The sequence below is a fragment of the Rattus norvegicus genome, chromosome 8 (genome assembly GCF_021556685.1).
Source record: "Rattus norvegicus strain SHRSP/BbbUtx chromosome 8, alternate assembly SHRSP_T2T, whole genome shotgun sequence".
Taxonomy (NCBI): domain Eukaryota; kingdom Metazoa; phylum Chordata; class Mammalia; order Rodentia; family Muridae; genus Rattus; species Rattus norvegicus.
Genome location: NC_141541.1, coordinates 111,197,501 through 111,326,833, shown reverse-complemented (window position 1 = coordinate 111,326,833; position 129,333 = coordinate 111,197,501). Strand labels below are relative to the sequence as shown.

General features: G+C 44.7%; 1 protein-coding gene and 1 long non-coding RNA gene across 4 annotated transcripts in view; one reads left to right on the top strand and one right to left on the bottom strand.

The window, feature by feature from the left end:
• LOC148004324 (uncharacterized) overlaps nucleotides 1-9,904 on the top strand; it is a 14,954-nt gene extending 5,050 nt beyond the window's left edge. The window contains exons 2-3 of one of the 2 annotated variants that reach the window (XR_015628010.1): nucleotides 7,286-7,551; nucleotides 9,516-9,904. This is a non-coding gene — a long non-coding RNA (uncharacterized LOC148004324). The remainder of the gene's footprint in view (nucleotides 1-7,285; nucleotides 7,552-9,515) is intronic. The other variant, XR_015628011.1, reaches the window with a different exon arrangement.
• A 35,004-nt stretch (nucleotides 9,905-44,908) lies between these two features.
• On the bottom strand, nucleotides 44,909-117,835 carry Ryk (receptor-like tyrosine kinase). 2 transcript variants are annotated; one of them, XM_087560234.1, is made up of 15 exons: nucleotides 117,493-117,816; nucleotides 90,438-90,559; nucleotides 84,613-84,712; nucleotides 83,483-83,617; nucleotides 80,622-80,675; nucleotides 77,227-77,371; nucleotides 71,240-71,340; nucleotides 66,309-66,434; nucleotides 63,984-64,070; nucleotides 61,259-61,328; nucleotides 56,172-56,304; nucleotides 54,956-55,065; nucleotides 54,692-54,851; nucleotides 47,007-47,143; nucleotides 44,909-45,988 (listed from the first exon to the last, which is right to left on the bottom strand). In XM_087560234.1, the coding sequence occupies exons 1-15, from the start codon at nucleotides 117,674-117,676 to the stop codon at nucleotides 45,877-45,879; spliced, it is 1,776 nt and encodes a 591-aa protein (XP_087416360.1). In that variant the 5' UTR covers nucleotides 117,677-117,816; the 3' UTR covers nucleotides 44,909-45,876.
• Between the last annotated feature and the right edge of the window lie 11,498 nt (nucleotides 117,836-129,333).

The following is a 129,333-nucleotide window of genomic DNA, read 5'->3' as shown; positions in this document are numbered from 1 at the left end:
CTGTTTCTCTCTGCAAGACGGGATAATTGCAGGCAGAAGCTTTTACCAGATTAACTGCCAGGTACCATTTCTTGAGAGAGATTTTATGGTTTAGAAAAAAAATTCCTTTTTACTCTTAATTTCCCCTTTTACAGGAGCTCACCGAGGTCAGAGCGGTGCTTGCTGGTCTTGGTATGAACATGTGTGTGCCCTGTAGCATGCACTGTAGCATGCACAGGGAGGTCAGAGGACAACTTGCAGGAGCCAGTTCTCTCCTTCCAGCATGTGGCTCCCAGGAGTTGAGTTCAGGTCATTGGTGGCAAGCACCTTACCCTCTGGGCCACCTCTCAGGCCTGTGAGTGCCCTCTTTTTATGGGCATGGCCTATTGACGTCAGGCTTTCCATCCACCACACACACATGCAGTTTTCCTCTGACCGCCACATGCCCACTGTGTCATACATATGCTCACAAAAAATAAACAAATGTAAATAAAATTTTAATCAGAAGTTTAAAAAAAGACAAATCCCTCTCAAAGAAACAAACAGCTTTATCTTAAGAACTGCTGACAGCTCACCCGACTTTTCTTTCCTTTTCTTCTTTCTCTTCCTTTTCCTCCCCTTCTTCCCTTCTTTGGCAACAGTGAAGTGTGTCCTATTTTCTCTGTTGTCAATGTGTGAGTAACAAGTTGCAGGTGACAGCATGCAGGCGAGATTTGCCAAGACTACTTTAAAATGACTTTGCACCACTTCACGTGAAAAGAGGGACTTACAGCCATTTTCCATGTTAACACACACAATTCTCTTCTAGCAGGAAAGGAGAAGGGAGATTTTAAATCATCAGACAAAGTAATGGGTTCCCTTATTGTCGTTTTCACACACTCTTAGTGTTGGCTGACCCTCCTTCCCCACTCCCCTCCCCCATCTCATGGCCCACCATGCTACCCTTCCATTCCCAATAGTTTCCTTCCATGCCCATGTCGCAGATACTCCCTGCCTGTCTCCCTCCAACTCTCCTTGTCTCTCTCATGGTCCCTTTTCATTTCGTGCCTATAACTACCCTCACTCCACACAAATACACAGCCTAACAATTAGAAGCTGGGATCTGCATCCAAGGGAGAACATGTGGCATTTGTCTTTCTGTCTTCACCTCAGCTAATATAATAACTTCCAGATCCTCCCATTTTCCATGAAATTTTCATCATTTCATTTTTCTTTATGACTTAATAAAATTCCATGCATATATACATACGCACACACATATATATGTATATATATATATATATTACACATGTTCGTTATCCCCTCATCTGTTGATGGACATCTAAGCTACTCCTATCCCCTTGCCATTGTGAATAGAGTAATGAACATCTCTATGGTAGAATGTGAAGTCCTTTGGATATGTACTTAGAAATGTTACAATATTCTACAAAGGATCTGACTATCTATGTATGTATCTATGTATGTACTATGTATGTATCTATGTATCTATCAATTTCTGTATCTATCTATGTATCTATCTATCTATGTATGTATCTATGTATGTATCTATGTATCTATCTATGTATCTATGTACTATCGATGTATCTATCTATGTATGTATCTATGTATGTATTATCTATCGATGTACCTATCTATGTATCTATCTATTTAGTATCTATGTATGTATCTATCGATGTATTTATTTATGTATCTTTGTATCTATGCATCTATCAATGTATCTGACGATGTATCTATCTATGTATCTATGTATCTATCTATCTATGTATCTATGTATCTATCTATGTATCTATTGTTTGCTTATTTATATAAATCTATACACACTGTTTTCCATGATGGCTTCACAAGCTTACACTCCCACCAGCGGTGAGAGGTCTCTCTTTCCACATATCCTCATCTGCGAGTATTGTTGTCTTCTTGATGGTAGCTGCTCTTATTGGGATGGCATAGAATCCTAAAATCATTTAAATTTGCATTGAAATGATGACTATGAGGAAAGATGTGCCCACTGCTACAATAGTGGCCTGATGGTTATTGTAACCAGCCAACCCTTTTCTGACTGGATTTGAGACTTTCTCCTCAGATGTGAGTTTGTGTGTGGTACTATAAACCTGCTCAAAAGCCTTTGAGTGTGGAGATCATGGGCCCCAGGGAGGGAATCCACTGGTGGTGTTTTGGAAAGTGACCATATTGTCAAACTATTTTCTTTTTTTCTTTTTTTTTCTTTTTTTCCAGAGCTGGGGACCGAATCCAGGGTCTTGCGCTTGCTAGGCAAGCGCTCTACCACTGAGCTAAATCCCCAACCTCATCAAACTATTTTCTTAATATTTACGTTTATGCCCATAAATTTGTGATGTGTTCAGCCCTGGTCAGAGAAGCTTCTGTAGAGGATGGCGGTTAACGCAGAAATTCCTAACTGGTTAAAGTGCTCAGAGTTAGTGATTGTGGAGTATTTGGTTATAAACAGATCATTCATATCAACCCCCTGACCAATCCAAGTCCCAGGAAATATCAAAGAACGATGAGAAAAATGTAAAAGCCAGAGGATAGGAAGAAAAGCTAGGAAAGGCTGATATGGACGGTTGCCTGTCCTGCACAAGGTCAGACCACTGAAAATTCCATCATAGGTGAGGGAGGGCCCCTGAGGCCACACCCACAGCTGAGCCACTATTAGTGTTTTATGGCTGCTTGGGGAGGGAGAGTTACTTTGCTTTGAGAATGTAGTCACTGGAGGGCTGGCCATGTCCCAGTGAATGACGGCCCAGCATTTGTGTGTACATGGTCAGCACTAACTCAATTCAAAGGGCTATTCATAAAAAAAAAAAAACAATTTTTTTAAAAAGACATGGAATTTGAAGGCAGGCAAGTTGGTGGGTCCTTGGGAAAGCGGGAAGGAGGAAGTGGGGGTGAATAGGATCCAAGTATACATGTATATACATGTATAAAAACTTCAAAAAGTAAATTTAAAATGGTATTCTAAAGAGAAAAGGAAACATTGCTAATGATATTGGTGTCCATAGGCTATGTGCATTCCTGGGAGGTGAGCTGCTACGGAGGAGGAAGGAGGAGGAGGGAAAGGAGAGGAGGGAATGGACCTCCTCAAAGTAACCATATACGGGTCTAAAAAGGAAGCCCACAGTTTTTCACAATTAAAAATGCTAATACTTTTTCCTTTTAATGAAACAAGTTCCTCTTAAAGGGTGAATGAGCCCAAGAGCTCCCTTTGATGTGCAGGACATGGAGCTCTTTGCTCCCTTGTGCAAATGCACACAACTACCTGTCCCGAGGAGGATTTCTTTGATCTTTCTTGCCCTGCAAGTCTGCACTCGGCAATGATTTCTTTGAGGATTTTTATACCTGAGAAGCTTATTTTTACCATTACTGAAAGACATTGTAAATAGGTAAGAAACACTCTTATCTCTGTGTAAAAGAATGTTGTTCTGGCTCCAGATGATTCCAACAAGAAAGCCATCTGCTATCTTTCTTCCCTTGGGCTACGGTTCAGACTTCTTATGTCATTTTTGGAGCATCAAGAAGTACTCAGTACTCTACAGTCAGTAGTTTACAGAAACACTTTTGTCCCATCTCACCTCTCTGGGGACTCCAGTGACGTGTGCACTGGGGTGCTCATTGTTACCCCAGTTCTCACTGTGGGTTTGGGGGGGTTTGTTGTTTTGGGGTGTGTGTGTGTGTGTGTGTGTGTGTGTGTGTGTGTGTGTGTATAGTATTTTTCCTTTGTGTTTCCAGGTGTCTTCGGTTTCCTTATCTCCTCCCTCTCAATCCAATCCACCATTTCCAGTCCAAATCAGCCTCAGCTGTGGGCATTCGCACGTCCGTCCATTCAGCCTGGATCTTAGACTTCCGTAGTATGGATACTCAGTTGTTCCTCCATGTGTCTTCTCCAAGATGTAGTGAAGTAATGTGTGAGACTCCCGGCCCAGCGATTCTTTCATCTATGTAAGCTCTGGCTTAGTTCTTACTGGTAACAGTTTCTCTGCGTGGAATATCTTATCTCGCTACATCCCTTCCTATCTGATCATCTTTGAGTGTATGCCTGCATGGAAATGTCACCTTGCCAGGGATTGCATGTTTTGATCTTTCTATAAACATGTTTGAACTTCGTTATGGAACGAGATTAAGTCACTTAAAGACTGGTTTTTTTTTTAAAAAAAATAATTTTAATGATGTATATATTTCCGTGCTTCTGTGTGGGTTTGTGAACAGCAGTACAGGTGCCCAAAGAGGCCAGAAAATGGCACTGGATCCTCTGGAGCCAGAATTATGGGGTGGGAGGACCAAAGTCCCTGATACAAGTGTTGAAAGTAAACTTGGGTCCTCTGCGAGAGTAGTACGTGTCATAAACTTCTGAGCACCTGTCCAACTCTGAGATTAATTCTTCTAAGGCTTACCTTTAAGTGTGATTATATTAGATCAGAGGAGCATTTAGGCCAGGGCTAATGTTTTTCTGGTCACTGAAGCAGACACTGTGCAATCTGCCTGACTCTTAGAGTTTCCATTCTGGATGGCACAGCCAGAAAGTTTTCTTTCTTGGGCTACAAAGATTTTCCCACTTTGGCTTTTATTTTATTTATTTATTTATTTATTTATTTATTTATTTATTTATTCATTCATTCATTCATTCATTCATTCATTTTGGGGGGGTCATATCTCCACCTCCCCTGTGTGGCTCAACAAATGGACCCTCTGTGTATCCCTAGCGTTTTCTTCCTACAGCTTCTCTTTGCTAACAATTTCCTCTGCAAAGTCAAGCCTTCTTAGGCTCCAGTCCTGTCTTCTCAGATGAAGGATACTCTCTCAGTCCTCCCTAGCTTGTCCTTCTGGAACGAGCTTGGCATGGTGGGATGCACCTCCGTTGTTTCTCTTGCGTTAGAGATTACAGTTCCTAACTGCTCAATGTCTAATGCTTTAAGAGAGATTGTGTTACCTGTTTGCCAAGAAGTTTTGACTGTTTCGAGTGGAAGTAAGCCTGGTTCGTTAATCCATCCCATTCGGCACTGGGAGTCTCGGATATCCATCTTTTGAGGGGATAAGCCTGAAGTCTCTGTTAGTCATCCATGTGGTGATGTATATCCTGAGACCTTATGAGTCAGAAGCTGTGGGGAAGCAACTCGTTCAGTCCCCTGGGAATGGCCTGTTTTCTTGGAACTTGCTGCGAACACCTTGGCAGCTGGGAGATAAGAGAGGATCCCAAAACGTTCTGTGCTCGGAGAAATGAGTGGCCCAGGCTCGCTTCCTGTTCTAGCTCCACCATCCCTCTGTTTTGTCTTGAACTGACAGAGCCATTTCTGTTACACTGTGGTCGAGGTCTGTGTTGATTACAAACTGTAATTCCTTCAGGCACTTACTCAGTTGCTAATTTCTCTGAGTTGGTTCCTGGTATTAATCACAACACATTCTTTCTCCCCATGTTCTCACGCCCACCCCTTGTTGTCTCTCAGAGGAACAGCAGCTACTCAGAGCCCATCTTGACCAAAAAAAAAGCCAAATTAAAATGCTTGCCATGAGCTTATATTTAAGTAATAAGTGTTATTGAGTCATTGTTACTCAGAGTTCAGTTTATATCTTCTTTTTAAAATTCTTTATTAGATATATTTCTTTACTTACATTTCAAATGTTATTCCCTTTCCCAGTTTCCTGTCCGTAAGCCCCCATCCCATCCCATCCCCCTCCCCCATATGGGTATTCCCCCCATACATCCCCTTTACTGCCCCCCATACTCCCTCCAACCTTGGCAGGACCAAGGGCTTCCCCTTCCACTGGTGACCCAACAAGGCTATTCTCTGCTACACATGCAGTTGGAGCCCTGGGTCAGTCCATGTATAGATTTTCAGTAGTGGTTTAGTCCCCGGAAGCTCTGGTTGGTTGGCATTGTTGTTCTTATGGGGTTGCAAGCTCTTTCAACTCTTTCAATCCTTCCTCTAATTCCTCCCAAGGGGGTCCTGTTCTCAGTTCAGTGGTTTGCTGCTAGCATTGACCTCTGTATTGGACATGCTCTGGATGTGTCTCTCAGGAGAGATCTACATCCGGTCCCTTTCAGCATGCATTTTTTAGTTTCATCAAACTTATCTAGTTTCCTTCTTACAGCTTCAAAATACTCTTCTCATTTCTCCACCACCCTCTTATTTTAGAGTGTCTCAATTTTATTGTATTTCTATTTTGATAATGGCTGCTCTTCTCCTTAGCATAAAATATTCTTACCATGCCTTGCCAACCCACCCAATAACATCTGTGCCCACATCGGCATGCTGTTCACCTTACTCCTTCCTGTTCCTGAGGGTCTAGTAGTGTGTGCCCTTCCTTTCTCTCTTGACAAAGCAACAATTCTACCAAACAGTTGCCTCGGACAATATGGGTCCCTCCTCCAGACTCCAGTACCAGCTTTTTCACTGTTACAACCCACTACTAAGTCAGTAGCTTACATGTTGGGATTTTGTCTCAAAAGTCTCTCACTGCCTTTAATCATCTTTTTACAAGTCAAGGAGCTATGTTGTTTTGTGGGTTTGTTTTTTCTACTCTAACACAGTGGGTGTTCCTGGTTGAACGGTCACTCCTAGCTTGTGACTTCTTGGTCACCTCAGCTAGGTCGTTGGTTGGTATTCAGGGAGCTAAAAGGCCAAAAGCTGAAGAGTTCATGAGACAGTCAGGCATGGTGACGCATACCCTTAGTCACAGCAGAGGCAGGCAGAGCTCTGGGAGTTAGAGGTTAGTCTTGTTTACATACTGAGTTCCTGGACAGCCAGAGCTACACACTAGAATGATCCTGTCTCAAACAACAACAAAAGAGTTCATGGGGTAGCCTAGGCACTGGGCCATCCATTAGCGAGAACTAGTCACAAGGTCCCACTCCAGAGGTAGGGAACGCTGGGAAATGCTGGTGATGATCTTACAGCACCGTCCCTGTGCCTTTCTTCTGTTCACTTGCCTACCTATCCCCACCACACTTCAGATTCCTGAGAAAGGCAGAAGCAACAGGCTAAACATAGACACGAGGAAAGAGACATTATGAAAGATTGGCCCATGCAGTCACAGAAGCCGAGGTGCCCCATGGTCTTTGACCTATAACCCGAAGAGCAAGGAATGCTGATATACCTTTGAGTTTTAAAACCTGAGAACCTATAGTATTTCTGAGTCTAAATCCAAAGACTCGAGAACCAAGGGTACAGGCGTCTGAAGACGAAAGAGGACAGCTGCCTAGGCCTTCTGTCCTATTCTGGTTCTCAGTATGTTGGAGAATCCCCACTCATATTGGCCGGGTGAATATTGTCTCTGATGCAAATGTTTCTTCTAGAAACATCCTCACAGACTCATCTAGGAATAATGTGTAACAAGCTCTTTGGACATCCCTTAGCCTAGTCAAGCTGAAACAGAAAATTAACCAACGTATCCTCTTCCTTGTGACGAGTCAATACTCCTGAGCACCAACCACTTCAGAGGCTGGGGAAAGAACTGACTACTGCACCACCCAGAGCCCGTTCTGGGTCCATCTGCTGCCCAGACCTTGAGGCTCTTGCAGACAGAGACAGACCCTGTCTGTCTCTCCACCTGTGACACCAGGTGATGCTGAGTAAATGAATATAGAATGGGGGAGGGGATGGGTAAACTAATGAGCAAGACACCCTCGGGGCTCCTAGCCTAGGATGATGGATCAGAACACCAGTGTCTATCTCAAGAAAGCAGGTAGAACATGGTTTATGGAAGGAAGCAACCTCCTGAGGCCAGGTGATGTGAGGTTCCTGCTAAAATCCCTCCCTAGGGGAAAAAGAAAGCAATGTCTACCTTTCCTCCCAAGGCCTCAATGACAACCAGGCGGGTTCCACCAGACGTCTCTCTGAAGAACTTTACTGGGCTTTACTATTAAGCCCAGGTGAGGGGTTGCTTTCAGGGGTGCAGTGTTCCTCCCACAACTGTCCACATCTGGAAAGCCTCATCCAACAAGGATAAGGACGTCTTAGCCTTCCCCAGCCTATCTGCTCTAGCTACTCCCCCAGGCCACACGCAGAGATGCTGGAAGGTAGGGAGCAGATGAACACTCACGAGAGACTCTCTGTCTTCTATCGTGTAAGCTGTCAATTGTCCTAACTGGGGTGATCTTTTGGGGTGGGGGGTGGGGGCCCAACTGAACTCCCCAAGATGGTAGTTGTTTGACTCAGAGGACAGTCACTCGTGACAGAGGTCCTAGAGCAGGGCCTTTGGTTTCAATTAAGAGAAGGTTCAGGGCCCCCCTGCCCTCTCGGGTGGGCTGGGAGGCAGAGGTACTCGCATGAGTGCCTGTGCTGTGGCATAAAGTCTTTAGTTCTGAAGTCACTGTAAAGCTGGCTGAATACGTCATGGGTTGGGTACCGTGTTGGGTCCAGAGGACCTCATATAACCAACACAGGCTCTAATCTAATGGACCTTGCAGCTAACTAGCCAACGATCATCTGTACAGCATGGGAACATCACAGTCCCCTGTCCAAGAGTGCTTCTCCTCCTCCTCCTCCTCCTCCTCCTCCTCCTCCTCCTCCTCTTCCTCCTCTTTCTCCTCCTCTTCCTCCTCTTCTTCCTCCTCCTCTTCTTCCTCCTCCTCCTCTTCCTCCTCCTCCTCTTCTTCCTCCTCCTCCTCTTCCTCCTCCTCCTTTTCCTCCTCCTCCTCCTCTTCCTCCTCCTCCTCTTCCTCCTCCTCCTCTTCTTCCTCCTCCTCCTCCTCTTCCTCCTCCTCCTCCTCTTCCTCCTCTTCCTCCTCCTCCTCCTCCTCCTCCTCCTCCTCCTGTATATTTTCCCTGGGGGGGACAAGAAAGCTTTCTGTAAATGAGCAGGGTCTTCTTATTCACTTCCCTTCCTGGGACAAGATACAAACCTATTTCATTTCTCTCCAAGTCAACCTCCGTTGTCAATGTGCCAGGATTTGGGGTCACCTAGGAGACACACTTCTGAGGGTATCTGTGAGGATGTTTCCAGGGAGGCTTAACTGAGGAGGGAAGTCCCCTTATAAATGTGAGTGGCACCCTTATGGGCTAAGATGCCAGGCTTAATGAAAGGGGCAGGTGAGGAAGGCAGCTGGGTACCGGGTATTCTTTTCTCTGCTTCCTGGCTCTAGCCACAATGTGATCACCCAGCCACTTTACTCCCCCGCCACACACAGCTGTGTTTGCTAGGGCCACCATACCTTCCCTACGATGAGGGACTGTACCTCTAAACTGAACCCAAATCGACCTTCTGTGACATTGATTTGGTAAAGCATTTTGTCCCGGCGTTCAAAGCAATATCCCGAGCTTGCTGAAAGGATAAAGAGGAGGTCGTCCTGAGGGAAGTAGAGGGAAGAAAAGAAACAGAAACAAGAATAAAGGGACAATAAAAGGCACCTGGGACACATCAGGCCGGTTCTCTCTCCAGCTCTGTGTCACGCCATGTCCTGGCGGAGCTGAGTGGCATCCATCTCTGTACAGAACTGGCTGGGGACTCAGCTGGCCTAACAAATGCACCCGGGTGGTCCTGACGGGCGAGCGGAGTTCTAAAGAGACCATCTCTGCCTTCTCCAGACTACCCAGATAGTGGATCCCAGGAAATTGGGATTTCTCCAGGCGTCTCATCTGGAAGAAGGGAAAGACAGCACACGGGTACCGGCCAGCCAGGGAAGAGATGTCACATAGTCTTGGCAAACTTGCCAGACCACCTTGTACAAGAGATGGAGCAATGGCCGCCCTCCAGCGATGGGACAGACCACACCCTTGATGGTACTGTTTAGGGCTGGAGGGATGGCTCAGTGGTTAGGAGCACTGACTGCTCTTCCAGAGGTCCTGAGTTCAAATCCCAGCAGACACATGGTGGCTCACAACCATCTGTAATGAGAGCTGATGACCTCTTCTGCTGAGTCTGAAGACAGCTACAGTGTACTCATATATAATAAATGAATCTTTAAAAAATAAATGGTACTGTTTAGTTATATACACCTCTTGCCCTCTATTTAAACCTCAGCCTCATGTGGGGACCCCAAAGATGGACTGGGGAGGGGGAGTCATCTTGGCCTTTTTCTCTTCCCAGTGTGGCCACATGAAATCAATCACCTTTCTCTACTTGTCCTTAGTTATTCGTCTGTTTAATTGGCTGATTGAGGACAGGTGCCCTGCCCACTTTATTAGGGCTGTCAGTCAGACTCTCACCCTATCAACTCCCGACACAAGAACAGGAGGCTGCTGAGTCCCCGAGTGGGAATGTGTTGCCCTGGAGGTAAATTTCCCAAGCCTTTCTGCCCCCTCATCCCCTCATCTACGCTTCCACACAGGAGATGATATAACCCTGTACCCCAAGGGTGTGCCTGCCAGTTCCAAAGGAAACCCCTTCAGAGATGAATTCTTCTCTGTGGTTTTCTATAACAGGCTCAGTGGTTAGGAGCACTGACTGCTCTCCCAAAGGTCCTGAGTTCAAATCCCAGCAACCACATGGTGGCTCACAACCATCTGTATGGGATCCAATTCCCTCTTCTGGTGTGTCTGAAGACAGCGACAGTGTACTTATAAATGAATAAAGAAGAAGACAAGATCCTGTGTGGAGGGGGTGTCTCTGAAGGATCCCCACTGGGGAATATTGACTGGTGCGGGTGACGCCCCACCTTGGGAATAGGTAAGCACTGTGTAGGCTTCATGCTGAGACCATGATCCTTTTTTTCTAGGTATTGCCTTCCTGTTCCCCCTTTCTCAGTCACAGCTTCATTCTGGTAATAGGATTAGTGAGTGTTTTCTCTCTCTCTCTCTCTCTCTCTCTCTCTCTCTCTCTCTCTCTCTCTCTCTCTCTCTCCCCACCCCCACCCCCACCCCACCCACGCAGTTTTTCTGAGCCTTTTATTTTAAATGTAATCCTGGCTGTCCTAGAATTTACTCTGTAGACCAGGTTGGCCTCAAACTCAGAGATCAGCCTGACTCTGCCTCTTGAGTGCTGGAATTAAAGGTGCCGGCCAGTGGCTCCCCTTTCTAAAGGGACCCCCTCAGCCCTCTGCACACACAGGGAAGACTGCCTAGCTCTATCTTAGCACGGTGAGGAAAATCCCTACGAAGATGGCATGAACTTAAAAAGAAACAAACAAACAGAACCTACCCACTATGTAGCAACTCCCCCCAGTTCTCCCAAGCCACACCTCTGAATTTTAATGAGCAGACTCATGGGCTGAGGATCTAAAGTTCAGATTTAAAAGGCCAACGCCCAGATGCCCCTGATGCACCAGGCTACAGAGCACACTCTGAGGAACAAACCAAAGGGACACAGAAGCAGGCAGCTGGGAGCCCTCTAGGGTAGTGGTTCTCAACCTTCCATGAGGCAGCTCTTTAAAGCACTTCCTCATGTTCCACACGTTATGGTGTCCCCCGCAACCATAGAATTATTTTCGTTGCCACTTCGTGACTGTAATTTTGCTACTGTTATGAATCTTAATGTAAATCTCTGATATTCAACCCCTGTGAAAGGGTCATTCTACCCCCGAAGGGATCTCAGCCCAAGTTGAGGACCACTGCTATAGGGCTTCCCTCCAAAGACATGGATGTACGGAGCCCTTCCTCGAGCTGAGCCAGATCAGCCAAAGGGACCACAGGTCTCATGTTTCTACTCTCTGCCTTCCCTACATAACAATGGAGTCATGGGGAAGGGAGACTTACCAATGTGATGGTAAGAATATAGACTATTCATTAGCCTTCCAAATTGATTAAGTGTCACTGTTTCCTACGTATCCTCCTGGGTGTTTCTCTCCTGCTTACAGAAGACTTGCGATGCTTCTCCATGCCCAGGTGGTAGATTGACATGGACTGAGGGCAAGCCGTCTCTAGCCTCCTCTCAATGCCTACCATCAGTGTTTTAGCCAGGGTTACTCTTGCAATGTTAAAATGCCATGACCAGAAGCGACTTGGAAGAAAAAGGTTCATTTCACCTTATCACTTATCCATCATCCAGAACAGTCAGGCAGGAACCTGGAGGCAGGAACTGAAGCAGAGACCTTGGAGGAGCCCCATTGCTGCCTTGCTCCCCCATGGCTTGCTCAGCCTGCAGTTTTATAAATTCAGAGCCACCGACCCAAGGGTGGGACTCCATAATGGGCCGGGCCCTTCTAACATCAACCCCAAGGAAATTATCCACAGGCCAATCTTTTGAAAGCATTTTCTCAGTTAAGATCCCTTCTTCCCAAGTGATCGTAGCCTGTGTCGAGGTCACATAAGGACTGGTCGGCACAGGCAGGTGCTTGTCTAGTAATTAAGACTTTAAGTTGTAAGTGACAAAAACGAGTAAGCAAACTAGGTTCTGTGATAAAGTGCCTGCCTGACATTGATGTGGCTCTGGATTATATCCCCAGCACAAGACAGACAGACAGGCAGGCAGACAGACAGACCAACATGGTTTAAATACCTACCTCCCTCCCTCTTTTAAAAGATCACTTTTTAATTTTTAGTTTGGCTGTCTTTTGTTTTTCCAATGCTGGGAACCGAACCCAGGGTCCTCGAGGTCCTAGGTAAGAGCTCTACCACTGAGCTGCATTCCACCCCTGGCTTCTGTGTTCCAAGGGAACACCTTTATTAACAATTAGAATGTCTAGAGAGGTGGCTGGGCTGATAACTAGGTCAGAGGACCGGGACCTGGAGAAGGAGCACAGGAGTGACGGCTGCTGATGTAGCCAAAGTCACAATGAGTCTGCTCAGCTGTTGATGACAGAGACCTCTAGACGTCATAAACAGGGAAAGCACCATGGCCAGGGGCACGAAGCCAGACAGCAACTCTAGATGATGCACACCAACTCCCAGCCTCAGTCCCTCTTGCTTGCCTCTCAGCATGGCTCAACATTGCCCCAATCCAGCCCTCCTCCATTCTGTGTGGTCTGTATCATCTGCCTAGAATACCTTCTTTCTCTCCCTCCTTCCTCCTGCAACATTCCCTCACCTTTTACAGCTTTGCCAATATCTTCCCTGATCCTCCAGGGAGTATCAGAGCCTGGGTGGGCTGCTGCCAATCCTCCTGACCCAGTGGTCCACAACTTCTAGCCTCTTAGGCTGAACCTGTATCGTCCTGTAGGCTATCAATTATCACCACAATAATAAAAAGTAATCAAGAATATATCTACACACACACACACACACACACACACACACACACACACACACGACTGTGTGGTGGAGACAGAAGGCATTTCATAGCAATGGGAACATGCATAGAAGAGTTTAACAGTCTCTCCACATCCACATTACTCTCTGGTCCAAGGCCTCAATATCATCTCTCCCTCACCTCCATAAGGCACTAGGTCTGCAGCTCAAAAGGCAACAGGCTACAAAAGGAAGTGAAATAGAACAGAAAGTAAGAACTGTAGTGCCTTGGTCCTAATTAGACACACAAATCAAATCCCCACAGTGAGAGTCTGACTAGGCTCTGGTTGCCGCAGGAATACGAGGAACAGTCGAGGTGGGAGGCAGTGGTTGTTGTAATTCTTCCTCAAGGCCATGTTAGGAAAATCTCTGAGAGTTTTGCTCAGTCCAGCTTCTAGCTACTGTTCTTGGTCGCCGCCCCCCGTTTCCAGGCTCACTGTGTGGTAGTCATTGTTCTGACCTGTATATCTGGCTTGACTAAATGTGAAGGAGTTAGGGAGACAGGGAGACTGAGAGGTGAGGAAGCAAGAGACAAAGAAATCAAAGTTGAGATGCAAGCTGGCACACAGTGGGCCATCACAAGCTGGCACACAGTGGGCCATCACAAGCTGGCACACAGTGTGACACTGTAAGCTAGCACTTGGTGAGACATCACAAGTTAGTATGCAGTAAGCCATTACAAGCTCGCACACAGTGAGCCATCTTAAGCTTGTACACAAGGAGGAGTCATTATTGAGACAGAGCAGCTTGAGAGGGAAGCAAGGAGCCAGTGTACCAGGGACACAGCCCTAGCTGACCAGGTCTTTGTTCCAACAACTGCACCCCATGGAGAACTTAAGAGTGCTCCCCCTGCCCTCATTACAGTAACTATAAACCAAATTTCCCCTAAGTGTGTTTCTAGTTGTCTCTAGCTTGTGTAATTATCAATAACTGAGATGCCATTGATTATGACCTGGGGTGATTTGGCTATTTTAAAAAGGCTATCAGATTGATTGTATTTGAAAAGGTGAAAATTATGCTGGCTTTTTTTTTCAAGAATATACTATATTAAAGTAGGAGAAGTTTTAAGTTCAAAGGCTAGATAAAGATTCGGCACGCAATGCTAGCAAGAACAAAACCAGGAAATAAGATCAAAGTATGTTATATCTCTGTGTGTGTGTATGTATGTGTATATATGTATGTGTATGTGTATGTGTGGGTATGTGTGTATGTGTATGTGTGTGTATATGTGTATGTGTATGTGTGGGTATGTGTGTATGTGTATGTGTGTGTATATGTGTATGTGTGTGTATGAGTGTGTATGTGTGTGTATGTGTGTGTGTATATATGTATGTGTATGTGTATGTGTGGGTATGTGTGTATGTGTATGTGTGTGTATATGTGTTTGTGTGTGTATGTGTGTGTGTATGTGTGTGTATGTGTGTGTGTGTGTGTGTGTGTGTGTGTACACATTACTCTAGAGGTGGTAGGACCTGGGAGAGTGGAACCATTAAATCAGGCAGATTAAGTCTCATGCGATAACCAATTTTTTTCAGACTCCCAGACAGTTTATACTCTGAGGGTTAAGAAAGATCATGTGAGTAAAGTTCTCATGAGCTCACGCTGTATACAATCACAAGGAAAAGCCACATGTGGCGAAAACATGTTTTTCCACAGAAGGACAGAAAGGCTAGTTCAGACATTTAGTTGACTATCAGCGGCAAGCAGTAATGAGTAATCTGAATAAACTCACGCCTATCCGCTACACCTGGGAGGAGCACGAAAACACATTCCAGGGACAGTTCTGTGTTTTGAAGAAACTGGGCTCACAAGACTTGTTTTCTTGGAGTTTTCTCACAGGCACTCAGAATTCTCACGTGACTCCATTCTCGGACTGTGTTCCGACATGTCCGTGTGTGCATAAGTGTGTACGTGTGTGTGTGTGTGTGTGTGTGTGTGTGTGAGAGAGAGAGAGGGGGGGGGGGGGGAGAGAGAGAGAGAGAGAGAGAGAGAGAGAGAGAGAGAGAGAGAGAGACTCTCCCTGCTTTGGCAAGCACCTGCATTCACATGCACACACCCGAACACTGGCATACATGCATACGCATAATTAAAGATAACGAACATTTTTTAAATGTATGTGAGTTGGTGAAACACTGGATGGAAAACTAGGAATAAATAGAAAAGCAGGTCCATGAACTAAAGAAAGAGTTAAAATAGAAAGTTACAGGCCACTGGGTGGGACACAGAGGGGGTCTAATAACGAACCTAATGTGGTGTTAAGGAAGGTAGGTAATGAAGACTAAACTCACCAACAAGAACACGTGGCGAGTATAAGCCTTGACATCTGCACGCTTCCTACTCTGTGAGAGGAAGATTGCCGGTGTACATCGCAACTGCATGCCTGTCCGTACAGACACGGGACTTCAAGGGCCACTCGTCAGCTTCCCTCAAAGGTCTCCAAGGAACTCGGAGGTCAGGCAGCTTCTCATAAGGGGTAATGGTTCGGAAAATTAAAAGGCCAAGTTAAGGAAGGGAATCAAGATAGAGTTGGACATTTTACTCAAAAGTAAACGACCAACCAACCAGCAACGAGCCGCTGGAGTAACCACGTGACTTAGCGCTCTAGCGAAGCTTCTAAAATAAGTCACGACCCCACCTGAGGTCACACAATCCAAGCTGGGGGTTGTGAAAATCTGGCAGAGGTTAAAGGTTTCTAAACACAAAAGGGCTAAAAGCGAACCCCAAGGCAAACACGTGAAATTCAGGCTGCTTCTGATCATGCTCGCCGGACTGCTCGGGGCAACCTCCAACCTCCCTGAAACTTTGCACCTTGCACTGCGCACCACACACGATGCCAGGGTCTCACTGAGATGCCTTGGCTCAAGTCTGACGCTTCTGTGCTTTTCTGCTCGTTTAGGAACACATCGGTTTAATTATGTAAAATAAAAAAGACTAAGTTTCCCACTCACAGTCTTGAGTGTGTATCTAACTAGTTTATTCTACCTTCAAACTGGAACGTCTTAGACAAGTAAACACAATCGTCCATCCCATTAGTATAATTTTGTCTTTAATAAGTGTAAAATTATATGTATGCCAAGGAATTGTTTTAAAACGATCTTCCTTATGATTTACTATCGGTACATGTTAGTTTGGACATTTATACCTATACGCCCTGGGTGATCTAAAATGAAATGAGAGGCGTGAATAGCAGAAGTTTAAGAAATCCTATAATAGAATACAAATTTAATCTCCTAAGCCCCACCCATATTCATGAACAGTAGTTAGACATAATTACAAAATAGTAATAAAATTATAGCAAGGAACAAACACATGGAAAAAAATAATCTTCTGTTTCTTGTTATTTTTAGATTAAAAAAGAGAGAGAGAGAGAACTCCACCAAAATCATGTTTAAAATTATTTTGAAACTATTGGAACACTCTTTGAGGGAAGCGATTCTAACAAGATGTCGCACTAGGAGGCCTCAGCCACAGCCACAGTTATTAAGAAGACACGGACGGAATGCCTCTGGGAGACCGCCAGTGAACAAGGAGAGGCTTCCGCGCACTGGCTGTCAGAAAACCAAAACCACATTCCAGTGAAAACGGGAGGGACATTTTCAGAGATGGATGGATCTGTTCACGCCCCTCCCTCTACACTGCACAGCACGGGTTATCCAGGTGGACGCCCCACCAAGGTGCGGCTCCTCCCTGAGAAGGAAAACAAAGAGACGGACCTTACACCCGACGTCGGATTATCTGAGCTTGCTTCTGAAGGCCTGGTTAAAAGGACCGCTGAGCAAAAGCCAGAGTCTGAAAGGAGAGTCACGTGGCCACTCCAGCTCTTCAAACAGAGCGCAGAGAAGGAGAGATACGAAAGATCTCTGAGGGGTTGGGGATTTAGCTCAGTGGTAGAGCGCTTGCCTAGGAAGCGCAAGGCCCTGGGTTCGGTCCCCAGCTCCGAAAAAAAGAACCAAAAAGAAAAAAAAGAAAAAAAAAAAGAAAGATCTCTGATCTCTGAGGCCCGAAAACCGCTAAGTTGGGCCAATCGACTCAAGATTAGTACTGGAAGGCTGGCTTCTATATATATATATATGAATAAATAGCACAAAGCATACAGAGACACAGAGATGAGGTCCAATGAAGCTCTGTGATGGGAGGAGGAGGGAGGGTGGAGGGAAGCTGTCTCTGGGGATGTTTGAGGACTGTCCTAGACAGTCTTCAAACAGGAATGAAGAAGCAGAGTGTCCGTCTAGACTATATAAACAAAGTTATCTGTTATTGTTGGCAATAAAATCACATACATTGGAAAGCCCCATAAAAATCAATTAAGTTCTCAGAACAAGAGGTAGGGCAGCCTGACGCAGATAATGACTTTGGAAATACAATGGGAAAAATTACCATCCCATTCTCCAAAAACCTGGAAGACTTCTAATTCCAGGCTTTTAAGAGTATCGTTATGAAGTGCTATTTGGAATTGCTGGTGTTCCTTTACATATGAACTAGACTGCATTTTGGAGGCCATGGACCGGCAAGATGGCTTGGTAAGTTAAGGCCCTTGCTGTGTAAGCCTGGGGATCCGAGTTTGACCTTCAGAACCCGCAGTGGGAAGAGGGAGACGACTCCTGCAAGCCGTCCTCTGACTATACACATGAGAACACTGCGTGTGTGGGAGACACACACACAGTGATAAATATAACAATGATAACAGTAGTTTGTATATAAAAACTAATGGGTTGTGATGGACAGTCACCGAGGCACTGAATAGCATGGCCCTATACATCACCATGTTAATTCTCTAAAACGTCCTTGCAATGTTGCTCCAGTGTCCACTGAGGCTTGGCTCCAGAATTCTCTCCTATGCCTTGGAAGCTCAACGTCCTTTCTGTAGAATGCATAAGAGTTTGTATACAATTCTTACAAGTCCTCTCGTGTTATTTAAGCCACCTCTAGATTACTTATTATGTCTAATACAAATTAAATGCTATAAGTAGTTGCTATACTGTCTAATGGATACTGGCTGTCCATGCGTTTTTTCCCAATATATATATTGGAAATATATATATATTAGACTGACATAAGATCCTGGGCTCATCAAGTAAAAATTTAAAAGTCCATAGGAACAGAATGAATCTTATAAGAAAGCATATTAATCAAGCTATAAATATGTGTGTAATGTTGGTTTCGGTATAAATAAGTTCCTAGTTAAAGTGAACATAAAACACAGAATTAAATTGACACATGAAAGAGAAGTGAATTTACTAAAAGTGGCAAGGCAGATGAGTTTTCCATTTTGCTTTGTGAGGTAGGGTGCTGCTGTGGAGTCCAGGTTAGCCCAGAACTCACTATGTAGCCCAGGCTAACCTCAAATTCAACATCCTTCTGCCCCAGTCTCCCAAGTGCTGGTATTATAGGTATCTGTCATCATGGCTGATGCAAATACACTTTATGAAGGCTATGAAATATTTGATGAGTGATTTGGGAGCAATTGGATGTAGAAGAAAGGATAGGATAAATTCACCACCAAACTATGCAATTATTCCTCCATCAATCAGAACTCTGGGAGAAGCTGAGAACTAAATATAAAACAAAACCAGGGAAAAAAATAAAGGCACCCAGAGAAAATTTAGATTAATTATAGTTAGAAGATTTAAAAAAAAATAGTTCTGGGTGGCTGGAAATGTAGTTCTATTGAGAGAGGCTTGCCTAGCATTCACAAAGCCCTGGGTAATCCATGGTACTGTGTCAGCCATCTGATCTGTAAAGAAAGAAGAAAAGGAAGGAAGAAAAGGAGAGAGGGAGGGAGGGAGGGAGGGGGAGGGAGGAAGGGATGGAGGGAGAGAGGGAGGGAGAGAGGGAAGGAGGGAGAGGGGTGCTGGAGAGATAGCTCAGCGGGTAAGAGCACTGCTTGGTGTTCCAGAGGACTCAGGCTCAATTCCCATCACTCACATGGTGCCTCACAACCATCTGTATCTCCAGATGCATTGATCCTAAATCTTCTTCTGTCTTCCATGGGTACCAGGCACTCGAAGGGTGCTCAGACACATGCAGATAAAACACCCACAAACATAAAGTCCTTTTTAAAAATAAGAAAGAATGAAGAATTAATTAATCCCCAGTGCAAAAGTCGTGAGAGGAAAACCAGATAAATGTGATCATATCAAAATGCGACTTTTAGCCTGCTGTGGTGGCACAGGCCTTTAGTCCTTGAACTTTGGAGGCAGGGGCAGGCAGATCTCTGTGAGTTTGAAGCTAGCCTGGTCTAGCTAGTTCCAGGACAGCCAGGGCCCTTCCCATAGATAGACTGTGCCTCAAACAAGAAAAAACATTTACTAACAAATGTAATTTTAAAAACTGACAGACTAGGAGAAAAATATTTTCATCATACAGATCAGATAACAAGCAACAGCCATAAGGTATATCAGAAATTTCAGTGAAAAGAAGAAACAAAAGATACCAACTCAAAAGGAAGCAAGTGTCACCACCAGGCGATCCTCAGGAAGATACTGAAGAGGAGCGTCCCACTTTTTTTTTTAATTAGGCATATTTTACTTTTTGTTTATGACTGTTTTGCCTGCACATACGTGTGTTCACCGTGTGCTTGCGTGGTACTTGAGGTGGTCGGAGGGAGTCGGATCCCCTGGAAATGGAGCTACAGACAGTTGTGAGCTGCCATGTAGATGCCGGGAGTGAAATCCCAGGTCCTCTGCAGGAGCCCTCTCTGCAGCTCCAGGAATAGTCTCCTTCACTCGTGTGCTCAAACTGTCCCCAGAGGACGAGAAACCCCCGATCGTTTTTTGTCCTTCTGAGTTGTGGCCTAAACCAGGAGTACAATTGTGGGAAGTAGGAAATTAAAAGTGGGGCTTTAGTCACAGCCAGAAAACCAAGAGGAGGGGCTCTGGGGGAAACAGGATGTCAGAGGAAGGGTGCAAAGAATAAGGGCCTGGGTGCAGAAACCCACAACACTTATGTATTATAGTATATAATAGTATAATATATAGTAATAGAATATAACAATAATATGTAATAATGTATAATAGTATGCATCTTATATATTATACATGTATTATATAATATACACTATATAATTGTATCACTAATTACATAATATATTTAATACAATAGTAAATAATACTGCTTATGGAATCCCAGGCTTACATCTAACTGTGAGTGAATGGATATGACCCTAAAATACACCAAAATATCTGAGCATCACGGGAAGAGTGAAGCTGGTTACAGCAGGGTAGGGGCACCTCACTCTCAATGCAAAAAATTTGAAAATGGAGTTCATTTCAAAACACAAATGCCAGAAGCTGGGTCAGAACTTGCTGGCAGGCAAAACGCAATTGAGTTGATGGATTCTAAAAGCCAAGAGCAATGTTCTCCAGAGAACTTAAACCAGACTTGGAGTCTGATCTATTAGATTCAAAACGACCAGAACATATAACCTGTGCATGTGCACGCGCACGGGCATGCCCTCTCGTGCGCACGCGCGCACACACACACACACACACACACACACACACACACACACACACACACAGGAGAAGTTGAACTCCTTCCAGACGGTATAAAATTTTAACTGTACAGGTTGAAGCTCAGTGAGTTGAGAAAGGAAGCAGCAGGAAATCATTTTGCACAATTGCCCCAAGCTGATGACAAGGGGAGGGGGAGGGGGAATTTGGAAATCAGCAAGTGAAAAAAAAATTTTTTTTTTTAAAAACCGAAGATCAAAACGAATGGTTTCTTATCAAAAATCAAAGCAACATGGAGATATGGGATGACACTTTGAACATTATGTGTCCTGACGGCACGGATGTTTCTGAACCTCTGGCTGTGTGGAAAATCATAGGATGACACACAGAAAAAAACGTAGAATTTTCTCGCATTAAAAAAGGTAAATAAATAGTAAAAGTACATTCGAGTAGCCTTCCCCAGCGGGCAAACATTATTATATTGCATAAAGAAGTATCTTTGCAGTTTCTGTATTTACACTGTGATCTTCCCAGGTAGATTACCAAACCTTCTGGAGGCACCGGAAGCCACCAGTGTACCCTTCTCGCATTGACTTTGGACACGTACACAGGGTGTTCTGCTCTCCAAAGGCCTTCACATAGCTTGGCTCTTACCGCTTCATACCACCAGTGCTGGGGGAAATCATACCCAGACTAATAGACTTTATGAATTATTCTGACGTCATCACTTATCAATCACGTATGCACTAACTGCTAGGAAGGAAATGTATCACAACGGAACAGCCTGTACCCGACAACCACGGGGAAGGAATAAACGGGTCAGAAGAGCTGCAGTTCCGCTGCCCAGGGAGTGGGTGAAGATGCCGGTTAACATTCATTTTCAGAACAACGAAGGTGGTTATGACTGCCTAACAACGCAAATGTGTGTGATTGAAACACTGCTTATTAAAACGTGCCCGGTCAAAAGCGAGGAAATAGATATGAGGCGCTGGGCATGGAATGAGTGCTCAGATGTGAGCCAAGTAGAAACAGGTTAACAAGTAACTGTCAGACTGTGGCAAACGAGACACCTCTTAAACGTAACAGAGGCAGGAGCACAGAAAGTGACTAAATCGGGAAAGTGTCAATGACACGAAGGATGGCTGGGACTGGAGAGATGGCTCAGTGATTAAGAGCACTTGAAGCTTTTCCAGAGGACCTGGGTTTGATTCCTGGCACCCATAAAAGATAGCTCATCATTACCTCTAATTCCAGCTCTAGGGAAATCTGACATCCTGCTCTGGCTGACACACACACACACACACACACACACACACACACACACACACACAGAGAGAGAGAGAGAGAGAGACAGAGAGACAGAGAGATAGAGAGACAGAGAGAGACAGAGAGACAGGGAGACAGGGAGACAGGGAGACAGAGAGACAGATAGTGAGAGTGAACAATAAGTAAATCGTAAAAAAGAAAGAAAGAGAGAAGCTGGCTTAGACTATTTTTAACTCATCTACCTCTAACAGCACCAGTACACCATCATCAACAATATTCTGAGCTGATTTGAACAACGCAATTAGAAAGTGTGTAGCAACGGGCACATTTTCTTTCACCTAACAACCATAGATGCACATTCTTTTTAAGTGCACTTAGAATATTTGCCAAAATTTACCATAAAACATAAAAAAGAATAAATTTTATGTGATTAGAAATAGAGAGGGAAAAAAGCATTCTGTAGCCATTATGTAATTATTCTGGAAATTGACAAACTATAGCTGGAATTATTTGTTTATTTGGTTATTAATTAATTCACTTATAAATAATCGATGGGTTAAATAATCATATTAGAAATGAACAGCCAAGTCTTGGGATTCAACCAAAGCAACAGGTGAAAGAAAAACAATGACTGCAATAAATATATTAAAAAAAACATTTAAGATAAATATTTTGGATGAGGAGAATGTATAAAATTAACACAAAAAAACAAATAGAAAAGAAGATGCACTATGGAGGACCAAAAAACTATTATTTGATAGAATTTTTAAAACTGACCAACTTATTAAAACCCATTGTTAAAGAATAAAAGATAAAAACACAATAAAATAATGAAAAAGGATGAAATAATATAGACATTAAAACAGAATAAATGTTAAAACTATATGACTTTGACTTTCTTAGAGGAAAAACATCTAGCAGGAAGAAATAGAATGCTAGTGTAGTCCTACATCCTCTAAGAAATTAATCAGTAGTCATGTGGCTTGCCACGAAGAAAACTCTAGATCTAAGTTACTAATTAACCTAGAAATAAACAATCCCAGTACTATTAGCCTTCTTCTAGAGAAAGAAAAACAAAGAATATTTCCAATATCTAAAAGAAGAAACACTTTTCCTTTCAGAAGTGACACCATAACCCTGACACCATAAACTGACAAAGAAAAGTATAAGAGCAGAAAGCTAGGGGCCACTACCACACAAACATAATTCCCCCCCCCAAGACCTCTCAAAAATGCTACTCTATCAGAGTCAGCAATGCATAAAAATAATGTATCTTGACAAAGTTGCATTTACTCACAGATTACTTACTTACTATAAGATTGGGATGTTACTGCCTTACCAAGAAACTAGTCGGTAAATTGTTTCTCCATCTAAAAAGCTAAAACAAAACAAAACAAACAAAGAGAACCAACATGACACTATTAACAGGTGTGCATGGAGAATAGTTCAAGATATATTCCTTCTGTTAGTTTTTTCCACCACTGCCACACTAAATACCTGAGCAAACCAACCTAGGAAGAGTAAAGGTTTATTTGGACTCATGATTGTTTGGTGCCATTGTCACTGTGGGCCTGTGGGGAATACAACATGGCAGAAAGGGCATCATAGAGGCAGAGCTGCTCACCTCCTGTCAGAGAACACGAGATGAGAAGAGGCTAGGGAGAGTTACTATAAATTGAATTGCTTCATGTTCGTTTTGAGATTGTTTAGCTGGGCGATGGTGGTACATGCCTTTAATCCCAGCATTCGGGAAGCAGAGGCTAGCCTGGTCTACAGAATGAGTTCCAGGTTAGCTGGGGCTACACAGAGAAACCCCTGTCTTGAAAAACAAAACAAAACAAAACAAATTGTTTACTGCTAGTTGTACTGGTTGACTTTGTGTGAGAACTTGACACAAGCTAGAGTCATCAAAGAGAAAGAGTTGAGGACTTGAGATCCAGCTGTAAGGCGTTTTATCAATTAATGATCAGTAGGGGAGGACCCAGCCCATTGTGGGTGGTGCCCTCCCTGGGTTGGTGGTCCTGGGTTTTTATAAGAAAGCAGGCTGAGCAAACCAGAGAAGCAAGCCAGAAAATAGCACCCCTCCATGTCCTCTGCATCAGCTCCTGCCTCCAAGTTCCTGCCCCGTTTGAGTTCCTGTCCTTACTTCCTCTAGTGATGGACTACACGATCTAGAAATTTAAGCCAAATAAACCCTTTCCTCTCCAATTTGCTTTTTGGTCATAGCGTTTTCATCACAGCAATAAAAACCCTAATTAAAACACTAGTATATAAGATATAATTGATTTTTGTAGGTTGACCTGGTATACAGCCCTCCCGATATAAATGGTATTGCTTTCTTTTATACAAACAGTTTCTTACAAACTTATAGCCAGCAAATTTGGTAAACTCTTAATAATTCTACTTTTTCTTTGTATTGTTTGAATTTTTCTATGTAAATGATATGTACAAATACTGAATTTTGTTTGACCTAGTAATTATTACATACATAAATTAAATATACTATATTCAGTTGCTCCCACAGTGAATAAAGTTGTACAAATATCTCATCTAGACCAACAGATTTGGTGTGATCACAGGCAAAATCCTAGTGGGGTCCCCCCCCACCAATAATTGGCAAATTGATTCTAAAATTCATATAGAAATGCAAGGGGGCCAGAATATCTCAAACCATCTTGGAAAAGACTTAAGAGGCTCATACTTTCTGATTTTTTTTTTTCGGAGCTGGGAACCGAACCCAGGGCCTTGCGCTCGCTAGGCAAGCGCTCTACCGCTGAGCTAAACCCCCAACCCCATACTTTCTGATTTTAAAAGTTACTATATGGGTTAAGGAGATGGCTCAGCTTCACCTAGCACTCATGAAGAAGTGAGTTCAATCCCCAGGACCCAAGTAACGATCTGAGCATTATGGCACATCCCAGCACTAGGAGGGGCAGATTAGATTCTAGATTCTGTAAGGTTGATACTTAACACTAGCCATCCCAAGAGTTTCTAGCTTAGCCTAATTGTAGAGGCCAAGATCCCAAAACCCAAGATGGATGCCCCTGAACAATGCCATAGAGGTTGAGCTCAGCCCCTTCCTTGGCTGGTAGTTGGTGTGCCACGAGTTGTTAAGGAAATCCACCCTTTCACCTGCTTTCTCTTTCCCCTCCTTCTCCCTTTCTATGTTGTTAAAAAGCTCCCACTTTTGAAAGAGTAAAACAACCTTTCGTTGTTTACTTGGAAATTTTAACCTGGCATGGGCACTTTTCTTTTTCTGAGACAAAGAGTGTCTTCTGAAATTAGACTACAGTAATGGCTGCGAAAGTATTCAAATCATTTAAATGGTCCGAAGAAAATGACAATGCTATGTTTAGAGAATTTCAAAAGGCCTTTAAAAAAAGCCATCTATATTTTTGTTATATAGAGGGGCTGTTTTAAAAAGACTTGTTTACTTTTATTTATGTGTATGAATGTTTTGCGTACATGTATGTATGTATGTGAACCATGTGTGTGCCTGGTGTCACGGGGGCCAGAAGAGGGCATTTATTCCCTGCAGTTACAGACGGTGTGAATCACCATCCGGGTACATGGAGTCAAACCCAGGTCCTATGCAAGAGCTGTAAGGGCTCCTATCCTCTGAACCATCTCTTCTGGTCTCACATAAAGATCATGAAAAGTTTGTTTCTCTCATCCTCACACAAAAGGAAGAGGCCGGATGTCAGCCACTCTTCTTAGAAATGAAGTCATAGCGCAAACTGTACTGAAAATCAGGGAAACAGACAAGCTCGCTATCTTTGGAGGACCACAGCTCTCTAGGAGAAGTCCGGAAGTAGAAGCCACAGCTGGAGTCAGCAGGGGAAGGAATATTTAAATAGATGAGTTGGTGGACACCAGCGCTGGTAAATTACAGTAGGGAGTCTGAAGGGAGAAGAGAGCTGATAAAGTGACCCAGATACAGCACAGAACACACCTGGACACCAGATTCTCACCATAGAGACTTTATTACTTGGAGGGGCGGGGGTGGGCGGGGGGGGGTAGGTTGCCTCTGGATTGGACAGAGACAGGGGTGGGTGACTGGCACTTGGCCCGTAGCCAGTTTTAAGTTCTCACTAGGAAAGGAGAAAGGGGCTGTGCTCTATGCCCCGCCCACAGAGGGTTGGGCCTCTTGGATTGGCTAGGAGGAGAATGAAGGAGAAGAGATAGCGACAGCTTTCTGTCCTGTAGCCTGGAAAGCTTGAGAGGACCAACAGTTGGTAGAAATGACAGTGGTAGGGGGCTGATGGTGATAGTATATCATTATCTCATTAGAGATAACCGATATGACCGCTGGAAGATCACAAGGTTGATGACGTCAATACTAGGAGACAATGAAGCAAATGGCCTTAGGAAATAGTCTGGCTCTCTGGGGCCCAGGAACGTTGATTGGGTTTTTCAGGAGTCTCCAGACTCAACATGAAGTTGCCTGGAGGAATACCGGCCTGCGGGGAAGCCCCTGTCTGTTCTGTAATCTCCAACTGGCTTCCTGTCAGGCCCTGTGGTAGTTTGGTTGGTGATGATAGTGATCGTCATGGCGGTGAGGAGGGAAAGAGTGTGGCTGGGGCCATGGAAGCAACCAAGGCTCGGCCAAAGAAATTCAGAGAGTCTTACACCACTTTGCTAGAGCCAGAGAACTAAGCCCAGGATTCTAAACAGGTAAGCAAGGCATGCACGGCAAAGTTAGCCATGCTGCCGAGGCCTCGGAAGAGCACAAGAGTGGGATTTCAGGCCCAAAACATCTAGGGTCGCTGTGAAAATGCACCAGGAACAGTGGATGTGTGAAGAGGGTCCCAGAACTCACCCTCCCTCCTTCTGTGAATGTCCCCAACTCATGCTCCTTCTGGCTTTGTTGATTTGCTCTAGTCATTGGTGATATCAACATGTTTCCTTAAGGCGCCTCTCTTCTTATTGTCCATAGCGCTCCAATCTGTAGTTCCCCACAGCCAAGAAACCAACTATCTCAGCCAACAGGGTTATAGGAAAATCTGGGGAGGTCAGAAGACACTTTACACTGGGGTCCTGAGGCACTTGTCACAGGAAGAAATCAGCACATCGGGCTGTTGTCCCAACCATATCCCGGTCACAGACTTCATAGCCCACAGGGCCTTAGAGAAAGACAGTCTGAGATAGAGGCCTGTGGGAAGTGTTCACAGAAGAAGAGAAGGTGTGTGCGGGAAACCCTCTCTTAAGGCCAGTGTCCTTCTGGGCAGTCTTCCCATTGGCGCTAGGGTTCCTATGAACTAAGCTCAGTCCTCCTGGGCCACGCAGAGTCAGGCTATCTTAACCCCAGGTTGCAGCTGAAAGAAACAACATGGTTTTCGTTCCAGGGGCAGATGGGGCAACTTTCTCCTGCTGTCCTCGAAGAGAGTCTTGTCTGCTCTACGAAGGGCTGGGGTTCCTGATAGGAATGCTCCCACATCCTTCAAGGTCCAGCCACACTGTCTTAAGAAGCCCCATTAGCCTGCCCAACTGAGTACCTGTTCTATCTCTCAGGCTAAGACATAGCCAGTTCTGTCTTCTGGATTGTAACAGTAAGCCAGCCATCATGTATGCACGATGCTCCCTTCCATGTCCTCCGTTCTGTCAGCTTCCTGGACTGGGCTGCTTGTATACCAGGGGTCTGCCCAGCTATGCCTAGCAGACTTTTTATTTTGGTTTTAGCCTTTGTCTAAAGATTTGGGGTGGAGTCTACACTGATAAATCTAATATTTTGTATGCTCGGCACAGATTTAATCCACAGTACAAACAGGTGAAGTCTACCTCCATGTCCTCAAAGTCCGTCCCACTAGGTTCTCCAGCTATAGTTGGAGAGTACTGTCTGTTATACCATCACACTGGACTCAACAAATAACCCAGATCATTAGTGCAGCCATTCTTTCAATAAGGACACTTGGTGTGGTCATGGGATTTGACTAAGACCCTAGAGACCTCGGAAGAGGAAGAGAAGTCTTGATCCCATGGCCTCTCCTCTCAGGCTGGCCCCCAGCAAAGCAGGCTCTCGTGACTGCCACTGCCAGCCCTCGAAAGCCTAGACATCGGCTATTCCGAGGCTCTGGTTGGACCGTCACTAGGAGTCATTGAGCCCTCCACTTCCATAAACTGTCCCGAACTATCTCAAATAAAACGCCACGGCTCTGAAGGATCTTCTCACAGTTATGTAAAGGGGGAATTGAGCACATTTAGAACACTTGGCTATTTTTGTAGCCCTGTGAACTCAAAAGAACAGAGCGCTCTCTGCAAACCAGCACTATCTATCTTAGGGTCCCCTCCACCCTCAATGCTGCCCAGACATTGTGACGCTGACATGGGTCAGCTAATCCATTTTTCAACCACAGAGCGCCGTGTACTTTGTAGGGAGGGATCTTTATTGCCTGTTACCAATTTACCATGAACAAGCAGCGGGCAGTGCAGAATGTAAGCAGCAAATACCCTTATTCAGGTTCCCAGATGCAAATCTCCAGCAGGCTCCCTGGCCTTTAGAAAAGCAATCACTATTCACTGCTCTGGTCAGTTCTAGTTTTAAGGATCTTGTAACAGTGTCTACCAACCCAGTGCTATCATAGAACTCTGAACTCTGTGAACTGGAGATCTCCTCTCTCTGTGCCCCACCTCAACCCCCTATAGGCTCCTCCCTCCTGGGTTGTAATGTCCTGGAAGTGTTTGGGAAATGGGTCCTCTGCGCCTGTTTCCTAATCTGCAAAACAGTAGTGTTAGGGATTGGCTCTAATGCTGTCTCAGTTCAATTCAGCTCCCAAAGGCCTTGTTCCCAGACGCTGAGGGTCTCCGTCCCCAGCTGGATTTGATTGGCAATAAGAAAAATTGCCGTACAGCCAATGGGTGTGCTGGTAGACTGAGGTAGGACTTGGGGATTTGCAAGGGCTAGGAAAGGGGGAGAGGAAAGAAGGACAAAGGGCCACTTCCCCAATTGCGTTTGGGGTAGCAGAGATGAAATATAGATTTTAAAAGATGTTAACTCAGAAGTACCAGAGGGGAATGTTTGCTAGCAGCAAGAAGGATTAGAACTTCCCAGCCTTTGAGCTAGTCAAGGCATTTTAAAATTAACCAGGGTGTGTGTGTGTGTGTGTGTGTGTGTGTGTGTGTGTGTGTGTGTGTGTGTTTCATTCGAGAATCCAGTTAGCTCCTGGGTGGGTGCACGCACGTGTAACCCTCCGGGAGCCAGAGCAGCGAGCCAAAATTACCACTCCACAGAAGAACTGCCATGTGCACTGATTAACTGACCAATTCTCTTCCAGATGAATGTGAGACGGCGCTTGCCAAGTCCGTATTGTAACTACATTAGCAAACTTGGGAAGGGGTGACGTGTTTATGATCTTGGATCTCCTCATCTTCCACAGAGAGCATCACCACGTAATCAGAGCAGGCTTTGGTTTGCTAAGCCATGCACGTTCGTTGACTTGTTTATTCCTTGTTTCTATTTCTTGTTTTTATTCTGTTTCAAAAGCAATCTTTGCCCAGTCCTTTAAAAAAAACTACTCTTTAAAAAAATTATTATTATCTATTGGAAAGTAAGACACAGATAAATTATCTTTGCCAGGTCTCTTAGTTATGAGTAAATGTCCTCTAATAGATGATTGGGTTTTTTTTTTCTACTTTCTGGGTTCATTACAAAATCATCTGCAAATCATCCCCTTCCTCCATCACTTCTTGATCATGTCTCATCAGGATGACTGTGCTGGCTAGTTTCATGTCACCTTGACACAAGCTAGAGCCATCTGGGAAGAGGAAATTGAGAAAACACTCCCACCACCTTGGCTTGTGGACAAGCCTGTGGGGCATTTTCTTGATTGATGAGGGAGGGACCAGCCTGTCACAGGTGGTGTCACTCCTGGGCAGGTGGTCCTGAGTTCTATAATAAACCAGGCTGAGCAAGCCTTAGGGAGCAAGCCAGTGAGCAGCACTCCTCCATGGCCTCTGCTTCAGTTCCTGCCTCCAGGTTCCTGCTTGATTTCTTGCTCTGACTTCCCCCAGTGACAGAGTGTGATCAGAGAGTTTTAAGAAGAAATAAACCTTTTCTAGAACCGGTTTCTTTTAGTCATGTTTTATGAGGGCAACAAAAACCAGAAGACAGTGGGGAGCAATGGAACAGGAGCAGCAGAAGTGAAGCCTACCTTAGCAATACTGCATATGGAAGGATGGATGTGCTAAACTTCCCAGCTCATCAAATCCTGAACTAAGAACTTGATTAGAATTGTTCCACTGGTGGGCTAGAAGGATGGCTCGTTGGTTAGAAGTGTTTGCCTCTTAATCCTAATGGCCTGAGTTTGATCCCTGACACCCCAATGGAAGAAGAGAACCAAGTACTAAAAATTGTCCTCTGACTTCCACACATGCACCATGGAACACATGTGCCTGCATACGCTGTGCTCACTTAAGTCTGTCTCTGTTTCTGTGTGTGTGTGTGTGTGTGTGTGTGTGTGTGTGTCTGTCTGTCTGTCTGTCTGTCTGTCTGTCTCTCATAAACAAAAGTTGAAGAATAAAGACTTATCAAGTTTGGCTACACAGTGGAATTAAGTAGGAAATATAAAAAAAAAAAATACTGGGCTGGAGAGATGGCTCAGTGGTTAAGAGCACCAACTGCTCTTCCAGAGGTCCTGAGTTCAAATCCAGCAACCACATGGTGGCTCACAACCATCTGTAATGGGATCCGATGCCCTCTTCTGGTGTGTCTGAAGATAGCTACAGTAGTGTACTCATATACTAAATAAATAAATAAATCTTTAAAAAAAATACTGATGCCTAAAATTCTGATATAAGTGTTCTAGGTGGTGGCCAATGTATTTATAAAAAATTCTCTCCAGATCAATCTAAGATGGTGACTGTGGAACCAGAAACCACTCCTACCACTAATTCCCCACCTGTGGAAGAGATAAAAACAGAGTCTAATCAGGAGGTTGCTAACCCAGAGCACTATATTAAACACCCCCTACAGAACAGGTGGGCACTCTGGCTTTTTAAAAATGATAAAAGCAAAACTTAGCAAGCAAACCTTTGATTGATCTCTAAGTTTGATACTGTTGAGGACTTTTGGGCTCTATACACCCATATCCAGTCGTCTAGTAACTTAATGCCTGGCCGTGGCTACTCACTTTTTAAGGACAGCATTGAGCCTATTTTTAGTGGTGGAGCCACTCTTTGTAGCTGTGTCTTCGTGGGACAGATAACCAATCACTATCTTCAGAGGAAGTCCTAACCTGTCCTTGTAGACCCTCCCTATGTGTGTGACTTAGCTTTGCTAAGATATGAGAGAAGTCTCATTCGCCTTTGTCTTTTACTTCTGTGTTCATTCTCCTCCCCCACCCCCAATTTTTGCTAGTGTGTCCACTATCCCAAACAAAGAATTACAGTATGCGTCACCCAGAACCCACAGATAGATGTGTTCCTGGCCCGCTCTGTAACAGCCAGGTAGAATTACCACGACACACACACTTATCTTTCCACGGTATTTGAAAAAGAGCATGCACTTCTATTACCTTAGCAGAAAGAGATCTGGTTTGTTCCACTCCACGCAGGAGCAGTTTTTCCTGGTGTGAGAGTCTGAGTACGGCTTTCTAGCAGCCTCTGTTTCCTGTCACAGCATTGTCCTTGCTGTTCTCTTGCTGATGGCTGCTAGATGTTAATCGAGCAGCTTCCCTCCTTGATTAACATTAGTGATTCTGATTTCAGTTTTTCATTTGTTTTGCTTTTGTTTTTGTTTTTTTTTTCCTCACGTGTTACTGATGAAGGACCCAGGAATGTAACAGAACGGTAGAATAAGCATTAGATTTGTACGTTCTTTGGTAATTTTTTTTGTAACTACAAAGCTTTGCTACAAATTTATGCATTTCATTCATATCAGTGATCTATGTCTGTGTGATCCCTAGACATAATTGTGGACTATAAAAATGTAGCACCATGGGGCTGGGGAGATGGTTCAGTGCTTAAGAACAGACTCCTCTTCCAGAGGTCCTGAGTTCAATTCCCAGCAACCACATGGTGGCTCACAACCATCTGTAATGGGGTCTGATGCCCTTTTCCGGTGTATCTGAAGTGTACTCACATACATAAAATAAAAAATTCTTTAAAAACAAATGTAACACCGTAACCACATTCCTAACTAGAATTAGTTGTCTGCTTTTGTATCTTTATGCTGTACTTTAATACTTAGTATTTCTTAGATTATTTTGCTTTGGTTACAATGGCTCAAGTAGAAAAGCAGTCCTACCCATATTTAGACAGTGTATAAAACTGTAAATAAAATGTGTACAGTGGAAAAAATTCTCTCAAGACTTTATGTAGTAAAAACTGCCAACTGTTGCACTGCGGCCATTGTGGTCTTCCGACTAACAGCAGCAGCAGCCTGACACAGTGGACAAGCTAGCTGGCAGGCTCCAGCGTCGAAGGTGAGGCTCAGGACTCTAAACAGACTCTCAGGTGTCTATGATGTTTGCTCCAGTTTGAGGCCACAGATCTAATAGAGAAAATAGTCCTTGAGAAAGCAAGAGGGAGTATGGATCAGACTGCAGACTGGCCTTTCTCAGGCTGGGATGCTTTCCCAAACCTAGGATAGGGAGATGTGAACACATATGGGTATTAGCATTTCATCTAGGCTCTGCCTAGCAGTTACCTAGCAACAGCCAGGTAGGAGCCTAGTTTGCTATAAAAGGACTGCTTGGCCTCTTTTTCTTTCTCTCTCTGGCCTCTTTCTTTCTCTTCCTCCCCCTCTGTCTCTCCATGTGTTCCTGGTCAGCCTCTTCCCTTCTCCTGTTCTGTCCCTCTCTGTCCCCTTTCTTTCCCACACTCCCTTCTCCCCTTCTCATACCCCAAATAAACTTCATTTCATACTAAACCCGTCGTATGGCTGGTACCTAGGGGGAGGGGGATGCTAAGGCACCCCCTCCCACTGCATCATGCTACAGCATCACAAAACACACCAATAGACCCATACATCTGGTAGCACAGAAAGCAAAGATATGTTTTCTGGTGTCTCCTATGGTCTCCAGAATGAGGGGAAGCTGAAAGGGATAAAGGGAGCCAGGCATGGCTCTCTTGGAAGGTTTTGAGGTCAGCCTGGATAATAGAGAAAACTGCGGGACAGCTTAAAGTACAGAATAAAACCTTGTCTCAGAGAAAGAGGGAGAGAGGGAGGGAGAAAGGGAGACAGGGAGGGAGACAGGGAAGGAGGGAGGGAGGGAGGGAGAGAGAGAGAAGGAAGGAGGAGGAGGAGGAGAGGGAGGGGTAGAGGAGAAAGGGAAGGAGTTGTAAGTTTATGAAAAGACAAAGTATAACTGACTTTTCACCACTCCAACAAAATGAATGATGGAATAGTGTAGAAGGAAGAATGGATGACTTTAGCTCACAGGTTCTGAAATTTCAGTTCCTACTGGGTTAGCTCCCTTGCCTGAGGCACAGCTGAACATTCTGGCAGAGAGCATCCTGTAGAGAGCAGCAGTTCACACAGATGGGAGTCGGAGAGGTGGGGGGAGGGGTGGAAAGGAGAGGCACTGGGCACTAGGGAGAAGTTACAGTCCCCACGAACATGCCCAGCGATCTGTCTCCTCCACCTCCCAAAGTTCCTGAACCTTCCCAAGCAGCATCACAACCTTAGACACATGAGCCTTTTTGTGGCAATATTCCAGATCCTAACCATAGCAGTAGGAAACTTGCAAGGATGATGAAGGCCTTGTGAAGTTTGAGGTCTTCATCTGAAAGGGAAACTCATAACCCAGGCCTGAAACTCCCAGAAATGTTTGGGTTGGGCCACCCTCTTCCCTCGGACTGCCATTTCCCCCTTTTGTGTTTTCTATTTGTTTTGGTGAGACAAGACGTTTCCATGTAGCTCAGTCTGGCCCACCTCAGATCCTCTCCCTCAGCCTCTAGAGTTCTGGAGTTACAGAAATGTGTTGTAACTATGTCTGGGTTTCAAGATGGTTTTCAAGGCAAGGTACAGATTCCAAGCTCCTGACTGAATGTGACCCAAGGAACCTGACCTAGGAAGACCAGGAAGGAGTCTGACCAAGGATTGAACAAACACAGGAAAAACAACCTTCATGGGCCTAAGTTACTGCTAGGGACACAATGAGGGAGCTGGTCAGTGTCTGAGTTCCTTTTTCTGCTGTCATAAAATACTCTTGACAAAAGCAGTTCTTATGGGGCTGGGCAGTGGTGGCACACACTTTTAATCCCTGCTCAAGGGAGGCAGAGGCAGGAGGATCTCAGTGAGTTCAAAGCCAGCCTGATCAACCCAGGGAGTGCAGGACAGCCAGGGCTACTTAATGAGATTCTGCCTCAAAATAAGTAAGTACCACCTTTATTAAAGAAAATACAACTACTGAATTTTAAGACCTAAGCCCATTCTCCATTGGTGGGTAAGGTCAGAGCTGAGGAACACAGCAGATTATTGTCCCTCTGAGGGCAGTTAACAAGAGGAATAGTATTTTAAAATATCCCTGAAAGATAGGGTTGCTGTAATAGGAAAAGGCCTTCAAAACTAGTTTTATTCTTCTTACTGTTAAGACTTTATAGACCCAGCCATAAATCCTGAGCCTATATTCAGAGTTTGACATTTTCTTTCAAACAGGAAAGAAATCAAATGCTTACTGTAGCAAGTACACCAGTAAACAATTTCAAAGCAACTTTTTAGTAGCCTGTGCCTGGTAAGAAAGTGTATTTGCTAACTATGTAACAAGGTACCCTGCATTCATTTTACTCCAAAAAAAGAAAAGTTACAAGGAACCCGATTTCTGAGGTAGTGTGGAGATAGGCCATTGTTGGAAACTCACATTGTAGGCCTAGCACCACCCCCAGGGAAGGTCAGCCAGCAGTGTCAACTCTTTAGAACAGCATTCTAGGTGATGTTTTGTGAGAGAGCTGATGAAGCAGTACATGACTGATGTCAGGTCACAGGCCATTTCCTCAGTGGCTCCCAGCCACAGGTTGCAGCCCAACCCCAGGAGGTGCCCTGTGGTTTCAGGCCTGGATGCAGAGATCAGGGTCATGTGCGGAAGTTTCTACTCCTACTACGAAAGCAACTCTTGGGACTAGCTGTACAGTGTCAGCTGAGTAATTACGGGCCAGAGTGGGAGTGGTGCCATAAAGACAAGCTGTGGGAAAGGCCCCCACCAGCAGGGTTTTCATAAAACAAATAAGGACAAACCTCTATACATGGCTCCCTCTGCAGGTCAACATTGAGGATAAAAGTTCATCTCCATTTGGGGGTTTGCTAGCCCTGTCTCTAAGCCTTTGGAATATATTTAGGTTTTTTGGTTTGGTTTTGTTTTTTGCCAATACAAACTTTTAGAATATTGAATTCCATAAGTGTATTTTCTCAGCGAGAAGTAATGTTTAATAAATTCTAGGCTACAGGAAATTGCAGAGCGGTGGAGTGGTCCTTTGTTTCAGGAAAGACAACAATAGACAGTACATACATATATTCTCTAAACACACGCGCATACACACACACACACACACACACGCCTTAGTTCACATGATCCTTTGTATCACTGGTTGAACAAAACCAGCTCCCATAACAATTTAGAGCCTGAGTGATTATCTAAACAGATAATAAAAAAACATGTATAACTAATGGTGGGGGTAGGAAAAATGGGGTGGGGCTGTGGGAAAGCAGGCTGGGGCAATGGAGTCTGGTGAGAACTGTCAAGAGAACACAAGTTCTGCCCACAGATGGCTCAGGAAGCACTATGAAGTGGTAAGGGTGGCGTCCTGGTGGCCCTGTGGAGGGTATAGTGTTGGGGAAGAGGGGTGCCGGATGGTCCTGCAGAGCTGTTGAGCACAGAAAAGACCACTGATGGGCAGGTGCTCAAGACTGACATAGGAACCATAGGAATCTAAAATTTGGGGGAAGGGAAGGTGGACACTTGAGCAGCAGAAGAGCTAAGTGTGGAAGGAAGGCTGCAGTGGAAACCTGTGGTTTCTTTGGACAGTCAGGTACATCAAAGAACGTTTTGCTCAAGCAGACACATGAAGGAATGTTTCATGGAAGCAGACACAGGTGAAAGGATGTTTTGCTAAAGCAAGCACGTGAAAGGGTGTGTGAATTCTTCACTAACGACACACATGTATTGGTTTGCTTTACATGCATCGTTGAGCTCCATTTCTTGTGACTCCATAGAGGCTCCTGCAGCTTCTTGCCGCTAACGAGGATTCAGGCAGGCCAATTGGCAGAGTGATACGGGCTGACATTGACTTGTGGAGTTTTGCTAAGGCAGACTCACATGCTGAGGTAAGACCTGTGGTGCAGCAAGCCCTGTGGAGGACACATGATGTTTGGGGGGAATATAACTAGGACTCAATGGACGGTGACAAAGGCTTGGTTTGGCTTGCTTGCACAACTGTGCAACGCTTCTTGGTCTTGAAGCTTCGCTGATCTTGGCTTCACTCATGGCAAAAAACTTCTGGCGTTCCTGGTGGTCCTGCTCTCTTCTGCTGATTTGTGAAGATTTGCTTGAGGCCTGGATGTCTCTGCTAGGTCGTGCCACCACTGATGACTCACGTTTGCTATCCCAACTCTACTGAACTGGACTGCTGGTGTACCCGTAGAGTGTTTTCAAGTGGACCGAGCTGCAGCTGCTGATTCCTATAACCTGAACTGCTGGTTTTCTGACAACACAGTTGGGATTTGCTTCATAAAACAATTTCTATACCGGCCCACTGCCCCCATATGCTAATAACCTTTCTTTTTCACTACCTCTGGTGGGTGGTGGGCTACCAGGGAGGTTCAAGCATTTAAGAACAACTATTAAAAATAGAATTTGAAAAGTCAAAGTTGGGCTGTATATAATAAATACTGTATATAATAAATCTTTTGTAAAAAGATTTTATTTATTGTAATGTATATAAGCACACTGTCACTGTCTTCAGACACACCAGAAGAGGGCATCAAATCCCATTACAGATGGTTGTGAGCCACCATGTGGTTAATGGGAATTGAAGTCAGGACCTTGGCAAGAGGAGTCAGTCAGCTCTTAACTACTGAGCCATCTCTCCAGCACCCCACCCCCTTTTTTAAGGATTTTTTATTTATTACATATAAGTACACTCTAGCTGTCTACAGACACACCAGAAGAGGGCATCGGATCCCATTACAGATGGTTGTGAGCCAACATGTGGTTGCTGGGATTTGAACTCAGAACCTCTGGTTAACCACTGAGCCATCTCTCCAGCCCTAAATAAATCTTTTAAGAAAAGAAAAAAGAAAAGTCAAAGTTACAGAAGGCAGTTTAAGAGAATGTCCCTGAATTTGGCACCTATGGTGTCTGGGGCCTGCAAAGGGAGCCATTACCGTAGGGAGTAAAGACCCTGATCCCACATCAGGGCAGACACTGAATGGAGTGAAGAGGTGGCAACTCACTCTAACAGGAAGGCAGGGAGAGGTGCTGGGAGTTGGGAAAGTCGTTGGCAGAACAAACCATGCATAGAACAAGTCTGAGGAGTCCAGGAGGCAAAGTTGAAGTTCTTCTGATAAAGAAGATATCACAGAACACTCTGCCCGGCAAGGAGGAGGAACTGTTGACTAGAACTGAGTTCAAGGGAAGCTGGGGAGAGGGTAGAGTGGAGGATGAGGGCAGGGCAAGCAGGGTCAGAGTGCAAGAGAGCTGGGGAAGATGATGACAGAGTTGGGGTGCCAACTGGATAGTCCTGGTGTCAAGAAGTTCAAGGGCCAAGCATGGCCAGCTGCTTAGAAAACACACCCAAGCTCACAGCAGGCTCTGTCCCTTATGTGGTCAAATGTGAAATCCGCCCCCCCCCCATCTGCTCATCTGACACTCATGTTATATGGTATAAATGACCTGGGGGTGGGGGAGTGCAGCCTTGATGGGGGCAGACTGAAAGCGGAGACTAAGGATCCTGAAGAACCTCTTTAAGAGCTTCGTCTAGACTGCAGGAGGCATGGAACGTTACACAGACAAGATTATCCGTGAAGGCACAAGGCAGGTGTGTGTATGTGTGCTAAGTAGAAAAGAAACCATTTGTGAAGTAGAAGGTCAAGGACCAGATGATGCTACAGTTTGAGCTAATGTCCCCAACAAAGGTCCTGGGTAAAGCCTGGTCGCTAGTTCAGGGTATTACTGTAGGGTGGCAGAGTCTTTCAGAGGTGGGGACTACTCAGAGGCCTTGCAGCCAAGAGGGGTCACACCTTTCAAATCAGTATTGGCCATCTCCTATCTCTCTGGTTTCTGCCTTCCGTACAAGAATTAGTTAGTCCACCACATATGCCCTCACTTGCCACAAGCTCAAAGGACGGTTGGTCCTATACAAACAGAAACCTCCACAAACTATAAACAAATATAAGCTCTTCTTTCCTTCGGTCGTCTCAGGTACTGTGTTAGAGCAAGCCAACCGAGAGTAGAGGGTGCTGTGTGCTAGGATGGCACTCCTGACCACACCATGCTGTGACTGTTCCATCCCAAACCCTTCACCTCCCGAGCCATGGCTGCAGAGGGTTTATCTTCCAGAATTAAGGCACTCTGGGCTCAAAACCATTTTCTCCTCTAGCCACGAAACACCAGCTCTCACTCATCTACTGTCGGCCTTAGTCCCATATTTACTCTGGAGACGCTTAGGCCCACGGTATTCAGATCGTCAATGTCTTGGTGGAACTGGAACACATAGCCAGGTAGCTCCTTTCCCCTATTAGCCTAAGCTCTGGAGTGCTGCTAGCCTCACGCCTGTCCGGAAAAAAACAACTGCTGTGTGCAAACTATTTTCTCCCAGGCAGCTGCCGAGTAAGATTCCTTCCTACATGATATCCTTAGGCTGGTTCCCAAGTCTTACCTGATGGATGTCAGCAGAAGTGACCTAGTGGCTTTTCTATCACTTACTGATAAGGAAAGGGCCTTTCCTGCTCATAGCCTCCTCTGGGAGCTGCACTGGTGTGCTTGCAACCCAGCACCCACCATGAAGCCACAAGGCATCTGATAGGAAGGGCAGGATGAAAGGATGATGGGTCCTTAGTTGCCCTGCTCCCTTTGGACTATAATGTAAGAAGAAAACAATTACCTAATCTACTATTTTTTTTATAGCAGACTCCACTGTAACCAAATTTCTGAAGAAAACGTGCTGACCAACCAGGGCAGTACCAATGATTTACCTTAGTTGTATCCCATTCCTATTTGCTTCCAGCTAGCTCCATTTTTAATTTCCCTCCATAATACTTCAAGCTCCTACAAGGCTTACAAGCCCCTCCCCAACCTGGTACTACAAACATTAACATTACCTTTTAGATCACCAGAAATACTGGAACCAACAAGCGGGGTTCCCCAAGATGTCCTGCCTCCCTTGCAAACCCCTTTCCCTCATGTCAATGGCAGTGTTTGGGCCAGACTCCCTGGATTAAGATGCAGCCTTATCTATGCAACTGAGCTGTTTTCATTTCCACTTGTGAAATGGAAATGAGGCTAGCCAGTGCTTCGGTGTGCTGGAGGTTAGAACCGTGCCCGATGTAGTGGCCACAGCTGCCTGCCACAAACACCGCTAAAACGCACGTGGCTGCATCTCTCCAACGTGAGCCTTTTATTGAGTTTCTATTACCTCCAGACCAAAGTCTGAACTTCTTGATGTTAGACCCTCATGGCACATCTGCCCATTTACCTCAGAACCTTCCTTTCCGGCAACTTTGTTTTTGAAGGGTTTTGGCCAATAATAGCACTCTGTTCATGGGTTCAGAAAACCAAATACATGAATCTGACCTCATTTGACAGGCGTTTATCAAAATGCCTACTAACAGTGTTGGTCAGGGTCCTACCAAATTAATTCCCCTTCGTGAAAAAGCACATCCACCTCCTATAATACACCAACACAAGAAACAGCCTGTTATACATCTTATGTCTGTAAGTAAAAGCCACTTTCATTTCCTTTATTTGTAAAATAAGGGTTACATTGTATCAGCTTCCCATCTCTAAAAACACAACACTACACTGAGGCAGTGATGGGAAAATCCAGTATTTATATCTGCTTCCCGGTCTTATGTTGTTTTAATGCACCTAAGGGCCACATCCTGTGGAAAAAGAACATCGTTCCTTCAATGGGGACAGACAAAGCACGAGCCAGAGGGTGAGTCCAGCAATGGGAGCCTAGAGCGTGCGGAGACCTGAGTGGCCAGGGGAGGTGGAGTGGGGAGCTTCCCACCATGCCCAGCAGGCCAGATTCCTGTCTCTTCCTTTTCCTGCCTTCCCAGAAGAGGCGAGGAGAATCCTGAGGAAGCACTTACCACAGAACAAGAGTCTGTTTAGGTGACCAAAATTGCTGTCAGGTCAAATGCACAACCCTCTCCTTCAGCGAAGGCATCTGTGGGTCTTGAGGGGATAGGGGGAGCCAAGGCCAGCAGGACACTACCTAGAGATTCCAACACAGAACTTAAAATACTCATACTATACACTCCACTTCCTGACCTGCTGAGGCCAAGGCCATTCTGGCTCCAGACAAGTTGGGGCCAAAGAATCTTTCCTCATAATAGTAACTCTGATGTTTCTATGAAGCCAGAAACACTGACCAGTGGCCTTCAGAGAAAGACAAATCCTAAAGCACTCTTTAGATAAACTTACTTCTGTGACTGAGTAAAGCTAGTTTAAGGTGGCAAACCTCTAGGGGCTGAGATGGCTGTGTCAGCCTGTCACAGAAGCACAGGGATCTGAGCTCAATTCCCAGCACATACACAAAAGTCAAGTTTGGCTGGGGAGGAAGAGAGGAGAACCCATGGAGCTCGCTAGCTAGCTAGTCTAGGTGATCGGTGAATCACCTAGAGAATGAGAATCTGCCTCAGCAAGAGAATCTGCCTCAAAACACAACGTAATGGGAAAACACCTGATGCTGATGGCTGGCATGAACTCACGTGGCACACAAAATTAAATTAAAATTAAGTATCAAGCTGGGCACTGTGCTGCACATCTGTAATCCAATCCCACTGCCCAGGAGACTGAAACGCACTGGTGCACGTGTGCGTGTCAAGAGTTTATGCTACACAGTGAGATTTGGTCTCCAAAAGGAAATGTTAACAAACCTCTTATACATGCAGATAAAGACTTAAGACCTAGTCCAAGACTTGTGTCATTAGGCGAGGGCTTAAGCTCATTTACCTTTTGCATGGGCACATGGCCGATTTCTTCATGATTACCAGAGGCCAAAGTCCTAGGTAGTTAGATCATACAGTCAAAGCAAAGGCTCCCCGAGGTAGATGTTACAGTGCCAGGTACAGAGACATACTTAACTTTGCAAGCCCAAATACAGGTTGGCACAAACAGAGGAAGGCAGGCCAGAGGTCAAAGTGGCAGCAGCCATGATGTACTGGTAGGGCTTTCAGGACCAGGAGCCAGAAGTTTAGATGGTGGCGCTTACCAGGCTTTCTCCTCAGTGGTGGCTTTGCTAACTTGAACCTTCGTAGAATCGTGTTGCTTCCCTTCACATTTGACAACTTCTGAACACATTGGCGAAGGAAGCCAGGTCAAGAGTCCATCTCTAGACTGTGGCTGACCTGCTAGGAGATACCTACAGCCATTCCTCATCCTTACCCACAGAAAGCCTCTTCCCCCCCCCCCCCAGGTGAGGATCTGATTAAACAAAAACTCAGTTTCCTCAAGCATGTGTCAACTGACAATGTTGCATACCCTTACAAGGGAATATTTTTTTCAGCAGAACAAAGTATTTGCTGGCCACACCACAACACGGAAACCCTGAAGACCACGTGCAAATAAAAGACGTCAGACAGACACGAAAGACTACATCACGACTCCACATACCGCAAAAGCTCCAAGTAGAGACAAGGAGATTGGTGATCACCTAGAGCCAAAGGCGAAAAGGGAAGGGGATGACTGTGAACGGGCAGTGGGTTTTCCTAGGGGCTATATGTCTGAACAGGGGGGCTAGCATAGTACTGTTCCCCCTTTCTCCTGGCATTTGCAGGCTAAAGCAGGAGGGCTGCAAGGCAAGGCCAGCCTGGGCCACTTCCTATGCTACACAGTGAGGTCCTGTCTCAAAAATAAACCCGTACGACCAAAACTGAAATGAAACAAATTGAATCCGACTGTGGTTATGACCATTCGACAATGAGTATGCCGGAACTCATCTACTGAATGGTGCAATATCAATTATATCTCAATAAAGCCACCTTTTAAAAAACCTAACAAAATACAACTTCTGGGCTGGAGAGATGGCCCAACGACTAAGAGCCCTTAATGCTCTGGCAGAGAAGCCAGGTTTGATTCCAGCCAGCACCCACAAGGTGGCTTACAACCAACTGGGACTCATTTCAGGGATCTGACACCCTCCTTCTGGCTTCCACAGGCACTGGGCACACAAACCATGCACATACATACATACATGCAAACACTCATGCACATAAAATAAAAATGACTCTTAAAGTGTTTTCCCTAGAATGCTTATTAGCCAGGTTCCAGTGAGATGTCGGCAGAATCATCCTACGAGAATGTTAGGAGCTCCCTCACACAAGGACTCAGCTAATCGGTATTCCCGTTTTCCTATCACAGCACAGGGCTGGAAAGATGGCTCCACTGGTGAAGTGCTTGTCATGCAAGTGCCCAGAACAGTTATTGTCACAGTCTTCTTCTCTATGACACTGATCCGCTTGTGTTCACACGAATGCATGCGGTAACACACGGCGGAGGTCAGGGGACAGCTTGCAAGAGGCAGTTTTCTCTTTTCTAGGGACTGCACTCCAGCCATCATGCTTAGTGGGAAGCATGTTCAGAAGCTGAGCCACCTCAACAAGCAGGGCTCTAAATCCCATCCCCAGCGCCCACCACGGCAGAAAAGCAGTGCACTGCGTCCAGTACTGGAGAAGCACAGACAGCTGGATCCCTGGGGCCTGTCTGGCAAACAGGTGAGTTCCGGGTTCAGTAAGACACTTTGTCTTGGGAAAACTAAGGCACACATCTTTAATCCCAGCACTCTCTACAAAGGCAGGCAGATTTCTGAGTTCGAGGCCAAACTGGTCTACAAAGTGAGTTCCAGGATAGCCAGTGCTACACAGAGAATCTTTACCTTGAAAAACTAAAAGGAAGGGAGGAAGGAAGGGAGGGAGGGAGGCAGGCAGGCAAAGAATTAAGATAGAAAAACTATGGAAGACATTTAACATCCATCTCATGCTTGCACACAGAGACAGAGACAGAGACAGAGACAGAGAAAGACACCGAGACCTAGAGAGGAGCCATTTTCAGGGCCATCAGCATGTGTGGAGTGAATAGCTTCTGGTCACCGTTACTATGATATAAGCCTCTATGTAGTATTAGCCTGTGCTAATTCTTGGTGGCCAGAAGGCAAAAATATAAAATAACTAGGAACACTGATTCCAAATGTAACTTTTAGGCAACATGGTGTTAATTTTAGGTTTTTGTTTAAAGATGATGACTTTCAAACTGTGCTCATTTCCTGTTTTGGGTTGTTTTTTGTGTTTTTGGGTGTTTTGTTTTAATCCTGGAGAGGTCCTTACTACTTTAGAAACCAATCACTAAAAGGGTCTTACTTTAGCCAGACCTGGTGGTGTCTACTTTGTAATCCAAGCACTTGGAAAGCAGGAGCGGGTTTGAGCTTAGCCTGGGCTACCCAGCAAGATACTATATCAAAAATCTTTTTAGGGGCTGGAGGGATGGCTCAGCGGTTAGAGCACTGGCTGTTCTTCCAGAGGTCCTGAGTTCAAGTCCCAGCAACCACATGGTGGCTCACACCATCTGTGATGAGATCTGCTGCCCTCTTCTGGTGTGTCTGAGGACAGCTACAGTGTACTCATATACATTAAATAAATAAATAAATAAATCTTTAAAAAAAATCTTTTTAAAGTGTTGTCAGAAGAGACAACCTATGGTCAATCTCTGTTCCATCAGTCTGCTTCTTTCTTGAAAACCTACATTGTTGGTGGTGTTCAGCAGTATTCAGAAGCTACACAAATCACTGGAGGAGGGCATTTCGGCCATGGAAAACAGAGCGCTTCCTTTTTTCCCTTGTCACTGTCTCCGTAGTTCAGTAGAAAAAACAAGAGAGCACACACATGTGCATAGGTAACAAATCCTCAAAGGAAACAGAAGTACAACTTAACTGGGATGCAAGTTAGACAGCAACACTTTACCTTAAAACAGTTCTAGCTAAATCTATGAATATACACACATACCTGTATACCGTGTGCATGCCTGGTGCCTGTGGAGGCCAGAGGGATCCCTGGCGTTACAGGTGGCTGTGAGCTGCCCACCGTGGGTGCTGGGATCCAAACTTAGGTGCTCTTAGGTGCTTGTGTGTAAGCAGTCTCAGCCATGGAGCCATGTCTCCAGCCCCAGCACCTGACTTTTAAAACCACGTGTATTCAGAGAACTGTGATCAGAGAGCTACGATTTCTACACACTGCTTTCATCTGAAAACAACAACAAGAGTGCACTGGACGTTGGAAGCCGGAGCTGAATTGCTCTAGCGTACACACTCGTTGACTGGATGCTGGATTACTCTGTAACATTCACACCAGGACTTGTTGACTGAATCCCTTCTAAGATGCAGGCTATTAACAATTTGTCTTAAGTTACAAAAGAGAAAGAAACATTTTCAAACTCAGACACTTGAGGACAAAGCACATCATAAACAAAACACCAGCAAGTTAGGCTCTATGCCGGGACACCCGATGCAGGATGCTGAGCTCCTTCCTGGCTTGCTTGTGGGAGCCTTGTCCTGTTGGAGCTGTCTTTTCAGATACTCTCTTTATTGATAAGACTTATTTTAATAAAACAGACCCATGTTCTCCCTTGCATCCCTGAGAAGATGGACACAGAGGCAGCGGCTGCAGGCCCAGTCACTTCACAGGCCCAGGTGACTGACTCTCCCTTGGGAAGACTGAACCTGTGTGTAAATACATACAACATGCCACTTACAGGCGCCCTCTGTGATACTTCCTGTAGGAGTAATTCCAACTCCTTAACAGGCCATGGCGGTTGAGCAGAGTCAGCTGTTCTTCTGTTAGGGTTTTGGAACCTGAGTCAAACACTTAGGGAATAAAAGTGTGACCAACCAACCAGCTGCTGCATACTCCAAGACTTTCAAGACACGACCGACAGTCACACACTGTGAGCAGTATTTTGAATACCAGCATATAAAACGAGTCCTTTAATTTTTCAAGTGTTTTAAAAAACAAATTTATACTTAAGCCAGCCTTGAAGATAAGCATAAAAATTACCAATTTAAACCAAAAACCAAACCAAAAGACCCCAAACCCACAACATCGGAAGCACTGGCTCTGTGCACAGCTCCACCCAGGCGTGCATGGGGGAACACAGCAGTAGAGAGGGGTCACTGTCTGGAACTGCGTCATCTCCTTACCGGGAGAGCGAAAAATAAATAGGATCACCACTGCCTTCTACGCATCTGCCCAGCCTTCTTCCAGCTCACAGGAAAGCTGAGAGGCGATGAGCTGGGAGCTGCTTCCCTCAAACACGAGCAAGGCCACAGTCACTCAACGAGCATTCCCATGCAGGGTGTATGCTTTTTCACTTTTACCTTTTAATTTCTTTTACCTTTTCGTCAATTTTCCTTTTGCTAATATACCATTTTTCCTTGTATAAGGCAAATCAGACACTTTTGTAATGTTGATTTTCCTAAGAAATGTACCGCATTTTGAAGATACACCATTCCCAAAAGTAGTGACCAAAATATTAAAAAGCTTTAAAGGTGAGTCACCTACATTACCTCAATGAAGTAAAACATTAAAAATAAAAGCAGTTGGCACTATGACAGCTATTCCAAATGTCTGTCTAAATAATCTTTAAAACTGTTTATTTTTAAAGAATGCAACCCCTAGTCCAAAGTAACTATATTTTAAAAAATTTTTGGCCAAAAAATTTACAAAACCCCTTTTGGTTCAACCTAGTAAAAGTGGTATCTAGAAAATACTCTGCATTATTAAGTTGTCTTTAAAGGTTCGGTCTGAAAGCATTCCTAAGGCTGTGTGTTCTAGGAGACAGAGGGCCCCTACAGGCACTGCGCTGCACACGAAGCAACTGCGACAGACAGGCACTTTCTTCTGAGTGGTAGAGCTGGGAGAGAAGTCAGACGTAGGCGCCCAGGGCAGCATGGAACTCTGTGAGGCACTGGACCAGCTGCTGAAACTTAGGCCGCTCCTCTGGGTCCAAGGCCCAGCAACAGGCCATCACAGCAAACCTGCAGAGTGACATGGAAACATGGCAAGCCTCAGTCAGCTGCCTGCCAGTCATGTGTGCTGTTCAGGTGTGCTGTGGGAAAACAGCCACAAGCAATTACTTTCAGAATTAAAAGAAGCTAAGCTATTTGGATTACACACAGTGATCTCTGTTCTTCATGAGAATACAATACTGAGAAAATTCAGAGCTTCTCATAAATATGCAGAAGCCAGAATAACAGCCTACGTTGTCCTGGCCACTGTTGAGGAACAACAGAAGGAAGTGTTACCTGAAATTAAGATTCCTGGACCCACCAGTCACTGTGCACCCCTCTGCCATGGTGACAGAGACAGGAGGCACATGCTACTCACTAGCCCTTAGCATCTTCCTTAAGAAAGGCAAGACCAGGACAAGAAAGGTGTCTGTCTGTCTGCCTGGGTTTACCGTCACGTGGTGTATGTACATACATGTCTCTGTGGTTGTGTGCGTGTGTGTGTGTGTGTGTGTGTGTGTGTGTGTGTGTGTGTGTGTCTGTGTAGAGCAGAGGTCAGCATTGAGCGTGTCCTCTATTGTTTTCTTTCTTCAGACAGAATACCTTACTGAACCTGGAGCTCAGAGACGCAGCTATACTGGCTAGCCAATGAGCTTCAAGGCATCTGCCTGTCCGCCTGCCCTGTGGAAGGGTCCCAGATGCATGCTACCATGCCTGTCTTCTTGGTGGGTGCTGGTGATCTGCACTTGGACCCCAAGTTTTGCTTGTACTGTACATTTCCGTCTGTTTAACTGATGCAGCATCCCATCAACTTCCTCACTAGATGGTAGATTCTCAGGTCCAGTTTTAGTAATTAGGATGATACACCACTGATATAAGATGCCAAGTGCGTTAAAAAGAGACTGCTGTCTTCTACAAGATCTAAGTCATGTCTGAAGATTTGTCGTTCTCAAAGGGGGGTGGGGGGCTGAACCAGGAACTTGCTTTCCTATTTTTATATTAACATAGTAATTCACCAAAGCTTATGTCTAAGATCCAAAAGACTCACAGTTCGTCAGGGCAGTTGATTGGCTGGGCTATTCGGTAACCATCTTTCAGGTAAGCGGCCATCTCAAAGGGGTCGATGTCCACGTAGGGCGTCTGGCCCAGAGTCATGAGCTCCCACAGTGTCACTCCAAAGGCCCACTAGGAGAGAACAGCAGCAGAATGAGGGGACATTTTAAAACTGGGTGCTGGTGACTACACACAGGTCAAAAATAGCAGCTGAACAAACTCAAATAAAGTGAGTATTGTTCATAAAATAAAATCTACCATATTGGTTAGTTTCTCTAGCTGGGATAGGAAAGAAAGCATTTTAACGAGTTAACTCTTTAATGTGAACATTGGTATCATTTGTTCTAAGTAATTAGGTCTGTTCAAAGAAACCATTTTTATCGCTGGCTACCCCCAAATTAAGTAATTATGGTGGGAAATGAAGAACAACCTAAATGGACAGAACATCCACTCAGTAGATGAAAGATGCAAATTATATAAAATATAAGTCACGGGTTTCTATTTTGCGGGCTAGGGATGGAACCCTATCATGTACAGAGGTGCATCATTCACACTTTTAGGAACGCCCTGAAAAAAGAAACAGCAAGTGGAAACCAGTAAGAACAGAGCCTACACAGAGGCAGCACAAGTCCTGGCGGGCTGACTGGGCCTCCCCTTCATGAGAAGGATGAGCATGTAGAAGACAGGCTCCACCACCACCCAGAGCTGCCGCTATGCTGCTGCCAAGGGCATGATGGGGACAACCTCTGTGTGTGAGCCCTGAGTTCACGACTATGCTGGGGAGAGGGAACAACGCCTGTGCAGGAGCTAAAGGGTTCTCAGCAGTATTTTGCACTGAGCCTCCAATCACGTTCAGTTTTCACGACTAACCCTGGGAAACTCACAGCTCAGGTTATAGGGAGAGGAAGCAGGTGAAAGCACACAGCTCAGTGAGTGAAAGAGCAGAGCTGGGGGGAGAGGGGCACAGAGCACATCTGACCCAGAACGTGAAGCTGGATTGTTTTCAGTATGAACAAAACCTGGAAGCACTGTGTAAAATACATGGATTTTTTTTAAAAAAGCCATTCACAGGCTGAATATCTCTAATGCAAAACGTGCCAAAATCTAAGTTATAGAGCTGACATGACAATAAAGAAATTCCCATACATGGAGCTGTTTCATGACGAAAATCATTACAAATATTACATAAAACAGAACTGTGTTTAGACTTGAGTTCCATTTGTACAGCGTATGTATGTATATATGTAAGTATGTATGTATGTATGTATATATGTATGTAATCTAGAAAAATATCCAAGTATTTTGGATGAAGCTATTCAACCTAAGCTAGTGAACAATTGCCACGTTTTAACAGAATGTATAAAACAGAACAAAACAAAAAAATCCACAATGGAATGACATTAAAAATTACTCTAAAAGGTGGTCCATTCCTTCCTAATTCCAGCTTCTACTGGTCACTGGAAGTCCTAGGTGTTCTTAAAGTTACAGTCTTAGTTTCAGGGAGTAAAATTCCCCATCTATCATCTGGAGAACAGGGGTGCGGAGGTGATGCAGTTCAACCCACTACCCGATGCCGCATGAACTCTCGAGGGGCAGCGCGCGCTGCCAGAACGCTGCCTGAGACAGATGCAACAACTTAAACCCGCCCCACTGCTCTTTTGGAGGTTGGGAACTCGCTTCCTTTCCTAAACTTAGAGCTGAAGACAAATTTGCCAGAGCAGAAATCATACCCGGAGGCTGACTTTAGGCAAACGAGATTCAGGAAGGAATGAGAGCGATCTACTATGTGAGGGACGTGAGTTAGGAGGCCCGGCAGCAGAGCATGAGAGATGCACTTTCTGTATGCTGCTCCAGTACATTTTGAACTCTTGACCCCCAGTGTGAGGGAGCTAGCAGGTGGGCTTGTGGGAGGAGTTAACAGCGTAAGGGTGGAGCTCCCAGGAAAGGGATTAGTGCCTTATAAGGACCTCAGCAAACCCCACTCTTCCTTCTGCCAGTGAAGAACCAGCAGAAAGCAGGACACTTCCGATCAGCACCCTCAGGCTGGACTTCCCAGGCTTCAGAGCTGGAGGAATGAATGCAGCCTGTGTTCTGAGCTACTGAGTCTATCCTTAATCCAAGACACTGCTTAACCTCAGAATTAGCATCTGTAGCGGCTGGCATGACTAATCCTCAGACACCTACACACAACCAAAGACTGTCACAGAACTGGTTGTTCATGCCACTTTCTCCGCGAACAGACACTTGCACACGGTGTCGACAGAATGCTGAGGTCTTCTCAGGGAAAGGAAGCAGGAGGAGGAGTAATTCCCCAAAGCACCCAGGAAGAGAGATGCCGAGATTCTTGAGATCCTCAGAGAGCAGCACTACAGACAACGCTGCCAGGGGAAACACAGGAACTGTTCTTAAAGTAATTCCTATATTCTTCATTCTTAGAAAATATCAGGACAACTAATGTTAGAGTAACACAACTAAGCAGTATCTTAGCATTAAGAATATTAAATCTTAAATCTCTATTTCCTAAACTGAGGTTTCAGCTGATCCTTTTATTTCTACATTGGTCTTTTGTCCTTACATTAACTGTCCTAATGTGCATTTGATACTAAAATGATAGGCCTAAGATTGTTAGCGTGTACAATGTGCAACCATGAAGGAAGCGTGTGACTACTGTGCATCTTCTAAGCACTGCTCTAAAATTAGTAATGGAAAATACAGAACACAAAGAGTTCTCTGCTTTTAAGAATAGGAAGCACCTTCCAGTTCCTCCAGCTTCCCTCAGACCCCGCCGCAGCTCCAAAGACTGCTCTTGGTGGGGACATTGTAAACATCTCCTGAGAGCGTCTACTGCGGATTGGCGATGGCCGCTAGAGCACTCGGCAAACTGGAGCAGATGAAACACGCTGCAGATGCATGCTCTGACCGACTGCAGCCTCCGCTCCCAGGACAATGTCCACTCATGTCTAGAAAGAAACAGGAGGCACACGGGGCACATTTTACTTGCCCTATGGCCTCATAACTAGTCACATGCCTTAAAAAGGGTCCTCGGAGTGCCATAAGCCATGCTGGTAAGATTAGCATGGAAGTCATTTCCTTGATTTGTTTTTCCCAAGAAAATGCTTTTAAACACAATGTAGCACCATAAAGACAAGAAAACCAACATGAAACTCTCAACCACGCTTTCCTGATTGCATTCACCACTCAATCGGTGGCAGAACCTTAACAGCTGAGCTGTATTCGCTACTATAATTATCTAAATAACTCAAAGGAGGCATCAATCGAAAAGTATTTTTTCAAATAAAGGGGGAAAAAGTCCTAACAGAAATCTGTAGTTGTGCCTACATTTGACAAAAACACGGGACAAGAACAATACCCAGACGGTCTTCAGCGTGCCTATGTGAGGTCACATCTTGGGATAACAGACATTCATAACCAGCTGGATCTGGTTGTGTGTATTTCCTAAGTTGACAGTCAAAGGCTGATGCTAATGTTATTAGAATCTTAGTGTACCAAAATACTGGATGTTTCCAGACAGAATTACAAAACAAAGCCCAAAGTGGCAGTGTAGTACTTTTATGACAAAACAAACAACCAATGTGTTTCTAAGCAAATCACGAAGACTCCTTAACTACAAAGAAATGCATAACTGTAAGGTTCTTTCAAGGGGAAAAAGGAGTCCTGAGTTATACCTACAAGTGTGCATTATACACACCTCCAAGTGTGCACTTTACACGTGGATTCCAGTGGGAGTGGCGTTACACTTCTTACTTAGTACACGATGGTGGGAACTGTTCAACACCCCCTAGAAATAACAGTGAGTACAACCTTTACACCCACCTCCTAGCACTCAGGAGGCAGAGGTGGGTGGATCCTCAAGTTCAAGACCAGCCTAGTGTACAGAGAAAGTTCAAAGGCAGCTAGGTTTATACAGAGATACTCTGTTAGAAAAATAAGATTGGGATGGGATGGGATGGGATGGGATGGGATGGGATGGGATGGTATGGGATGGATGGGATGGGATGGGATGGGATGGGATGGGATGGATGAGATGGGATGGGATGGGATGGGATGGGATGGGATGGATGGGATGGGATGGGATGGGATGGGATGGGATGGGATGGATGGGATGGGATGGGATGGGATGGGATGGATGGGATGGGATGGGATGGGATGGGATGGATGGGATGGGATGGGATGGGATGGGATGGATGGGATGGGATGGGATGGGATGGATGGGATGGGATGGGATGGGATGGATGGGATGGGATGGGATGGGATGGGATGGATGGGATGGGATGGGATGGGATGGATGGGATGGATGGGATGGGATGGATGGGATGGGATGGGATGGGATGGGATGGATGGGATGGGATGGGATGGGATGGATGGGATGGGATGGGATGGGATGGGATGGATGGGATGGATGGGATGGGATGGGATGGGATGGGATGGGATGGATGGGATGGGATGGGATGGGATGGGATGGGATGGATGGGATGGGATGGGATGGGATGGATGGGATGGGATGGATGGGATGGATGGGATGGGATGGGATGGGATGGGATGGGATGGATGGGATGGGATGGGATGGGATGGGATGGATGGATGGGATGGGATGGGATGGGATGGATGGGATGGGATGGGATGGGATGGGATGGGATGGATGGGATGGGATGGATGGGATGGGATGGGATGGGATGGGATGGGATGGATGGGATGGGATGGATGGGATGGGATGGGATGGGATGGGATGGATGGATGGGATGGGATGGGATGGGATGGGATGGGATGGGATGGATGGGATGGGATGGGATGGGATGGGATGGGATGGGATGGGATGGGATGGGATGGGATGGATGGGATGGGATGGGATGGGATGGGATGGGATGGGATGGATGGGATGGGATGGGATGGATGGGATGGGATGGGATGGGATGGGATGGGATGGGATGGATGGGATGGGATGGGATGGGATGGGATGGGATGGGATGGGATGGATGGGATGGGATGGGATGGGATGGGATGGGCAGACAGAATCCACTTCCACCCAAAGGTGAGCAAATAAACTCAACGTGTTCATGGAGTTGTTAGCATTGTTAACCCCAACGTTAGAATGTAACAATAATCTTTAAGAATTTAAAACAATATTCAATGCCCAAACTGAAAGGTAGAATAGTAACAGGCTATCATAGTCACAGGAAAAGACCTATTTCTTTCAGTCCCAAGTATTCAAGGCAAAAGACACTTACAGGAAGTATCTATGTGCATGAAATGAGTCTGGGAGAATTTAAGAGAAAAATCTTATCATTTTTAGGAGTTAGCCACATTAAATGTAACCAAGGGACATTCTTATAATGACATGCTAATCCCAACTCAAAAGAACTTTGAATAAGGCAAAACAGAATGCTCAACCCATGGCAGCACATGCCTGTGATCCTAGCACTTAGAAGGCAAGTTCATGTTCAAGACAAGTATGGGCTGTAATGAGTGAGAACTTCATTGAAGTGGGAGTTGGTATTCTAAGTCTAAAGAATTCTGCTAAGATGCCCATTATTGGACTCATAGTGGTCAAAATGAAGCAGAGCCATTTGAGGAGTCATAGGGAAACCTACTATAACAGATTATTTCTTAAAATATATAGATGGTGAGGCCTACTGCTGAACGCAAAGCCTACATAACTCACTGACCATGGAGAAGTTGCACTGGTGTCTAACTGGCGTCTTCACCCGTACAGACCAGTGTTCATCAGTGCTCTACATACTCCCAGAGGAGGTAACCATCAACCCAGTTACAGACCCTGAAATCTACATTGGTGACCATCTGCGTGATACTCTGCTGATAGTGGCACAAACGTGGGAGTGACCACTACTCTCTGACTGGATTTAAGGCCCACTCCATGAGACAGAACCCATGCCTGACACTGCTTGGGTGGTCAAGAACCAGAGCTTAAACAGACCACAAACCCATAAGAAAACCAAATACTGTTGTTATGCAAAAATAATTTAGCAATAAAATATTGCCATAATTATTTAATCTCAAATCAGGGTTTCTACCCTGCCTTTGATCGTTCAGTTACCAGATAAAATACACAAACTTTTATTACCACACTAAGCCTTCATCGTCACTAGAGCTGGGCAGACATCTGCCCCTCTGCAGGACTAGAATCTACCTCCCCATCAGGAACCCTGAATTACCACTTACCATGTCCCGTCTGGGCTGCTCTTAACTCCAATTGGCCAGGCCTCATGGCCATGCTTTCATGACTCACCTAACCCATGGGGTCTTCCTTCTCCCCTCCTCCTCCCTCTCAACCCCAAGCCTGGGAACCCCAAAACTTGCCTATCTCAATTCTGCCCAGCCATAGGCTGTAGGCATCTTTATTCACCAATCAGGGATAACTTAGGGGACACGGTTACATAGCATCAGTTGGTTCGATGTACAGATTCTCTTGTCCTTGGAGCAACTAGGCCTTGGGAGCCGTTATTTAGCATTACAATACATAGCAAAAGACAATACCCCTTTTTAGTACAATAAAAGGTTCTTTTTCTTCTCAGATATAAATTGAATATAATTATAACAATTATGAAAGCTATAAGGTATGATATACATTTATAATGTCCAGCCCATTTATGTCTGAGCACTGAGGTTATAGTAATTGGTTAAAGAACCAGCAAAATTCCTGGGTTCAGTCCCCAGCTCCAAAAAAAAGAAACAAAAAAAAAAAAGAACCAGCAAAATTAATATCCTGAGGAAAAGAGTGTGCACTAATCAACTAGCAAAACTAGCAAAACTGGTGTGATTACCACACTGCTAAAAGGGAACTGTGTAAAGTACACAAACCAAGAGAAAGGCAAACCGGAGACCAAACACAATAAGCCCGGTTCTTCAATGTTGAAACGTGAGATCAAATCCCAATTATTTTATAAGTAATGCAGTATTCTCAAATGATGGTTTAGGGACCTTAATAGCAAAACTTTTTACCTAATTTCCAGATACATAGCTACAGTGTATAAGAGTCAAGAGATCAAAACAAAACAAAACAAAGCACGTTAGTTTTTTCTTTCTTGAGATATAGTCACTATGTACCCTAGGTGGGTCTGGAACTCATCATCCCCTGACTCTGCCTTCCCAGGTCTGGGATTACAGGCATGTGCCTCCAAGTCTGGGAGGACTATGATCTAAACTAGGATAAAAAGTCAAGCAATGGATGGAACCTTACAACAGACGAGTAGATACGGCTCCTGAAAGCCTATCACTGAGCAGGAGGGCTTATGTGTGCTCTGAAAGAGGACACCTAACGGGAACAGTGTCAGGACTGCAGACGAGAGGCTGCATACTGAGAAGAGACCATTCACAGAAAGCAACCATTCTGGCTTTAGTAGACACTCGGTCATCCTGAGGCTTACACAAGGGTGAAGATGAGTGGCCGTCAGCTCCCTAAACCTCAGTGCCCACCTCGGTGGGAACGGTGTTGCCTCAGCTTGTGTGAGCAGGGGAACACACTGCACCAGCCCAGGATCTGGGCCAGTCTTTCTGCTTTAAGTAGCCAAAAGGGAGCTAAGTGCAGAGCTCTCCAGATGGAAATTTCAAGGACTGGCACCAAGACTTTAAGAACAGGACACTGAATGCAGTGGAAGGACAAGTTTCTCCCCCACCTGCTGCCGCCTGGCCACAGGCACTTACCACGTCACTAGCACTAGAGAACTCATTGTTGACCAGGCTTTCCAGAGCCATCCATCTCACTGGCCTGTTCTCGTTGTCCCCCAGACAGTGGTAGTCCATCGGAAACAGGTCTCTGGAAAGGGCATTGTCTGTGATTTTTACTTGAAGAGTGTCGTCGATGCTGAAAAGTGAAACATGGACATAAAAGGTGTCAAGGGGGTTCAGATGCAGCATTACCCATAGACAGCTTGGGTCCCACAGCTGACTCAAGCCCCTGACACTTACACGCAGTTCCTAGCAGCCAGGTCTTTATGAATCACTTCCCTTCTGGCCAGGTAGCTCATTCCGCAGGCAATCTGAATAGCCATATGTACCAGATCTTGTTGGGAAATTGCCTGTTCAAACAGAGAGAAAAAGACAGTTTGCAGACACTACAAAGCTAGTTTGGGATCTGATTATCTGAGTCTATAGCCCCACCCCAAAACACTGCCTTGCACTTACCAAGTTTTTAAAAACCCATTTCTCAATCAAGATGTGCTCTGGAAGCATGGTATACTACTCATCTACTACGACAAGTTTATTGTCTATGTGACTTTATCCATGACACTTAACTTTTGCATTTATCTCTCGAAAATCAGCATTTGAGAGCAGTTTCTCAGTGATTCCTGCACAGTAACACTGAATCTCTAGAGCAGTATTTCAAGTGACTTGATCTCTTCTTTTGCAGTAGTAAGTTTTATCAGATTATCACCATTACCACCACCCTGGGGTGGGGGCAGAGTTCTACCAAAAAAAGTCTCTCTGCTGACCAAAACTCCTCGAGATGCATGCAGGCTGGGGAGGAAGTTCCTCTCCTGGTGAAACTCATGGACCACAGCCTCTAAATACATGGTTCAAACCAGAGCTTTATTCTTTTAGCTTAAATGAAAGAGTCAAATAGTGCAGATCTGAGTTTATTTTTCTTAATAACTACAATAAGTATGCTATTATAAGTCTTAAAATCAACTTAACAAAACCAGAGTATAGAAGACTCTCTTTTCACTGTCACAGCATGTCTGGAACCTGAATGAAGTAAGTACATGGGTAGTGACAAGAAAGAACTCTCAATGGTATCGTCTCAGTCACTCACATTAAGGATATTCCCAATTATCTCCCACAACCGTGACCTCCAACCTTCAGAGCTGGCACCATATGGTCAGGCAGCTCTGTTAAGATTTCCATTACAGGAAGGGAAATCCTGGACCATCTTCAGAAGTTACCCCAGAGGGGACTTTGAGATGCTGTCACAGGGCATGAGAGGTGACTATGAATGAGTATATGGTGAGCAGTGAGAAACAGCATGGGCCAAGGTCTCCACTGGGGGAACCACAGGCCATCTTCAAGGTCATCTAAATCAGCAGCTTATCAATACCTTCTTTAAAGTCTTTAGACGATATTGTGTAGTTATTAATATCTCCTTGCAATTATTAGAAATTATTCCTATCTAGGGAAGTTTTCTCACCTGTGGATTATTGGCTTCTACTAATTTGCACTGCCGTAGAAATAATTTAAGATTCCCCCAGTTCATATATGGCGATATCACCATAGGCTTTTCTCCTTCTTCTATGCACACATGAGTAATAGGAAGGAGGTTTCTAGAAAATAATACGAGATTGGTAAAATGCAAATGAGATTTAAAATCTTATTGGTTTATCGTAAAGTAACAAAGATAATCGAAAGCAAAACAACCCCAAATACACTTAGAGGATTACCATTGACACACTTGTTTACAAATGTTCGACTTTTAAACCAGATGCAAACAGTCTTCATATGTGTGTGCTTTCTTTGTAGAATAAAAATTACCAACACAGAGTGAATCCCTTTGTCCTAGATTTGCTGAAAGCCATGTTAAATTCACACCCCAAAGGATGAGCACAGACAGCTGACAGCAGCTTGGCCAGGAGCACAGTATGATGCTGTCCCACTGATTTCGTCATTACACTTGAAAATGAGAAGGCCCAATCTAGGCCGTGAACGAAAGCATGATCATCAAATTCTCTTTAACAGGTTCAAACTGTCACAAAAGTGAAATGTTTGCAATAGAATTTGAAACCTGATTTTTGAAAACAAGATTCACCATTTGAGTGATATTGTGTGTGTGTGTGTGTATGTGTATGTGTGCGTGTGCACACTCAAGTGCACACAAGTGTGCATAGAGGCCCTGCTCCCCTCCCCCACTTGGCCTTGGTTTTCAAACTTGTAACATGTGGATTTCACCAGTCATGAACAGTTCTTATGTACAAAATAAAACAAGAATGTACTGAACAATCTTGTCCACTTTACCTCTCATGGTACACACACACACACACACACACACACACACACACCACCCTCCTGTACAATGCCATACCAGCTGATACATAAAAATAACTCATTTTCCCAAGGTTGTAAGTATTTAAATAATTACCTCCCCTCTACTAAGCCAGAAATAATCACAGGCTCAATTTATATACTCAGTGCCACATCCTGGGCTGTTACGTTTAATGCATTTTTGAAACACATGCATTAACAATACCCTAAAAGCACTATTTATTACTAAATTCTGTTCCTAGACACTGTCTCGTAAAGAAGGAATATATGGGGCTAGAGAGGTGACTCGGCATTCAGAGCACTGGCTACTCTTCTAAAGGACCCAAGTTCAAATCTCAGCACCCACAGGGCAGTTTACAACTGTCTGTCATTCCAATTCTAGGGGATCCAACACCCTCACACAGCATACTTGGAGGCAGAATACCTATGTCAATAAAAAACGTCTAAGAAGAATTAATAGGAAACATTAAAAGTGGATTAACAAGAGGAGTCCATAGGACTTCAACAGTGAAAAGCTGCAAACAGTAAGAACACCTGAGAATGACGAATAATACCTTACAACTGAACGATCAAACAACGACAAGAGCTCAAAGAGACGGAGGCATACACCACACTTTCACAGACAACCAGGAAGACAGGGAAGCTGCAGAAATGTACCAAGAGGAGTTAGCTGTCTTTGACTTGTGAGACTACAGTATGTTTCTGCTTTGCCTTTGTGTCCTAAAAGGGTCCCTGCTGTAAGAACCATCAGCCTCTAAGAGGCACTGGACCCATCGAGGGCTTCTGCTTGCATTACAGCTGAAGAGTGGCAGCCATGGCAGGGAGAAGGTTAGATCAGTATAAAGAGAGGAAAACTCAGGTGTCATCAGATTCCACATGCTGTGCTTTCCCCTGGGCTGCTGGACATTTCCTCCCCAGGAAAAAGGAGAATGCAGGAAGGACTGCATAGCTCCCTCCTTTCTAGAAGCCCTCCACCCACTACAGACAGACAGACAGACAGACACACACACACACACACACACACACACACACACACACACACGGTTCACAACTGACTGTAACTCCAGTCTCAGTCTCTTGCCTCTTCTGCCCTTCTCAGGCCCTGCATAATATGGTGCACAGATGCATACCAGATGCAAACACCCATACAAATAAAATAGAAATAGAACAGGGGGGGACACACTCTGGAAGCAGTAATAAGGTTTATGACAATGTTTCAAAGAACAAATGACTGCTTCACTGCCTATTTTACGAAGCAAATGAGGACAAGCAGAAAGGTCTGGGGTATCTTAGAATGGACAGGTGGAGGTACAGGAGAGGAGGTGAGAAGGTGGAGTCCAGGCAGGGCTGCCCGGGTGGGCACAACTGCCTCCCATGCTGAGTGTGCTTACAACAAGTTGCGTGTCATTCAGTACTAACGAGTGTCGTCAATACACATCCTGGGCCAACGGGGACTTCAAACCACAAAAAAATGACTTAGGGGTTTTCAGACATGAGATAATGAAAGCAGATTATTTTTAATTTATACAAGTATTAGTTATGATAAAACATTTACAAGTTTTAGAGGAAAAGCCAAGGATTTCAAGATGCTTTAAAATGTGCCAGTGATTCTTAACCCATCATCACAGAATGTTACAACACAAAGCAAACCTTCGGAATCACAGACTACAACCAGTTAGAAGGTGAAATCTGAAAACAGGTGGCATTTCTTTCTGAGCACACTGAGCCTGCATGACAAACTATGGCACCGATCTTAAGGTCACTCTCAGTTTCCTTCTCTGCCTGGCTGAGTTCTGAGTATAAAATGGGCAGTTTGTGAATGGAATCCAAGTGAGCAGGCACACAGCCATGAGTACTTGGTTAACAAGAGCATGTGGTCAGGTGAAGATCGGCAGGGAATGTAGCACACTAACGGCTTTACTGCCTCAATTGGGAGTCCTAATGTCACCTCACGGCCAAGATGACAACGAACTCTGACTACCTTGCTTTTACAAGCTCCATCTTTCATTCTGTGGGTGCCTGGGACCCATCATGGTGGGATGCTGGGAGCAGTACAGCCTACAGCTGCATGGGAAAACGCTAAACGCTTGCCTGGAAGGTTGCTCAGCCAAGGCACGCATAGAGCTGAGGCAGATCTAGCACTCCTCCTTGGGAAAACTCTGGCTTTGTCTGCACTTATTCCTGCCACGCGCTTCTGTCCTGACGCTTCTGGGTTTCAGAGAACTGGCGGAGCATAAGCCATGTGAAGGCGACGTTCCTGAGTTATGTTAGTCAACTCTTCAGAGGAACCCATGCCCTCACTGTTCCTCAAGGTCGCCTTCAACTTTTTTCAAGAACCTCGTTGCTTTTTCAATGAAATTTTAGAAAATGAGTATTTACTTTTATATTAGTCAGTATCCACATTAAATAATAAACCCAATGCAACATCTGTCTTGGGATCTGAGACGAAAAAAGCTTTTTAACTTCCTTTTAAACGTTTTCTCTTTCCTCCGCTTCTGAGACTTACAGACTTTAATGTCACCTTCATCTCAGCTGATCAGAAGCCAAGAATTACCTTGTGTTTAATCTTAGTCCAAACAGGTCTTCTACTCTTGGCTTGTTTTCTTTTCTACCACAACCAAAAACCTGTGTCATTTTCATTACCACTGAGCTAACTTTCATGTGGCTGTCATCTTTTCAGACGCTCACAAACCAAAGTAAAAACAAAACAAAAAGAAGACACTTCTGGGTGTTCACACTCCAATCAGAACTCAGCAACTGCTGAGTCCAATGGAAGCCGATGACGCCCTCTGCACATGTGGCCTGCCCTTCCCAGAAGTCCACAGACCCTTCCTTCCAGCATGCAGAGTCATGGTCACTCTTCAGACATGTGAGATTCTCAGTAGTCATACAAATTAAGCAGAGTCTACACAGTACTTGTGTGTGGTACATGTACATGTAGGAGTGAGTATATGAGTATGTACATGTCTGAGCATGTGCACAGAGGTCAGTGGTCAACGTCACGTGCCTTCCTTAACTGCTCTGCATTTTGGTCTGTCCGACCTGGAACACACTGACTCAGCTGGCTGGACAATGAGCTGCACACATCTACTTGTCTGCACCCCTACAACTCCGGGTCATAGACATTACCACCTCCCAGACCTCTACATGATGATTCAAACAAACCAGCCAACAAAGCCAGACTGCCTGCTCAGCCTGGTGGAAGATGCCTTTAATCCCAGCATGCAGGTGGCAGAGACAGTGGAAACAGTCTAAACAGTGAGTTCCAGGAAAGCCTGGGCTATAGAGAAACTCTGTCAACAAACAAACATACAAAGAAAACCTGCCATGATACTGATGCTGCCATCCCCAACGATTCCTGGTCTAGAAGAAGCTGTTAAAAGTTCTTCCTACAGGAACATTTTGTGAAATCATACTGTGTGTTTTAAGAGCATATGTTAGAGATAAATTAATTAAAATGTGGTATAGCCACTCAGTAAACCACTAAGCAGCATTTTAAAATGGGGACAGGGATTTACTGTTACCAATGGGAAAACCTAAAACAGGTTTGGTTTTTTTTAATTGTTACATAAAGAAATACATTAATTTTTATTAAAGATAAAAACACTGTCCTTTTTAAAAATATACTGGAAACACACTAAAGTGTTGAGATATATAATTTATTACAAAATATCTCTGCAGACAAATACATAGATAGCTATTTCTAGATACAGAGATCTCAAGTACACGAATACACACACACACAAACACACACGCACGCACGCACGCACGCACGCACGCACGCACGCACGCACACACGGGCATGCATATGCACACATGAGTTAACACTCACAGTCCATGGCAGACCATTAACCTCTCTGAATCCAAGGATGGTTGATTATTTTTGGCCCTGGTGTTCTACACATTTAAAATTTCGTAGCATATATTATCTTTAATGTATGCACCATTCTGTCACATCTGTTAAGGGAGACAGGTGCGTAAATACGTGGACTATTTTAGAAAGCTTAGCTGTGTGCATTTAGTATTTACACGGTGTACACCCTGTCCTCCGTCGTCGTCGTCACCCTTTGCTGTTTGCAAGGTGTGTTCAATGAGCACACATTTACCTTCATGTTCAGGAAAAAAAAAATCAAGAATTTCCAAAAGAATTCAGTTCTGAAGAAGACACATCATTCTTAAGAAATAAGTGGGCGCACCGAGTGGCGCTGTGCCTGGGGCTGACACAGAGCCTCTGCTCACCTGTGGTGCAGACCTCGCAGCTTGCAGCTCTCAGTAAGCATCATGGTCACCTGAACTTCAGAAGCTTGGTCTATATATTAAAAACAGAACAAAACAACCCAGTGCCGTGAGTTAACACTGTACTTGGACACTAACATTTCGTTATCGAGGGTCAATTTTCATGGTAAGTTACAAGCAGCCTAAAGCCCCAGGCAGCAGACAGACCCTTGCTGAAGACGTCGTCAGCTTTCACAGAAACGCTGGAGCAGATGACAGAACCTGGAAAGGTCCCATAAGTCCCACTATGTTCTAAAAACAAAATTACCTGAAACATCAAAAATACCAGGGCCATGCTCTCCCTGGCTGTGGGAGAACACTATACCCTTTACGTTGCTTCCTTGGGGATGTGACAACTTCTATTTTGCACTTTCGGTACTGTTTAAATTTTTTGAACCTACAAAGTCTTCAGATGTAGCCTAGGGTGGCCTCCAACTTCTGATCCTCCTGCTTCCCCCTCCTAAGCATGGTGTATTGTGCCTGGCTCCATTTTATTTCTAGCCTCTAACTTCATGGGTTTGAACCAGGTAACATACCAACTTCAGTCTCTGGAAACCAACACTGGGTATCTATTAGCTCTCTGGACAAAATTATTAAACTTAAAAAAAAAAAGCTCCAATATTCCCCATAAAAAATCCGCATTCTCTTAAACAAAACCCAAAAAACCCCAAGTTATTCTTTGTAGAACTACTATCTGTGCAGCATGCAGTAGGGGAAATAAAGCACACAGCCTGTCAGGGACGTTTGTCAGCAGCGCACACCATCAACTCAGAATCAATACCCTAAAAGATAAACTTGGAGCGACTCAGTCATGGGGCCCATGCAAACAAGCACCCCTGCGTGTTGCCAGCCCCATGTGAGCCATGACTGGATGCCAAGGACTCACTGCGTTCGCTCCTGTTTCCCTCCAGTTAAGGAGAGCACAGTAGTTACAGGGGTGGGGGTGGGAGAGTGGCCACAGCCCCAGCACAAGAGAGGCTTATCACACAACTGCAGGATCTGTGCTGTGCTTTCTTATCATTATTATTTCCTTTCGACCTTAACTCAGGATTGAATTCGGGATTCATTATGATGCATAGAGTATTTGTAAATCTAAAAAATACTGGCATTAAAATAAATTTTTTTCTTAAGAAAAATAAGAAAACAAAAAGCAGTTCTTTTACTACACTTGTGGCTCAAACCTTATATTTATAAAGAGTAAAATATAAAGAGTCATGTAAATTATCCTTCAAAATTAGTCAGAAAGCCCACTATTCTCTAACAAAGCATTAAAGGTTTTAGGTGCTAAGGGGATTGGTAAACAAAAAACAAAACAGCAAGGTGAACCATTTGTTTAGAAAAGATAAGAGCTGTGAAGGGTTTTGAGGATTTGCAGAAGCTTTAAACAGGCAATTTTGTTAAATTACAGGCAATAAATTCTAGCTGTTTTAGTTAAGACTAGCAAAACTCAAATTTTTAGAAATTATATACATAAGCCTTCCATCTTTCCCACATATTCCTTTAAGTCAATTTAGAAAGTTATTATCATTTATTTAACTTTGTAAATCTCAAAAAATTTTACATCTTTTACTCAAAAGTAATTTTCCCTCAATCTCTGTATTTATCAGATTGGAAGGAAGGCTTTAGTCTGTAAAGCACTTGCCTTAGGAGCATGAGGAACCAATCTGAGGGTCATGAAAAAGAACCAGGCATGCTGGCATGTGCCTAAGCCTCTCACTCTTGAGGCAGACCCAGGGGGTTCTCTGGTGCTCGCTGACCAGTCTGCCTAGCCTAACTGAAGAGCCCTGGGTCCCAGAGAGGGAGACATGTCCACAAGATCAGGTGAATTGGGGAGAGATGCTTCAGTGGTTAAGAGTAGTGGCTGCTTTTCCTGAGAACTTGGGTTCAAATCCCAGCACCTACATGGTGGCTGACACCCATCTATCCCAGGGTGGTCTAACATCCTCCCGGGGGACTGGGGCACCCAGGTGGTACAAATGCACACATGTAGTCATGACATTCATATATATATACATAAAATTCATTTATATATACATAAAATAAAATAAAGGTAATTTAAAAACAAAACAAAAAGGTGGATAGCAGTCGATTAAAGAAACCTAAGGTTGACTCATGGACTCTCTGCGTGTATGCCTGCTCCCCCACTGGGTGAGCATAGAGGGTAGCAGTCGGGTAAGGGTTGTAGAAACTGGCGTTTCTTAGGGCACTATACAGCGTGTAAGAGGGGAGAGAATGAAAGGTAAACAACATATATCATTATATAAGGTACTGTGGATCTGAGGACAGCTCATTATCTTCTTTATAAACGTGTTAAAAAGGAAACTAATGACAATGTTTTCTTATGTAGGATTAAGGAAGTTATGAGAGAGTTTTAACTGGAAAAACCCAAAGTTAGGCACAGTCACGTTAAGCATATGCGATTATGCAATTTAACTACAGTTGGAGTCATATCTTATAAATGTTAAGAAAACTATGTTAGAAAACTATGTAAGTTAGAAAACTATGTTTTATATCTGGTGAGAAAAACCGAATTTGCAAACATTAGCCCGTGAGTCACACTAATATAGACTAATTCCAAAGGTCTGCCACACACTGAGACAGGACAGAGTTTTGCTAGTCTGAGTCATGGGAAAAAAAAAACTATTATGGAAACAGCATGTTAAAAAAAAAAAAAACAAAAAAACCCTACCTTTAACTGTTTTTACGAATGTTTGTTTTTCTTTATTTGGATCTTTTTCATCTACTAAAATCCCATGGAAAATACGCCCAAAAGTACCTAAGAGGAAGAAAAACAGTTAATGAGGCCATACAATAATCTTCACATCCCAAAGCTTTCTAGTGACTCGACTCAACTGTGACAGGTGTGGCTGCTGCCAATTCTCCTCCAGAGTAAACTGCACCAAACCTGTTAAAAGCAATTCAAGGCTACAAAGCAGGCTGCTTTGAGAAACATCATATCTAAACTAAGTATCTGAGACTATTTTTCTTAATTTCTCTAAATAAACCAGTGACAGGGTCAGGCGTGCTGTAGCGGCTGCGGGTGCTGGCTGGGACACCTGAGTCTGCTAGTCACCTCAAACTACAACGACAGAGGAAGAAAACAGCCTCTCTTTCTGTAAACTCAGACTTCAATAAAGTGAGTGAGGAAAGCAAATCCTGGCTTCAGGGAGGCCTCTGAGCCTTCTACCGCTCAGCCTCAGGCAAGGTGGCCCAACTCTCAGTTGGTCATTAGGGCCAAGTGTGCTCCTCAAGAGCCCTCCAGGCAGAGGGAAAGAAAGTATGGCCTTCCTGGGGGGTGGGGGGGGGTGGGGCAGTGGTTAAAACAAATGCAGACATCCATTCAGATTATTGGTAATTCCTGGTTTCCAAAATAATACTTTTAATTTTTAAAAGGTTTTCTAATGAGATGATCTTAAAAAAAAAAAAAGATTACTGACACATTATTCTTTCTCACAAGACCATCCTTTTAATTTCTTTTTATAATTTAAAAGAAATGCCTGAAACAGTTTATGCCTGGACACCACGCACACCTTGGGCTTTAATGTCACTCCCTGTGTGTGCTGAAGTTACTGGTGCCATGGGGAAGGGCCCACTAAGTCAGAGACTGAGTGACATGGGTGCTGCAGGCAGAGGGGTTTGGAGAATCTTTGCTTAGTGCTGTCCAAACACCTCCGAGTCTCTGTACTGTCAAAGGAGCTCCTCCCTTCTACCCCTGCCCAGCAGGACAGACCTCTCCCTTCTACCCCTGCCCAGCAGGACAGACCTCTCCCTTCTACCCCTGCCCAGCAGGACAGACCTCTCCCTCCCACCCCTGCCCAGCAGAACAGACCTGGTCCTCCCCTCTACCCCTCCTGCTGTCTCCTCTTCCCCATACCAGTCCCCTTTACATATTCCAAACACACACTTTAAAGGCAAAAGTAACTGTGGGCAAACCCACACTAAAGCACGTGTATACACAGATTACCTTACCACAGGTCACAGTGCATAACAGTTTATACCCTCATACCCTGTCCGGATATATAGCTATCTCTTTTTAATTTCATCCAATCTGACAGATGAGAAAAGTGGCATGTAATTACTGATTAATTTGTACTTAATCAGATTTCCAGTGAACCTCACCACTTTTCAAAATATTAGCCAGTCACATTTTCTTTTCTGAAAGCTAAAGTTCTTATTTAAAAAACAAAACAGGGTTGGGGATTTAGCTCAGTGGTAGAGTGCTTGCCTAGCAAGCGCAAGGCCCCGGGTTCAGTCCCCAGCTCCGAAAAAAGATAAAAGGAAAAACAAAACAAAACATTAAAAAAAAAAAAAAAAAACTATTATGGCTCCGAAAATATCAAGGAAAACATGGTTCCACATTTCCTCAAAGTATGGGCATCCTGTTTGGAAACAGGAAATTGTTAGGCATAACCATGAACTCTGTAGCAAATGCTGTCTGGCCTGGTTATTCTCCTCAGACTGCAGAGAGATCTGAAAACTAGTTACTCAAGTTAGGAAACGGACAACTGCAGGAACAGCATTCCTACTCTGAAAAACAGACCGGAAGTAAGCATCTGCATCCACTGAGCACTGCTTGCTCCTAAGGCATTTTAGCCCCTCACTTCGCTGAGGTTAGCTTCCAGGAGGCCCAGCAAACAGAATGGGTTCATGTGGACCGACACATTCCAGAATGAATAGCGGAGGAAACAAGCATCTGCCATCTAACCGCGTATGATGCAGTGGTTCACTGTTAGTTTCTGTTCTTCCATTTCACCAACTCCTCGATCAAGATCTAAAGTTCAAAACAGAGAGCAAGGGCCTAAACTAATTTAAATATTTAAAATACACATGCTGGGTACTGACCACTTGAAGTAAGAATAGAATACACTTATAGATAACAAATACTTGTCTGTTTTATCACACTTCAAAACCAAGATGTTCATCAAAGCTGCTAGGGCACATTGTATGAAGTCTAAAGAAATGGGAAATGAAAACAATTTTTTAACAAAACTAAAAGTGTAGAGAAGATAAGTACCTTCTTGAAGTACATCTTTCAGTGTGACCCTTTCCCTGGATATTGCAATATCCTTCACCTTGGCTTTGGCTTCCAAAAGAGTGACACTTCGCAAGTCGTTCTTCTCTATCCGCAAGGTAGGGTAACCTGAGGAGCCAACAAAGCCAGACCAAGCAATATAAATACCTACTACAATATAAATACCATATAAATACCTACTACAATATAAATACAATATAAATACCTACTACAATATAAATACAATATAAATACCTACTACAATATAAATACCTACTACAATAGAAATACAATATAAATACCCTACCACAGCACGGGGCTCACATAGGCACTCCACCTGAGCACTTCAGTCATAGCAATGACTAAGGAAGCAAAAGAAAAGCAAACAACTACATACACAGGCCAGGGGAGCTAAGACAAAGGGCACATAAGATGTTAAGGAAAGGGGCTGGAGAGGAGGCTCGGCAGTCAAGGGCACTGTCTACTCTTCCAGAGGACCCAGGTTCAAATCCCACATGGCAGCTCACAGTGGTCTATAACTCCAGGTCCAAGGCCCTGACACCCTCACAACAGACAGACAGCAGGCAAAACCTCAGTGTGAATCAACAAGAATAATTGTTTTTAATGAAGGAAAAACAGTGCTGTCCAGGACTACTACTTCCAAATGTTAAAACAAGAAATGCGGCGTTGGGGATTTAGCTCAGTGGTAGAGCGCTTGCCTAGCAAGCACAAGGCCCTGGGTTCGGTCCCCAGCTCCAAAAAAAACAAAAAAACAAAAAACAAGAAATGCTAAAAATGTTATAATTTGGGATGCCTTTGAGACAGATGACACAGGTTTGACTTACAGACTCTAATACCTCTCTTAGTTTCCCTGCCAAGTGATTTTTCAACAAATCTTATAGCAAAAGATCTTCTCAAATAACAAGTTTGAAATGCATCCCTTATGATAAAATGTCATCACTTCGGCCACTCTCATTAGTACTCCCGCAGCCCAGTCTGCTCATGCCATTTTGAGGTTCAAATTTAAGTTCCCTCAATTTCTAGCCATTCTCAATACAACGACCAGAAAAATACAATTCACGGTCATAAATTAGGGTTTTCCTGTCAAGAAAGAAATTGGGATAAAAAGAACAAGTGCTGGCCAACAGAACCCAGGACAGCAGCCTGCTGACTTCTAACAGACAACCGGAAGGAAGCACAGAGAGGGGCACAGGTCAGAAGGCGGGAAGGAGGAGACATCTTAATTTTAGAAATTTACTGGGTCATAACAATGAGCGCCAGCATCTGCCAGACGACTGTATGAAGTCTATAGAATGGTATAGTGGATGGAGTCTGGTAATACCTGAACCATTACTGCAAGTTTAAGTCCACATGAAGGTTTCTTAGTGTGCTGGATCTGTGATCTGTTCTATTCTGCTCTGTTAGAAAATTCTTGCTCAATATATTTTTAAGTTTTGTTTTTTTTTTTTCTGTCCCCTGCTCCTTTTTTTTTTCCTTTTGGAGACAAGGTTTCGTTAGGCAGCCCATGCTGGCTCAGCACTCACGATCTGCCTCAGTTTCCACATACTGGGATTGTAGGTATGTCCCGCCACACCCCATCCCTTTAGTTGTTATTACTATTTTGTTTAGTTTGAGGCGGGGTCTCACTATGTATCCCTGGTTGGCCTGGAACTCACTATGTAGAGCTGGCTGGCATCAGATTCCCAGAGACCTATTTGCCCTTGCTTCCTAAGTGCTAGGATTATAGGTGTGTACCACCATGCCTGGCCTCTATTTTTAGTCATAAAACAATCATATTTGTATTGAGCTTTTTAAACAATAACTTGTAGGGGCGGAAGAGAAAGCTCAGTGTTTAAGAGCACTATAATTCTAATGGAGGATCCAAGTTAGATTCCCAGCACCCATATGGCAGCTTACAACTGTTATAAACACTGGTCCCAGGGAATCAATGCCCTCTTCTGACCTCTGCAGGGACTTCATGCACGTGGTCACATACATATGCAGGCAAAACGCTCATCCAGGTCAAAGGTTAAAAACATTTTCCAGTGTTCTGCTTTCATCATCTATTAATAAATGAATTACCTGTTTCTTTATGTTAATGTCAACAACAAAAACCAAGAAATAAGTAAATTTCACATTAATGACAAATTTTTAATACATAAATTATTTTCATTGGCATTCTTTTTTTTTTTCTTGGTTCTTTTTTTTGGAGCTGGGGACCGAACCCAGGGCCTTGCGCTTCCTAGGTAAGCGCTCTTTCATTGGCATTCTTAAATATTTTTCAGCATAGTCACTGAATTATCTCTTTTATAAGGTCATATCCACAAGTAAGGACAGGCCCCAATGTCAACATTAAAAGCAACATTGAAAGGTTTGCCTTTCTAAGCAATAGTGACCTTCATATCTACCACAGCATTTTCACGGAGGGTTTGTCATATTTCATCCTTGAGAGTGACCACAGGTGCTGCTCTGATTTCCCTGAGGTTTCTTGTTGGCCTTTCTTTCTTGCCACTGCCACCAAAGAAAACAGATTAATGATGCGAAACTGTCCTCCTTGCTCCTAGAGGATCCTTCATCTCCTTCCTCTGCCTTTAACCATGGCCTTGGTTAGATCCAGGCTAACTACCTCGGGTTGGAATTTCATATCCATAGGTGTAAAGTATCTGGTGGCTGCACTTTTTGGACTGCTAAGTTATCTGTCAGTGGGTCCCGGGAAGGGTGAGTGAGCTGATGGTGAAGCCTCCATTCCCCTCGTGCTCAGGGCTTTCAGCAATGGCAATCGTTCCTAAACAAAGTCTTTTATCGAGGACTGTAAATGTCCTTTTCTAACTATTCCACTCCTCTGATATTCATTAGCTGGGAGTCTTCTGTAAAGAGGTGTCTGCTCCAAGCAACCAGCACTAGCTCGTTACCCTGCAACACAGTTCCTTTGGCCAGCGGTCAGAAAACTGAGGCAGTGGTGGAGCCCTAGTTAATAATTATGCTAGGCAATATAAGCATTATAAATGTATGGAGTATTACACATGTTTTGTTCCAATTTATTGCAGTCATTGTTCTCTTGTATACTCAGTGGCTCTGTCCTTAGTGAGAGCTTCAACCTGTAGCAACAGCCTTGATATGTTGTTGCTCAGTCATATGTCTCAGATTTGTCCTGCCCATTTCCTGCCCCAGACCTGGAACCTGCTCTTTCTCCTAACAAGTCTGATTCTTTGTTGGAAACAGTTTAGAAAGACCACCGCAGGGCACTGAGAGTGTGCTGGTTTGATACAAATGGCTCCAATAGTCTCCAGGGAGTGGCACTGTTTGAAAAGATTAGAAGGATTAGGAGGTGTGGCCTTGTTGGAGGAGTATATCACTAGGCAGTAGCCTTTGAGGTTTCAAAGCCACACCTGGCCTAGGTGTCGGTCTCCCCCTCGCCCCCCTTACCTCCCTCCCTATAGATCAGGATGCAGCAACATGAACTAAAGAAAGGCCCAAAGAGCCACAGATCAAGTCTTGACTTGGAAAGGCTGATGATTAATTAGGATTTTGTAGGTATAGGATATTAGCTGTCTTCTTTGAACTGGCATTCTCTTGGTAATAACATTAGATCAAGGCTGTCTTCCTTCCTGCCTCCCTGTCATTATTATTGCTATAAAGAGGCACCATCGGGGTTGGGGATTTAGCTCAGTGGTAGAGCGCTTGCCTAGGAAGCGCAAGGCCCTGGGTTCGGTCCCCAGCTCCAAAAAAAAGAACCAAAAAAAAAAAAAAAAGAGGCACCATCACCAAGGCAACTGTCATTTAAAAAAAAAACAAAACAAAAAAAAACATTTAATTGGGGTCTTGCTTACAGTCTCAGAGGGTTAGTCTAGTCTCATGGCTGAGAGCATGGTATCAGCTCACAACTGATCCCCTACTAAATCTAAATTATAATCCCATAATGACTACAGTATTATATACATATTTTACATCACACTGTGCGATGGTTTGCATATGCTTGGCCCAGGGAGTGGCATTATTAGAAGGTGAGGCCTTGTTGGAGGAAGTGTGTCACTATGGGGTGGGTTTAGAGACCCTCCTCCTAGCTGCCTGAGGATGCTCAGTCTGTTCTTGGCTTCCTTTGGGTGAAGATGTAGAACTCAGCACCTCCTGTACCATACCTGCCTGGATGCTGCCACGCTCCGGCCTTGATGATAATGGACTGAACCTCTGAACCTGTAAGCCAGCCCCAGTTAATGTTGTCCTTTATAACTCGCATTGATCATGGTGTCAGCTCACAGCAGTAAAACCCTAACTAAGACACACTGTATATATTGTTGGTTAATTATTTTTAAAAGAATTATTTTAGTTGAGAGTGATAACGCACAGCTTTAATCCCAGCACTCAGGAGGCAGAGGCAGGTGGATCTCTGTGTTCGAGGCCAGCCTGGTCTACAGAGAGAGTTCCAGGACAGCCACAGCCACACCAAGAAACCCTGCTTTGAAAACCCACAGACGAATAGACAGACCATTCCAATGGTAACCAGATTTGTATTGGGATTAGAAGACAGTGCCAAGGACTGGTGGACAGCTCCTGACACAGTGTAGCTGGCATCCTGGAGACCCCGGGTTCCATCTCTAACATTAGATGAGTAAAACCAATGCAAAGGCTCTGTGTGCCCCATAAAAATACTAGCTTATTCCAGAGAAATCCTACAGTTCGGATTTGTATAAAATTGGTTTATTAGCTCATTTAATAAAATTAAATATGGAAATCTCCCCCAAAGTAAAACTAGCTCTAGCAATTATTTTTAAATACCCCAATTTTTTTTTTTAATTCAATGCTCTAAAAAACAAAACTCGGAAGATCAAACCGACTTTTACACAACTTGGATGCTTGTACATTAATTCCATAAACACCCTAACCATGGAGATCATGCAGCCACACAAACAGCGTTAGAATTAAGTGACTCTTACTGGTGACAGGAGTTGCATTGTTGGGTGTGTCAGCTCTCAGATACTGGGTCGTCTGGGTGGACGGCTGAGACAGCCCCTGTGAACTGCTGCTGGCGCTGATGCTGCAGAGAATTTTAAGACAGAAATACTTAATAAGTGAGCCTCAACAAGGAATTTCTTTCCCATACATATAAAATACATGTAGCTATAAAGTTGAGAGAGATAATAATGCAATAAACGCATACATCACTATCTGCATCCACACTGAACTCCTAAGGGATGACACAATGGAGGGCATGTCAGCAGAGCAAAAGTATTCGCAAGTGTAGGGCGAAGTACTCAGACAGCAATTCTGAACCACACAGGGGCTGTGTCAGGGAACTATGGCTCAGCTCTCTAGGAAAGACCCCACGCTGTTCAGTTGAGTTGGCTTTGAGACAAGGAGGAGAACAAGATCATTTAAGCAATGGCTCAGATCAAATGGACTTCAGATGAAGTCGTCACAAATTAAATCAGTGTGCCATGCTCGCACCGTGGGAAGTGGTGTCCTCATAGGCCCACTATTTAATCATACACGTTGCACCTCTTTGCTCTCCACCCCACTTTTAGAACTCACAGTTCTCAGAAATCTCTAGAACTTGAAACATTACATTATACCACACTTTCTAAGAGGAGCCCCTGAAGGTGGTGGGCTCAAATCTTGTCAATCAGGTGTTTGTAATTACTATAAATCAATAGTTCCCAAACATATCCTTCCAGTCTTTCAGTAGGTAGCAGCCTTGTCCCAGGTCACCCTGGGCACACTTCCATCTCACTGGCCTATTTCTTTTAGTTTTGTAGCTGTGGAGGGTCAAGCGGAGAGATTCAGCACAAAGAATAAGACCAAAAAGCCAGACGGAACTCCTGCAACACAGAGGTGGTGGGGCCCACCAGAGGCTCCATGTCTGTTACATATGAACAGCCTTGTGACTGACTGCCCTTTGTACCCTATCACTGTAGTTTCAAACCCCAATGACTTCAATGAAACTGGTGACCAACTGCTATGATCTGGACACTTACACGTGGATTTATATTTTGCCAATTCCAAGAGCCCAAAAATGTAGAGATGTACGGCATCCAAGTAATGAGTACTGGAGGCTCTATGGAGCCTTTCACCACTAACGCAATTCAGAACTACCTACTATTATGGCTAAAGTACTGAGATAGGGGTGTCCTCCAATAAACAATGGGAGAGCATGTGTATCCACAAGCCACTTTGCACAGCACAATCTCCATGTGAAACGCCTGTTCGTTTAATGTGCCCCAGCATCCCTGCCTGGAGATGCTTGCATTTCAGATTATTATTTCTTCCTGTGAGCTTGCGGTCAGCTGTTTCCAGCAACTTTGCTGAAGGGACTTTCAACTCAGAGAACGTAACAAAGATTTGTCAGGCCAACGTGTGGTCGGAGTTCTGGAAGTTATTAAATAGTGATTTATGTGAGTTTACATATGTAGTTGGTCATAAGCAAGTGGAGAACAAAAACCTGTAAACCAAAATTGCCCACATCACCAGCTGTGCAACTTAGGCAAACTACTCAATCCTTCTGGAGCCTCAGACTCTGTGGGGTAGAAGGAAGCATAAGGCTACTCCCACCAAGACATGGAAGAGTGTAAGTACATCCCTGAGAATACTGCTCTGCCCTCAGACACGCACTGATATTTTACCATGAGGAATGGTATGCATCACATCTCCAACCTTGGAATGACAAGGACTCACAGGGTACATGTTTTGGCTGAGTTCTTCGCAAAGATGTGACCAAAAGTCAAATTTGTTAGAAGTCTAGTCTTCAGTGCAGAGGAGGGAAGGGTTGCATCTCAAAGGGAGAACAGATGAGAAACTCTCCACAGAAGTGGAGGAAACCTACCTCACAAGATGTGAGACTCAAGTTTATGATAAATGTAAAAACCTCAAATACTCTCTGAAAGCAACAGTGTGTATGGCTGAACAGACTTTGACAGCTGAACAGTAGGTGGCGCTCCTGTGTCAGCTAAAAATGAGTAAGACCCGAGCAGTCAAGCTTTACCGCTATCTATGCCAGATTTTCATTTCCTTAACACTCTGGGTAAATGACCAAGTAAAGAATGAGCAAAGCGACAGCGGAGAAAGAAACTCTTTTTGGAGCCAAAACTTACTATTGTAAGAAAACAAGAACAGTCAGAGACCTGCTCCTCACGCTCATGAAAGCCCTCATCGCAGGAGGTGGGAACAGATTAAAAATGTGCCTTTACTAACGTTTAACAGCTTATGACTAGTCTAAACAAATTTGATTTCATAAGCAAGTAAGCACCCAGATTAGGACTAAGAATTTAAACAAAGATCTTCAAATACTAGACTCTTACTCTATTTTTAGAGTGGTATCCATTTGTGTATTCATTCAATAAACAGTCATCACGTGTCTACTGTATGACAGGTGGCGCTCTGGCTGCTGAGGACGCAGCACTGGACAGGAAGTAGGTTCCCACCCCGCTCCAGCTGGGACTTCTTGCTGAATGCCTCCTCAAGGCAGACCACAAACTCCTCGGGGACAGCTAAGTGCCTGTTCACTCCACCCTCCCCAACACCTACACCTGGTTCCTGGCACAATGAGCCCAAATGGGCCCCTATGAGAGCCCAAAGCACAGTGGGCTGACCACTCAAAGAAGCGACACCTACGAACTGGAAAGACATGAACCAGGCAGAACACTGCTCTGACATCAGCTACTTCTGACATCAGCTGCTGGTACGTGATGAAAAGGGGAAATGTTTAGTGTAGTAACTTTTCTGCTTCTCTTCATTCTTCATGCACATCTTTAGTCCCATCGCTCAGAAGCCAGAGGAAGGCTGATCTCTGGGTTCAAAGCTAGCCTAGTCTACAGAGCAAATTCCAAGACAGCCAGGGATAGAGAAACACAGAGAAACCCTGTCTCAAAGAAGAAGAAAAAGGAAACTCTAAGACTCTATATATTATTATATATTCCAGTCTGTTATAACAATAAGTGTAAAAACAAATACAGAAAGGAAAAACAAAAAAACAAAAAACCCACTTTGCCACCCTAATGGTGAGGGTAGTGAGGCACTAGAAAATAATAATTAAAAGAGAAAATGAAAAAACACATCCAAGCACCCCATACTTAAGGAATGGATTTTCCAGTCACTAAGGGGAGACCAGAGAGAACAGCTACAGATGGATTTCTACAGGAGACCAACCCTCAGCCCCTTCAGGACAGACACACCTGGTGTAACATCAGTTTGCTGTGTTGGGAGAGGGGGAAAGCCACATGCATGGACTCCATGTGTCCCTGATGAGAGCACATCTCAGACAGCTACACTCTCAGACAGAAACTTTATATGTAACAGAACACCGGCTCTTCCCAAGAGTTCACAGCACCACAGGTCTCCCCACCAAGCCTCCCAGGGAGCACAGCCCGTTAGGCAGCAAGCATTTTATATATCTACAATACAGGGATGACAGAATATAACCTTCCTTGCACTGGTGTAATGCTACAATCCCAGAAGCCATGGTCTTTAAGTCTGTCTCTGGGTCTTGACTACACAACCAGCAGGAGAAGCAGAGTGTAGACAGGAGCAGCAGGTGACCCTTCAGTGTTATCAGAGCATTACCTAGAAACCTGGTCACCACCATTAGCTTGCCTGGTGTGTCATAAGCAACTGCCAGGAGGAATGGGGATGCCCGAAGAAACGAGTGGCCAGCCACCATGTCTTTCTGGGAATGAAATTGGCAGGGCGTACTTGCTGCATGTAGCTATGGCTGAGAGCTACCACCCTCTAGCAGCATCTCTTCACAGCCCTCGGTCTCCACTTTACTGGTGAGAAGGCAGGCGTGAGGCCCGCAAACAGCAGGACATCAGATGCAGAAGGCCTGGCCCCAGAGGCTAGCTCCTAACTACTAGGCTGTGCCCTGACAACAAGCAATCATGTAATTGCCTTTATTCAGACAACATCTAGAAACCTAGAGAGTTTGCTTGTGAGTGCTCACTACTTAGCAGGAAGACACGTGTGCTTCATGGAATCTACAAGTTACAGCATGATCTTGGCCTATGTGAATTCATAGCCTTAACACACACACCAGCAGTCACGGAAAACTCAACTCAATGGGCATCAGAACAGATCTGTGAGCTCAGTATGTGCCTGTTAGGGAGTGGAGCAGGAGGATCAAAAGTTCAAAACCAGCCTGGACTACTTGAGACCCTGCCTCAAAAAAACCAAAAGCACAAAGTACGACTTCTGACTATCCTGCTCTTCAGTAATGCTCCTCACTTTTATCATCTCTCAAAATCGTTTACAAAATGTCTACCACCACCCTATTCCCTCAACTGCCAGTTCTTCCTCTGCAAAACAATGAACTCCATTCTCACAGTGTACACCAAACATTCTGAAACACAGTGTCCACTAACCTAGTTAGCTGTCAACTTGACACAGCCTAGAATCATACGATGTCTCGGCTGAGGAATTGCCTAGATCAGAGGGGCCTGTGGTTATGTAAATGAGGAAATGTTCTGGTTAATGATAATATGAGAGGGGTCCCCCTACTGTGAGCTTCACTCCTAGGCAGGTGGGCCTTCAGTATTTAAGGAAGCAAGGCAGTTGGCGTCCATGTCCCAAGGTTCCTGCTCCAGGTTCCTGCCTTCCAGTTCCCACCTTGATTTCCCTGTGACCTGAGAGATGAGCCTGTTCCTTCTCCACAATGGTTTTGGTCAGTGTTTTATCATGGGAACAGAAAGCAAATTAGAGCACCTATGTGTACTCTGCCATGTTCCCACCACTCCTCTCTTCTTTCTCTACTCAAGGAAGAGAAGAAGGACAGTGGAGACCAAGTCATATGTACTGAATCCAACTAGCTCCCAGATCTTTTATAAAGGGAATGTGGGGGCTGGAGAGATGGCTCAGTGGTTAAGAGCACTGACTGCTCTTCCAGAGGTCTTGAGTTCAAATCCCAGCAACCACATGGTAGCTCATAACCATCTGTAATGGGATCTAATGCCCTCTTCGGTACTCATATACATAAAATAAATAATTATAAAAAATAAAAGATAAAGGAAATACGGATATCATGGTTCTACTGTACAGTGTTAGGTCTGAGTTTAGGGAGAGAATGCCCTCTCCTCCCTGCCTGGACAAAGCTTATATTTTAGTTGTGGGGAAGACAGGGATGGATCTGGAGTATAAATAGTGGGTATGGATTAGTAGACAGTACCATGGCCCCAGTATGAACAAAAGCGCTGAAAGGGCAGAGTGAGGGATAAGGAATCACCTGACAATCACAACTAAGATCGGCAAGATGGGTAGAAAGGGTTCAAAGTTCAAAGTCAAATACAATGCTGAGAATGCCTTTAGTCGCTGAGGACTGTGGGTTATAAGCACGTATCTTTACCCCTCACTGCACTCTAGCTGTAATGTGTCTGACTCACCCAGGTTAAGCCAGCACTGTCTGCATTCCCACACTACATTATGCATACCACAATCATCAATTCTATACTATAATTATGGGTTAACATCAAAGAACCTTGATACCGTGAGGAGTATCATTAATCCTTATAATCTCAACACTTAGTGTAATTATCTCCCCAGTGTCTCTGCTCTGCTACACATCAGGATCATAGAGAAACTTTAAAGTGCTGCAGATACTCGAGTGGGAAGTCAGAGAGAAGAAAGGTAGGAGGAGAGGTGAAGAGAGGGGGTTGGAGGAAGTAGAAGAAAGGAGCAGTTTCAAAAGGGCAATCGGACCTGGAGGCAAATCGGGATAATGAACATGAAAAACATATCTGACCTTTATTTCTCCCCCAGGTTATAACTCCACAAACTTTAAAAAACGAAAATAAAAATAAAGGTAGTAACAGCCAAGGCATCTGATTTCCTCTTTGGCTTGAGCTTCAGCATTCTCCCTCCTCCCCTGCAGTGTGCATGGATGTGGGTGGGTGGGGCACTCATGCGCATGCAAGCAACATGTTTCCCAAAACATGTACAGTACCTGTCATCCAGTTCAATCCTTTTCATACTATGAAGGTGCAAAACTGCTAATATTATTGCTACAAGAAATATTACTGCACAACAAACCCCCACACTGATGTAAAACACACGTGTGGAAGTAGTTGGAGCTGCGTGTACAGGATCATCTGAAACAAAAATGAGAAGCGCATCAGGGTTTTAAACAAGGCTAATGGAGGGCTCTGTGCCTAACACGGGGAGACCTGACCCTGTTCCTCACAAGAAGGCCTGCATTCCATCACTCTGATAAAACCAGATAACCACGGTGCGGTACTCACACAAATTTTGGTGGTTTTGATATGGTTTTAAGAAAAGACTTTAAATAAATAAAATTTCCGGTTACTAAGAACACAGTCCCTCACAAGTGGTATATATAAAACACCCCAGTACACGAGACGCACAGCGGCGCTGTCCCACAGGGTGTTCTTCAGTAAAGCAATCTCCACAGCACATTTACAGGAACAGAGACTGTCCTGCCCAACACAGTAGCCACCCTGGCTATGTGGTATGAAAAACACCCAGAGTAACTTCAACATACTTTATATCATGCTAATGTATTCACAGCCTCAAGGCTATACACAGCTAATAGTCACCCTGCTGGGCAGACAGCTCTTTTGATCAATATTATTCTGCTTCTTTGATTTTTTTTAAAAGATTCTATTGATTAAATATGATTATACCCAGCTAAGATTATTTTAAGAAACACCACAGGAATAGAAAAATTAATTCAATGCGCTCTCTCTCTCTCTCTCTCTCTCTCTCACACACACACACACACACACACACACACACACACGTACATGTACACACAAGCACACATACAGATACATATTAAAAAGAAAGATATGGATGAAAACATAAGATAGGTCAGGACACAAAGTAGAAATTATGACTTTTTAAGGGGGGAAGGGCAGGAGTGTGTGTGTATGGGAGACTCAGTAGGAACTACAGGGGGAGTGGGTAAGATTGAAATATACTGTGTGTGTGTGTGTGTGTGGTGTGTGTGTGTGTGTGTGTGTGTGTGTGTGTGGTGTGATTTAAAAAAAAAAAAAAAACAGTAAAAGGAGAAACAAGGTACAAGGTTGCGGTTGCTTTCAAAATTTCAAACCCAAGCTGGACATAGTGGCACAAGCTTGAAATCCTAGCACTGGGAAGAAGGCTGAGCAGGGTTCTGAGCTTGAGGCTAACCTGGGCTACACAGTAAGCCTCTGCTCAAAAACCAACAACCAAACAATTAAACTTGGAGTAAAAAAACAAAGTCAATAAAAATCTAAAAGATTAGCACAAAAGGGCAAGTGGGACAGCCAGATGTGGGTCAAATGAGAACAAGCTGGAAGAGAAAGATGAAGGAGGAGAGACAGAGGCCAAGAGTACCTCACATTGCTCTTGGTGAGAAATACCTTGTGAGCATTTAAAACTGAAAAGAAAAAAGAAAAAGCACCAGAATGTTTTAAGTAAACCTGGCAAGTAGTGACAGTTAAGTCTTTTCTTCCTCCTCAGAGATGAATGAAAGCAAATAATGTGGCAAGTACATAGCAACTCGTGTTATTCTGTCATTTAAAAAGCCTGGCCAGGCAGTGATGGAGACACCTTTAATCTCAGCACTCTGGAGGCAGAGAAAGGTGGTCTCTGTCAGCTCAAGGCCAGCCTGGTCTACAGAGTAAGTTCCTGGACAGCCAGGGCTACACAGAGAAGCCCTGTCTCAAAAAACAAAAGCAAAACAATCAAATAAACAAAAGCCTCCATTAGGACAGATGCTCGGTGCTCCGAGGTGCTAAAACAAGTAAATAAGAAGCACACAGGACAGCCATGAAGTATTCTCGCCAAAAGAAGTGACCCTAATCTAATTAAGTGCAAAATTTAACTACCGGTTATAAGGAAGAGTTAAAAGCAGGTTAAACAACACAAAAGGATCTATACTTTGGCAAATTCTATGGGACAAAAAGACAATTTGATCAACTAATAAAGAAGTGGTGTGTCTGATGAACATAAAATAATGTCTCTGATGGACAAAACGCACTATGAATAGGCTCCATTTAGATCCTGATTTCCAGGAAGGAAACTACAGAAAGATGGTTTGGGCTCAATTATGTATGAACATGGACTTGATAGAAGAGGTTACTAAGGAATTACTGTTACTTTGCTATATGTGAGAAATCAAAGTGTATATGTGTTGGGTAACTGGGGGCTTTTTCAGTGACTTACAGTGAAATACTTAGAGGTAAAATGACGTGATGTTTGTAATGTGCTTTAAAACCTTTATCCCCTAATCGTCAAATTCGGAGGTAATGCATAGAAGAACACGTGCGATAGTTACTAAAGACATAAATGTCCACCAGTGCATGCTGAACTTCAATATTCTTGTAACTTTCTCCTGAAAATATCATCTATTTCTATAAAGATCATTTGGTGCAAATGCTACCATGTGTTCATAAGAGAAAAAAAAGTTTGTTAATAGTGTATAATATAATCAATACCAAGAGTAAACAAATAAATCTAATTGGCCTAACAATTTTCCTCTGTGTGTTTAGTAATGTATACCCGGGCTGGGAGTGTGGCTCAGCACTAGGTGTTTGCCTAGCACACGTGAGGCCCTGAGTTCAATGCCCACCGCTCCAGGCCAGCCTGAACCAAAGTGTTCCTCTGTCTGACTGTCTCTCCATGTGTGTACGTGTGCATATGCGTGTGCATGCCTGTGTGTGCAGTGCATGCAGGTGTTTATGTGTGTGCACGTGTATGCACAGACCAGAGGCTGACCTTCTGTACCTTCCTCTATTACTTCCTGCCTCGCCTGTTGAGACAGGGTCTCTCACTGAGCCTGGAATGCACTAGCTGGCTGGCTGGCTGCTGAGCCATCTGCCTGTCTCTGCCCCTCTACCCCTGCCCCTTTCCCGCCCCCACAGTGCAACACCCAAGGAGTGTGTCGAAGCACCTGCCTTTTACATGAGTGCTAGGAATCCAAATAAGTCTTCACGCTTGCACAGCAAGCACTTTACCAACTAAGTCATCTCCCTGTATCAAAATACAGTATAGAATAAATGACATAAATTTTCACTTTCATCTAGATGAAATTAGCTAAGGGCTGGGCCCAGGCCATAAAGTCAGATTTGTAAACGCTCTGCTAACGGAGGTCTTACACATATTTCTCAATATCCTTTCCTCTGTTGGGCCTACCTGAGAAAAACCACAACTCTTGCTTCTAAAAGGCATTTGTTAGCTTGCTGTAAAGTATGTTTAAATTTGAATTTCTCAAACCTTCAATATCCTAACAGCTTCACTCGGTCTATGCATCGATCTGTAAAACACACTAACACTGGCACCATCACACAATCATGCTCACACACTCAGGGGGAAGAACACTAACACAGTGACACTTACAAATAGTTCTGCTAGTGTTTTTGTCCAAGGCTGAAGTTTTTACTTCTTCAAGTTCTGGATTAAAAGAGAAGTAAAAAGTGCTTTAGAAATTGTTTTCTGTAACAGCTCTTACATACTAACTTACCTTCTGAGCACTGTTTGAGCTAAGTCACAGCTGTTTGCAATAGACCATGAGGACTACCTTCCCATCAGTGCAATCACTGGTCAAAGAACAGTCTGTCAGTCACTTACAGATCCCCAATGAGATGGGCTTCTGTGGTCAAGAGTGTAGGAAAACCCACAAACTTATCCTGTCGTCATGGAAACTCAGGGCACAACCAGTGGAGTGGAAAGGCGCTACAGTTCTAGAGGAAGAAAACTTCCTGACTCCTAATTCTCACCTGTAAGATACAGAAGCTTCTCCTAGGGAGAAACAGCCCTTAGCATCCCACACAGCTCGGATCTGCACCCAGAGCGAAGGCTGACTCACAGCCCTCCAGACCCAAAACCTGCCCGGAGAGAGCTGGTCTCCCAGGAGTGCTCTCACTCCTAAGCCCAAAGGTGAGACCCCACACAGCTCAGTTATGTTTTTTAAGTGCCATAGGCTAGGAAACCAGATAAATACAACAGAATCACACATTAAAGTAAGAGTCATGAACAGAAACTACATGATTCAAGTGGACAACATGACCACCAAATTACGACGGTGATATACATTAAATCTAAAATAGAACCATTTTCATAAGTCAGGCATCAGTCTCAGCTACCTGGAGGTTGAGGCAGGAGGAACACAAGTTCGAGGCTTGACTAGGTTACATAGTGAGTTCAAATTCAGTTTGGGTAACTCACCAGAACCCTGTCTCAAATAAAAATTCGTTCTTTTTTTTTTTTCCCGGAGCTGGGGATCGAACCCAGGGCCTTGCACCTGCTAGGCAAGCGCTCTACTGCTGAGCTAAATCCCCAACCAAAATAAAAATTCTAAAATAAGAGTTCTGGATATAGCTCAATGGTAAAGCACTCTCCTAGCACATCTTAGGTCCAACCCTAGTATCCATCATCCATCCATCCATCCATCCATCCATCCATCCATCATCCATCATCCATCCATCCATCATCCATCCATCTACCCATCCTCCATCCATCACCCATCCATCCATCTACCCATTCTCCACCCATCCATCCATCCTCCATCCATCCATCCATCACCCATCCATCCATCTACCCATTCTCCACCCATCCATCCTCCATCCATCCATCCATCCATCCACCCATCCATCCTCCATCCATCCATCCATCCATCCTCCATCCATCCATCCATCCATCCATCCACCCATCCATCCATCACCCATCCATCCATCTACCCATTCTCCACCCATCCATCCTCCATCCATCCACCCTCCATCTACCCTTTATCCCTCCTTCCTCCCATCCATCCATCTACTCTCCATTCATCCATCCGCCCGCCCATCCATCCATCCATCCATCCATCCATCCATCCTCCATCTATCCCTACTGAGTAGTTACCAAACCTAGGAGGCCTCCTACTCTAAAGTGTCCGTGTCCTCGTGCCAATCGCAAAAAGATTAGGTTGGAGTAAAGCCTCTTCAGTCCCCTTAGGCTTTAAATTTACATTGAAGCAGGTATGTAAGTCATAGAACTAAAGCTAAGGGTGTTAATTTTTTATTTTAAAAATGTCTCTTTTCAATGAAATACAGATTTTTTTATTGCCCTGTATCTTGGCATCTGCCACTGTAACTCACTTGCTAATTTCAACTGGGAAACTGTACAGTTTCACAAAGAAGGGGCACACGCTTGCCTCTTGGCTACAGCCCTTTGTCTGACCTTGGCCAGGTCACTCAGACTTTTTGAAAACATTCCACCTGAAGTTGGTGTAAGACTCACAGATTTAGTGCATGTGAAGTGTACAGACCATGGGAAGCACCCACTGAATTATATTTGTTTTGTTTCTACCTTAAACAGTAAACAGCTCTACCTATTTGTAAATTATGGAAGTGCTATCTCTGGGCTACATGAAGATTAGATAACCTTTAAGAATCTTAAAAATTGGAGCTAGAAAGATGGCTCAGTGGTTAAGAGCACTGACTGCTCTTCCAGAAGTTGCAATTCCCAGCAACCACATGGTGGCTCACCATCTGTAAGGGGATCTGATGCCCTCTTCTGATGTGTCTGAAGACAGCAACAATGCACTCACATATATAAAATATTAATATTTAGATCTTTAAAATAAATCTGAAAATTTCAAAACTCAGCCTTGGTGCTCTAGAACTCACTACTATCTGTAGTGATTTCCTGGGCAATGGATGATATACTCCAAACCCTAATTATCAAGTGCCCGCCCACATGTCACTTTCTGGACGAGGTTTCAGTACTTTAAAACCTCTCTGAAACAGCATCATGCACACTTTATAGACAAGGACCTCAGCCGTACAGTGGTAAAATAACACTCCCCACATCCTGAAAACAGCAGATTCAACAGTGGTTCAACCCAGGCCCATGTGACCCCAACACAAAGGTCCTGCAGAGCCCATGCCCACAGAGCAAATGCTGGGCTCTGGATGGCTCTGGGTCGCTCTGGGCCTGGGAGGTTTATCTTCCTCCCTTACCTTCCAAGCATGCGGCACCACCTCCGCTCCTGATGGAACTTTCACCCACAAGGCTCCAACGGAGCTGAGAGCAAGAGGCAGTGTTATCCTGCATAGACGCTCAAGGCAGCACTCAGCACAGAGTCCATCGACTAACATGCCTTGCTTTCTCATAAGTATAATCAAAACCTGATCATGATTAAATCTCTAAACAGGTAACACAGTCTTTCACTGACCTCTTAGCTACATGAAACACATTTTGTTAAATAAATTCCTTACTTTTGTAGCACATTTTCCTTCGTTTAAAATTTAAAACTGTAAAATTTTTTGAAGAATTCACTGTCAGATTGAGCTGCATTAGTATCATGACTTCCGAGTCTACTTTGCCGGTACACGAAAGCTCGACCCGAAACACTGTTAGAAAGAAATAAGAGAGGATACTTTAGTGTCCGAAAAATCAGGGTAAATACCATACAACATTTTCTTTTATTTCTGCTTAAATAAAACAAACAGGAATATTTCAATAAGCGGACCAGACAGAGGCTCTCAGAGACCCCTTCACCACTGCTCTGGACATCTGTCTTTCCTTCCCTGTACATCCAGAGGACGACCGAAGCAGAACTCAAGGCACAGAGGAGGGGACGGTTACTTCCAAGCCTTCCTGTGGCTTTTGAATATACCAGTTTGTCTTATATGTTCTGCTTTCCAATATACTGAATGTACAGAAACACAAGGCAAACTCTGCTGATCTCACCAGTCTCCCCAGCAACAGTATCAAAGCTACACCAAGAAAGGAACGACTGCAGTACAAATGCATCTATCTATATATTTGTCCTAGCAATGCGAGGGATGTAAGTGTCAAGAAGGCAGTGCTGACGACACGTGTGCACTGCTGTGTGTGGGGCCGACATGGGGCACCCAGAATAAAGCACGCCATCATCATACTCCTAAGGCAGGGAGACTTTCCTGTTGTTTGGCTAACTAATGTGGGAAAACCAAAGCCACCCTGAACCGGGTGCCAGGAGAGTTCCCCTTGGGCTTCGAGCTATGCCAACATACAATAACACACCACCAATAACAAATACATCCACAGTACAAGCAGACAGCTGGATGACATGTTTGGAAATACTCTCTGTGGAAAATGTATATGTGGATTTAAAGTACCCCAGGAAATAAAGACACTGTTACTGGGGGAAATTATAATAAACCTATAAACAAAGCTGACAGTTCTTGGCTATGAATTAAAAACAGCACTGCCTTTCTAACAGGATTAACTTTTAACGATAAATATAGGAATGTTAATGACGAAGTAGTAGATTTTAGTGACATTTGGTCTTTAAGCTTAGCACTCAGTGACTGTCCTTGTAGGGATAGGATGGGGACAGCTACGTCTGTCTTTCCTGACTCACCTGATAAAGTGCGTGGGACCTCCCCTTGAGCAGAAATATTGACCTGGGGCATGCCCATGGCCACAAAGTTGTCTACTTGGAATCCCAGCTTATATTCAACCTGTAAAATGAAGAGAGGTAAAGCATTACACCTGCAACAGCAGAAAAGGACCTTACTGATGAGTTCATTGGCTAAGCAGTATGAAAGCTAGTCACAGGTGTAAAAAGTCCACTACCAAAAAGATTCCAAAGAGCAGGCCTTAACCCTAGCGGTCTACAGTGAATGGTAGGGAGATCCCTGTGAGTTTAAAACCAGTATGGTTTATATAGTAAGTTTGAGGTCAATGTGGTTTATATAGGGAGCTTGAGGTCAACATGGGCTACAAAGTGAGACTCTGTCTCAAAAATAAATAAATAATATAATATAATATAATACAATATAACATAATATAACTGAAATCATGCTAAGAATTTTCAACTAGATAGAAATTCAACATGAAGGCTACCATCTATTAGGTATTTGGAACTGGACCACCCTTTGACCTAAAATCAACAGTCAACCACAGGAGAGGAAGTATTCAGTCTTTTACTTAGCTCATCACAATGCCATGACTGCCACCAAGGGGTGCTAGAGAGCTATCACTAAGGTACCCTTACAGCACTGACTGTAAGGTCTGGCATGTTCTCTCTGCACAGGACCATAAAGCTAGGGAGGGTGCCTGAGAGAGATCTAGAACCAGGAGGCAATGTGGCCTGCGCAAACAAGCAACTTTTCCAAGCTTCAGCTTTTAGAAAATGAGGACCACATCACATGAGGAGCAGAAGTGCTGACTGACACAACAGGCCTGTGAGACTGGCTTCAGACCCTCTGCTCACTGCAGGCGCAGTGGTCTCAGCAGCCTCTCCCACTGCAAAGCTGCACTTCTTTGTGGTCACCAGCCTCCTGACAACCCAGGGATTTGCACACAGCCTCTCATAACCTTATCTCCCTCATCATCTCCCTCAATGTGGCTTTCCCCTCAGGCTCCTCCTCTTCTTGATTATGTCCACATTCTACACCTGGGGTTAGTATCAATGTAAGGCTCTAAGGCCTCTCTAGACATCCTTCGTGAAATCAGCCCCTCTATTCTGAAGCGCACTTCTACTCACGGTGGCATGTCTCAGGCCATCCACATGTCACACACAAGTTTCTACAAAACTTTGAAGGCTGGCTCATTCTGTCTCTTCCCATCTTTCTGTTAACTTTGAAACTCAGTGTTCATTCTATCATACCACTCAACTTCTCCATGTCCAAAACAGATACAAAAATACTGTCTGTTCCATCAAATACCCCAGTACTGCCTCTGACCACCCACCTCTGGTCCCCACAAAAGCAGTTCTTTGTGTTCACTACTCTAAGTCAGACAACATTTATGAGGCATGTTTATGAGCCAAGGGCTGCGCTTGTAGAGGGGGAAAGCAGTGGTCAATTAAACTACTTCCTTCCTTCCCAGCACAGCCAGGACGCTTGGTTTCATGTTCCCACATCACTGACACAGTCATTCTGACACCTTCAGCCATTCGCTCCCTCTTCTTCACACTTGGATGTCACCGCCCGCAGCCCCATGGCCTTTGGCTCAGCTTGCTGGGGAGATGATACATGCGATGACCCCTCAGTCCTATGCTCAATGGCTGCTCCTCTTCAACCTCACCCACGGTCCTCACTGATGCAACACACGCTACCAGCCTGGCTTCTTCCCTTCCAGGCCAAACTCTTGTTCCTCTCAGCTAGCATGGAGGAATCTTTTCTGTCTTTCCCAGCATCAGGCAGATCTATCAGAATATCAACCCTGCGCTCTCTCTCCAATCCCAAGGAGAGCTCCTGCCCCCTCATTACAGGATAACCTTTCAACTTGTCTCTCACTCTTCTTTTCCTCCAACTCCTGACTAGGCAAGCCCATCTGGTAACTTCAAACACCGAAATTGTAGGGATTCCAGATAGAGTTCAGCTTACCTGATTGCCAAGCTCCTCTCACAGATACAGATAGGCACCCCACTGAGAGACACTATGGGTTCCTAGTATCTGTAGCTGCTTCCTCTCACAAGTAGACAGGCACCCCACTTGGACACTGTTCCTAGCTAACAGACTCCCTGAAGCCAGGATCTCCTACCTAGCAAGTGAGTTACTTGATGTCATACCCAGTTTCCCCCCTCCAGTCCCTGCCTCCTGCCTCCTGCCTCCTGCCTCCTGCCTCCTGCCTCCTGCCTCCTGCCTCCTGCCTCCTGCCTCCTGCCTCCTGCCTCCTGCCTCCTGCCTCCTGCCTCCTGCCTCCTGCCTCCTGCCTCCTGCCTGGGAATCAGAGTCTCTCTCCAGAGACCCTGCCATGCTGTCAGTTTCCAATGCTAGGGTCTGAGCTGTGCTTGAGGCCCACATCTGTGTGTCTGTCTGTCTGTGGCATTGATGCTTTTCCAGAAGCTGCTTACTCCCCAGGAATGCCCCTCAGTGTCCTTCTTGAACATCTCCTATAAGCTTTAGTCTCCTTTATGACATCTCGGTTACTATAAGCACTGGAATAGCTCCTCAGGGACCAAAGCTAGGAAAGCAAAGACTGGGTACAGCCAAGAAGTCAGAGGGCTCTAACAGCAGAGCTTAGGGCAAGGGGCAAGAGTAGTGGCAGGGTCATCTCAGTCTAACCTGGAAGAGGGAAAAGGGAGGAAATTATGTTGCAAGATAAGGAGCGGAGCACAGGCAGAGGTGGCAAAGAGGCTGAGGGAAGGCCTAAGGAAAGCAGCAGCAGCTCAGAGGAACCCCCAGTAAGAAGCATGGAAGCTTGCCCTTTGCCTCAAGACTTCCTTTTGACAGTCGAATGAGCACGGGAAGCGTTAAGAGGCAGTTCTCTCCTCACACTGGTGTCCTTAGGATACCTGGTTTTTAAATGTAATTTTTGGAGTCAGAGAAGAAACTGCCAATCATTGAGATACAGTATTTCCCACTTTGGTGTGTACTGATCTTAAGGAATGCCATTTGTCAATCACCCTTGAAGAAGCAGATCTATTTAGAAAGGACACCACAGCCTACCCACCCACTCCCCAAAAAAGGAAAAGAAATTCTGTGTAGCAGTTGTTTATCAGAAAATAAATGAGCCAAAATACTTCAGAAAAGTAACTAGAGAAAATATAAATATTTAAATAAGCTAAAAAACAAGCATGTTTGGTATTTTCCTTACTTGGAACACATGGCTGTGTGAATGGGAGATGATGAATAAAGCCGTCTCCTTCTGGAACACATCGAAAGTGAACTTGCTTGCCTACAATCAACAGCCTTTTAATTTCTCTCAAACTGCCAGAGCTGCCCTTCTCACGGCTGCTTCACTCCCTGGGACACAGCAGGCCGGCCCCAGAGCGGCTGCTGGAGCTCTGACACGCTCCCCGCAGAACCTCCTGGACGGAGTCCAAGCAGAGTGGGTGGCGGGAGTCCTCTGCCACGTCCTACTATGCCTCTGCCTTCTGGCTATCTAGCATATCTACTGACACTTAACAGACACAGTTGCATGTTTTTTCTTGAACACTGGGGAATGTTCTGGAACATACAAGAAACTAATTATCTGTTAAGACCGCCTAGTAGTCTACTCTTGTGAGAGAATCAATACCAGAGTTCTCCTCCCATCTTAAAATACAATTAACACATTCTTAAGCACTCAGTAAGGCATACGTGACATAGATGTTAAGAAAAGACACACACAGTTCCAGCCACTGAAGGAACTGAAATCTTTGGCAAGACCAGTCACGTAAACAATGGAGAACTCTACCAAGGAAAAGCTTTGATGTGGAAAAACTGATGTTAAAATATCTGCACTGCTGAAGTGATACACTGGGGAGTCTGGAGATCCTCGGAAGCAAATATTTCATCTTCTGGCAAGAGCTCAAACAGCCCAAACAGAGATTCTGACAGAGTATTAGACATTGAGAGAGACAGCCTTCCTTCTGGAGTCTGACTGTATCTCAGAATCAAGTGATAAGAGACCCTAACATGCTACTGCCTTCTCGGGTGACTGCCAGGTCAGCTCAACCCTGGCACCCGTTTCTTCAGCCTCCAGACTCATTTAAACAAGTCCTTCCCAAACCTGGGTCGCAGTTTCCTCTTGTAGGAAATGACTAGAGCACAACTATATAAGAAAATCATGATACAGTTATTAGAAGGGGGAAGCACACAAAGCATTACAAAGGAACAGTGCCCCTTTACCAGGACACATTGCTCACAACTCTGCACTACACAAAAGCATGAAGCACTTAGGTGTACATGTGCATACTGCACACACATACAGTACCTTTCTTTAGGAGACAAGAATCAGGCGACAATGCCTAACGAGGACAGTGATCTAGATGAGCTTGCTCAGCAAGCTACCATGACGATGGGAAACTTTCATTTTCACTGTATACCCATACAGGGTTTTGGAATTTATACCATATCCATATACCATATCCATATACTACCTACACATATGATTAACTTTTTCAATAAACTGCAATTAGTCAGATGTGCTAAAAATCACCAGATACTATGACCTAAGAACTAGAATCAGGGACTGTAATATCATCAAGAAGCCCAAATGTACAGTTAAATACATGCTGCTATCCAGGTGCAGTGGCGACACACACCTTTAATCCCAGCACTTGGAAGGCAGAGACAGGCAGATCTCTGAGTCCAAGGCCAGCCTGGTCTATACATAGCCAGAGCTATAGAATAAAGCCCTGCCTCAAGAAAAGAAAGAGAGAGGACAGGAGGAGAGGCGAGAAGAGATTTAAGGGAAGGGGAGAGGGAAGGGGAGCAAAGAGGGGAGGGGAGGAAAGAGAAGAGAAATCTGCGAGATGATAGAATCATTAGAGTTACACCGGGTCCCATCAGTATTTCCCCTGCAAGCATATATATTCACAGACAACTCTTCCAAGCTAGCTTCCACTGTGATGGGTTCCCCACTACCAACAACTTAAGCTGAAGCGTATGAACAGGGCAACAGAACTCTGGACTGACACAAACTAAAAGGACATCAATCACTAGTGAAACCTTAGTCATAAAATACGGAGGGTACCTGATGAACTCTGAGTGCTGGGAGTTAGAACACCACACTTCCTGGTTTTGATAACTGTGCTTGGATTGTGTAAATAACACCAGTGTTCTTAGAAAATGCAGGCTAAGACATTTAGGAGTGAGGGGACACAATGCTTTCAATTCACTTTGAAACAGCTCAAGAGTTCAAAGGCAGGGAGGAGAGCAAATGGTACACACAGTATCATCTGGCAAATCTGGGAAATGTGGATGTAAGGTTCCTTGGCAGTCAGAGGTGAAAAATTCATCAATAAATGAACAGCAGGAAGTTGATAAGCCCCTGGCTTCAGTATCTATGGTTACTAGGGCTTAGAATGGTGTATGTGGGAAGCTGCATGTGCTGTACCTTGCTTCCATTGTGAACTGGAAAATTATGTTCATGTCACCAAGTGTGTGTGGAAGACCCAGCTCAGCAATGCTTCTCTTCAGCCATTCACACCAGTCCTCCAGCCATATATGGCTTCTCTATATGAGCAGGCTCACCATCAGATCCAACTCTCCTCCTGGATCCAGATCCCCCTGGAAGAGCCTCAAAGGACCCAGCCCTGGGTGATTTGCAGATCATTCACGTGGTGGCCACCTAAATCTAAAGTCTTAGGGGAGCAGGCTCAAGACTATATCTGTCAGATACAGATACGAAAAGACCCAATGCTCTATACCAGCAATGACCCTTCTGTGGAGAGGAAGGTCCATCCTCAGGGAGAGCCCTTGCCTCTGAAGACTGAGTGACCCTGGCATACTGTCTGACAGCAGCTCTTACCTTGGACTTTGCATGCCAAGTGAAGTGCAGGAAGTTTGTCTCACTGGGCACTAGCAGGTTAAAGGACAGAGCGTAGTGACTGATGAGGTCATTTCTCACATAGTAAAGTTCTGCATCAAGACCTAGAAAAAAATGGAAAAGCAGTTAACCACCAAATGTCTTCAAAGTAACTGCCTTCAGTTTTGCAAATCCTTGTAGAGGGCAGAGAGAATGCGCTGCTGCACGAGTGTGCACTGTAGACAGCTGGCATGTGAGCTGCCTTGTGAAGCAGGATGCTAGTTTCACAGCCCACAGAGAAACTGGCATTCAAATCTAGATCTCCTTCTGAGACAACTGCGCTAGGACCACCTGTAGCCACTCTGTCTTCTGGATCCAGTGCCTCTCCAAAGAGCACCAAAGAAGAAACATCACTCCTTCTCGAATGCTGGCCCACACTTTGATTCAAAAAGGAGGGAGACTGCCTGTACTGAAGTTACAAAAGGCTGTGAGCTACATGTGGGCCTGTGCTCTTGACTGCAAAGCCATCTCTCCAGACGCTGAAGAAAGCCTTTAGCTGATACCGTCAGTGGAAAAATCAACCCTCTGTGAAAAAGATGTAAGATAATAACAGGAAAAGAAAGCAATACTACCAACAAAGCTAATTACTGATGCTACCAAGTCAGTGACCTTGAGTCCTGGGCACTCTAGACAAAAGGGAGAGGGAGGAACTATCACCAAGTGTTAGAGACAGGCAACTTATTTAAACTTATTTACTGTTAGTTTAGTCCAGATGTCCCTAGTACTCACACAGGACAAACAGAAACTTAAATGGCACATGTACTGAGCATGCGCTGCAGGTCTGTATCTGAGGGGTGGCATGAAGGAAGTCATCTGGATACCTCAGATCCCTCAGCACACAAAGAGAGACCAACAGCTCTGCCACAGACAGTTTATCTGTCAAAGCTCCTTCCTCATTTCTGACCCAGATCTGATAATACGTTTAAGTCAAAACTGCGGTCTGAGTAGCGCGGTGTTATGCATCCTGCAGGAGGTGCCAGACACAACAAGGGAAAGCTGGAAGCCAGTGCAGGAGGCTCTGCCTGCTGAAGACAGAAAATGCTCAGGAGCATAAGGTGGGGGCTGGTGGTAATAGAGAAAGATACAGAGGAGACAGGGAAGATGGAAAGATCGAATGGAAAATGAATTCAAAGAAAACATCAATAATCACAATAATACAGTTTAAATCCATTTAAGGGGCTGGAGAAATGGCTTGGCAGTTAAAGAGTACTGATTTCTCTGTCAAGGACCTGTGTTTGATTCCCAGTCCACACATGGTACCTCACAGCAAAGGCCCTCTTCTGGCCTCTGTGGGCACTGCACACATAAGATGCACAGACATGCATGCAGGCAAAACACCTATACACATAAAAATAACAGATAAAACTTTTTACAAAAATTCACTCAAGCCTGAGATATGCTAGTCTAAAGAGATTGATAAAGACGGGGTTAAAACAAAGTTCAGAAATATGTCAAATAACAAAAAAGAAAAGGACACATGAGGCAGAACGACAACACACAATTATAACTCAAGGTGAAAGGACTCATTAGTTAATAAAACTTACAACTGAGCTCCTCTGTACACAAAAGATACAGCACTGTAAGAAGCAAAGCTTCATATACAGAAATCAAAAGCCAAGAGCCACAGTCACAGCCACAGACTGACAGCCCCTCATACCCAAAGGGTTTACTCATGAGTAATCATAAAACATGAAACGCATGTAAAAGGGAAAACACTGCATAGCCAAGTAATCTCTAAAAGGTCAGAAATTCACCACATTAGTAGAAAAGAAAAAACAATAAAGGCGGGTGTGGTGACTCACGCCAGTCATTCCAGCACAGGGGCAGTGCTGCAAGGTCAGGCCTTCAAAGTCACCCTCAGCTATTTAGCAAGTTTGAGGCCAACCTGGGCACATAAGACCCTGTTTTGAAACAAAACACTGATGCATATAGATTGAAAATCTATACGGATGAAAACAGACAACAAATAATAAACGGACAGATACTTTCTCAGTCTAATAACGAACGTTTACAAAGTCATACAGCCAGCATGCTCAATAATGAACTCTTACATTCTTCTTTCTAAAACCATCAACAATGTAAGGTTATCCCTACTCCTACTCAATTCACACTTACAATGGTAAGTAAGGCATTATAGCTGTATTGCACTGTGAAACTGTTAAACACTCTGGAAATCAAGCAATGGAAAATCTGTGCTAGACAAGTGCTTTTAGGAGAAATCTTACAGGGAAAGACTGGCTGCCCCTTTAAATGCTGGTGAGCCCTCTTCCAAGACACTGTATGTTTTAGATAGGGCTGTGCAGAGAAACCACAAGGAATGGGCTTGAAGAGGCCCAGGCTTCTTCTCAAGACCTAAGTAAACTTTGCTCTCAACCACATTCTATAAGTAGAAGGGAGATTGGTACGCTCCATAGGAAGATACACACGGGGCTGTGGAAATGTGAAGAGGTGCTAAAACATATCATTAATCTTCAGGAAAACAAATGTTAGAAGCACAATGAAAACCACTAGCAGGACCCTAGAGAATAACCACAATTGATGCTGGCAAGTCAGCTCAGAGCATCCTTCCAGGGTGAAAAACCGCTCATCTGCTTTGGAAAGCTAACAGTTGCTTATAAATTAAGCACACACCGACTCTACGGCCAGCAACTACACTTGAGGTCATTCCGCAACGGAAATGAAAACACTGTATCCTCACAACGCCGTGCAGATGTTCACAGGCCTTTACTACTAATAAGCAGAAGTGGGAACAATGCGAATGCTCACCAGCGGACAGTGAACTTGATACCAACTGTTTACATTCAACAATGGAATACTACTCTACAATCAAAACCAGACTCTGCAACAAGGATGGACTTCTCAGGGTGAAGGAAATGTGACACATGAGAATATCAAACCATCTGACTTTATTTAGATAAAACTTCTAGAGCGTACAGAACTGATGTATTGTGATAAAACTCTGAACTGTGCCCATCTAGAAAGCATGAGATGAGAGCTCAGGAACTTCTTGCAGGGATGGCAATGTTCAACATCTTGATTTGAGTCCAGGTCATAAAGCCATATATAAAAAACGTATTTTCTTTCTAACTGGGGCAGAAGGGTGTGTATGCCAGTGCTTGCAGAAGCCAGAAGAGGATACTGGATCCCCTGGAGCTAGAGTTACAGGCAGTTGTTAGTCTCCTGATGTGGGTGCTGAGAACTGAACTTGGGTCCTCTCCAAGAGTTGTATGTGCTCTTAACTGGGCCACCTCCCCAGCCTCAAGGTAGGCATGTGTGCACACGCCCTCTCAGCTCTATTTCAAGACTATTAAAGGTGAGCACATGCGCAAGGGCTCCCAGAGGAGCACAGTCTGGCCTGTGCATGCTTCCTGGCAGAGCAAGCTGAACTCCCCCGTACCACTCTTAGGCCAGCCCCAACCTAAGGGGCTGCACAACCACGAGGCCTGCAATTTCCATCCTCTTAGACTTTAATAGCTTTACTCTGCTCCCAGGGAGCCGCAGCCACAATAAGTGGTTTGACTAGGCGACCCACCTTACCTCATAAGGTACCAATTATGCTATTGTTAGTGTTCTCTGGTCTGAAATAGTAGAAGTCTTGAATAGTCTGCCCTGAACCTTCTTTTCACCATAATCCTGTTATTTTTAGTGAATAAGCACTCTTGAAAGTTTTCTTAGGAGTGGATTTGATTTTATAACAGAAATGCTCATGTTCTTTAAATACAACTCTGAATGCTGGGCAGGGAGTGGTGGCAACTTGTGACTCTACACTTCTAAGTAATATAAATTCCTAGCAAGACAGCAGTGACTAATAAACAACAGTCATGCCAGGCAGTGCTGGTGACGCCTTTTATCCCAACACTCGGGAGGCAGGGAGGCAGATGGGTCTCTGTGAGTTTGTGGCCAGCCAGGTCTACAGAGTGAGTTTCAGAACAGCCAGGGCTCTCAAAACAAACAAACAAACAAACAAACAACAGTCACATCTGTTGAGAAACAATGATCTAGACCTTTCTTTGTGCAGAAGAGCACCTAAAGGCAATACTCCAGGGATTAGGCCTTTGGATCCAAACAGTCCTCAGTTCATCCACACTAGACACCTGCTGTGCTCTGAATCCCCTGCTACCAGACACTCATGTTTAAATGCCCAGCCCTCAGCTTGTGCCTCGATTTTGAAGACTGGAGTAAGCTTTCAGGGAGCAGGCCCTGCCTGTCAAAAGCAGGTCACTGAGAGCAGGCCTCTGAAGATTGTGTCTGCACTGGCTGCAGCCTGCCTTTTCTGTTTCCTGTCTGTTGCCATGTGAACAAGCTGCTGCCTGCACTCCCACTGTCCTGACAGACTGGACCCTCTACAACAGAAAGCCAAACAAGTCTTCCTTCCTCAGCTTGCTTCCGTCGGGTCTTTTGGTCCCAGCAACGCAAAAATAACTCTGATGACAAAAGAAGGAAAAAGGAAGGAAGGAAAGAGGGAAGGAGGGAGGGAGGGAGACGGATTGAACTACAAAACCCTGAAAAGGGCTATGACAGTATGAGTGGGACAGGGCTTCTACAAATACAGTTGTGGTGAACCAGTCTTGTCCAGACCTTAACACTAAGTGAAAACAGGCAAGATATAAATTATATGGAGCAAATCTTTAAAACTGCCTGGTACCTAAAAGTGTTCAATAAATACCCAAGAAATTAAAGTCAGACATGGATATGAATAATATATGAATGTACACATTATATATGTTCCGTTTTTTAAAAGAAAGTGAATACCAGAATATACTAAGTAGCTGTGGTTTGAATAGGTTCGGCCCCCATTGACTCATGTGTTTGAATGCTTGGCCCATGAGGAATGGCATGATTAGGAGGTGTAGCCTTACTGGAGAAGATGTGGTCTTGTTAGAGGAAGTATGTCACTGTAGGGGTGGGCTATGAGGTCATATATATGCTCAAGCTCTGCCCAGTCCCCTTCAGCTGCCTGCAGATCAAGATGCAGAACTCTTGGCTCCTTCTCCAGCACCATGTCTGTCTGCACAGTGCCATGCTTCTCACCATGATGAGAATGACTGAAACTCTGAAACTGTAAGCCAGCCCCAATTAAATATATTTCTGTATGAGTTGTCATGGTGTCTCTTTTCAGCAATAGAACCCTAACTAAGACAGAAGTGAACAGTAGATTATGAGTCACTTTTATGTCCCCTGTATTCTTTTCTTTCTCCTTAAGTTTTCTATGAAGGGTGGGCATGGTGGTACATGCCTTGAACCCCAGCATTTAGAAGGCAGTGGCAGGCAGATCCTACATAGTGAGTTCCAGGCTATCCAGAACAATCTACTAAGACTTTATCTTTAAAAATTATAATAAGTTAACATTTTTTATGAAGTAAAAAAAATTAAAAGTTTTCAAAAACATTTAAATATGCATATACCATTTTGAAAGTCACTAAAACCAAATTCAACTACTTTCTGTGGCAGTTTAAATGAGAATGGCCCCTATTGAGTCATATATTTGAATATATGGTCGAGGTTTGGTCCACAGTTGATGAACTGTTTAGTAAGGACGGGGAGGTATGGCCTTGTTGGAGGAGGTGTGTCACTGCTGGAGGAGGTGTGTCACTGGCTTTGGTGGGCCTTGTGAGTGTGGATGAGATGGAACTCTCAGCTACTGCTCCAGTGTCAGGCCCACTTGCTTGCTGCCTTGCTCCCTGCCATCTTTTCTAAAGCATTTTTTTGGTCAGGTATCTCCTCACAACAGAAAAGCAACTGAGACATTTCTTATTAAAAATCCATTAAGGTTTATAAGAGCTAGAAAAAAAGGCTGCACATGCTCACCCACCCCAATATCTTTTCGATTAAAAATTACCATGAGGACGTCACCGTTGGTATACTACAGTTGACATTAGTAATGACAAAGCATTAATAACTAAAAGCCCTTCCTCCAACATCCCTTAAAATACCGAGATAGAGTAAAAGGCAAAATCTGGTAAAGAACTAAAACGAAAGACCAAAGTTTAGGAAGAATCTCCACCTAGAGCACTGACAGTGGGTTGATGTGAAGACACACTTCAGACTGGCCATGTGTACTAGCATGGGTGGCCATGTTGTTCACTAGCCTGGAGACTGGCATGGAAAATTCTAGGATGTTAGAACAATGCATGAGTTTTCCAGGGAAGACAAGACCAGCAAGAAAGTCCATTTCCAGACAAATTCTGATCCTATGCAAAGAGCACATTCTCAAAGGCCTCAGAAAAGAGCCAACTACATATTCATACCCCAGTAAGTAACTCTAAATCATACGAAGAAAGCATACAATTTTTGTTTTTAACAGGAAGCAGAATCCTTCTTACCAAGGAGAGCTGTACGAAGATAAAATAACTGTAAATCTTTACTGATTAAATCAAAACAAAATGTTCCTGGGGCTGCAGCGGTGACTCAGTGGGTAAGTCCACTGATGGCTCCTGCAGAGGATCCAGGCTTGATTCCCAGCACCCACAACTGTCTGTAACTACTATTGAAGGTGATCGGGTGCTCTCTTCTAGCCTCCATGGGCACCACACTCACATGAAGTGCAAATGCATGCAGACAATTATACACAATCAAAACAAATGTCGTTTAATGTAAAGCATACCTAAACATAGAAATATAAAGAATGTCATTGGGGTGTGAAATTGGTATACAGAAAATAGAAGACACGCATATCCATCATTAGTATAGTCATACGTAAGGCACACATAAGTAAGGACAGATACACTACAGACACTGTCTTCTCTCAAATCACCCACCCGCTAGTTATATAAAGCTATCAGCGACCAGGCTGGTAATTGGCAGCAGGAGTTCAAGGCATCTCCATTACTTACTGAGGTTTTAGTTAGACTGAATAACATAAAATAGTGTTCTCAAACAAAAACAAAACACCAGGCCAGTAAGATAGCCTTGTAGGTAAAGAGACTAGGTAGACAAGCATTGGTCAGCTAAATCCAATGCTCAGATCTCACAGTGGAAGAAGAAACTCCTAAAGGTTGTCCTCTGACCCCCACACATGCCACATCCCTCCCCATATATATAAAAATAGCTTTTATTTTAAAAGTTATCAGCTATAAGGAAATGCAAAACCACCTTTTTCAGGATCTTTTTTTTTTTTTCTGGAGCTGGGGACCGAACCCAGGGCCTTGCGCTTGCTAGGCAAGTGCTCTACCATTGAGCTAAATCCCCAGTCCACAAAACCACCTTTTTAAGGCAGAAGATGTCCAGGCCAAAATTTGGTCCGCGGTGGATGAGAAGAGGGCACAGAGACAGGAAACACGTGTGGGCTAGAAAGAATAACCTGTCTGCTTTCTTTACCTTTTATAAGAATACCAAGAATGCGAAAACAAGCTAGGAAGATTACCTGCCAAAGGTTGATAATGAATGTTTAATATTTTTCTTCTTCTTTAATGATATGAACATATATCTTCCAAATGATCAATAAAGACAATGTTTTGCATTGACATCCATGAAATAAAATTAAAAATTATTAACAATTTTATCTTGATTTTTTGACAAATACTAAATTTACAAGGAGTATCATATTTTATATTTCTGTGTTTAATCTCCTTTTTCTTTTACTCAAAGTGAAAACCAGGCAAGTGAAGACAGTGAAGTCTGCCCATTCCATTACCAATTATCAATGCTCCGACTGTAATCACTCTGACCAAATGCACACTGAGCTCAGGGATGGGCTAACCGAGGTTATGAGATGGGGATTGGTGGGGCAAGCATCAAACAGGTTGAATGGACACTGGGGAGTGGTACTGAGGAAAAGGACACATTCCACAATGCATCAGTTGAGCCAGTCTCATAGCAAGCCAAAGCGGAGGAAAGAGAGAAAATCAGGGGCCAGGAAAGGAACCGGAGGAAGGCTCGGTGCCTGCCGGTGAGGACCAGAGGAGAATGAGTCTAAGGGTTGGTTACAGTAGCAGATGCCTTTAGAAAGACTTCTGGAAACCAGGGCATCATGGTCCAAAGAGGAACATCTGAAAGAAAATCAGAATAGGTTCTGATATTTGGGGAGACTGAGGAAGGTAAATAAATTTTGATTTAGGGAACAGTTTTTGGGGTCTTTTGGGCATAAGGTTATTTATAGTAAAGATCATACAACAAAAAAGAAGAGGGTTCTGAGTGACCATCCTGGGCAAAGCAATAGATGGAAAGACAGAAGGTATGATAAGAGCCAATTCCTCACAGAAAAATTCCAAAAGGAAATTAAGAAACCAATTCCATTAATGCTGCACTCCAAAGGATAAAATACTTAGGAAGCAATGTAACCAAAGAAATGAAAAACTAAGTTAAAAAATACAAAGTTACTGAAACAACTAAATAAACAGAAAAACGTGTTTACAGAGGGAAGACAGCAGGGTCAGTCAAATGGTGATAGAGTCCAAACGTACAAAGTCAGGCAATCTCTACCCAAGTCCGCCTGCCTTTTATGCAGAAATAGAAAAGTAGATCCTCGGATGGATATGGAATCGCAAAGTTGCTCCAAAGAGCCAAAACAATCTTTTCAAAGCACATAAAAGAAGATCTGCATTTCAAAGTTTCAGAATTCACTACAAAGCTATGTAAGTCAAGACAGCGCAGAAGCAACACACACACACCTCAGCCTCAGCGGTACGCAGCACTCTCTAACTGGACCTGAGACCTACTCAACAAGGGGAAATCATCCCTGGTCCTGGAAACCTAGCCAACTACCCCCAGCTAGTGAAGTCATGCATCTGGAGGAGAAGCTACAACTTTACTAAACCTGCAGAATCCCTAACCATGTTCTAAACATTTGTCCCACACCCAGATAAACCTCACCCCTCGTCTAGGAAACTTCTGTTTTACAGTGGAAAGAGACCTTTACAGAAAACCACAACAAGCAAAATGCAGTTATGGAGCCCAATCTCAACAGCTACATCTACAGCATTAACTCCTGTAACTATGGCTCAGGGATCCCTGTGGAAGAAGAGAAGATTCTAAGAATCAGCAGCAGCCATAGAGCCTCACCAACAGGACTGCAGAACAAGAATAAAACCAGACATCTAAGGTGGGTGAGGGAAAGAGGCCTGGAAACACACATAAATAAATGTTATACGGTCTGAGCAGGTTGTATTTATATATTTAGAATCAATTTCCCCTCCCTCCTGTCCCCTCCTCCTCCCTGCCCCCCTCTCTCTAAAAAGAGGGACCATGAATTGGGATATATGGGAAGTTTGAGGGGAAGGGAGAAATGATATGATTATAAACTCAGAAAGTTTTAAAAAAAAAAAAAAAGAATGGCTCTAACATAACGGCAGCCGTGTAAACTAACAGAACAGAATTGAAGCCAGAAATAAAGTTATAAAATTCTGAAGACTTGCCAGGCAGTGGTAGGTAGCACTACCCCAGATCTCTGGAGGCAAAGGCAGGCAGATCTCTGTGAGTTTGGGCCCAGGCCTGGTCTACAGAGTGAGTTCCAGGACAGCCAAGACTACACAGAGAAGCCTTGTCTTGAGACTGCCTCCCATCCCCCAATAACTGAAGACTCAAGTTCTGATAAGGGAACCAAAATCATCTGCCAGAGAAATACTACTCATCGTCAACAAACAATGGCAGGACAAATGGATATTCTGTAAGAAGAATGCAACTGGATCCCTACCTGACACTGCAGACCAAGATTAGTTTAAAATAGATGACCTAAACATAAGACTTAAAACCATAAAACTCTGGGGAAAATATTAGAAATATATCTTCATAACTTTGGTAGCGAGTTCTTTTTTTTTTTTTTTTTTTTTGGTTCTTTTTTTTTTCAGAGCTGGGGACCGAACCCAGGGCCTTGCGCTTCCTAGGTAAGCGCTCTACCACTGAGCTAAATCCCCAGCCCCTGGTAGCGAGTTCTTAAAGTATGAGAGCAAAAGCACAAGCAATGGATGAAAAAGGAAAATAAACCAAGCCGGCAGCGGTGCCACATGCCCTTAGTCCCTAGTCCCGGTACTAGGGAAGCAGAGGTGGGCCAATCTCTGAGTTCAAGGCCAGCATAGTCTACAGAGTGAGTTCCAGGACAGCCAGGGTTTCTTTTTTCTTTTTTTAAAGATTTATTCATTTATTATATATAAGTACACTGTAGCTGTCTTCAGACACACCAGAAGAGGGCATCAGATCTCTTTACAGATGGTTGTGAGCCACCATGTGGTTGCTGGGAATTGAACTCAGGACCTCTGGAAGAGTAATCGGGTGCTCTTAACTGCTGAGCCATCTCTCCCACCCCACAGCCAGGGCTTCTTAAAGAAACTCTTGTCTCAAATAAAACAAAGCAAACAAACAAAGGAAAAAAAGAGTAGATAGACTAAAATTCATTTGAAAAAATGTTTTTAATTCTATGCAAAAAACCAGAAACAAAACCAAAAACAAACAAACAAAAAACCCACCCCTACAAAGACAGGAAAACATATAGAGTGGAGAACGGCACCTGCACATCACACCTGGCAAGCATCTAAATTCTGGATCTATAAACAATTCTTACAATTCAGCAAACACGGCCAGCCAGTCTAAAGATGGACAACGGACTTGAACACCCAGAGAAGACATAGAAAGAACTACATGAAAAGATGCCCCACATCGTTCAATACTAGGAAAGCAGAGTCAAAACAAAAATGAGGTACTTCATACTGGCTAGAAAAACCACAACCAAAAAAAGCAGAAAACTGCAGGAGTGGGAAGGAACAAAGAAACAGGACCCCTGCAGTCTTGGTAGGAATACAAAACAGTCAACGGCAAAACACCCCAGCAGTGCCTTAAAGAGTTAAAGCAGTGTTACCAAATGATCCTCAATTCTATTCTAAGTATGTATCTAACTTGAGCAGCATCCAATTGGGTACGTGCCTATTCTCAGCACCATTATTCCTAACAGCAAAGTGTGTAAATAACTCAAATGTCCCTGAATAGATAAAAAGTAAATTGTGTTATAAAAACAATGAAAGGATATATGGGCACCTCCACAACATTATGTTACATGAGTAGTCAGGAAAAACATCACATAGTGTGTTAGTCCACTTATATAGAGATACACAACAGGGTCAGTGAGATATTCAGCAAGTAAAGGTGTCCGCCACCAAAGACCTGAGTTCGATCCCCAGAAACCAAACAATGGAGAAAACCAATTCCTGCAAATTGTCCTCAAACCTTTTTGTTTGCACAGCATACACATACAATAGATAGGTAATAGGTGGGTAGATATGTAGGTAGATGGATGACATGGATGGATGGATGGATGGATGGATGGATGGATGGATGGATGGATGGACGGACGGACAGACAGACAGACATAGACGTTTGATAGATAAGACAGATACAGATGGATGATATAGATAGAAGATATAGATGGATGATAGGTTTAGATAGATGATAGATAGATAGATGGATAAAAGATGGAGATAATAAGGCAGACAGACAGACTGATTTTTGAAAGAAGCAGCACTATGGAGTCTCAAGATCCGAAACTCTATCATATAACGGGAAGGGTCAAGAGACGAGGGAACAAAACAGGGAAAGGTGAACAGGCAGAGAGCAGAGAGGGCTCTGTGGAGGTAGATAAGGCAAAGGCCACAGGCCATGGGCTGACTAGATAGCATTTTGTCATCAGAATGCACAGAATATTACCATTCTGACTTAAGATAAGAACTCCACCTGTTCAACTTCATCAACCTGACCTAAGTTTTTTACTGCCATTTCCAGCAAAGTAGGGATGTTACATTTGTTCATAATTTGATTTTAAACAACCCATATTTGATGCTATAAAACTTATTACTCTGCAAAATTATCAAAATTATCAAGAAAAGTGTTTTTCACTATACAGTTTTAAGTCCCAAGTTAATAATCCACTAATCAAAATTTTTCCAAATGACTTTGAAAGTTAACTACATTTTCCAATGTTGTCACCTGTTGGTGAGTTTGTCACTGAAGAACCTCCCTCTATAGAGAGTGTCACCTTCTCAGCACTTGACAGAACACATCTCTGAGAGCTGCTCGCAGGACAGTCTCCTCTACCTAGTGTGTTTGCAGCAGTTAGCGGCAGATGCATGAATAGCTGGCTGTTGATAAAAACCAACTACAAAGACAGGCTTTAAGAAAAAGTTATTTTAAAAACTGTCAGGCATCAGTTAAAATAAGAAAACAGAAGTAACATTGTGGAGACTGAACTAAAGCAGCTTTCACAGCAGACCTTTCCTCCCGGCTCTGAAACTAAGTAGGTGAGTGGCCTTTGGCACTCAGTCCCTGGGCCATCTTCCATAAGTCAACTTTCTCAACTATAAGACAAAAGAGGTAGACCAGATGGTGCTAATCCCCTCCCCACTACAAATTCTATAATTTTATGACATCAGCAGTGGTTTCCAAATGTCAAACAAAATATAAGTATTCTATGATACATCCATAATCCCCACTTATCAATCAAAACTTTCAAAAAATTTCAAGTGAGGACAATCGTTTAGGTCTAATCAGAAAGAAGTGATCAATGTATTTTAAACCACTAAATACACTTACTGATACAAAATGAAAATAAAAAGCTCTTCCTTCCTTTCAATGTTTCTAATTTATGTAAAATATGAAAATAAGTAAGTTTGTTCATGAAATCTAGCAAATCTAGTCAAGCCCAGTGCACACCCAATTTACTGAGAAGTAACATTCAACACAGCAGGGACTGAGGGGCTGGAGAGGTGGGGAGGGGCTGCTTTTGCGGCTTCTGAGTTCAGCTCCGGGCAGACACGTGGGTGCCCACGACAGAGTGGCTGACATCTGATGGCAGGAAAGGGGCGTCTTCTTTCACCACTGAAAAGGTCTCCTTCAAGCCTGTGGCTACTCAGGTAGGAATAATGTCAACTCTCAGGTACAGAGTTTCTTCACGTGTGTCTCTCTCAGCCTTAAACATCTAGGCAGAGCCAAGGTAACAGTGCATACTTGCATAAGAAAAAAACAAGGCGAGCATGGGTACTTATAAAAAGACAGCTACAATCAACCACAGGCCACTATATCCCCACTCTGCACCTCTTGTTTTAGGCTTCCTCCTTCAGGCCAAGACCTGTCTTCTCAAAACCCAGGGTACCTCTGTGATACCTATCACAGAAACTCGAGCCATCCATCACAAAAGCTGTGTTCTGGTTTGTCTCTGCTAGTGCTCTGGAAGAAGTTATGCAGACTTGGAGGAAGAGTAAAGGCGTTTGATTTCAAACATCACCTTCCCCCATCAGCAAACACTGTAGCAAATAGTCAAGACTTTAAATTAAAACAACAAAACACTCCACTCCCAGAGAAAATATAGGCCAAAGAGAAATGCGTAAGACAATTTTCCTAAAAACTGTGATTACATATGATTTGTACAAGAGCCAAGAGTGTAAAAGGTCCTTCCCAAATTCTTTTCAAGGATACACATGCTCCAATACCACAGCATAAAAGTACACCCTCCCTGCCACAGAGCCACAAGCCACAGCATTTGGTAAGACAGAGACTCTAGACAATAGTTTGGCGTGTTCCCTGACCTAGAAGCAGAAAGTGGTATGACCAGTTTATACTTGGGCCACCGACACAGCCACAGAAACGGAGACATGTACCCAGGGCTTCAAGCCAGCACTGCCCAACTCCTTTCACCTCCGATGCTAACAGGAGCACACTTCACCTCAGAGGCTGGACTGACACAGACTTGCCTGGTAATATGCTAGGCTGTTATCACAAAACACAGAGAACACTCAGGCATTGCTCCTCCCTGCCAGCAACAGGCAGCAGGGCGCTATCTCAGGAATTCAATCCCAAAGCTATGTGAGTTTTTTCAAAGGCAAATCACAAAGCTCTAGGTCAAAAGTTAGTTCCACAAGGCCAGATTCTTTATCTGTCTTATTCACCAAAAATATACCCTATGCTCCTAAGATAAGGTCGTTACACTTGTAAAAGAATAGTTACTAAAGGCAATCAACCAAGTATCTAAATGACCCAGGAACTTGAGGCCTGTCTGTTAAACTGGTGGCCAACAACACTCCAGTGGGTTGTGCTTAAGCGGCCTAATGTCTTAGGAATAGTGTTTCCTCACAGTTAAAAGTGAGGAAAGGGGCTCAGGGGCTACAGGTGTCTGGCTCTTCTTGGGGATGACTAACAACAGGCTTCTTCCCTGTGTCCTGCAGCTTATTCCCAGTCCTTCCTCATAACCAATCAGATGAGCCGTTCTACCTTCCTCAGCAGAGCCCAACCAGAAAGGAGCAGCCCGCCATTTAGGATGTTTGTTTCTAATGCAGACACAGACATCCCAGCAGTGGCTCACATAAGCTGTGCAAGGCTCATGCAGCACACTCATAAGCTGACGCTCATAAGGTGACGCTAGCACCTGGGCTAAGAGCAACCCATCCTACAGACGCAGAAAGGAATACTCAGCTCATTAGTTACAGCTTGCCTTTCTGTTGGCCTGATAAACACCATGACCCAAAGCAACTCAGGGAAGAAGACTGCAGGTCAGAGCCAATCATTGAGGGCATCCAGGCAGGTACTGAAGCAGAACCCACTGAGAAAGAGAAACTTTCTTACTGGCTCACTCACTAACTCATGCTCAAATACCTTTTTTTAAAACATTTTCTATTAGATATCTTTCATTTACATTTCAATGTTATCCCCTTTCCCAATTTCCCATCCATAAACCCCCATCCCATCCCCCACCCCTTCTTCTATGAGAGTGGTCTCTCACCCATCCACCCACCCCTTCCTGCCTCCCTACCCTGACATTCCCTTACACTAGGGGTTGAGCCTTGGAAGGACCAAGGGATTCTCCCCCCATTGGTGCCCAACAAGGTTATCACCCTCTGCTACATATGCAGCTGGAGCCATGGGTCTGTCCATGTGTACTCTTTGGATGGTGGTTTAGTGACTGGGAGCTCTGGTTAGTTGCCATTGTTGTTCTTCTGGGGTTGCAAACCTCTTCAGCTCCTTCAATCCTTTCTCTACCTCCTCCAATGGGGACCCCGTTCTCAGTTCAATGGTTGGCTGTGAGCATCCACCTCTGTATTTGTCATGCTCTGGAAGAGGCTCTCAGGAGACACCTGTATCAGGCTCCTGCCAGCATGCACTACTTGGCATCAGCAATATTGTCTGGGTTATATGAGCTGGATCCCCAGGTGGGGCAGTCTTTGGATGGCCTTTCCTTCAGTCTCTGCTCCAAACTTTGTCTCCATATCTCCTCCTATGAATATTTTTGTTTCCTCTTTTAAGAAGGACTGAAGCATCCACACTTTGGTCATCCTTCTTGAGCTTCATGTAGTCTGTGGATTATCCGAGCTTTTGGGCTAATATCCACTTATCAATGAGTGCATACCATGTGTTTTTTGTGACTGGGTTACCTCTTGGGGTTTTGTTTGTTTGTTTGTTTGTTTGTTTGTTTATTAAGACAAGGTTTCTCTATGTTGCCCTGGGCATCCTAGAATTCACTCTGTAGACCAGGCTATCCCTGAACTCAGAGATTCACCTGCCTCTACCTCCTAAGCGTGGGGATAAAGGTGTACCACGGCCACCAGGCTCAGATAGCTTTCTTATACCGCCCAGACCCACAAGCCCAGAGTGACACAGCCCACTGTGGGCTGGGCACTCCCACATCAGTAACTAATCAAGAAAATGCCCTACAAATATGTCCACGGGCCAAGCTGATGGAAGCCGTTCTTGAATTGAGGGTCCCTTTTTCCAGGTGTGTCAAACTGGCCATCAAGATTCGCCACTACACATGCCTAGCCACACAGAGTGGAAGAAAGGGACGCAATTAACATGCAAACATGCAGGTCCCCATACTCTCCTACATTTGCTACCTACCATATGCTCACAAGTGTGCATGCACAAACAGATCCAAACCTTACACACTGCTTCTTTGAGCAGGGCTACTTTTTTCCTCCTATAAATCATTAAGGAATTAACCTTAGGGGAGACATGAACAATAAGCATTTAATTAGAGTTTGGGAGCTTGACTGATCCTCTCATCTGAAATAATCAAAACTAAGACTGACTCCTTAGTTTAAAGGACCCATCAGGAGGCAACAGTGATCCCAGGAGCAAAGACCACAGTAGTTGAGCTCTACAGTTACAGTGCAGAGAAGGGGCTGAAGCCAAGTGCGATGGCTCAGCAGGTGACCACTCACCACAGCGTCTAAGAGTGAGCTTGATGACCAAAGAATACAGTGCAGAGGGAGAACTGGCTCCTCAAACTGTCCTTTGACCTCCACATGAATGCTGTGGCACGAGCGTCTACAGAGATAGATGGGTGGGTAGACGGACAGACGGTCAGATGGATGGATGGATGGATGGATGGATGGATGGATGGATGGATGGATGGATGAGTGATGGACAGACAGAGAGATGAATGGATTGAGGGGGGGTCTCAAGGAAAAAAATGAGGTGACAAAGGTAAACTGGGCTTGTGGTACACACCTATTAAGAGGCTAAGGCAAAAGGGTTGCTGTGACTTTTAGAAGCCAGTGCGACCTAGAGGGAGATCTAAACCAAAAGATTAAAAATATGTTTCAAAGATCTAAGTCCGGAAAGAGTCTAGAGGTAAGGTACACAGAACAGACTAGTAGAAAGAAAAGCTAAACAAAGTGAAAGATCCAAGATCCAGAGTGTTGAGCTCCAGTGCTCATCCGAGTCAAGACAGGGCACGCAAATGTGGAAGCCAGTCAGGGGCAGAGAGAGGGTAAAAGTGGACAGTGCCCAATACTCAGAATGTGGATCCATTCCCCCACAGCCAGACTACAGCAGGTTCATGCTTCCCAGTTCATGGGGATAAGTACAGAAGTGTCTAAACTCCCTGGTGGGGAACAATGAGTAACCTGATTACTGGTTTTGCTCCATCCAACAAGCCTTATAAGCAACCCCCAGAAGGCTCAAACTGTTTCCAAGTCATTTAACTGCATCTCAGAACAAAATCTAAGAATAGTTAAAGGAATTCATAAATGTTCAGCACTTGGGCATCCTAGTACACACCTACAATTCCAGAACATGGGAAAACTGAAGCAGGAGGCTAGCCTGGATTACAGAACAAGTCTCTGTCTAAAACAAACCAGAGCAAAAACAGAAAAGAAGGCAAAGAAAGGCAGGTAGGCAGGTTCCGAGGATGCTCAGCTGGTGACAGGCTTGCTACAAGAGTGAGGACCTGCTGAGTTTAGATCCCAGCACCCACATAAAAGCTGGGAGCAGTGGCAAACACCTGTAATTCCAGCACTGAGGTGGTGGGGACAGGAAGTTCTCCAAAGCTTCCTGGACAGCCACCCAGCTGAGCCTCATCAGCAAGTTCTACGGCAAACAATAGATCCTGTCTCAAAAACTGCACACACACACACACACACACACACACACACACACACACACACACACACACACAGAGTCAGCACCTAGAGATGTTCACAGTATCTGCCATCCAAACATATATTTATACACACACATGTATATATTCACACTTATATATTAAAATGGGGAAAAGCACAGAGCACTAGATAACAACTAAAACTCACCGTCAGGACTGGATGTTAGGATTAAGTATGCCATGGTATCCATGTGGCCAAAAATGTCAGAGAAACAAAGACTAAGTAATACAGATAGCAAAAAGACTATAAAGTCTAACTTCTAGAAATGAGAACTACAATGTAAGAGACTAAGAAAAAATGCACTAGGCTAGAGAAACAGCAGGACTTCAGAAAAATGAATACTGGAAATTCTCTTCCCTGGCTCTTTTGGCTTTTTGTCTGCTTGATTGGTTGGGTTTCTGTTGTTATTATAAATGCAAATGCCCCTTCCCAGGATTGTCTTTTAAGAGAAGCATATCTGAGCGCTTGCCTAGGAAGCGCAAGGCCCTGGGTTCGGTCCCCAGCTCCGAAAAAAAAAAAAAAAAAAAAAAAAAGAGAAGCATATCTGTATATCTGATATACTCTCTATATGCTGTATGAGCAGTACATAGAGGACATTATGCATTTGTCAAAGCCCATAAAAGCTTAGAGCAGAGTGAACTCTTTAATTACATACCTACGTGCATTCATTTATTTGTCTGTGTGTTTATGGGAAGGGCTCATGTGTGAGGACAGCTTGTTGGAGTCATTCATTTCTCCCAGGGGGTCCTGGAGACCAGACTGAGGCTCCAGGCTTATACAACACACATTTCATCCTCAGAGCCATTTTTCTGGCTCCAGGATTAACTTTTAAAGACAATTTTTATTTAAATTGTATTTTCTATTTATTTTATTCTATGTTTTAATAAGTATTCTGCTCACATGAATATCTGAGCACCACAGGTGTGTCTGGTCCCCAGGGTCAGAAGAGAGCACTGGATTCCCTGGAATTAGTTATGGACAGTTGTGAGCTGCCATGTAGCTACCAGGAGTCAACCCTCAGTCTTCTGCAGAAATGAGTACTCTTAACTGCTGAGCCATCTCTCCAAGCCCATAATAATTGTTTTAATTCATGTAAGAAATTAGAAAACTGCCAGGTAGTGCTGGTACACACCTTTAATCCCAGCACTTAGGGACAGAGGCCAGTGCATCTCTGGGAGTTCAAGGCCAGTCTAGCCTACAGAGTGACTTCTAAAACAGCCAGAACTACACAGAGAAATCCTGTCTTGAAAACCCAAGAGACTCAGAGATTACCCAAGGAGTTCTGTGAGGCCCCAACCTAAGAACTTTCTAGCAAAGTAGCAATCTTACTATGCAGACCTCCTGCCTTCCAGAAAATCTAAGACTTTCACCAGAAGGGTGAAAACCACTGGCATTTCCCAGAACAGCACCTCTTCAGCTGGACTTTTTGAAATGCGATGCTGGTTATGTTGTTACGTACCTTGATAACAGGGTATGTCACTTAATCTGAGGTATAGGGAGAAAACAGGCTGTTAACTGAGGACTCTCACTAACTATAAGACAGCTGCAAATTTACAAACTGTGCATCTTGCAGTCAGTGACGCATTCAGACGTCAAAGGGCTGACTCATCTGAGCTCCACCCCAGATCAACTACAGGGGCTGAGGACCTGGCTCTGGGGGTACAGCATTCTTGGAGCCCTGGTTTGATCTCCAGCACCACATGAACCAGGAGTTGTAGACACTTGGAATTCCAGAGCTTGGGGGGGAAGGCAGGAGGACCGGAAGTTCAGGTCACCACACAGTTGGTAAGGGCATATCCAGGAATCTGGGTGTTGCTGCAGTTCCCCAGGTGATCTCAGCCGAGCCTAGTAGACTGCTACCCTTCCCAGCAACTACATGCATCTGACACCTCCAGCAAATCGTGTATTTTTCCAGAAGCTTGGTTTTATCTATTTAAAAAGTAAACATTGGACCAGATGCTGTGAAGGACACGTGTGAGATACCTGGCATGCATACGATGTGTCTGTTCTCTCTAGATTATGGGGACCTTCCAAGTTAAGAACTGTGTGCATTCTATTATAGCTTAAAATATAAGAATGAGCCACCCAGCATCGTCATTGTTGGGACAGCAAAACAAACCCTCCAGTGAGCATTTACTATACAACTCAGCCCTACACACATTTGTTTTGGCACGTGACGTTTTAGGAAGCCCTACACAATGGAATGTTGTTTAGCAACATCCAGATTAGAGCATAATCAACAAGGAAAACACACGCAAAACTGTGCTTTTGCCGTAGTTTAAGAGTAACTTAACAGTTTGGTCTCAGGTGCAGGTTTTTCTTAACTCGCAGGCTGGCGAGATGTAAAAGAACAGGGATGTACACCATCAAAACCCTAAAGCGGTGCGGGGGAGGGTCTCAGTTCTGAGTGTTTGAGAGCAAAATGTGCACCTTCCACTGACTCCTGGAGAGAACTTAAAACCCAAGCAGCACTGAGGCAGCACCTCCAGAACTCACTAACCCAGGATGTGACTCACATGGGACAAGTTTAGCCATAATTGGACAGAATTTTCCCCCATATGTGCAGGGAGAAAGAAACTCAAACCCACAAATGCACAATGTCTCAGTCCTGATCTCCCAATGAAGAACACATGGGCTCAGATTAAGCTGTGCCAACACCGCCAACCCCAATATAACGCCTGGGGTTACGGGTTCACTTCAGGATGCTAACACACTCCTGCCACAGCTGCCCTGTAGCAGGTTATACCAGTGCCACCAGCCCGGAGGACCCCACCCCTCTCCAGCCAGGCATCAGGCCTGAGACTCTGGAGGAAGAGGAGCTTGGCAGGGAAGAATGCTTGGCTCATCACATTTTTTTTCCTCAACTGCCTTTCCCAGAAAGACAGGGTCCTTTGGCTCAGACACCCAAATCTAAAAAAAAAAGTGGACTCTAGAGAATACCTTGTCCTTAACCCTGAGGTCTCCTTCGGTTAAACCTCCCAATTCATCGCCAGTTCCTGATAAATCCGCCTCACCTCTTTGCCTGCTCCCCTACCCATGTATCATGACAGGTGTCTTAACTGTGGACAGGAGCCACATACTATCTTTCCTACAACCCATTACTGACTGCGTGCTCCCAATTCTGCTTTATTTGTTTTGGGGTATTTTATTTTGTTGGCTGGGTTTTGTGTTGTTTTATTGGGGGAGGGGGTAAGTCAGAGTCTCACACATAGGAGGCTAGCCAGGAAGCCCTGGTGCCCCTGCCTCCACCTCTGGAGTGCTGCCTAACTACTCCAATAGTTTTCCATTCCCAGAGAAACAGTTCCGATCCCTAATCCCCACCGCCCTCCCAGCTGTCCTCTCTGCCCCTCCTTGGCTCACTGTTGTCATCCCAGCCACTTCAGAGTTCTGCAGTGTCTGCCCCCACACTCCGAGCCACACTCTCTGCCTGGCCCTGAGTGCTTCTCTCTTCAGCCTGTCCAGCTCAACCTGGAGATGAGATGTAAATGTTTTCTTTCCTGGGATCCCTTCCCAAACTCTCCAAGCCTCTCTTTCCTCTCTTAAAAGTAATCATTCCAAAAACAACAACAAAAAGGTCCCATCAACCATAGTGAAAAATAACCCTTCCCTTCCCATCACGTACCCCATCAATCACAATCAAAGTGAAGTGACCACTCCTCCAATAATCTACAATGTAACCTTTACCTCAGAGCTACAGTCCTACCCCTCTGACTGACTTTGAGTAAGATGTGAAAGCATGGCTCTCCCAGAAGCAACTCAGTTTGAAAGGAGAAGCAAGCTAGCCAGAGGAAACGTTTAACTGGTTCCTTCTCTCCAAAGCTGTCTTCACCGCTGTGGACCACCGCTCCCTACCACAGCCATCACTGTCACCACACCTTCCCACCCACTGGCGTCGTAGTCCCAAACCTCTGGCACTGCTCCAGCAGTTGTGGAGCACAGGATACATTAGTGAGCCTAGGAAGACACTGACAGTAACCAGGACCACAAACCAGCACTGTTTGAGTTCTGGCTTAACTGCAGCTGCTCCCTGCTGCTGCTGCAAACAGCAGGGATCCAGACTCAGGTACAACTGAGTCAAGGCCTGGCCTTCTACTCAATGTCAACAACAGCACTGAAGCAAGGTCCTCATACTTAAAATACAGACACAGTAGCCAGCGCTGTAGCCTGCTAAGGAGAGTACTGAGAGCAAAGAGGCAGGGCCAGCCCAGCTACACGGGAAAACCACACAGACAGGGTTCAGAACATAGGCAGATTTCCACCAGAACTGCATGCAGTACACACAGACCAAGGACCCACCCCAAGTCTGTTTCCTCACTACTAAGGGGAAAAAAAAAACCCTTGTATTCCCCCAGAATTCATGTTGCAATTCTAACCCCCACAGTAGGCAGATAAACAACAGGGTTTGGGAGAGGATTAGGTCTTGGAGACATGAGGAGGATCAGTGCCTTATAATGAGGACCACAGAGCTCATTTCGCCCTCCCACTGTGTGAGAATGGATATATCTATGAACCAGAAAACAGGCCCTGACCAGAAACCAAGCCATCAGCACTTTGATGTTGGCTTTCCCAGCATCCACAACTGTGAAAAATACATTTCTGTTGCTTCTAAGTTTATGGAATCTTGTTTCAGCCTGCTTGTGTACAGGGTGGAGGTGTCAGCACACGCCTGCAAGGACTATGTATTTGACACGGGGAAACTTCTACCACACATCAGGGGCACTGTCCACCACTACTGGCCACCGCTGTCCTTACAAAACAACTGCCACACATCATCTTCAATGAGGTCCAAGCTCAGCTGCTGTTACACAGCTAAGTATGACCAAGCCTTAGATGGTAAGGGAACAGCATTAGCAAGCTACATCAGGAAGAAAAAAACATCCATTTTAAAGAACTTTTGCATGATAGAAAGTACTCCCATGACCCCCCCCCCCACCAAGAGGCTCAGCCCTAGAGGTACCTGGGAGGTACCAAAGGTCACCCTGAAGCCCAGGTCCCCAGGTTCAGTACCAGACCCAAGGTCTAGGGAAATTGAGTCGTAAGGGCAGGGAATTATAACCAGAAATTAAAGTCTACAGCCTGAGGGTGATACCTTCCATTCCTCTCCATCAGGTGACCCAAAGCCTGGCAGCTGATTTATCATCCCGCATTCCAGACGCAGGAAGTTCCCTGAGGCTTCTTTACTGACACTGAGCAGAGCCCTAATTAGATACAAAGTTGTGTACTGGTGCTCAGGAGGCTTCCATGGAAATGCCCACCTGCACTCCAGCAGACTCAAGGATCCTCAGGCAACACAAGTGTGCTCTCCCTTCTAACAATCACAGCATCTTGCTACACAAAGTCAAGGATCAGACATTATAGTCATGAAGAGGAGAATTCTGTTTAATTCTGGCAAATGACAATAACAATAAATTAGGATAAAACAATCACAAGATGCAATAGGATACAGAGAAAAGAGATCCTAAAACTACAAACATCAGTAACATTTCTTAAATGAAAGCTGGGAAGACAGAACTGAGAAGGAGGAGAACCCTCTGTCCACTGGTCTCAACATAGAGCAATAAAGGTAAGATAAGAAACATGAAGTTCGGGGCTGGAGAGATGGCTCAGTAGTTAAGAGCACCGACTGCTCTTCCAGAGGTCCTGAGTTCAATTCCCAGCAACCACATGGTGGCTCACAACCATCTGTAATGAGATCTGATGCCCTCTTCTGGTGTGTCTGAAGACAGCTACAGTGTACTTATATATAATAAATGAATAAATCTTTAAAAAAAAGAAAAAAAGAAACATGAAGTTCAACTCTAGGAAAATCAACAGACACACAACATCCATCTCAAAACAAAAACAAAGACAAAAACAAAACAAAAACAAACACACACACATAGGAAGAAATAGGGCATAGGATATTGTTTAAAACGTGAACAAACACTCCCCAAAACTGAAGGCTTTACAACCCAAACAATAAAATAAAACCACACACGCTCGGGGTTGGGGATTTAGCTCAGTGGCAGAGCGCTTGCCTAGGAAGCGCAAGGCCCTGGGTTCGGTCCCCAGCTCTGAGAAAAAAAAAAAAAAAAAAAAAAAAACCACACACGCTCACTTAGAAGACTTCAGAATACCTGAGGAAAACACTCTGAAATTCTAAAAACTGTGAAGGGGGGAGAAAAGGGAGTTATAAGTGGATTTGGATTCTTTATGTGAAATTCTTACAAGAGAAAACACCGTCCAAATTGTGAACAAAAATTGTGTTCAACCTACTACTCTAAAGTCAGCCAGACCATCAGCAAAGTGTGAGGGTAAAATGAAGATTTCAGACATAAAGGACCTCAAATAATCTCTCTTTCCCATAAACCCCATCCTTAGGGTTCCACTGAGGAGACACAATCAGCAAAGAAAGAGGAGGACAAGAAACCCGGAGAGGACAGAGAGGGACAAAGTGCTACTGTCCAGCCTGAAGCAAGGGATGGATGACGCTAAGTCAAGACATCACTGAGAAGAATCCAATGGAACTAACAGATGTCTTAACGTGCTGCCTGAAGGGGGAGGGGGATCAAAAGGCATTCACAAGTTTCTTGGGGTACCTGAGATGTACAGACACAAAGCAGGCTAACCAAGAAAGTTTAAAATCCAATTATTTTTTCTGGGGAAGAAAAGGGGTGAGGGTGGGAGGGGGCATCTACCAGGTCGTAGCTAACTCAGAAAAGGGCAATGTACACTGTGGTAGCAACACTGTCTGTGACACAGTCCACTGCGGCAACAGACTGCTGGCTTGAAATGCACTGGAGGGACTGGAGAGATGGCTCTGTGTTTAAGAGGGCCCATGCTCAACTCCCAGAACCCACACGGCAGCTCACAACGGTCTGTAATTCCAGTTCCAGAGGATCCTATACCCTCATAAAGGCAAAACTCCAGTGCCCATCAAATAAAAACAAATCATTTTAAAAATTAAAAAAACAAAAAAAGAAAAAACAAACAAAAAAAAAACAAAAAAAACTGGAGAGTATGGTGTACGGACGCCTCTGGAAGACAAATATTCAGTCCACACTGGTCTAGAAATTCAAGAGCCAACAAGGAAAAGATGAACACCACAGCCATTGAGTGAGCTATGCCCACGGTGGGAGGGGGACCTGGAGGACAAAACATTCAAATGCAGGGTGCGGATGGTTTCTGGTTTAAGCCCTTTTCTGCTGTTCAACTGATTTTTATTATGTGCAGTTAATGACTGGATTAAAACCACTTTTCCTGTCAAGTACAACTAGCCCGATGGAGTTGTTGCTCCCACCTTCCAAGTTCTCACTTGGCATTCTGAACCCTGGGTCTTAGGGACACTGTAAAAGCAACGCTCGCTTGTCTGAGCTTTTGGAAGTCACTTAACCTTTTAAGCACATGAAAATGTGGTGGAAAGCACTATTTCAATCAGTCTGGAACACACACCGTAACCGCCAGCCACACCCAGGAGGCCCTCCCTGCATACATCCCACTACTTGCGCTCTGCCACCCAGACAAAGCCAGGGAATCCTTCAACAGCAGCAGCACAGCTGAGCGAAACAGAAAGCGACAGAAAGAGGCCCTGGTTCTGGAAGAGGACTGTGTAGAGATCACATTGTGACAGGACACCTCAGCTTGCACTAAACTGAAATAGCTAAGGTGGATGGGAGTGTTACAGAAGCAAGCTCCCCCCTCTATCCCACACACTGCCCACTGCTGGACATCCGTGCCTGGTGCTCATCAATCAGGTGCCTACTCAGCCACGTCCTTAGAAAATCAGTTCCTGGCCAGAAAGGTATCACTTCAAGTACTAATGAGCAGTGGCCTCTTTTCTAACATGCCAAAATCAAACTTCTATATGCACATGTCTTTTGATAACTTAGCCTGCAGCCAGCAAACACTGTTTTGTGTGGGTATATATCATATATGTAATAAATGATATAAGCCATGTTATCTTAACCAAGTTACTCAAAGCCTCACTTTTCTCATCTCCCCTAACACTTGCCTCACTGGGTAACAAGAAACTGAGAAGTAACATGTGTAGGTCCATACCAGGCCCCTGCTAGACGGCTCAACAGGTAAGGGTACTTGTTGTCCAGTCACATGACTTGAGTTCAAGCCCTGGGACCCCTAATGTGGAAAGAGACAGCCTACACCCTCAAGGTGTCTTCTGACCGCCACGGAACACATGGTGGTACACACACACAAATAAATAAATGTAACAGCAACATTCTAACATGCAACAGTAGGCACACGGACTTGTCCATGTCTGCCGCTGGCTACTTCTGTCCCCTGGCTTCCAAGCTGGCTAAGACAGGAGGAAAGGAAATACAAGTCAACAAAGTCACAATTACGTAAGTTCTTTTAACAACAACGACAATAATAAAAACATGCCTAGGAGCTGCTTTACAAATCGTTATTTTTCCTAAGCCTTTCTGCCATGCTCCAGGAATTGCTTAGACGCAGTTTCAATTCTGCCAGACTAAATTCAGCTAATTCAACTAGACTATAAGGAAGGTGAAAATAGGATGTTGCAAAAACACAGTTCTTCTTTGGTTTAAAGAGTACAAACCCACAAATACAACTATGTCTAAACAGTCTGCTAAAAGCAATTTCATTCCGAGGCTGAGCTCTCTCAACAGACCTTAAGAAATTCCTCTTAAAAAAAACTCTCTGTGGAGTTGGGGATTTAGCTCAGTGGTAGAGCGCTTGCCTAGCAAGCTCAAGGCCCTGAGTTCGGTCCCCAGCTCCGGAAAAAAAGAAAAAAAAAACAAAAAAAAACTCTCCGTGAGCTTGAGGCCAATCTGGTCTTCTTAGTGGATTCCAGAACAGCCCGGACTACATAAGGCCCCTGTCTCGAAAAGATAAACGAAACTCCTCTAATACACAGACACAGACACAGACACAGACACAGACACAGACACACACACACACACACACACACACACACACACACACACGGGGAGGGGTGGGGGCATATGCGCGCCCACTAAAAAAGTGACACTTAATGGATGTTTAGGAGGCGACCTTTGCAAGTTCCAACATTTCACTCAGAAACACCCCGAGAAAAATTGAAGGGACTGCCTTAATGCACAAAAGACGGTAAAAGCTGGCTATTCCCAACTATCAGAGACTTCCTTTGGATGGATGGCCAGGCCTTCCTTCAAGGGCTGATTTTCAGAATGCATAGAGTACCGAGCGAGGGCAGAATCATTTTTCAAATGGACTCCCCAAACAACGGGGCTAAACAGGTAAACGGAACCACCACCGACAGACCCAAAGCTTCTCCTCTCGCTTCAGGGTCTGCAGAGTAGGCGAGTGGCCTCGAACGGCAGCCTCAGGTCAAACTCAACCAACCCAAGGCAAACCCCGAAGCCGAAGGTCCGGTCGGCCCCAAGGTGTGCAGGATGCCACACAACTTAGGGCGTCCGGCTCACCTTGCCCCCACTCGCTAACCAGAAAGCACGCGCGCAGCGGCGTGGCCTGTGGGCCACCCACAGCAGCCTAAGGAGCGGCCACCCGTGTCCGGAGCGCCGACTCCCGAGGCTCCGGAGCTCCGCGGCCTAGAGTGACACGCGCAGGGAGGCTGCGGAGAGAGCGGGCGCGGGCGGCGCAGCGGCAGCACCGCGGGCTCACGAGGCCCCCGGAGCGGCGCCACTCACCGAGCAGCCGGCGCACCTCGTCCTCGCTCAGGTAGAGGCTCACGCTGGGTCCCGCAGGAGCGGCGGCCAGGGCCGGGGACCGCGGGGCGGCGGCGGGCAGCATCGCCAGCAGCAGCAGGAGCAGCGGCGGCGGCGGGGCCCTCAGGCCGCCGGTCCCCGGGACGCCGCCCCGGCCCGCGCGCATGGCCGCCGCCGAGCAGGAGCGTCCGCCGCCCGCCGCCCGCCGCGCCGCCGCGCACCCCGGCCCCGAGCGCCTCACAGCCCCGAGCCGGGGGCGGCCGGCCAGCTCATCGCGCCGCCGCTTCAGACCCGCCGCCCGAGAACGGGAGGGGGGGGGGGTGAGCTGCTGGCGGAGACGCGCGCGTGCGCGTGCCCGCCGTGCGCGAGGGCGCGCACGCACGCGCCGCCGGACAGAGAGCGCCGGGTTCTGGAGCGCGCGTGCACGAGAGCGCGTCGCAGACCTGAAGTCTGGTTAGGGGCCGCGAGTAGGGGTCGGTATAAATAGCATAGGTTGTTTGCCAATGTGAAATGCGCAAAGAATGAAGGAAATGAGATAAAGAGGAGCAAGCTAATCAAAACAATAAAGAAATGTCCCGGCCAGGCGAAGGGCTCTGGGTAAATATAGCCAAGTCCCCAGCCCTAGTCGTTGAGGCCTGGGGTCGGTTGGTCCACTGTAAGCCTCTAGCCCCTTTATTCTTCCCCAAGTCTTGGATGCTATTTTAAAAGAAAAGCATGCTGGTTTTGTTTAACAAGAAGGGGCAGATACATAGGAATCTTCCCTTATCCCACCCAGGTCAGCCTCTAGTTAGCTGTCTGTTCCCTGGGGGTTCACATGCCACACACTTTTCAGTAAGACCTCAGCAAATCTTAGTAAACTTTTATTTTGTATTTTGGTTTTCCTTTGTTTGTCTTTGAAACAGAGTCTCACTATGTATCCCTAGCCAGCATGGAACTTGCTCTGTAGACCAAGCCTCGGACTCACAGAGATCTGCCAGCCTCTGCTTCCCAAGTGCTAGGATTAAAGGCCTATGCCACCACACCCAGCAAGTTTGTTTTTATATGTGATGAATTTGTATTATTCTAGTTCTCCTTTCTGTAAATCAACCTGCATCTGGGACTTTAACTTGTGGTCCCTTCCAGCCCCTCCCCCCAAAACATGTAGTGTATGTGGCAGTGTGTGCTTATGGCTGTGTATTGCTGTCTGTGTGCATGGGTGCTTTCACATACATGGAAGTGGTTCTTACATTTCATCGCTTGCTCAAGGAAGACCTTGTCTCCCTAAACTGGTTAAGAATGCCTAATGCATATCAGAGACTGATGAATAACTCTGGGAAGGCCCCTACCATGACAGCCAAGTTTACTCCAAAGGCTATCACTCAGGTTGGCTCCCAAACACCCCTCCTCACATCCTCCAGACCAGTGTCATCCCACCCCTGTGGCCTGTTCACTGACCTCCCTCTTCCCTCCATGCCTGAGGAGAGAGCAGCTGCTTTCTCCCCTGACTAGCTTCAAGCTCCCAGTTGCCCATCCACTCAGACCCTGAGAGATACTATTTTGATCCCCTGCCAGGGCAGAGAGAGAGAGAGACTGAAGGGAAGGAAAGTTGGGTCTTGATATTTTTTTCTTCCCTCTCTCCTGTAGTGAGAGGGATGGATTACATTTGGAGACAAGCTGGCCTCAATTTGTCAAGCTTCAATTCCTCAGCACAGAATACAGTGCCCTGCAGGAAGAGACCAGGAAGTGGGCATGAACTGAACAAAAGCATGCCATTGGTGAATGATGAAAAACACAAGTCACCTGTGGCCACTGCTACCTAGTAGGGAGGGAGCCAGGGCCCTACCAGGAAGACCTCGGGGAAACATGCTCTGTGAACAGGGCTCTCTACTCAGGAAAACAAAGGTGTGCGGGGGGGGGGGGGGGGGGGTGTTTAAGGCAATGGTTTGGTGTCTCCATTTTTGCAGCAAGCTAATAATCCCCAAGGAAGGAAGCTGAGTCTTCTAGATGGCCTTTTACTTCCACATCTTTGGCCAGTGACGTCTTGCGACACTATGATATGTGCATCCCAAAACTGTCAGTCAAGCCAGGCTGAGGTCTGGTATTTATCAATGGTGTGGCCTTGGGAAAATTAAACTCTCAGAGCCCTGGTTTCTTCGTTCATAAAACCCGGGCGCTAAGGCTTGACTTGCAGAGGTTTTACAAGGATTTAATTGGAGAAGCTATAAATAAAACACCTGGGTGGACACCGGATGACTGCCATGACTATTATTAGTACTGTTGACATAATGAATTCCCTCCTTCCCTCTAATGGCCACTTCTGTGAAGTTTCATCACCAGACAGTTCAGATGAGGTATCCTCCCAAAGTCTCTTCGAATACCCCAGAGCCTGTACCCAACATGCATTTATGCTGGGCCTGGTCTGAAGAAGCACGTTAGGATGCAGGGAGGACAGAGCTTCCCTGAGCGATCACTAATGGGAGTTTTCACCCGTGCTGTGGAGGAAAACATAAGGGTCTCTGTGTGTGATTCCCAAGCCAGCTGCTCCACCAGGGAATTACAGAAATGCAAATTCCTGGGCTCCCCCCACCCCTCCCCCAGAATAAGGAAAAGAACAACTGGAATTGAGGAGCCAACCTGTGTTTCCGGTGAACCCTAAAGGTGATTCAAGTATTGGCCCCTCACTTAAGAAAGGCTCAGCTCGGGGGCTGGGGATTTAGCTCAGTGGTAGAGCGCTTACCTAGGAAGCGCAAGGCCCTGGGTTCGGTCCCCAGCTCCGGGGGAAAAAAAGAACAAAAAAAAAAAAAAAAAAAAAAAAGAAAGGCTCAGCTCCTGCCTCTCCTTTGATCTGTTACAGGTGCCTCCCCACCCCCATTTCCCGACCACCACACCCCTACCACCCCCGGGGCTCCTGCCTGCTACTGTCTACCTCACTGTTCCCAGCTGCCAGGGCCATCCTGTAAAACAGCAGCCCAATGTATTATTCTCTGGCTTTCTGGCTACCAGTGTCTCCCTGGCTCATAGAATAAAAGGCAACATTCTTGCAAGGCCAGAAGGCAGGTTTCAAGCCCTATCATCTCTCTTCCCCTCTGACTGTATTTCCTACCCTCCTCCTACCCTTCAGCTCTATGGCTTCCATTTTGGCTTTCTCGCTCTTCCAGCCTTAGGCACAACCCTTCCTCAGGAATGTTTGCCCCAAGGGCTTCCATATCGCTTCTTTTCCTACCTCCTTCACATCTATGTCCACAAATTAATCTCTGAATAAGAAGAAAGTTGCAACACTCTTGTTGAACCAGACTCCAATCACACACTCTTCCTCTGTCATACAGAGGTCTCCTCTAATACTCTCCTCTCCCCTGCCAAGGTGTGGGTGGCAATCTCTGACATTTCCCAGTAAGCCTCTGCATCTAAATGCTGGGAAACTCTGACCTCCGCCTGAGGTTTCTTTGTCCCCAGGGAAAATGAAGGCCATGGCTGGCCTTGACCACACTCTGCCCACCCACCGCCAACCTCCTTGGTTTTCCTGTCACCATGGCTGACCTTACTCTTCTCCAGAAGGCATAGTTAAGGAAAGTCAGGAAATAACCTAACACCTGGTGTTTACTATTCCAGACGCAGGCTTGAGACTCCACAGGACGGATGCATGGAAACATTGCAGCCTGGTCAGGGGCTGTGAGATGGAGTGGCAGGTGTTCCAAGTAGGGCGCTGGCATAGCTTCAGGGTCTCCACTGGCTGGTACCCACAAAGACACCCTGGCAGCCCAGAGTTCACAAAGCCAGGGGCGCCCCACCCCTACCCCTGACTGGTTTACATCCCCTATCTGGATCATCTAAGAATGCCATTCGGTAAACCCTCCCTTTCCTCATGTAAGTCAATCCAATTGCACTGTAACAGGTCAAGCATTAGAGAAGTTCATGGCACAAAAGGTGAACCTTCCCTTTCACATGCACCTTGATTGTTCTTCCTACACACCTAGCTGGGTGTTATTCCCACAGACTTTTGTCTAGAAATTTACACCTTATTAGATCCACAGCTGTGTTTAAATTTTTTCCATTTCATATATAAAGTCATGATTTACATGATTATGGGGGGGGTGAGACAGGGCCATTACCCCATGCTGACCTCAAACACAATATATAGTTGAGGGAGTTCTTGAGCTTCTGATCCTCTTTCCTTCACTCCTTAAGTGCTGCTATTATACACATGCTCCACCATGGCTGGTGTATGTGCACACTGCAGAATGAGCCCTGGACCTCATGCATGCTCTACAAGTACCCCACTGACCGGGCCCCACTCCTAACCCTCCTAGCCCTATGGTTTGCTATTTTTTTTTTTTTTTTTGGTTCTTTTTTTCGGAGCTGGGGACCGAACCCAAGGCCTTGCGCTTCCTAGGTAAGTGCTCTACCACTGAGCTAAATCCCCAGCCCCATGGTTTGCTTCTTTAACTCAACAAAATAGCTTGAGATTTTGAGGAGTCTTGTATGACAAGGAACCCGGAGCTACTCCCAGGGTATGCCTGATTGGGATGAGCCCTGGGAGATCCTACCTGCTCTGGTTCTCCACTTCTCCTCCTTGCACACACATCCTGGTGCACATCCTGTTTCAAAGGGTGGATCCCATGAAATAAAATCACTGAGCCAAAGGGAGTTCCATTTTAATTTTAATAGATTCTGTTCAGTTGCCCTCCAAATGACTTCACCAATGTGCCTTTCTTTTTTTCTTTCTTTTTCTTTTTTTAAAAAAAGGTTTATTTATTTTATGAGCACACTGTAGCTGTCTTCATGCACACTAGAAGGATCCCCATTACAGATGGTTGTGAGCCACCATGTGGTTGCTGGGATTTGAACTCAGGACCTCTGGAAGAGCAGTCAGTGCTCTTAACCACTGAACCATCTCTCCAGCCCCCAGTGTGCCTTTCTACCAGAAAGCTTAATAGGTAATTGTACTTGTTAGCTCTTGTCAACTTGATACAAGTTAGAGCCACCAGCTGAAGAGTTGCCTCCATCAGATTGGCCTTTGGTCATGTCCACAGGGCATTTTCTTGATTAGTGGTTGATGAGGCATGGTCTCAACGGTTGTGGGTGGTTCCATTCCTGGGTTTATAAGAAAAAAAAAACTGAGCAAACCACCAAAGAGCCTTTCTCCATGGTATCTCTCAGTTCCTGCCTGGAGTTCCTGTCTTGGTGTCCCTCAGTGGCCAACTGTAAATCGTAAGCCAAATAAACCCTTCCCTCCCTCAAGTGTTTTTGGGGGATCTGGTTTTTTGTTTTTTGGGTTTTTTTCCCCCTGGTGCTTTGTGTTGTTGCTGCTGTTTTCTGTTGTTGGTGTTCGGTTTGGTCATTGTTTTATCACAGAAAGGAAATTAATTCATCATTGTTTGATCTTTTCCATCACGAGTGAGCTTGGCGTTCTGTCCATGCGTGACCTTTATATAGTCAATATATAGAGAAATTGCTGTGCACTTTAATTTACATTTTAAAGTGTTCAGGGGGAGGGAACCCGAGGTGTGGGATGCTCGGTGGGCAGTGCCTGCCTCGAAAGCCTGATGGCTGGGATTCAGTCCCCAGAACCGACCGTCCCTGGACCTGATGTACAGGTGAAAGAACGACTGACTGCTCCACACAAGTGCCGTGTGTGCGCATGGCCCCAACACACCGAAATAAAGAAAACACCGAGGATATTAAAGTATTTGCAACTGTTGCGTGGGTTTGGGTTGGCTGTTTGCCTTCCAACTCATACGTATTCCTCTTCCTGCATCCATTGTCCTTTCACCTCGTTAACAGTTTTGCTTAAAACTTGGAGTCTTATTTTTCATAACTGACCATCTTTTCCCTTGCGGTTTCTGTATCTTGTGTCATGCTTTAGAATGAACTTCCAATTAACAACCCTTACATTGTGAATGCTTTTGTGCTTTTTCTCTTTAAAAAAAAAAAATCAGTCCCTTCATCCGTCTGGAACGTATGTTTATGCGCGGCACATGACACGACTTTATTTTTTCCATATGGGGAACCGTTTGTCGAAAATACCATATATTATACATCACACACTGCATATTCCACTCAGTAGCTCTGTAGAATTTTAAGTAAAACAAGAATTTTACCTGCTCAACCTCCACATAGAGGTCTCCGGAACCCCACCCATGGTACCAAACATTTTAGCCATGCATGCACGGCAATTGAGTGCTTGACGTATGGCTGGTAGGAGCTGAAATAGGCAACCAGAGTTTGAAGAATGTACAAGTGTCATTAATCTGTATTATATTGGTTACATGTCAGTGACACTATTTTAAATATTCTGTGCTAAATTATACTGTTGAAAATGATTTCACTTCTTTTTAAAAAATATTTATTTATTTGTTTTATGTATGAGTGTTCTACCTGCACATACACCTGCATTCCAGAAGAGGGCATCAGATCCCATTACAGATGGTTGTGAGCCACCAAGTGGTTGCTGGGAATTGAACTCAGGACCTCTGGAAGAGCAGCCGGTAGGCGCTGAGTCATCTCTCCAGCCCTCGATTGCTTCTTTTTTTACCCTCTTGAAAGCCACATAAGCTAGCTCATGTGTGTTCCTTCTAGGGAGTGATGGTCTTGCTTGGACTTCCAGATTGTTTAGGATTTCATTTTAACGGGTTACATTTCTCATGCTACTTAGAACAGTTGACCAGTTGTGTGAGTTACACAATAGCAGAAACTAAAACGGGTGGGTGATTATAACAGCCACAGTATCTAGATGATCCTTATCTCTTAAGCATTAAACACACACACACCCCAAAGTTATTAAAGTCAGTACAAAGTATAAAAAAAATGGTACAACTTTCATCGAGTAAATATTACATTGGCATTTGAAATGAATGAGGAGTTCACTCCTTTGGTAAAGGGCTTGCCACACAAGCATGAGGACCTGAGTTTGAGCCTCCAGAACCCACATAAAAGGCCAGGTGTGTCGGCACAGGCTTCTAACTCCCGAGCTAGGAGACTAGAGACAGGAGAGTCTCTGGGACTTGCTGGCCAACCTCCCCAGGCAAAGCAGAGAGCTCAGGTTCAGTGAGAGAACCTGTTCCAAAAAGATAAGCAGCCAAACAATTGAAGATCACACCAAGTATCAGCCCCTTTCTCTGCATGTGTACACACGCGCGCACGCACACACACACACACACACACACACACACACACACACACTTGTGCACACAAATCCATGCATGCACATGCATATTTTTATTTTCAATTTTATTTTTTGATTTCTTGTTTTGTATGTGAATGAGCATTTTTCTCACATGTGTGTCTGGGCACCATGTGAGTATCTGGGGCCTGAGGTCAGCATCAGATCCCCCTGAAACTGGAGTTATGGACAGTTGTAAGGAACTGAACCCAGATTCTGTACAAAACAATAAGTTCTCTTAACCACTGAGCCTTTCTCCAGCCCCCCCTTTTTTCGAAAAGGGGGGGGGTGACAAGGGAAGGGAATCCTTCCTACTCAGTGCCTTGGGCTAAAGCCGGGAGATGGCTGTTCCTAATACTAAAAGGGAACTAGGAGTCTTGGCTGGGTTGGAAGCCATATTTAAAACTGTGGTGAGGACTCATTTCTCACCAGTACAGCCAAAGTCAAAAGTTTATTAGCACATTTTCTTGGCACAGATATGGAGAAACCGAGACTTTAACGCATTGCTGCTTGGGGTTTCTGTTGATGCAAATCCTCCAGAGGGCAGTTTGACAATGACATCGTAGCTGTAAAGGCTATGCCTCTGACCCAGTGTATTCAGCACCAAGGAATTGACCTTATGCACATATCTGTATATTTGTGTAAGAGTTTATCTTGTAGATAATTTTGCCGGACTGTCTGCCAAAAGACTGAAAAACTTGGAGGTCTGGCAGTAGGAAGTGTCCATATTTATGATCTATCACAAGTATCTTAGAAAAGATGTAAGTGGGTGACCACCTGGATCCTGGGTTGGGGATGTAGTTAGAGCCAAAGGGAGGAGACGTGTGTGCCCCTGGCAGACACGAGTTGTTCCCTGAATCCATTCTCCCCTTTGATAACACTCATACAGTTTTGGCTATGCCGATTTCCTGGCTTCCCTTACAATTTACCTAAGTTCTCACTGGAATATGAAAAAACAAAACAAAAACCAGTATCCGCTCTCTTTCAGGATGTTGGTTTCCTCCATGATCTGGTCTTGTGTACTGTGAACTTGAAAAGAAAAACAATCTCTGTGTGGGCGTTTGGCCTGCATGTATGCCTGAGCACCATTTTTATGCCTAGTGCCCATGGAGCCAGAAAAACCTGAAAATGAACTTACGGATAATTGTAAGGACCTCGGAGGTGCAGGGAAACAAACCTAGGTCGTCTGGAAGAGTAGTGAGTGCTCTTAGCCACTGGACCATCTCTCCAGCCACTTGTGTCCTATAGGGGTATGTCAGTCTTGGAGGTGCAGGTTCTAGAGACAGTGGCATGCTCTGGGGAGAGCATGGTCCCTCTGCTGGCTCTTACCCAAGTGCTCTCTGTCCCAGGGTTACTTGCTGCTAGGACATCATTCTGCCTCTCTGGTCCCAACTCACAGTCCCCAGGGGGACAACTCTACTGCTAATGCCTGCTCCGTGCAGGAGGAGAAGAACTCTACTGCTAATGCCTGAGAAGAACTCTACTGCTAATGCCTGTTCCGTGCAGGAGGAGAAGAACTCTACTGTTAATGCCTGCTCCGTGCAGGAGGAGAAAAACTCTACTGCTAATGCCAGCTAGGCGCAGTAGGACCAGAATGAAGATTCCTCCAACAGACGCTCCGCATTAAATATGCTGGTGTTCGCCCAGGGGCACCCTCCCCTTGCTTGAGTCCCTTGACCCAGAACTTGGAGCTGTTCCAAGATCACTCCCACCTCCAAAGTAGGGCCTTCTCTGGGTGTGTTTTATGATGCGGTTTTCTCTGATCTTGTTTTACTGTTAATTTGATACCATCTGCTTTCTTTTACGATTTCTCATTTTTTTTGTGCGTGTGTGTGATCCATTCATAAGAAATAAAATGTTTCTGCATGACAAAATCACTATAAACAAAGGCAAAAAACAGAAGACAGACTGAAGGAAATCTTTGCAGTATCACCACCGTCAAAGAACTGTGTTTTGTGAGGAACTTTTGCCAGTTGGCTTAAACAGTCATTGATGTACACACACACACACACACATAACCTATAATCCAATGACAATAAAAATAGACAAAGAAACAGACAATTCACAGAAAAATGCAAATAATTTGGAAATGTGTTAAAATGCTTAATTTTAAATATATTTATTTTTTAGTATGTGTATGTCGTCTGCCTGTATGCCCGTACCATTTGCATGCAGTGACCACAGATGACAGAAGAAGTTGTCAGATGCCCTGGAACCAGAATTACAGGCTGTGAGGCACCATGTGGGCGCTGAGAATCGAACCCTGGGGCAGCAATCGATGTCTTTCCAGCCTCCTTGATCAATAATCCATACTTAACCCACCAGACTCTCATCTAATGACTAGATGGTCCAATCTCTGACTGCCCGACAGCGTGGCACTCATCACAGCGTGGGGGAACAGGTGTTTTCATAATTGGTTGAGTGGAACTCACTAATCTCCTATGCAAAGAATCTAGCTGTCATCGACCCATTTCACAAGAGCGCAGTACTTCAGTCCGAAGGTGTGTGTGCACCTTAGGTGCGCTAGCAAAGCCACTGTCCTGTTTGACTTTCTATTGCTGTGATAAACACCATGGCCAAAGCGTCTTGGGAAAGAATGCGTTTTTTTTCATCTTACGTTTCCACACAAGCACTGTTTATCATTGAGAGGTCTTGGGAGAGCAACTCAAGCAGAGCCCTGGACACAGAAACCAGAGGAGAGACCAGGAAACTCTGACTCGTTCAGCTTGTTTTTGTAGATAACCCACAGCCACTTGCCCAGAGGTAGCACTGCCTACAGTGGGCTGGAACCTCCTGAAATAGAGCCCATAGAGTTGCTCACAGGCCAATCCGATGCAAGTAATTCCTTAGTTGAGGATCCATGTCCCCAAATGACTTGAGTTTGTGTCAAGTCGAAAAATGCCCGTGTTTTCATATGATTGCAAAAGTCACCGGGAAGCATCCACCATCAACAGCGCAGAGTTGGACGAGCCATGGTGAGAGTGCCTGGGTTTGTGGCTGTAAAGCAAACAGAGTGTGGAGATAATCATTCCAATAGCTGTGTCTGATAATTAGAATATTTGAAAAGGCCTTGAAGGTCAGGTTCTGTGTGAATGTAAGGGCTCAGCATCACTGCAGAGCTCAGATTAAGAATAGCCGTGTGGAGCTCAAGTGAGTAGCTGTGGCTGGGAACAGAAATTAGAAATGAGAGGCTCAGTGGTTAAGAGCACTGACTGCTCTTCGAGAGGTCCTGAGTTCAAATCCCAGCAACCACATGGTGGCTCACAATTGTCTGTAATGAGATCTGATGCCCTCTTCTGCTGTGTCCGAAGACAGCTGCAGTGTACCTATATATAATAAATAAATAAATCCTTAAAAATAAAGAAATTAGAAGCAAACCCATATACTCAAGGACAGAGCTGGAGAGTAACAGGGCAAACAATGAAGACTGCACCCATTGTGCTAAGCCACAAAGCCACTAAGTTTGGGGACAGGCTGTTCAGGCCTTCTTCGAAGCCAACGTTGAATCCAAAGAGAGGCTCGAAAGGTAAAGAGTCTAATGGTTGTAAATCACTTTTCAAAATCAATGACTCTGTGTCATGAAAAGTTGGTGACCAGGCTGGAGAGTTGGCTCAGCCAATAAGAGCACGACTGTTCTTCCAGAGGTCCTGACTTCAATTCCCAGCAACCACATGGTGGCTCACAACCATTTGTAATGGGATCAGATGCCCTCTTCTGGTGTGTCTGATGACAGTGACAGTGTAGCCACATATATGAAATAAATAAATTTTTAAAAAATTAAAAAAGAGGGCTGGAGGGATGGCTCAGTGGTTAAGAGCACTGACTGCTCTTCCAGAGGTCCTGAGTTCAATTCCCAGCAACCACATGGTGGCTCACAACCATCTGTAATGGGATCCGATGCACTCTTCTGGTGTGTCTGAGGACAGTGACAGTGTACTTGTATATAATAAATAAATCTTAAAAAAAAAAAGAAAAGTTGGTGATAAAATCCTGTCAGTCAAACATAGGAGAATTAAACACAGAAAAGATCAATGGGAAATGTTGGTTCGCTTAAACACAAAACTTAAGCTCAAGAACTGTGTGGTTAGGGGATAGAATGTTAATAGCGTTAACACCTTAGCAATATGAAAGGACACACCTTGTACCTACTGGATCCCCAATCCTTCCTTAGAGGAACTCGAGAGTTACAAACGTAATGGAATTTACAATACTTCTCTTTAAAAGCTTGCCCAAGCTCAGTTCCCATTGATCTTATTGTCTGGTGTTCCCCGCGACCTGGTAGACCATAATCACCAGACTGTCACCAGATCGTCACTGTCACTGTCACCATGTCCAAGCCCTCCATCTCCTCCCTGCACTATCTTGAGTCATTAGGTTTTGAGTGCTTCAAATACCCAAGGTGCATCTCCTTAGCAGGTCTTCAAGTGTCTGACACTTTCCTTAACTAGAGACGCCAGGCTGGGTTCCCTCTGTAGGACTCAACACATTGAATGATAAACGTTTGTTTGAGATGAAAAAGGAAAGAAAAGACAAGAAAAGGAAATGGCATATGGATCTGGAGCCACCTCTATTCTATAGGAGACCAAGAGAAAGTGCGGGAAGGTAGACAGAACAAGAGGGAGGAAATACAGTTTGAAGGCTTGTGTCTGCAGTGCACCACTGACAGACTGAGAATGTCTGGCTGG

Coding starts and splice junctions, on each gene's coding strand:
- Ryk (XM_087560234.1), bottom strand. CDS start 117,676: ATGCGCGCGGGCCGGGGCGGCGTCCCGGGGACCGGCGGCCTGAGGGCC. Junction 64,071..66,308: donor GAAAGATGTACTTCAAGAAG/GTACTTATCTTC, acceptor TCTTCCTCTTAG/GTACTTTTGGGCGTATTTTC. Junction 55,066..56,171: donor TAGAAGCCAATAATCCACAG/GTGAGAAAACTT, acceptor CTGTTTGAACAG/GCAATTTCCCAACAAGATCT.